Here is a 144,179-nt window from a genome sequence, read left to right on the forward strand (position 1 = left end):
AATGCAGTCATTGTTTCCAAGGTACACTGTGCAAAAATGGAGCTATGAACAGGAAGGGTGGTGATACCGGGGGGAGAACAGGGCAGAATGATGGGTGGCATTGTCCTTATAACCTGACTTAGGGAATGGAAGCTGTTCTGGACAGCTACTTAATTTAAAAAATCATACTGATAAAAGAAGAAGTTTGCTATTGTAATCAAAGAAAAAACATCTTTCGAGGAGTGACAAGTTACTAAACTTCCACCCAAGTAATAGAGGAAGCAAAATCTGCTCTTTAGGACTCCTGCTTTCCTCATCCCAGACATGGCTTCTTCAAAGCACAGCCACACACAAGAGCAGTGTAGGGGGCTTGGTTGCTCTAGTGTGTGCTGGCTGGGTTAGATATCCAGAGAACTCAAAGGTCTCCCTGCCTAGTAGAAGGTGGACGCATCAGCTGAGCACGATGCAGGTGTAGCCCATACCTGGGAAGGTGCATGCAGAACTCTAGCTGCTCTTCCAACTCAATCCTCTTAGAAACATTGACGCGGCAGAAAATTGCTGGCCATCCTGAACAACTACAACCAGCTTGAAGATATCCAGGAACTTGGTGAGGTCCCTAGAGCCCTGGTATCCACCTGTATAAGATGCGCTTCAGAAGGAAGTGCATGGAGAAATGGGAGAAGGGAAGGGAAGTTTAGGCCCCACAAAGGTAAGGAGGGACCCTGGTCCACTCCCTCAGCGCTGTGGCCTGCTGGGGCCAGAGGTACGGTTCAAGGAGGAGTACTGTCCTTTGTGCAGGTAGCTTTATTCTGTGAGAAACACCACATCCTGGCCTTGTCAGCTCATGTCACTGTCCACCATCACTCATCATCTGCAGATGGACAGCCCTGTAGGAGATCATCAATTGCCAATGCAATTCAGCAGATACACTTCATAAATTTTAATTACATTCCCACTGAAAATGAATGGTCAGAAAATATAAAACATCTGCCATCCAGATCATTTACATTTTTCATACAATAAATCATCAACAACATCCCAAACCATGCTTAAATCATGTGAGTGGAGTAGGTCACGGTGGAGGGACGGCCATCCATCCTCAGCTGTTTGGATCCCGGCCTCTCCTTGGGATGCAGGAAACGGGGCAAGGAGGTGGTGACCCATGGGGTTCTTGCTATGACAGAGAGCACTCCGGCCTGGTCTTCACAACAGAAAATATACAGTCTCACCTGTTACCTGCTACTTGATCCATTTACTGCCATATCAAAGCAAGAGCTTGTTTGAGCAGCAGACAATTTGGACAATGATGACCTAGAAATGTAGGCATTTTTCACTCAGTTGGCTTGTTTATCTACTCTACATGTAGGAAAAGGAAGCAGCTTGATTTTCATTTCATTTTATTTTTTAAATTTTATTGTAAAGCTGAAGTACAGAGGGGTTACAGTTACATAAGTCAGGTAATGAGTACAGTGTCACCTCTTCCCTCTTCCCTCATTTTCTCCCAGGTTTTTTCCTCCCAATGTCTTCCCCTACAAACTAGATAGTTCATTTTCAACGTAGTGTCTAGTGAATATCACTGCTGCATTTCTTCACTCTTTGTCCTGACATTTTTTGCCCCCCCCCTCTTCCCTCTCCCAAACAGATAAACTTACATACAAGACAAAGGTACAGAAATCCAAAACAGTGACAAAGGAGAAAAAAAAGCAAGAAGCAAAATAACAAAAAAGCCTCTTGTTTCTATTTCTTGGAGTTCATTTTGATAAACATCTTTTTATATGCTCATATGCACATAGCTATTGAGCCTTTGTGATCCTCTCCTAAGAATAGCTTCCTTTGGGCTCACTGTATGAGTGTGTAGAATCCTGTTTAACTTGTCATGTCCAGGTGTAATTTTTTGCGCTTACTTGTAGATTTACAGGCACATTCTAATGACTACAAGTGAGGGAAACCACGCAACCTATGTTTCTTTGGGTCTGGTTTGCTTCACTGCAACTTCATATGTAAAAACTGACGTGTATTCTTCTTTTATTCGTAATGCTCTCGTTTGTTTCCCAGCATCACCAGGGCTGGAGAACGTGACCTGCCACCTTTGCAGTGGTGCTGGCCTCCTCGGCCGTGTGGCGGTAGAGACTGCTGCTGAGAGTGTGGAGGACTCCATGGAGCACAGCCCCCCGCAGAGGGCTCTGGTCACCCCAGCTTCAGATGGAGTTCCAGGGAAAAAGATGGACACTGCTGTCAGATGTTCCACTCAATGCCTCTTCATGTTCATGGGCCACTTCTCCTTTTATCTCTCTTTTAAAGAGATCCACTTGATTGTTCTGTGGACTGAGAACAGGAGTACAGATCCAGTACTAGCCCTGCAGTACAGCAAGCTCTTCTGCTTGGTTCTGGGGAAGTCGGTGAGCTAGTGAGCAGCTGTAGGAAATGCAGGGTTCCAGGTGCTCCTTGTGGGCCCAGATGCTCCTTGTGGTCAGTGCTCCTCATGGGGTCAGGTGCTCCATGAGGGATCAGGTGCTCCTCATGGGGCCAGGTGCTCCGTGAGGGGTCAGGTGTGCAGGAGCAGCAGCCCTGGCTCTATGGGACTATCAACATCAAATCTAACAGGACTGGGGCTAGGAGGGGGGTCACACCTTTCTAAAAGTCACAGAGACATTAAGTTTTCCAGGTGACGTCTGAGCCCAGAGGTCAAGCACCCAGCACAGTGGCTCCACTGCGTTCTTCTCTCTTCCTCCTGCTCTTTGAGAAGTGACGGCTGGACTGCGTGCCTTCACAGCAAAGCAGAGCGCCACACTGGGAGGCAGAATGAGAGAGGGGCTCCATACCACCGGTTCACCTCTCCATGGAACAACAAACACTTCAGATGGAACTCTCTGGGAGGGCCCCGTGTTCACCGTGAATCACTGGCAAACATCATTTCCAGGTGCTAGGCCCGGCGAGCTGCAGGTTGGAACATCCACCCTGGCTGTAGGCTCTGTCCCGTCTGCTTGCCTCAGTGTTCCTCCACACAATGCGCACGACCCCAGTGTCTGCCCTTTGGCCATTCTCATGTTACTGTCCAAACTTAACATGCACCCTCACCATGAGGACCGGCTGCAGCGGCCCTTCCTGCGCAGCCCACTCGGAATTCAGACTGCACCAGTTAACGGAATCCCTCACAAGCTTCTTGTGCAGTTGCCTCCAAAGAAGAGCAGAGACACCGCCTGCTCCAAGCAATACAGATGATTTAATAGGCATGAAAACTTGATACAAATAATGAAAAGTTATCCAGTGCTAGTGGAGAATTTTTCTTCCTCCCAGTGTAGGAATTGTCTCCCTGGGCATTTCCCTTCTTTCTGTTGTCATAAGGTGATTTACAGAGGAACGCGGTAGTGACGTGCATCAGGTAATGAGTGCATTTCCTGTTGGACGAGGTCGCCCCTTCCCCGGCTCCATTTCTTGTTCTTTTTTTCTTAGTAAAGCCATCGGGTTTTCTGGACAAGTTTGTGTTGTTCTGTTCTACTTTGAGGAGTGTGTGGCGGCGCTAGCGCCCTCCCTTCGGCAGGCCCTGGTCCTCGGTCCTCCGGTCCTCCGGCGTTCCTGGCATTTGTGACCGTGGGATGTGCTGTGAGTGGTGTCTCGCCTGCCACACCAGCCTTGTTAAGGGTGGCTGCTTTCGAGCTAGTCTAGCGTCAGGGACCCTCAGCTGCAGCGAGCCGCGTAGAAGGCACTGTATTTGTCTAGATAATTAAGAATGAGATGTGGTGAAAATTGGACTGAGTTTCACTTAAGGGTTTCTTTCCCTGCTTGAATGGGGCGAAAAGAATGGAGTTGATTTGACATTAGCATATTCCTGCTTCCCCCACCCCCAATCCTTTTTCACTGTAGTCATTTCTGACAGGTACAGAATTCTCCAGAAGACTGGAAGTCCTCTCTGTAGGAAGACAAATACCACGCCTGTAGAATTTAATGTTGAGGAGGGATAGTAGTTATAGATATTCCCAGAAGTGTAAAATTATGAACTGTATATTTCATATTCTTCAAAAACAAGAAAGAAAAACATTTAGGCTAAAACTTTACATATTTTGCCATCAATTGTGAAAACCTGATTGTGGGGAAATTTTGAAATAAATCTATTTAGTTTTATTATACGTAAAAACCAAAAATGTAAAACTCTATACATAAACAAGATGTGTTTGGCTAAGTGAAAAAATGAGCTTTTCAAACATTTTGTGAACTTGATACTAGGGGTGCGCACCTGTAATCCTATCTACTCCAGAGAGAGATGAGGATCACAGTTCGAAACCAGTTCAGGTAGGGAAGTCCAGGAGACTCTTCTCCCCAATTAACCACCAAAAACCCAGAGGTGCCGCTGTGGTCTAAGTGGTAGAGTGTCAATCCTGAGTGAAAAGTTTGTGTAAAGTACCCAGGCTCTGAGTTCAGCCATCAGTAATGGGAACAAAGAAGAAAGAAGATTTTATGTTTTAAACTTTAATGAGAAAAGGTCTTTTGAGAAATCGGATAGAACAAAAAAAAAAAGAGAAGTAGAAATGCCAAAAAAAAAAAAAAAGCGGTCTATGTTCCGTGGTCATTATACCACAGGAACCTACAAAGCCTTCCTCCTCAGAGCATGGTGAGTGTCCAGCCGTGGGATGGAAACTGAGGACTGTCCATTCTTAGGGTTCTCCCAGGAGAGGGAGTCTCTGTGGAGGCAGCTTTATTTACATTTCCTTATGGCAACCCAAAATGAAACACACTTAACCAGGAGCACTCTGTGCAGCCATCCTATCTACCTGTCTACCTTTGGATACGAAATAATTCATCCAGCCACAGGTGTGAGGAGATGCTGGGGAGTGGAGAGGGGGGAATCAGCAGAGTGGAACCAAACATATGCGTGGTTATTTAAAAACATTCGTGTTGATAAATGTGCTCGATAATAGGACAGCTGATGAAAACTAGAGAATTAGGTGAGATTCACTAGTGTTATATTGTTATTAGCAATCAGTTGCCTTATGTCTGATGAATAAATGATAGCTGTGACACTGGGGACCCTTCCAAAGGCCCACAGTGCCACAGCAAGACGGACACACAGCAGTAGGGGTCCCGGGTTTATGGAGAACCCGTGTCAAACAGGGGGTCAGTGCAGAAACAGGCCCTGGCCTAGGACTGGCCCGTCTATCAGATCAGGAAACAATGGGCAAAGGCCTTGTGGGTAGGGTCAGCTGGGCATGTCACCTTGGCCCTCAAACCTTAACATGGAGTCCCTGTGCTTTCAAGGTCAAATGTAACCATGAGCCTGTTACAGAATAGGTTTTCAGATCCTGTTCCACTCTTAGGTCACGATTTGCTTTCCTAAGCTTCGTTTGCCTTTTAAACCCCCAAGGCTAGCAAAACTTTCTCCAGCCAGGGTGCGTCCACTGTGGAAGAGTGCGTGGCTTTGGAGGACTGACAGGTGGGTGCGCCAGGCTGCCGAGCAACATCCTGTTGCCCAAAACCTTGCTTGTGTATTTCCTCCTGGAAACTGGGTCTTGTGGACCTTTACTGAAAGCAAAAATTAGCATCCCACTAAAAACAACACAAAAAGCACACATTCTAAGCCATGGGCTTCCTCTGGGTTACTGTTGTTGGCCATACAGAAGTCCAGTTCATCTCTCTCTCTCTCTCTCTCTCTCTCTCTCTCTCTCTCTCACACACACACACACACACACACACACACACACACAGGTGTGGCATGGTGAGTTGTTCCCATTATCTGAGCTCAGACTGGGCAAAAAAATCCACTTTGTTGTGTTCTTTGGAACTATTTCTCGTTAGCACCAATGACCCGGAATGCACATTTCCCTTCCTCTAGCTTGGCCGTTCTCTTGCTTGCTTCATGTCATTTTGAGCCCAGGTTAGTTAAACCTGAGAACATAGCAAAGCAAAACAAAAATCTAACCAAACAATCACAACAAAACCTAAAGGCAGACCCATAGAGACCACACCAGTGACATGCTGTACTAACGCTCCATTAATTTTATATTCAGCATCAAACCTGCAAAGGTAATTCCCCAAAATACAGATGCAGTCCTCCTCCTTCTTTAGAGAAAACCATAGATAGTTAAAGTACTGGCTGAACTGTGAAATTATCCAGATACCCAGGACTGAAGTTCACATCAATAAATGATTTGTGTCTCTTAAGACTTTGGCAAGATTTTCTGCTCATTGTGTGTTTGGAGTATATTTTCACTTCTCACCTTTCTTCTTCTTTAGTTTCTAATCATCACAAGCATACACCTACAGCTGCTGTTTCTTTGTTGGTTGTATTTGCGGTGCAGGCTGTAGCAATACAACCAGTGGTTGCTAACTTCAGCATACTTGGGACAGATGAATGAACAATGTTGATCATGGATCCACTGGAAAATACTAGTTTTATTAAAGTTCTGCTGTTCTGTGAGCTTCTAAGAAATGAAGAAATGCACCATTACTCTGAGGTAACACACCTTTTCTTTTACCCTATAGGTAAATGTCTCTGGAAGATTACGTCTTGCCTACCTGTACATCCTTTTACCACTCTGCCCTTGTCCCATGTGAGGATAGAAAGTCTCTCACACATAGGTGTAGGCTTGTGTGTTTGGTCCGCTCTGCAACCTTACACAGCGCTGTGAGTGCCTTCTTCCCTTGGCAGGTCGAGATGGCACAGCCATCCTTCAACCCCTAGGAAAATGGGAAGGAAGAACACATTCCCTTCCTTGTTCTGCAGCCATTCACAACCCATCCCTTCATATCCCATTGGCCAGAGCATCATCACAGTGTGAGCCAGCTGCAAGTAATCATGGGAATTGTAGTTTTCCTCATGAGATGCCAAGGACACAGATAAAAGTTGGGGACATTTACAGAAACACATAATTCTTGGCATTTTTTAAAAAACTGAATTCTGTCTTTTGTGGCCTGCTATTTACCATGTTGTGATTATATGTGATAACATATATAGAGAGATGATATGTGATATCATACGTATGAATATTGTTCCAGTTAAGAATCAAGCAACTCTAATTTCAAAGTACTTTTCATATGGGAAGCTTCCAGATATACTATGTTTCTTTAATATAACCTTTTATTTAATTGAACTACAAAATCTCAAACTGTTGTCCAGAGTCTAATACTTTTTGAAGTTCTTTTCATTGTGAGTTTAATACCACCTTTCTCCAAGTTTAGAAATCTATCAGCCCTAATATTTCCTCTTTTCTAACCTCTCCTATTTCATTGCTTTGCTTTTCTAGTTTACATTGAAGAGATCATAAAACCCATTATGGCCATTAAAATTCTCATGCAATCAAGTTTACCTTTCCTATACATGATGGGCGCTGGATTCCTTCTGAACTGTAATAATTTTTTATAGGCCCAATTTTACTCCCCCACTAATTTGCAAAGCTGTTCAGGACATGGTCTGGGTGTTGGGTGAGGGACCTCTGGGCAGTAACAATTGTGCTAATATTTCAGGTTATAATCTCCACTTCCAAAAAGTCTTAACCCTTGTCCCTGGGAAAGTCAATAAAAATGATTCTGTGCTTTGTTTGTGTCACTTAAATAATAGGAGAGCTCCCCCTACTGATTGGCCCTGGGGAACTGGGGGGAGGGGCTAACCTCTGTCCTGGCTCTAGATAACTTCAGCGCTCAGCACAGACCAAGATGAAAATCAAAAAGAAGCCTGTTTGACATCGGCTTTTGAAATACTTAAAACATCAGCATTTGTCAAGTGGAAAGATTTTCATTTCAAAGTTCTAGCAGGCTGTTATTATTCCAAGCAGTGGAGAGTTAAAAAAGGTTGAACAACTATAATAATGGTGGTATCGAAATGTGGGGTGCAATTAGGTTTTATTGTTTGTTTGCACAAAACGCTATCACCTAGTTTTGTTTGGGGTTTGTTTAAGAAATGTAGATTAATTAGACCACGCAAGTCACTTTGTTTTCTGAAAATTAATTAAGTTTCCTTGGCCTCACCAGGTTACAGGGCCAAGCTGGTGGCCTACACAGTTCCGCTGGGGAGATGTAGGAGGTGACTCTGTCTCACGCTGAACTGTCAAGCAAAGAATGGGAGTTTAGTAATGTGGCATTTGAAAGCTCGTTCAAGTTGTAAAATGTTGGATTCTATTTTTATTAAATCACTTAAACTTTGAACATAGTGAAAAAGATTTAACATACATCTCACAAGCCATTTTGCATGCATGTTCCTTTATTCTTTTTGGTTAAAAAATACAGCAGTGGGCATTTATATAACTGAAATGAGTGTTCCGAAGGGACAAAATGCCAAATGTGTTAACTACTAAAATCATTTTAATTTATGAGGTTGTGCACAGATGCCTTTGAGATTTTATATTTGTAGTGCTCCAGGAAGCTCTTCCTACCTCCTTCAAGCTGAACAGAGATAGAAACGCTCTTTAGTGTTTGAGGGTATTGTGTAGGATGAAGCTGATGAGGTAGCAGAGAAATGCACATCTCGAGAGGAGCCCCCAAGCAGAGAGAGCAAAGCAAGAGTCTGGAGGGATGGACATGGTGGCAAGTTTGATGAAAACGTGGATCTGTGTGAAGAAGGATCGTGTTTTATTTTGCAATTTTCTTTACCTATCTGGTCACTTTTCAAAACACCTTTATAGAGATATAATTTAACACACCCTTAAACTTTCCCACTCAAAGTGTGCATGTCAAGTTTTATTCTAAATGTGCGCAGAGTTGCATAACCTTCATTGTCAGCTAATCGGAGATCCTTTATTCTCACCATTGGCCCAAGAAACTCCTAACTATGATGAGCCACACATCCCTCCAGATCCGGGAGACTCCAGGAAGACCGCGACCTACTTTGTCTGTGTGGATCTGCCTGTTAGGAGCACTTCATGTAAATGGAGTCAGGATATTGGATCTGTTGTGACGGGCTTTCTTCGTGGATTCATGGTTTAGGTTTGTCCTCTTTCTTTCCATGGCATGCATATACTGCCTTTTGTTTACTTACGTATCATTGGAAGAATATCTGGCTCATTTCTCTTTCTGACCATGGTACAGAATCTCCATGTGTGAGTATTTGAAGAGGTACACATCTCATTTTCTGAGAGACCAACCTGGGAAAGAATGAAACTCTATGATTTCTTAATCATTAACATTGTAAGGAGCTGTCGAAGTGTCTCCCAGTGTGCGAACATCACTTTCCTCCCAACAAGTGAGACAAGTTCCAACTTCTCTGTGTTGTTACCAGACTTCGCAATGGACTGTCTTTTGGGTTGGCTGTTCTACTGGATATTTAGTACTACCTTATTGTGGTTGACAGTATCCTAGTATTAATCAAAATGATGATTGGCAGTGAGCAGCTTTTCATGTATTTTCCCACCATTTGTATATTTTCTTTGGGAAAAAAATCTGTTCAACCATTTTGCTGATTTGTAATTGGATCATTCCCATCATTGGGAATGTTTTAAAGAAAAAAGTTTTAAAGAAAACATCCTCTGTGTACATACTGTATATCATCTGAAAATAGATTCTCTAATTCTGTGGGTTAATTCTTTATTTACTTGATGTGAGTATTTGATGCTAAAATATTTTACATTTTAATTAAGTCCAATTCTTCCATCTAACTTTGAATTTGACTAAGGCAAAATTCAAATAGTTCACAAAGATTTGTTTTCTCTTACAATTTTTTTGATGTAAAACTTGCTGAAAGTATTAATTTTTGCTTTTCTGTAGATGAGTTATTCTTTTCCTCTGACTTCTATCAAGATTTAAAAAACATGCTTCTGATTTTTTTTTTTGGTCGGTAGTGGGGCTTGAACTCTGGGCTTGGGCGCTAGCCCTGTACTCTTTAGCTTAAGGCGAGCACTCTACCGCTTGAGCCACAATGCCACTTCTAGTTTTCTAGTGGTTTATTGGAGATAAGAGTCCCTGGGACTTTCCTGCCCAGGCTGGCTTTGAACTGTGATCCTCAGATCTTAGCCTCCTGAGTAGCTAGGATTACAGGTATGAGCCACCAGCGCCTGGCTTGCTTTTGACTTTTGACAGTTGGAATGTTATATGAAGTTATCATTTTGTTGTTGTTGCTTGGGTTTTTTTTTAACCACTGTTTTTGTTTTGTTTTGCATTTATCCTACTTTGTGTTCCCACTTCCTGAAGATAACCTCAATGATCAGACATTTCTTTTTCTTGCCTGATTGCTCTGGACAAGATTTCTAATGCCATGATAAAAGGATGTGAGTGGGTACCCTGGTCTCACTTTTGATCTTAGAGGAAAAGCCTCAGCTCTTCATGATGGAGTGGATGCTAAGTGTTTACTATATGCCTTGTTGCCAGTTACACTACTAAACATTATAGCATAGTCTAAGAACATAGCAATTTAAATAGCTTAGATAAACAGAGGCAAGCGCAGGCAGATGAATAAAGCCCAAAGCCCAAAGTGTACAAGCTTTAAAGTCTTTATATACTTTAACCTTTCAAGACTCCAAAGTGTATAACTGTTAAGATTTTACAAGAAATTGCAATACATGGGGAGAAGAACATTACAGAGTGATCAGCTCTAGGATAATTGTATAACTGTTTAGAGTTGAAGTATTCTTAAAGGAAGGGAAGACACTAAAACACACATACACACAAAACTGTCAATTAAAAAACAGTAACAATCACATACATTTTGCAACTATTCAAATATCTGAAGCCCCAAATGCTAGTACAACTCCTTCAGATGTGTGTGAAGGTGGGAAGCACGGACACATACACATGTGAAAAGTGTAACACAAGATGCACTACTTTGCCCTGATGGAGAGAATGAAAGGTGATACCAGATACTCTGGAGTTTCTTCAAGAACTAAACACGCTCTTTGTCATATGGCCTGTCTTTCCCTGTGATGGTATTTCCCTAATGGGTTGAAAATTATGTCCTCCCCTAAGCCTGCTCCTGGCAGTTTTGGTCACAATTGCCAAAAACTCAGAAGCAATCAACATGTTCTTGAGTAGGTAAATAAACAGGCACATCCAGACAATAGAATAATTTTTAAAAAGTAATGAGCTTGAAAAGCATGGAAAGACATATCTTTACACACATGAACTTCTATGTGCATCTTGCTAATTGAAAACAGCCAGTATCTAAAGGCTATCCATTCCAGGATTTGAACCATTTGAACTATTCTGGGAAGAGCAAACACATGCAGCTAGGGAAGGGAATGGTGGTTGTGAGGATTTGGGAGATGAGAAGGAAGGACTGGGAGCAGTGGGAATTCTCCGTGTACCACCACCGTTCCAAAGACGGGCCACCATGGCTTTGTCTGGATCTGTAGGGTACAGAGCCTGATGTGAAGGCTCTGGGTGGTGATGGTGCCTCACTGGAGCTTCCCCGCTGGTGACAAATTTGCCCCTGGCCTTCAGGATGCTGACGGTGCCAGAGGTGTGGTTCTCAGAATAGAGAGGAAGTGCGAAGCCTACCTCCTGCTCGATTTTGTGGTAGCCTATAACTGCTCTAGAGTCTGTTGAAAGGAATTAAAGGGGGGAAAAAGGACTGTTGAAAAAACCCTGATTCTTCTTACAAAGCACATAGAGTGAGGGCAGCTCTAGGTGAGGGCCAATGGATGATATTTGTAATTATAATGTCCCTCTCTTCTCAGAGTTTCAGGATGTGGGTGCGAGTGTCACCCTTGCTTGCAGTTCCTTCCCTGGAAAGCCTGGGGAGAGGGGCTGGGAAGGTGGTTCAGTGGTAGAGCGCTTGCCTTGCATGCATGAGGCCCTGGGTTCGATTTCTCAGCACCACATAAGCAAAAAGAAAAAAGCTGGAAGTGGCGCTATGGCTCAAGTGGTAGAGCGCTAGCCTTGAGCTGAAGAGCTGAGGGACAGCGCCCAGGCCCAGAGTTCAGGCCCCACGACTGGACCCCCCCCCCCCAAAAAAGGCTTGAGATTCTGATGAGAAGTCTGGTCTTTTGCAAGCAATCGGCCGATCCTGCTGTATTTCCTCTCCACATCTTTTCTCATAATACATCAACTCAGACCTTTATTTTTTCTGTTCTCTCTCATATTTAATCAGTCATTTCCCTGGATTTGGCCCCTTGGAAATCAGAATTAACGATGGAATATTTTAGCCATTTGAATGAACTCACATTTTGTGAGTTTTCTTCCACTTTTTTTGGTCTGGGGAATTAAAATCCATATTGGTGGCTCAAAAGTGGACGGAACTCTGAGAACCAAATTTGCATTCATAAGGACCTCATGATAGAATGAGGTTGCTGACAAAAGTTTATGTTGACAGCAGCACGGAGATCATGATACCCATGTTTAGTTCCGTTCTGGGCTTTATTCAACAGTACTATTACAGACATGTCATGGAAACTCCCCAGGCTTCAGCCTCAACAATGATACCAACTCCTAGATGGCTGATAGAGATAGCAGACGTTTTCCTCAGCATTGACAGCTTATAGACTTGGGATGGCATGCTGTGTTCACCTCATGGGGTAGGTACAGGACAAAGAGGTCAGGCTGGATGATTATTAAGGACTGTGCGGTTTACAAGCCAGGTTAAAATTTCAACAAAATAAGAACTAGGACAATAATGGGGCTAATGTGAAACTGTTACAACACCATGTGGTACGTTACATAAATTTAACAACTTTTAAAAGAAAATACAGGCCCCATTTTACTCATCCCTGAGGGAGGAAGATGTGTAGATCTTGCTAGGTCCTGGTGCATGGGGTCCATGCCCAAAGCCACGCGGGCTCCCTGCTGGAGGGAGGACAGCGGTGATGGGGGCATCTCTGTGAATTGAAATGGAGCGACAGGCCACCCTCGCTCTTCCCCGAGACAGAGGCACCAGCAGCTCAGGCCAAGGGCTGATGGGCATTTCCACCGCACCTCCCTCCCCGGAGCCCTGGGTCCGTGCAGTCCGGGTATCCAATGGTTTCCTATGAAACTAGGAAAATAGAGGGGAAAGGTGGGGTGGGGAGGGACAGGGAGAATGATGAAAGGGGTGGTGTCAGTCAAGATGTATTGTACTTATAGACTGATGTTGAATGGCAGCCCATATACTATAACCCCATGCATGAATGTATTATATATGTATGTGTGCAATATGTATAGTATTTACTCTCTATACACACATATGTGTACATATATGTAACATATACAATATTTACATTATATACACATACATAACGGTCCTCCGTTCCCACCCATGGCCAGGCCCACCTGCTGACAGTGGCAACCATACAACAGCAGGCTTTTGCTGGCTTGGTGGTTGATAGATCATTTTGGATCTGTTCCTTGCCTGGTCTGTGGGGAGCACGCAGCTGCAGCAGCCTGTATTTCCGGCTGAGCAGAGGACCTGCATGCTGCCATAGACACTGAACTTGTGGACATTTGTCACACAGCCGGAGAAATGACGCAGAGCGCCAGGCCCGGCCTCTACCTGACCTTCTGTGGGTGTGTCCAGTCTGTCCGCCAGGCCCTGACAGCCTCTGGCTTTGATGTGTGTTTTAAATGGCTTTGCCTTCTGTTCAAATTTTGTAATTACTCCCTCCATAATCTCTTTTTATTTTTACAGCTTTGAGTCTCATGTATATTTTAAATTTCCAGGGGGAATTTATTGTGCTTGAAGACACAAGGCATCCGACTTTGTTTTTCTTTATGGTTAGCTGTCTGTTGGGAGAGAAAATTTTGAATGAACCATCCATCCCCGTTTGGCTTTGCAAACTCCCTCCCCCCCCCCCTCCCCCCCCACCGCCAGCCCTGCCACCCTGGCCGGTTTAGAAACAGAGAGATATCTGTGAACTCCCTTCCTGGGTTTGGGCAAAGGATGCTTCAGTTGCTCCTCACTTCATTGTTTTAATAATGACCCAGAGGACATGAGAATAGAGTGCGGCTACCTTCTGCATTTGACATCTTGCTTCCTTTTCTAGAATATATATATATATATATATACATATATGCATATATATATGTATATATATATAATAAAGTGGTTTTATACTAGCCATCTGCTTAAGATAAAACAGTTTCAACAATTGGTTAGAACAACAGCAGCAGTTTATGTTGCTTAACATCTTCAGCGAAGTTTCCTTCTAATCCATATTAAATGCTAACACCAAACAGACCAATTTTTTTTTATGTGGTGGGAATTGACAATAGGTTCTTCGAAGACAAGGACCGTATCTGAGTCTCATATTTGTCCCTAGTTCCTGGTACAACATGCTTTGTAGTTTTCTCAGTAACTTCTGAGTGCCTGAGCTAGATTAGCTCTGGTCCTGTAGTATGAGGGTCTACTTACCTCCTCTGCTAATTAATGGTAGTCTTTAAGAGACACCAATTTACTATTGCTAAAGTCTAAGTATTTTTACACAAAATGACCCTGAGACCTCCTTAGAATAATGGCTTTTAGGGTCTCCATCTTGATGACTGGGTCTAGCTTATCACCCTTACGTTCCCACACTGACTGTGGTAGTTGTTTATCATTAAATTTATATTCTCCTTCTCTCCTCTGTCCTGCCTCCCATCCTCTGCTGGCTAATCAAGCTATGATTCTCCAGAATATTGTCCTGGAAGCCTTCAGCATTACAAAATCTTAAAAATGTACATTCTGTAAAGAAAGGCAATACAGTGAATCATACATTCTGAGCAATAGATGGAAGTTTCCAAGGTGAATGTTAAAGTCCGTGTTAGCATGTGTTTGTCTGCTTGTGTGTCACTGCCGCGGTGTGATCACCAGGCTGTAGTGTTTAATTTCTCTTCTACTTCGTGTCTCATAGGGCTGTGTATGAGTCTGGAGGTGGTCCCTTAGCTCTCAATGGGAAAGAGGTCCAAGAGGAATAGGTGTTTGTTCCTTTGGGAATGTTTTGGTGGTTAATAGAGAGGAAGTGGCAGGTAGAGAAGCTGCAAGCTGAAAGAAAAATAGTTTGTTCATGAGCACCTTAGGATAACTTTTTTCTTGCTTCTTTTTTTAATGTCAAAAAATAAGGATTTTATTTATGAGAAAATGGGAAAGAAGGGACAAGGTCAATAATATATTTTATTACTCTGCTTACTGTTTTTTTTTAAAAACACAAAACTCATTATATGGACAGACATTTTCCAGAGTATTGTTCTAAAACTCTAGGCTCACAAATAAATCTGATGGTTTAAAATGCACATTAGTAATAAACCTGTCTCCCGATGCCAGGCTTATTTCTCAAACTTGTTTGATCAGAGACTGACTGCGCTTTCCCAACACACTGGTTACTGTGCTAGGAATCTAGGGTTCTGTGGACAGCAGGTGCGCAGTGAACACAGGGCAGACGTGGGTCCTGCGCCTGAGCATGTGCGGTTCCCAGGTACATTCACAGCCTGTGCTAACCTGGATGTACACTCCGGGGTGGATTCCTTACATCTAAGCCCTCCCTACAGGAAAGCTTTCTCCGGCAGTGCTTTACAGATGCCCTCAAATCTGCAGAATTGTCTTCCTCTGCCTCACCCACCCTTCTCATCCCACCCACGCTAGGAGGGCTCCTCCTAAATACTATGATGTCACTGAACCACCACATGCGGTCCAATGGAGAAGCCACACCGATGTCTTGCAGGGTGGTGGAGGACTCCACAGGCCCTTCAGGGAGCACCCCAGGGCTGTTGAGAGGAGTGGCGTCCCAGTCATGGGGCGGGGGGAGGCTGAGATCTGGTGGCTGAGCTCAAGCTGCTGAGGAAGCCGCTGGCTGTGGGGTTTTCTCCTCTGTGGGGCCCATCTGAGACGAGAGGGAGCATGTGACTAAGCTTTGCCCGCGTGCAGCTTGCAAATATCAAGGCAGCACACAGATTTTGGTCTCGTGAGTGTCTGCAGACTGGGCCGGGCTCCGTGTGTGGGGTGGCAGGGGTCTCAAGCCTTGACCCCACACCGGCTGGCTCTAAGACCGTCCCAGGCTGAGCCACACGGTATTCAGGCAGCAGATTTTCATCCTGTGGTGCTCTGGGGCTCCCCCGGTGTGGCTCCTCGCTCCCCGAATCTGAGGTGCTGTTACGCTTGATTCATTGCCTGCCATTGATCTTCGGAAGTTTGATTAATGACAGAGAAACATGAAAAGTTCAGGGTTTGGCTTTGGTTCAAATGAGCACCCGGAAGTTCAAGTGCTTAATTCAAACTGTCTAAGTCTTCTCTTGGATAAGCAAATGTGGTTATGCAAAATCAGTCTGGAAAAAAAAATCTGCTGGAAAGAGCCCCTGTCTTAGAAATTTCTAGTCTTTCCTTCTTCTCCTTAGGCCACAGACCATAAATACTACAAAGACGTCATGTCTTTCTTCCATTTGTTCTGCTCGTTCACTTCTGGCCAGAGCCCAGGTTTCTAGGTTTTTTGGGGGGACAGGTAGCAAATCACGGTGGGAAAGCTCAGGGTGGCATTGTCCGACTGTCATGCACCAGCAGATGCACACACTTTTCCCGTGCTCTTGGGCACCCGGAGAGATACAGGCACATCAGCTCCCAGGGTTCAGAGTGAAGAGTTATCTATTTATCCCTGGCAAACCCACTTCTTTTTTTAGAACCGTGAGAATGTGCTGATGCTGTGTGAATGCAAAGGCGTCCCTCAGACAAAGCCAAGGGGTGACAAATGACAGCGGAAGAAATTCCCTCCAAAACACACAGTGCACTCTTCTCAGCTCTCCCTGGCTTCATCCAGCCGAGTCTGAGGGCTGTGGTCCGAGGTCAGAGAGAGAGGTGCTTGTGTTCAAGAACCTTCTCTGTTCAAACCTCCCCTCTCCGAGTAGCCTGCTGAGGTCAGAGGGGATCATCTGGGTGGCCGGGGTCAGCATGCTGTGAGTTTCCAAAGGCGCCGGATTCAATGTGGCAAAGCCTAGTCCCCCGGGACTCATCAGGCGATCGATGCTCATCTATGCTTCATTTGCAGCCAGTGACCTATTTCAACTCCCTTGAGAACACACTGCCGTGATAATGTGTCCCTATGATGAGAAATTCCACTAGCATTTGGATTATCCCCCTTCCCCCCCAAATTCAGAATATAAATTAAAAAATTGGGGCCTGGAATATATGTAAGTGTTTTGTGTCTGTCAAAAATCCCAGCAGCGTTAAAACAGACATTGACCAAAACCCTGCCTAGCAGAAGGCTGGCCGTCTTCACAGGGTTCTTCACTTTGGACGGACAGACAGACGGTCCACAGGGGCCGGGGAGCCATGGCGTGGTCACACCCAGAGGTGGCACAGGAGGGAGAGTAGAGACTCCTATCCTCCAAATTCCAGAACTATCCATGCTAGGTGAAGCCAAATCCCCACCTCCAGCCTTGGAGAGTGAGAGAGGAATTTTCATTTAAAGTACAGTGTCCTGGTGTATTAGCCAGACTTCCTGTCTCTGTCACCAAATACCCGACAGACAACTCAAGCAGAGGAAGGTTCTCCTTGAACTCCGGTTTCAGAGGTTTCCGTCTGTCGTCCTTGGCTCTGTGGTTCTGGGGCTTCCAAGGCAGAGCATCACCTTGAGTGGTGTGGTGTGTTCTCCTCCCAGGCCCAGACCTCGGGGAGGAGGCCGCCCCACGGGAGACGGACTTGCCTGTCAGTCCTTCTGCAGGCCTCCCACACAGGTACAGAATGCCACGAGTCTCCTGGGTGCCTCTCCGTCCAGTCAAGCTGGAGAGGAAGGTGGACTTCCACACCTGATGCTGCCCACCCGTGTCACAGTTGCAATTTCCAAGGGAACCATAAAACACAGTAGCTTTGCATTCCAGCTGCCTAGTTTCTGATGTGAGGTAATATGCAAGTTTATTGCTCCACAATCAATTAGTACGTTTCGGATGATTCTAGACAGTTACAAGGGAAGATGAACAGAAAATTTTGCAGCACTGATGTTATTTAAACAGTTTTAATATTTTGGAATTAGAAGTTAATATTTAAAGAGGCCATGTATTTTCCACGTTCTTTATTTTAAAATGATAGCAATTTCTTCTTTGATGTGTTTCTTTTTTTTTTTTGGTCCGGTCATGGGGCCTGAACTCTGGGCCTGGGCGCTGTCCCTCAGCTCTTCAGCTCAAGGCTACCTCTCTACCACTTGAGCCACAGCACCACTTCTGGCTTTTTTCTTTTTGCTTATGTGGTGCTAAGGAATCGAACCCAGAGCCTCAAGCATGCAAGGCAAGTGCTCTACCACTGAGCTACCTTCCCAGCCCTTGATGTGTTTCTTATATGAAAGCTTAATGATAATTTTTATACTTGAACACTTACAAAGTGTGTACACTGGCAAACATGCAGATGGATATTTCTCTTTTTGGGGGACTAGATTGGGGCATGCACTTGATAGGTAGGCAGTCTACTGTTGAGCAACTTTGACAGCCCCATGAATAAATACTTCTCTCCTCTCTGGCCTATATTTGGTGGGATGTGTTCTACCCTCCCAATAGCATGCTTGATTAATTTATTAGGTTTCTTTCTTTGTTTCTTTCATTGGTTCTCTCTCTCTTCAGGTTTTTCTATGGTGTTATTTTAGTAAATAAATTCTTACCAGGTTGACTTTTGATCATCTTTTAAATAAAGTTCTCTCTGGGTGTGATTACAATCAGCAAATATTAGTGTTTATTTAATCACTCATCTCTCTTGGTTTGACCTCAGATCAGTCAGCATCCTAGAGGAATGGTCACCATATGGCTTCCCTTTAGAACCCATGTCCCTACTTGACCTTGAGCTGACCTTGGATTTCCACTTGTAGGGTTGCCATGCTGTGCTCCTGTGAAGTCCCTGTAGTCATGGAAAGCGTGTGCTCTTGGAGCAGATGCCAGGATCTCTGTCCATCCACCTAATCTATGGCATTGCTCACACACACACACACACACACACACACACATTCACACTGTGCAAGTGTATACACTGGGCAGAGGAAGGTACTGGAAATCACACAGGAAAAATCAGCTTCTGCCTGATGAAATGCTGCCAGTAACCCTTCACAAATGGATTATATGTTTTCTCCCTTGCAATTTTCAGACTACAATTAAGAAGTTGGAGCATAGGTATGTTGGCTATCAGCTACACACTCTTTCTCCAAGTTGTTTCTAGGTGCCTGTAGCTTAAAAATACATATCATTGCTTTTTCATTATTTTTTGCTTTGAAGAACTACTTGTTATTCTAGCCAGGCAGACAAGTCACAGGTTACTTTTGGAAAGGAAAATTAAAACAAACAAACAAAATCATTTATTTCTCAGTTGTTTCTTACTAAATCAAGGGAGGCCATGTGAATTTTTACCAGTGAGTAAATCACTTCATTTTCACAGAAAGACATAATTACTGTTTTTAAAGCCAGCGTGATGAACACCACCACTGCACCACACCAATGATACTCCTGAACACACAATGGCTGCTTGCAACAGCTGTGTTTGTGCAGCAGTGCCTTGCAGGGCGGTGGCTCTCGCAGGCTTTCCTCGTTCTTTGGGAGACCCTCTGGGGAAAGAACGCAGAACGGAGCAGAAGCCGGTGTCCAAATTCCTTCTCTCATTGTGGAAGCCACGGCAGGGTGGGCATGCTTGCATGTTGACTTGGGTGATTGGGTGAAAATTTTTTTTCAGTGAATAGGTTTCTGGAAACTTGGTAACTGTACAAAAATGCAGGTGCCATGAATAGAGAAATAACTGACCAGACAATGGAAGAACCGCACTTGAAATGGAGCTCGGTACAATGAAAACCACGTGGTTCCAGAGGACTGATCATCCAAGCTGAAGGGAGGAAGTTTCTGAAGCGAGACCCGGGTGGCAGCAGATGACCTCTGTTCTTCCCCGCCGCCTCGTTCGAGGGCGTCCGCAGACGCAGACCTCCTGGAGCAGCAAGGCCCTGTGCACAGACTAGTCTCTGCCATTTTGCTCCTCTTCCTTCGATTCCTTCTACCTTCTATCTCCTACATGATGTCCCATTTATACTGGTGTCTGGTCTACCCTCTAGAATCTTTGCTAAAACTTTAACCTTCACTGTTACTCCAAGGTTCAGAACAAAGACATATGTGATTGCTGATTTGGACTGAGACAGTGAGGTTGAATTAAGGCCCACAAGGAGTGGGAAGTGTCTCTAAGCCTCGTGTATCCCAGACTCTTCATGTTCCTGCTTGTGGGTACCAACTTGACTTTTCCTAGTAAAATGCCTATTTCCATCTCTGTGTGCACTTACTTGTTTTACTTCTGGAAAGATATGATAGAAAAGAAAATGAGCCATCTCCAGGCGGTGGGGTGAGCCTCCCATGAGCCTCCCAGCCTGGAAGAACCCTGCCCTGCCCTCTCCGACTAGAAGTCTGCTCTGTGCATTTCTTAGGTGACGTTCATGCCGGCAACCCTCACACGGCAACCTGGTTGGTCCATGTGATCAAGCTCTACAAAATGTCGGGTGTTCCAAAGAGGGACTGACCCTGATTCAGTCCCTTGATCCTTACGAGCTCTCCCGGTGTTTCTCCTCTGCTTTCCACGTACATAGAAGCTTCTCTTTTTCCAGCTCCGTTGTGACAGTCCCTGGCAGAGTGATTTGCATAGGAATTAATGCACTCAAACCCTGAAACAAAGCCGAGGGAGCTTAAAATATCACTTCCAGTACCTGCCAAATACCACAGGTATATGATTAACATCCAAACACTCCTCTTTCTCTCATCACTGAATGCACAACCACACCGTGTACACTCAGTGTGCTAGAAACTCAAGCTGGGGCCATACCATCATGCTAAGTCTTTGATTCTACTATGAAAACTTCATATATATGTATATAGGAATCTATCTATCCATATATATATATATATGCACATATATATGCACACACACATATATGTATATATGTATTCATATGTAAAGGGAACCATGGCTGAGGCTGAAGAACCCCTGAGAGTTACTTTCTGGTTCCATCCTTGAAAGATCTGCCCCACGCACACGTGTGAATCATTTGTGTGTGTGATGACTTTGACTGGACAACACTTGAACACATGTCTGTGGGCCCTCACGAGGGTCAGAACTCCATTACTGGAACACGTGCCTCATGTTCAGTAGGAATTAAAGCAACTCGAAGTTTAGTGTTACATCTGCAATTAAAAAATAGTACGTAAATGATAAAAACATGTGTGACGATTTTGGTGTGAATGAAGCCGTGTTAGACCCTCCACGTGAACCACTTGGGCTGCCACTTCGGTACCCACTTAGAGCACCTTCTTAATCCAATCAGAATTTAGGGATTAAAAGGGACTGTGAAAGCCATTGCTTGATCCAACTCAGCATCTGAACCCACCGTGTGATCTGCCAAGTTTGGATAATGTGATTGAGATTGTTTATTTGTTACCAGTTGTCTTAATTAGTGGGTTATATAAAAAACTAATAAGATATAAATACTTCATCAGATCTCTCCCCCTCTTACCTAATAAATAGTGAAGCCTGAATAGTTGTAAATTCTCTCAAAAATAAATCACATTACAAACATGAATTTGAGTGGCAGGGCTGATTAATGGCAGTCACATACTGCTTCCATGGTCCATCTGGCTATTTTTCAGATTCAGTGTTTCATCTCTGCTGTGGCTTGGGTGAGCTACCTTATCCTTGGAAAATCAAATATAATATTTTAATGAAAAAGAGAGGAAAACAATATCATGTGATTTCTACACAAATAAAGGTGAAAAGGAAGAAAAGCGTATTCATCAACATTAAAGTCAACACAAAGATCAGCCTGGACTGCTGGCATGTGTGCACTTTGGGATGAAAATAAAAGACCTCAAATGAAAGAACTTATGAAATAAATACACTTGACAATAATGAAACTTTACCAAGGAATTGGGAAAAATTTAGGATTCTAAACAAAAAATATGCTTAGTTCCACTAAGATTAAGAAAGTTGATTGTGTCACTATTCACTATCCTAGGTCTTTTAAACTCTAACCAACTTTAATATTAATATTCACTTTTGTAAGTTCACTCTTCAATTGTATTCTATAGTAAATTTCTCTCTGTGTGTGTGTGTGTGTGTGTGTCTGAGTTCTGAGGGTAAAGTGTAGCATTATTATAGTTCAATAGATGTGATTCAGTTGTGGTTTTAGAAAGTTGAGGTTTATAATATAGCTGTTCCATTAAAATTGAACTTAAATCCTTGTTTGGCTCAGTCTCCTCATTTGGAGTGGTGTCTAAGCAGGGTTGAGGCATCACAGAAGAAAGCGTTGAGTCACAGAGGAGAGTTTGTAGCTTCAGAATTCCATCAAACCTTAGGGTGAAGATTTTGAATTAATAAGATCACTGAAGACATTTTTAGCCAATTTATTTGCCTGCCCTTGGGTAATTGATTCTTAAAACTTAGTCTTAATGTTAAGTGCTGTAGAGTCAGGGGACTAGAAAATGTTAACATTTATGAAAAATTCAATGCAAGTAATTTTGAAACTCATAGTAGCACGAAGAGTTAAAATTGAGAGCTTGTCCACTTCACATTTCATAAATGCCACGCATCTTTACTCTCACAAGAGACTTTCTAACAACTAGATTTGTAGCATTTACCAGTCTGTAGTGTCCAGTTTGTAGAGTGAGTCCAGTTGGGAAGTGTTGCGATCTGTTGATACTGTTTCTCATTCTGCACCGGAAGATGCAGCCTGGACCTTACACTCAAGGACTGCTCAGTGGCTTAAACCATGTGCTCAGAGCCAGATGCTGGTAATTCACACCAGAATCCTAGCTACTCTGGAGGCTGAGGTCTGAGATCTGATCACGGTTCAAAGCCAGCCTGGGCAGGACAGTCTGTGAGATTCTTATCTCCAGTTAGCCAGCAAAAGGCTAGAAATTAGTTAGGTGCTAAAGCTCCAGGCAATGAACACAAATGCCAAGCGAGAAGACTGGAGTTCAAGCCCCAGTACCAGCACCAAGAAAACGAACAAAACAAAATAGAAACTGGACACCCCCCCCCCCAAAAAAAAACCAACCCAACATGACCCTCTGCTAACTGTAATTAATATTGAATGCACTAGAAAACTTGCTTCAGGGGATTTAATTTCCAAGATCTTGTCCCTGAGAAAGATGGAGCAGGAGGGGGAGGAAGGCAGTCAGGAGGAGGAAGAAGACAGTGGAGGAGGCACGGGGAAGTCACGGAAATGCGTCAGCGTGGTGTGTCGGAGGTCCTGCTGGTTCTTGCCACGGCGAGCACGTCCCAAGCCCTACAGTGGAGGTGTGCAGCGCTGTGACCCACGAGCTGTCCTGTTGATCACGACGGCTACGGTGACAAGTCGGCCGGCCAAGGGCACACGCCGATGGGCGTGCTGGACAAGGCGGAGAATCATGTCCCAGGAAGGGAAGAGGAGACGGGCAAGATCACCCAGCTCACAAGAGCACAAATTTCTATGTATGGTTCCTTTGTTTCTGGAATTTTCTGTTTAAGATGCTTTGGGGCTGTGGCCGGATTGAGGTATATGAGGCCAGGCAGAGCAGGGACTGGGGGCGCTGGTGAGTGCCAGCGGACGCCGGGCAGCAGCTTTGCAGGCCGGCAGAGGACCCTTGCCTTACTGAATTGTCACGAAGACACAGACAGCCACTTGTGGCTGGGGAGGGGTGAAGAAGAAACTTCACAGACAGGAGGTTCCAGAACGGAACAGGCGTCAAAGTGGTTTATGATGCTCATGGAAATCACAGGTCCTTACGTCCATTCCCTGCTCCTCTGAGGATGTCACATGCCGTCTGACAGCAGAGTGACTTCCTTATCTTTGTCTGAATCAGCTCCTGCGGGCTCAGCTGTAGAGGAGCCGGTGGGACCATGAGGCCCCGCACAGGGCAGCTTCCCTGGGGTGATCTGGGAGCCACAGCCCCAGCCTCTCCCAGGAGCAGCCCACTCTGTCTGCACAGCGCAGGGTTCGTGGCTGAGCTGTGAGCACGCACACCACCATCGCAGAAGCACAGTGATACTTCCCGTGTCTGTCCACGCAGGGGTCCCTTCCCCGTCCAAGGCGTCTTGGAGGAGATTTAGTAGAGAGCCCGAGCTGTCTCATTGGAGTATTTTAGATGTACACGCTCTATTTCCAAGTCATGAGGTTGTTTTGTTATTTATGTGGAGCCATAAAACACAATAGGATTTTTAAAGTCTATTTATATGCACAAAGCTGGCACACACGTTCTCAGATCAATGCATTCGTTTTCATTAGCCTTACACGATACCAATAACCCATAAATTACCAGTGCTGCCGTCCCCATGTGTGCAAATCCTAAAATTGGGTATAATGAACTTTTTGAATGATTGGAATGATTACCTCCATCATTTATAACACATCATTTTGCCTCTGGCTCCTAGATTGCAAGCGGTCCGCCTTTCCCCATAACCAGTAAGAAATGTACGGCTGTCGGTCTCCACACCCACACCAAGCCCAAACCAATCCCATGCACCAGCTTACTCTAACTCTTGATAATAAATCCCCATTTCCACACATGTCATGCGGCAATTTGTATGAATCATAGAGGTGATTTGGCGGTGTCTGCTCGGATGGCCCAGGTCTCCTTCCAGACTGAGCGACGTGGTAGGCGATGTCAGCGCACTGCTTTTGAAGAGGTTACACGGGAGGTTTTAAAAGTTATTTAGCTACAGAGCAAAGAGGTCTGTTGTATTTTAAGACCACCCAAAGTTCCTATTGAGGCATGACTTGAAAGCAATGACAAACTGGATCCCAAACTCAAAAATTCCAAGTGTAGATCCACCAGACCTAAATACAGTGACCGAATATTTACGCCCTTCCATTCTCTCCCTCATGGAGTGCGGGATGCTCGCCCGTGCTCCTCATTGCTGATTAGCTTTTAGAATCGCCAGGATTTCTACTTTCTCAGACAGTTAAGACCAACATCTAAGCTAAATTATTTTTTAAAAATGCCCATCCAATTAAAATATGCTAGCTATTTGTCTATTTTTCTTTCTCTTTGCTAAACTTAATCAATGCAGTACCAAAATAATTGGGTGGTAATTTCTTGTGATCTAGAGAAAGTATAAATAATTGGGCACAGATTTTTTCTTTTGCCCAAAGGGTGGCCCTTTAAGTTGATTGTGAAAGCACTGGAAAAACGGTGAACAATGTTTAATTGTCTTATTATTTTCTTTTTAGTATTGAGCACATAGCTGGCATTCAATAATTACTTATTAACTGGATTACACCTCTTAGCTTAATTCCTACTGTCATTAAACAAGCAGAAAAGCCACTGCGGGGAGGTGGAGAGTCCAGGCCCACCCAGGCCCTGAGAGTTGTTGGCCATGTCTTAACGTGGTGGACTTGTGGCTGATCCAGGGAGAGCTAACGTCCTTCAAGCCCATTTGTGTTTCTTTTTGAGAAACATAGGTTTAGACCCAGCTGAGCAGGTTGTTTTTAGGATTAAACATCAGCTATGGGAGCTCTTAGTCCTATGCCTGGGCTGTGTGGCTCAGGACGGCAGTGCTCTCGTTGTGTGGAATGCAGGAGAGGAGCCAGCGGCTGCTCCTTCTCAGAGCTCTGCTGAGAAAAGGCACAGCGCCACGCAGCGCGACACAGCTTCACAGGAATGCCGGTGACTTGCTAGCACGGTCCCAGGTGTGGGTCAGCCTGGAAAACTGCACAGAAAGTGTGATGTTTCTCACAACCCCAAGAACCATACTGTAGGCCCTTCTAACTGGCGTGGCATCCCGGGGACGCTAGTAAAGAAGAAGGGGTTTCCTTGCAACGTTTCTGGGCATTCATATATCTCAACAAGGTACCTGGCTGTGCCGAAAAAATCCGCTCCACCTTCTGGCATGATACATAGCTGTTCTGAGCTGCGTGCGGTGGTGCAGGCCACTGGTCAGAGGTCGGATGCGGGCGTATCCTGAATCCGAGGCCAGCCTAGGAAGACTGTCTCAGAAGTGGAGCTGTGGCTCAAGTGATCGCGGGCCAGCGTTGACTGAGGAAGCTAAGGGACAGTTCCCAGGCCTCACAAGGGAAGGATAAAAAAGTAGACTGTGTTTTCTAACAGAGAGAGAGAAAAAAAGATGACTCTGTTACAGGAATGTGACTTCAATAGACTAGGTGTAGAAGATGCATCCAGGACAACTGAAGTTTGAACATAGACTAAGCATTGAATATAGGCTAAGTACTACATACAGACTAAACACTGAATATGGGCTAAGTACTAAATATAGACTAAACACTAAATATGGACTAAGCACTGAATATAGACTAAGCAGTACATATGGACTAAGCATTGCATATAGACTAAGCACTGAATACAGACTAAGCACAAGGTTTCACTGAAGAGTCCTTGCAGCTTGGCACAGTGACTCATACCGTCAGCTGCTTGGGAGTAAGAGATTGAGAAGATGGTGGTTCTAGGCCAGCCTGGGGGAAAAAAAGCACACAGAAACCATTTCCACCTGGAGTGGAAAGAATAAATAGGAGGATTGCAGTCCAGGGTGGCCCTGGGCAAAAATCAACAGCTGATCTCAAAATAACCAGAACAAAAAGGGCTGAAAGTGGGGCTCAGGACGGAGCTGCTCAGCAAGCTCCTAGTCCTGGTTATAGCTGCAACACTGCAGTGCTTGTCTAGGAGGACAAGGCCCTGGTGCCCCTCTGTGTGTCTGGACACGCCGTGCATGCCTGTGGTCCTTGCACTGAAGGATAAGGCAGAGGAAGTCACGCGTCTGATCAGCCTATCTACATAGTCTACAGTGAAAATCTGTCTTGGGTGAGAAGAGAGGGAGAGAAAGAGGGAAGGAAGGAGAGAGAGGAGGCAGGGGACTTGAGCAGCACTTTAAGCCCTTCTGTTTTCTCAGTCAGCTCAAATGAAGAGTTATTTCAAGGAGAGCGAATTGGATGGTTTTTCTTTTTTTGCAAAGAAGGTTGGTGGGAAGACTGGAAATGGAGAGGGCTAGTGTTTACTCGGCTGGAAGAGAGCTGCCCTGAAAAGTGAAGCTCATTCACCACGTTGGGAAACGTCCCCCACGACAGGGTTCTGCCCTCTTGCCTACTGTGGGAGTGGGCGTGGACAGGGCCCCGTGAGGTACAGTCCACTGGGGTTGGCCCTTGAGGGACCCAAGGCCCGTGAGGAGCCACCTCACACAATGGCAGAGCTGCTTAGGAAGCTGAAGATGATCCCATGCTGTACACACACACACACACACACACACACACACACACACACACACACACTCCTGTGGTCCTGGAAGCTTGTAGGTTGACAGTTAGCTGCTGGAAACTTCCGTGTTGACACACGTGTGGTGGTCCGCAGCCCCATTCCTGTCTTCTGGCAGAAACCATGGCAATCTGTCTGGTATTATCCTCTTCCTCCTGCCATCTTAAATGAAGGTTTTCAGGAGAGCACTGCCAAGTGAGCCTTAAGTTGATTTATGCTAACCAGTTGCCCGGATGGTGTCCTAGCATATCGCTAGGCTATGGCACTGGTGACTTATTCTCGCCTCTCCTGTTACCTGTAAACAGCCCAAGCGACCTCTGCTCCGGGGTGGGAGGGGGTGGCTTCTGTCTCCTCCAGAGGCTTGGTGGGAGTGGTAGGAAGGCAGGCTGAGAGGCCTGTGCTGTCACACATCCTCGGGTGCACAAAGGTTTTCTTCCTGCTCCCCACACGATGGTCAGAATGTGTGTGTGAATTTACAGGGGCTCCATGGCCACATTTTATTTTGGTGACAGTCCTGGCTTCTGTAGCGGGCGTGTTAGTGTCTCCTGGAGGAACTGGTGGGTGTGGGGCTTTAGCACAGGCTCATAAAACAGTCAGCCTCCATGGGTAAAGCAAAAGCTTGGAGAGGTAGTTCACAGAGATAAGTTTATTTTAAAGGAAAGGTCCACCCGGGAGGGAGATTGATTTGATGGTTTTAAATGCTGCTTCTGCAAACCTTCCTGGGCTGTGTATCCAAGCTACAGGATTCCAGGAGCTTGAGAGTCAGGCACGTGTGGGGCCCTAGATGCAGAGAGGCTGTGGCTCCCAGCCACAGGCAGAGCTGGCGCTGGGTGACCTTCCTACCCAGGGCCAAACAGGTCTCTCTGGGGCACAGTGGATGCTCCTGTGTCCCTGGCTTCTCCCTGCTGACCTGCATCTTGCACCTTGTACAGTGCATTCTGCCGTCCACTCTGGAGCTGTTTGGGTAGCTGTTGTCTAACCCAGTAAGGAATTTTTAAAGAAGTATCAATGGTAGGTAGAATCTTAGTGGGTCAGCCCCAGGAAGTGTCTCTCTACTGCTTTCTAGCGTCCCACAGCCATGTAAGGGACCAGACAGTGCTGTGCAGCGATTCCGAGTCCTCGGAGACTCTTCGCGTGTCATGACAATGTGGCCCCCCTCTCCCTGTCAACGTAGGCACAGCCTTTGCAGGGCAGCGATGGGGCACCCAGCATGCAAGCTCGTGTGCTGGGAGAAGGGACACACCCTCGACCCTCGGACCGGATAGCCGGGCAATGCGCCTGCGTGACACTGTAATTGTGGCTCATGGCTGTAGTGTGCAGGCCTCTGTGTGTGAAGGCCTGATATGTGTTTTATCTGCACACTGCGGGTTGTGTCTATCCAAGGCATGCGTTTGAGTATAGCTACTCCGTACGAGCTAACAGAAAGCCAATGCTGTGTAAAGAATACCGTCACAGCTGTGGGACTTTGCTAGCTGTGGCCCTCCTGCCTGCTCACCCACACCCATGACATGGAAAGGAAAGACTCGTGTTCTTTTTGAAATTAAAAGGTGGAAGACCCTAACAGGCAAAGCGAAACATGATTTCACGGGAAGCTCAGGTCCTGAGAGTGAAGGGGTGAACACTAGGAAGTACTCCAGGCTAATATTTTAAGACCATTTTGCACTGCATCTGTTACAGTGAAGTAGTAATGCTTTGGTCTCCCTACCTGTTGTGAAAAGACACCTCAATGCCTAGTTTTTAGCTCCGTCAGTTCTTATCCAAAGCGACTGCAGATTAATTATCTACCCCGGGCTCACTCCAGGGCTTTCTTTGATCACTATATTAATTTAATAGGAGAGCATCTATCAGAGTAGGAAGAACACCTGTAGCCCAGCAGCGGGCTGTCTCAGGAGGAGGAGCTGCAGGCAGAAGCCTCGGATCTCGCTTCCAGCATTTCCTGTCCTCCATGGCCTCTCGCTTTCCTCTCACTTCAGACACAGTTGTTTACGTAGTGAGCTGGGTTTTACCGAAGGGATGCTTTGACCACATCCTCACCAGGACTTAGCCCTACAGAGCCTTGCCATCATCACCACCACCAGTCACGGGGAGCAGCCACCTCTCCCATTCTAGCTCCTTCCCCTGCTCTGCTCGCTCTGCCTAGAGTTCAGACTCTATAATCACCAAGCAAGGCACCAGCCTGAAAAGAAGCACACGACTTTTCCTTTGACACGGGAGCTACTCTCCTCTGCAGTGGCCCGGTGTGTGGACTGTGGAGGCCGGGAGGGGAGATGGAGACGAGGTTGGGCATTTACCTCACACGCAGCGTACTCGGAGACCAGGAAAGAAATCCGGTTGTTTGCCGCAGCTAAATGACAGTATTTATTATGTACTCACAAAAGGGTGAAAAAAAGCGACTGTTGATTATTTTGACATTAAATTGCTTGCAATACATGAGGGATTAATTATGACATGGCACACTTCATCCTGCCAGGGGAATTAGCAGCAGTGTGAGGGGGGGGGTCTCGTTCCCAGCATCCTTTGCCAGAGGCAGGGAGCTGGACTTCCCTGGGTTCCATTCCTCCCTGGAGATTTGATCAGGACCTCCGCGGCCCCTGCACCCGAAGCAAACGCAGGGGCCGCCGCTCTGGGTGGTGGTGCCGCACATGTCGCTGGCTTTTCTTACTTCTGGCAGGGCATGCCGGCTTGACTGTCACCCACTGGGTCCACTTTTACCTGGGAGGGGACATTCTGCCTCCTCACTTGGCAGGGACAACATCGGGGGCAGCCAGGCCCTGGCGATTGGACAGCCGTCCCCCATCAGTGCCCACACAGACAGCTGCGGCCTGCTGTTGGTGGAGGGGATCACACCAGGGGAAAGGAGGGGAGCAGAAGCATCAGGTCACAGCAGATGACCGCAGGGGCCCCGGGGTGCAGGGCCTGGGCCAGGCTCTCTCCCACCTTATTGCCTTGGCCCAGAGGGAATAGAGATCTAATGTTGGATGCAGAGCCTGGGGACTTGCTCCTCACCATTCCCAAGCTTGGACCCAGAGCCAGAACCCCAAACTCACCCTCAGAGAGGAGCACATAGCTATGTGGCAGGGGGTGAGTGCTGCGGGGTACCCTGTCCTGTGTGTGAGTCTGCCTGTCCTGTGTGTGAGTCTGCCTGTCCTGTGTGTGAGTCTGCCTGCCCTGTGTGTGAGTCTGCCTGTCCTGTGTGTGAGTCTGCCTGTCCTGTGTGTGAGTCTGCCTGTCCTGTGTGTGAGTGAGTCTGCCTGTCCTGTGTGTGAGTGAGTCTGCCTGTCCTGTGTGTGAGTCTGCCTGTCCTGTGTGTGAGTGAGTCTGCCTGTCCTGTGTGTGAGTCTGCCTGTCCTGTGTTGGGTGTGTGAGTCTGCCTGTCCTGTGTGTGAGTCTGCCTGTCCTGTGTGTGAGTCTGCCTGTCCTGTGTGTGAGTGAGTCTGCCTGTCCTGTGTGTGAGTGAGTCTGTCTGTCCTGTGTGTGAGTGAGTCTGCCTGTCCTGTGTGTGAGTCTGCCTGTCTTGTGTGTGTGTGAGTCTGCCTGTCCTGTGTGTGAGTCTGCCTGCCCTGTGTGAGTCTGCCTGTCCTGTATGTGTCTGCCTGTCCTGTGTGTGTCTGCCTGTCCTGTGTGTGAGTGAGTCTGCCTGTCCTGTGTGTGAGTCTGCTTGTCCTGTGTTTGAGTCTGCCTGCCCTGTGTGTGAGTCTGCCTGTCCTGTGTGTGAGTCTGCCTGTCCTGTGTGTGAGTCTGCCTACCCTGTGGATGGGGCCTGGCAGTGATGTACGGGGTGCGAGAGGCCCGGGGCAGGCTGGGCGGCTGGGATGGGATGATGGCTGGTTGTGGGATTTACGGGTGTTCTGTCCTGAGTCCTGGTGAGGGCATCACCACTCGGCAGAGACCTGCCGTTGACAACAGACCCAAACTCCTCAGCTGCTGAACTACGAAGAATACCCAGAGGTGGGTACTTGTCTTGGAATGGCCTCCACACCCCATCCCCAGCTGTGCATTTGAAAAGCACTTCCCTCTCCTTCTGACCTCTCTGTGACAATCCTCAGTGACTGCCTTCTGGATTGGGGGAATGGTATGGTGAGTTGCTGGGCATGGAGAGCTGGGCCACAAAGGTGTGGCTCCTGATGGGGCTGGGCTCCCTCCATTCTGAGAGAGCCCAGCCCCATGTTGGGGGTTGGGTGAGGGGGACCCTGCCCCATGCAGGAAGAGGTGGGCCCAGCCCCATGCTGGGGGACGTCCAGCCTGGCTCTTCCCTTTGGCCATGGTTTTCTTTGTGTCATGGGCTACGAGCATTGTCTTCTCCCCTCTGCGCTGGGTGCTGGTGCATCCCACCTTCAGAGTCCCTGTGCAGGGAGCCAGCAACGCCCCACAGATGTGTGGAAAAATCCAGCTCGGGGAAGGCGCTTGTGGCTGGCGGACAGAAAGGTCTTGGGATTCTGCTCAGGGCAAAAGTCTTTCTCACAAAGACTTTGGGCCCCAAGGCTATATTGTGTGTGTGTGGGGGGGGGGGGGGGGTGCTATGAGAGATGTTTGTGCCACCCAGGGAACTGAAAATGTACTTACTGAACATGTGCAATGTGGTTCATTTAGCTAGAAAAATGACCCTTGGCTTATAAATACGTCTGTGAGAGAAACTCCAGAGATCTTACCTGGGGATCCAAAGCCACCGAAATCCTTGTAGGACTTTCCCTGCCCCATTTCTGTTCATCTGCCTTACTTCTGTGCCTACTATAAAAGAAAAATCCAATAGCATTGAAGTTAAATAATACATTTTTTCCCCTCCTAGAACCAATAAATCTGTTTAAAGATGCATTACTACTTTTCTTGAGGGATAATTTAGACTATGTATCAAAAAAGGGAAAATCAATAGTTTTTTTTTCTATTACAAATAATTGCCTGTTTGACTCTTTTCCACTTTTTCTTTTTTATTTATTTTGGCTTCAGCACATTTCTGCCGGAGAATGCCTCCCGCCACGCGCCCAGAGCAGGAGGTGTTTCTGCGTGATGGTGCTCCTCCTGGCTCAGCTTCTGTCTCCTCCTGGGTACCAGAGGATTCCTATACATTGCTTCAGGAGGAAGTGGCTGAGCCAGGCCCGAGGCTGAGCCAGGCCCGAGGCTGAGCCAGGCCCTGGGGCCGAGCTCACAGTCAAGGCCGACAGTGCAGTACATGCCTGGGCGGGGCTGGTTAAACCCAGCCTCTGATAACTAGGGGACTACAGCACGGCATGCATGCCAGCACGAGGTTGGAGAAGCAGCTGACGGCTCCTGAGCTTGCCTGCCGGCCCCTCTCTGGGCTGGACACACAGAGCCTTCCAGTGCTGGGACAGCTTTCCCAGAAAGCTAATTAATAGGGGGAGAGACTTCTGTGTTCCTTGAAGCCAGAAAGAAAACATGGAGTGCCTATTTTATAACATGGGAAGATCCTTATTGGTGTCAGATATAAAAATTCCAGCAGGCACAAAGAGAAATGGAGGAGGGTTTTTGTTTTTTATTGTGGGGAATGGAATTCCAACACATAATTCTGAGCTGAGGACAGTGTGTCTGGCTCCTGCCCAAGGGTAGAGGCTGGCCCTGAGTGCCCCAGAATTCTCCTGCGGGAGGGCACAGGTGAGGTGGGGTCCAGATGCTTATTTTCAAAGTCTGCTCCAAAGCCCCCGTGGGAAAAGTTGGAGAGACGGAAGGTGCTCTGTCCCCTTCCCGCATTGTTCGGGGAATACTCGCTTTACCAGGGGGAGGAATATGGCCTCACAATCTGCCGCAACACCTAATATCTATCGCATTTCAGAACCAACACAATTACGGCATAAATCTCAGCATTGGCAATTTTCCTCTCTCCCTGGATATGCGTTTTAATTGAAAGCATTTTGAGGCTTGAGAGAAAATGTGCCAGTTATTTTCATTAGCTACTTGAAGTGTGTGCGTTTGGTTCCTTGGGAATGAAATAACTGCTCCTTCAAAGGACAGAACAGTGCATTCGGCAGCAGGGCGACCTGGGCCTTTCGGTAGGAGGTTTGCAGAACAAATGAGAGACAGTGTAGCCCATGTGAGAAGCTGCCGCGTGTGTGGGCCACATCAGGATGGACGCAGAGCCTGGGAAGCGGGCGCTTCACCATTTTAGACAAGCCCCACCTTCTTTTGATTTAGTTAATTTCCAGATGAAGGTCTTGCACTTTTTTTTCCTGGGCATGGTCTTGGACAGTGGTTCTTCTAACTGTGTTTTCCAAGTAGCTGGGATTACAGGTGTTCACCTCTATGCTGGCAATTCGACGTCTTACATGGAGAAATGGAGGGAGGATGGGCTGGAGCCTCATTGTGGATGCGAAGCATCCCTCTTCTTTCCCTTTTTCCTCATGTCTTCTTTTCTCCCTTAACCAAGCACTTTTCATTAGGTCTTAACAACAAACATACTTTCTGAGGCATCACTTGAAGGTGTGAGTCTAAATATAATTATCACAACCTTGGGACAGTTTGTGTGGTGTGGAGCATTTGAGATCACTGGGTAGAAATTCTGGTCCATCACTTTACTGTGCCAAAACTTTTATTAGTGCTCTGACATGTTTCTTTATGTCTAAGACTTTAAATTTCTCCAACTATAAATGTGAAGTTATAAAGTCTCCTTTTCAGAGATTTCTGGATATTAAATGAAAGAGCATGTAATGTACCTGGTTTTATCAGGATTATTTTCAGAATGTAATAAAAATAATTCAAAGGTACAGCGAGAAGAAGAAAATAATGAGTATCCATATTATTTGCAGTATTCCTATAAATCAAAATTAACATCACAATAGGAACATTTTTGAAACACACATAAAAAGCTCTGAAACTTGAGAAGTTTAATTGAAGATTTAAAGTATGATAGAGGACATACTGTAAAAGAAAAGAGATATTATCTCCTACATAGTGTTGAAAAAAGCAGCTATTTAGAAAGGAAGCATTCCATTCTCTTCTGTCATAAACCATGATCCAAAAACATCCTGATAAATTTCAGTGTTCAAGTATGAAAATGAAACCATACTAGTGTAAGAAAATAAGTTAACTAGAAATAGTTTCACAAGAGGACACAAAGAGAATGTTAAATTAGATGATATGGATAAAATATTTTATGTCACAAAGTATAAACAAAACAGGGGTTGAATGACAGATGAAGAAAATTACATTGAAGATAGAATGGAATGGTTAACACCACAATTTATAGACATTTCCCCAAGAAGAACATGGTCATACCCAGGCTTTAAAAAGTGGGACATAGATGATACTTACTGAGGAAGATAATGGAAATTTTCCAATATGTGAATGAAGAAAAAAGTCAGAGAACTGGAAAAAAAATCTGCCAGCTATTCATCAAAAGCTTAATATCCAAAATATGTAGAGAGCTAAAAAAAAAAAAAAAAAACAAACCTCTACTTAAAAAAAACAAATAAAACGACTACTATATGTCAACAGTTGGAAAGAGATTTCTCAAAAGAAGTACAAATGGCCAACAAATACATAAGAGAATGTTTAACATACTTTTCCACAATGGAAAGAAAAGCAAAACCACAGTACCATTCCATGTCATCAAGAATGCAGGCAAGAACTTCTGTCAGGGATGTGGGGTTACACAATTAGGAAAGCACTAAGGAAGTCAGTGTGGAGCTTCCTTAAAAGCTACAGTCAGAACTACTATAGGATCTTGTGGTTCCAGTCCTGACCGTATCTATGATGAAACATAAGCCAACACACCCTGGAAATACCTGAATAGTCATGTGTGTAACAGACAGGCCCGGGGATCTCCTAGGTGCCCATCATCAGATAATTAGCGAAAGAAATGTGGAACACACACACAATGGAGTATTATTCAGCCATGGAGGAGAATGCAATTACCATGCTTGCAGGAAAGTAGATGAAACTGGAGAGCATAATGTCGAATGACGTGAGCCAAGCCCACACGTAGAAGCCAGACTCTAGTTAAGTGACAAAATTGTAAAAGGGGCAGTGTTTGGGGAAAAAACAGTGGGAAGGGGGAAGATGGGATCTTGGGCAGGTGACTATGATCATATGTATATAAATAAAAATTGTGTGTGTGTGTGAGAGAGAGAAAACAGCATAATGCAACCTACTGTAATTGTTTTTAAAGGCGAGGGCATGAATTTGATCAAAGTAATATAGACATATAGCATAGTGAAACCAAGTAAATTTCAATAAAAAGCAAGAGGAGAGGGAGGTGTTAAGAAAGAGTAATAGAAGGCATGGATTTGGACAAACTACATTATATGTACATAGGGAAATGGCACATGGAAACCCCTTTATACAATTAATTTACATTAATGAAAAATAAAAATTCACATGTTAGGCCATTTAGAGAGAATCAAGATGGCAAAGATAAAATTTAAAAAATCCCCAGTGCTGATGGGGATGAGAGGTGGGGGCCACTGGGCTGTAATGGTGGGGTGTAAATTGACGCCAAGTTTTGGGACCCGTGCAGGTAGTGGGTGCTTCTGCCCCAAAGTACTCCAAACCTGTGGATCTGCGCATTCCCCCTCCAAGGTGCCGGGTATAGACACAAGTGAGTCTTGTGCCTGCCGCCAGCTCTCCAGCTCTGGCCCTGTGCAAAGCACCTCTGCCAGTGATTATTTCTTAAAGACCCAGAAAACCTGCACAGAACCAAATAAGAGCCACAATTACAGTTACCATGGAGACCACAATGCCTGGCTTTCTCCTGTGCAGCCAGCCACTTGAAGTGCCTGGTCTGGCTGACACAGGGCCAAGGGTGCTGGCACCCAAGCAGACCTTACCATCTCATGTCTGGGCTGTTCCTGGCCGCAAGGTGTGCCCAGGACCTGTGGAGCGGCTCCTGTCCCGCCCTCTGGTCTCTCTAGAAAACCTCTTCTTTCTTCTGCATAGCTCAGAGTCAAGTAATCAGCCCAGGTGTCCATCAGAGCTAGGTCCTTCCCAGACCTATCTTCCAGCCCCGGGAATGTGGCAGGGAGGAGTCCCCTTGGCTCCTCCTCAGCCTTGCTCTCCCCTATGGATCTGCCCTCAGGGGTCAGGCACGTGTCCAGCCGGCTTGTCTACCTGCGGCTAGATTTCAGGCAGGCCCAGGAAATGGCCTCCACTATTGGGCCACACTGTGTCATTTACAACGTCAATGAGGTCAGATATACCAACTGGCTGGCAAGCAGTGGAAGAGGGCTTCCCAGTGCTAGAACTCAGTGTCTGTGTCTGTGATGCTGCGTTCTCTCCTTTCTCTCTCTTCTGTGTCTCCCCGTTTGAATCTCTAGGTCTCAGTCAAAGATTGAGCACACAATGGGTGTTTTCAAAAATACCTGCTGTCCAAATTGGGACATCGTGTGCTGGAACATCACAGACTGCTCTGTCCGGAGGGCATTTCCGAGCAACGCTTAGTAACTTCAGGTAATACTCAAGAGACCATGCTTTTAGCTCAGGTTTGTCACCCCAGCTAAGCAGGAGGAGTAAGTAGGAGGACTGGTGTCCAGGCCAGCCCGGGCAAACTGAAGCAAAAAGAGCTAGAGACAGGCTCAAATGGTAGAATACCTGCTCAGCAAAGTCAGGACCCTCAGTTCAAAACCCAGCACTACCAATTTTTTTTTTTAACATTTCAAAATTAGGTTAAAAGGGACTTTCCTTCCTTCAGGAAGGAAAACACAAACCAGGTAATGGAGAAAAAAAGAAAGAAAGAAAGAAAATGCACCAACATCACGTGAGGAATCATGTAGGGTGTCTGCAGTCGCAGCTAGAGTTTCTCTTTCATGCATTGTAATTTTCTGCATTTTCCCAACAATGAGTGTGGATCGCTTTTCTCATGGAGAAAAGCGTATGTATGTCAACAGAGGGTCGGAGCCGAGCGTGAGGCCACAGGTCAGCAGCAGGATGGAGGTCAGATCTTCTTCTCTAGGAGGCCACCTGGTGGCCATGCATCAGGCCCAGGAGAGGTGCAGCCCTGACCACTTCTGGCCACTTCCCTTCGTAGCTGATTTGTGGAGAGCTCCTTGTGCTCTCTCCAGGCCAGTGCTGCGGGATGATACTTTAACAAGGAAGTTGTGTTTGCACTTCAGTCCCCATCCCGTTGTTCCAGCACGCCTGGTACGGTGCCAGGTGCGGTACAACTGGCATAGAGAAGTCCTTTCTTGTCTTTCAGAGTTTTCAAAACAGGAAAAAGCCTGTTAGGAAGGGCTGCGTGTAAACCTCAGGCCTGACTGAGGCAGTGTCCACACAATGGCCGCCTCACCTGGTGTTTACGTGCCTCGTATTGCTTTTGAGGTTTTTGGTAAAGTCACCTGTACAATGCGCCTCCTACTGGGACTCCTTTGTCATTACTAATGCACGCATGTCATCCCACGGCTGAATCTCTCCTCTGCTCTCTGCTGGCTTCTTCCTGAGTCATATCATGCTGGTATCTGAGGTACAGAGAGATCGCCCATTCTGGTTATTCTTCTTGTATTTTTATTTCTCCTTCCTTACCTTTTGAACTGGAATTTACTCAACTTCCAAATACCTCTGTCAATGTTTCTGGCTTCTGAAAAGTTAATTTCAACTATTACCTTCAGGCAGACAGAAAGGGGGCTCTGGTTTTTTGTTTTGTTTTGTTTTGTGTTGCTTTTCTTTTTATCCATCTTGAACTCTGGGCCTGGGCGCTGTCCCTCAGCTCTTCAGCTCAAGGCTAGAGGCTAGTGCTCTACCACTTGAGCCACAGCATCACTTCCAGCATTTTCTGTTTATGCGGTGCTGAGCCATCGCACCCAGAGCCTCGAGGCAAGTGCGCCACCACTGAGCCACCTTCCCAGCCCCGCCCTGCTGACACACCGGTCCTGTGGACTCCGTGTGATTATTCCCTGCTCTTCAGAGCTACCCAATCACAGCTATCCAGCAGCTCCCTCCTACCTTGCCCCAGAGCCAGGGAGAGATGGAGATGTGAGTGGAGAGCCAGAGGGCCGGGCTAGCGTCTTCCTTGACGAACCCTTGACCCTCCTAGTCAGAGTCTGAACTTCCAGGTACAGTCCGTGCCACTCACAGCAGTTTGGGTGCAGAGTGTCGTCCTCTGTCCATCAGCAGACAGCCCCTATTCTCCAGCTCGCTGAGCACCACTGTGGGGGGAGGTGTTCCCACGCGTGGACCCATCCCCCTCCATTCTCCCTGTGTGGACCCTCCTCTCCTCCCAGGGCATCTGAAGGAGCTGGGACTGTGGGAGACACAGCTAGTGTGGGAGGCAGGCTGCCTCTGCGGGCAAATGCAGCTGGCTGTGGCAAAGGCTCTAATCAACTCATCCTTGGCCAGCCGTGGGGTGCCGAATGGAGGAAGACATTCTGTGGAGAATTTGGAGCATCGCCAAGCTGAAGACCTTGGAAGGGTGGGAGGGAGGGCGTCAGCCATGGAGAAAAGTGGGGAGGGAGGAGGATGTGTCTAAGTCCTGCAGACGGGAAGTGGCCTGTGGTGTCGGCTCAGGGTGGCTGCTCCTCCTGGGCAGTCTATGAAGGCAGGATCCTGGGTGTGCCCGGGAGGCTTCTTACTGGTTTGCATGATTGGTGACTATCGCTCTTCATCTCTTAAATCTGCCTGGCAGTGCCCGGCTCTTTCTGGACTCTGCAGTTGCCTCCCTTGGCACCAAATGCTTGTCTCCTCCTTCTGTCCCTCAGAGCTGTCACTGCAAAATGAAGTCTTCCCTGTTCCCCAGCGTGCCACGTGACTGCTCGTCTCTGCCACCCCACGGACCCCAGCTTGGCTCTGTCTGTTGATTTCTCTTCTTGCTCCATAGGCTGGGGCTGGAGGAGTCTTCCCCATCCAGTGCCTCAGGCCTGGTTAGGGGCTTGTGCGTGGATGGTGTCTGAGAAGTGAAATCATCAGGTGGACGGGCAGGCACCTGCGGGTTGACCAGCTTGGGAACAGGGAATATGGATATGGGCTCCTCCGGGATAGCAAGGCACCGTGGACAGAGCAGTGGGCGTGGCAAGAAGGCATCGTCTCACAGTTCCACGTGATGGAAGCTCCAGGTCGAGGGGCACCCAGGGCTGGTCTCCTGGACTTTCTTTCCTTAAGCAGGTGACACGTTTCTCCCTGGGACCCCACGTGACCACCCCCTGTGTGTCTTGGGGTGGTGTCTCCTCGCAAGGATGCCAGTTATATTAAATTAGGGAAGACCCACAATTTGTCTCTTTAAAAGGATCCATCCTTAAATACAGTCACGTTCGGAGTCCTCCTGGGGGTCGGAACTTGAGCCTGTGGACTGTGGAGCTCACATTTGAATACTTGCCGGGCCTCCTGCTCTTGTTTTTGAGTCTCCGGGGACACACCCAGCTTGGACATTTGCCACCAGGGGTGCTATCTGGGTACCCACACTCCATGCTGCACAGGGAGGCTTTGTGTGGACACCAACAAGATCTGCAGGTGCAGTCAATGTCTTGTGGCTTTGCTGCTGCGGCAGGCGGAGGGGCCATTCACAGTGCTGTCTGATGTGGTGGTGGCCGGGTGCAGAGCAGGTGTGGTGAGGACCGAGGGTTTGATATGGAAGGGTGGCGAGGCCTCACCTGAGGCGCCAGTGAAGAGGAGCTCAGGGCGGAGGGGATTAGAGGAGCTGAGCAAGCTCAGCAACTCTGGCAAGACAGCTGATAAGCAAGCTGCTCTCCGTCTTCCCGGAGGAGGGAGCAGGGCGGGTCTGCCACGGGCAGCGTGCTGGCCTGGGAACGAGGGCATGGAACCCAAGCCATCTGGGGATCCATCAGGATGCAGGCCCCGCTCCAGCGTTCTGTGCTGGGTTTGGTGACCTCCTGGTCCAGGCAATGTCTTCCCATCTTGCTTATGAATATCTTTAGGAGATTGGGCACTGCGGCCTGATCTGGGAACTGGGTGGGGGTGGGAGGAAGCTCAGGTTTTCCTTTTCCTTTCTTTGAAAGAATCCTCCCACGGGAGTGCTTGGGAAGGAGGGAGCACATTCAGAGTGCCAGCGACTGGGAGAGGTTCCATCAGAACTCACGTTGGAAGGTGGGAAGTTCTGCTTGCTGCCAGTCTGTGCTGAGCCCCAAGGCCGGCCCTGCTCTCCGCCCATGTGGGGCCCCGGTCCCAGGCCCATTAGGCAGGACAATCTTTCCCGATGGCACAGTGCCGCCCTATTGGAGGTGCTGCATCTGGAAACACACATTTCAGCACATCTGGAGAGCAGAGAAAAAACCCACAAAAACCCAGAAGCAAGGCATTGGTAAATGTCAGCTGTTTATTGGCTTTCCCATTTGGAAGCAGAATGCTAAGCAAAGCAACTGGATTTCAAGACTGGAGACCATGGCCGGTGGCCAGGGGGTGGCAAAGAAGTGGCAGGGTGTGGAAGCACACGTGCCCAGGAGGGCGGCACTTCCTGTGAGCTCTGCCGCGCCAGCCCACTGCCGAGTCCTGCTGCAATGAACGCACTGCTATTGTCGCACTAAACACCCACAGTACGGGTTATTTTAATGGACATACTGCTTTAAACTGAGCGTTTGCCATCTGTTCCATCCCTGATTTTGAATGCAAAAAGAACATATTTCACAATTACATCTGTAAGTAATGATATAAGTAATTTAAATGCATGTATATGTTCACACAATGCAGTAGACAGCTGGGACTTTTTTTCTCTGCTCTTATGTTTCAGGCACAAATCAAGGGGAAATATCCGCTGGCTCCTTCGATAGTGCATTTTCCCATTTACGTGAAGTCGTTTGTGCAGGAAACAAGGTTTTCTGCCCTAACTGTACCTAGGAGTTCAAGGCGAGCTCAGTAAAATAGATCACAGAGTCAGTTTTACAATGCTCGCCTTGTCTCCGTCCAAATTCCCTCTGGCTTGAATGACAGCCTGGCAGATGCCACGCAGGAGATCCATCAGTTTCAATAGATGTTGGTGAGGGCCCGGCGGGCTGTGTGGCCGTCATTTCTTTCCGGCCTTCCTCTGGAGACAAGGCTGCAAGAAGTATTTAGGCAGCCCCCCCAGCGCAGGCAGCCGCCCCCCAAAAGCAGGCAGCGCTTTTTGGGGAAATGGGGTTCAGGTGCTTGTTGGCTGAAATGTTCCCAGCAGAGGAGCAGCCAAAAGATGGAGGGGGGGAGGGAGGACAGCCATTTGCCAGGCCTAGGCAAGGGCATGAGCCTGTCCTACAGGGAGTGGGAAAGATTTGTGCCAGAGAATGCAGGGGCGGAGGCATGCCGACCCGGTGGGTGGAGAGTCTGTGGTCACCGAGCGCAGAGCGCAGAGGCAGAGCCCAGGGAACAATGGCTGAAGGGCGTGTAAGTAAGGATCACAGGATTCCAGAAGGACTTCCACAGGGAACGGCAGGTGGTGGCTCCACCATCTACTTTGCTCGGACCCCGGACACATTACAGAGAGCATGCCCCGTGATTGCGTTTGGGAAAGAGATTTTGTTTTCTTGCCCGTCGCCAGCCAGCATGCATGGAAACCATGTGCTTTTTGATATCTCACGGCCCTGTATGGAGGTGTCCACATTGTCCACACGCTAAGCAAAGAACAGAAAAACTCAGACACCCCCAAGATGACATCACTGCCATTTTATATCTATACACCCTCTATTTATTGTGCCTGTTTTTTTTCTCTCTCCTGGCATCTGTGTCATAGCTGACAGAGTGGATTTGCACGGGGACTTATGTTACCATTTGCACAGACTCCCTGTAGAGACACTTCCTGAGCTTGTGGTAGTTTTGATTTTTTAACTGCTTGTAGGCAACACATTTATTATGTTGGATTTTTTTCCCCTCAGACAAAGGTGCTAGCTTGAACGTATGGGAGGTTTATTTTTGGAACATTATTAGCAGCTTAAAATTTTGGAGGTGTTGTGCAAAGACAAAATTGCAATAAGGATTCAGAATGATGTATTGCTGTTTGTTTGCTGGTGCCAGGCAAGGGATGGAACCCAGGATGCTGAGCTTGGCCGGGAAGGGTCTCAGAGCCTGGGCCTGCTCCCCAGCCCCTGAACAGCTGGCTTGGATCAGCAGTGGCCCATCTGACCCACAGAGGAGTTCGACTGCCCTAGCCCTGGTAGCTCAGACACTACCATAGGCACACATTTAAATAAAATCTACCACCTTCGACTATTAAAATAGTGAAAGGGTTTACTTCGAAATGAATTAATTTGTTTAGAAGAATTTTCAACTCTGAATTCACTCCTTCTGTGGTCCTTATTCCCATGATGATGAACATTGACCAAGAATTGGATCTGGGAGGGAATCTAATTTCATGTGCCCCTTTGCAGGTTTTGATCATCGTGGAGAGTGAACATGAACACAGCATGGTGTGGTTCCCCCCCCTGCCCCCATCCAGCTCCCATCCGGCCCACAGTCAGCTGGCTAGGAGTCTTTGACTTACCACATGTAGAGAAATACTGTAAGACAACTTCACCCAGTTCTCTACCTTTAAACAAGTGTGGACCCGGCACCAGCTCTGAGGGATGTTGGCTCTGCAGGGTGTTGTTACATGTGCAGACTGCACTAGACTTCTTGGGGCCAGTGGCTTGCTATGCCAGAGGTGCTCAGGCAGGCTCTGTCTATGATGGCATACTACGCAAACAGTAGTTACCCCTGGGAGCCGAGCCTTAGCATGCTGATCAGCACTTGAAGATGGACCTTTCAGAGACTTGTTAAGTCTGAGGGCTAGTCCTTCTTTGATACAGGAAGGGAGAAAGTGTGGCAGCCAGTTCTGTGTAGGGCACAGACTTCCACCTGTTTGAAGAGCTGTTGAAACGTAAAGTCCACCTGCCCTGGGCCCAGGGGAGAAAGCTAAGTCTTTGCACAGCATGACTGAAGGCTTGTGAGAGCAGAGGAATTTGGATACCACAGCCACCATGCTGGAGTTGTCACTCAACATTCACCAGAATTAAGAAAGGTCAGAAGCAGCATAATGAAATCAAGGAAATGAGCAAAGTGACAGATGTGTGTGTGTGAGTAGAGGTGAAGGCAGATCGTGTTTCTTCCTGGAGTTTCAGGCCCCAAACAAGCTTTTAGTTTTTTTTTCTTTTTTCTTTTCCTATCCTGGGGCTTGAACTCAGGGCCTGGGCACTGTCTCTGAGCTTTTATGTTCAAGGCTGACACAGTACCACTCGATCCACATTTCACTTCTGGCATTTTGGTGGTTAATTGAAGATGAGAGTCTCACAGGTTTTCCTGCCCAGGTTGGCTTCGAACACTGGTCCTTGGATCTGAGCCCCCTGAGTAGCTAAGATTATAGGAGTGAGCCACTGGTATCCAGCTCCAAAAGAAGTTGTAAGTCCTTGTTAGTCAGACTGGATTTTCACTAGACCGGTGAGCCCAGGGGCAGCTCACAACGAGCCTGGGGGCCTTGCAGTATGGGAGAGCATTTAGGGGGACGAAGCGGAGGTCCAGGGCTGAATGGATCATGTTACTGGTCTACTTCAAGCACAGTGATCAAGGAAGCAGAGTGGTGATGAGTTTGTGAAGAAGGTGGCTGTCCACACTGCCGTAACTCTTGCATAGCAAAGATTTGCCTTGGGGTTTCATAATCAAGTAGTAAGCAATGCTAGTCCTAGAGCAGTTAATGTTCTGGTTACAATTTAGTCTTGCTCTTGTATTGTGGAATTGGAATATTCTTTTTTCTTTCCTGATTCTCAAACAAGGAGAGGATGAGAAGTCTTCTAAGGTGTTGGAAACACCAGGTCATGAGAGGCTGACCTCCCAGGAAACACGTAGGGTCAGTTGCTGGCTGGAGGCCATCAGGACAGATGGACCATAGCTGGACAGCTGTGTACCCAGATCCTGCTCTCTGGCCCGTTAAGCTGCTGACAATGGAGTTCCTGAGCAGGCGAAATGTGACTCTGTGTGGCGAGCAGGGCTGTGAGCCTCCTGTGAACTCCTCGCCCACTCACTGAGTTATCTGGAGCTCCAGTCTACCTGGACACAGTGGGGGACCATGTGAGGGAGAAGCAGGCCCTGGGAGACCAGAAGCCAGGAGAAGGTCAGGGATCCGCAGACTAGAATGCCAAAGGAGGCCTGGGAAAACAGGACAGACAGAGTAGCTGTGGACTTGGCACAAGGAAGCTCACTCAGAAACCCGCGTAGAGAAGCCCTCCCTGCCAGGCAACCGTGTGGACGGGGCAGGGAGGTGGGAATCCGGCTGAGTGAGGACAAGGTTGCACAGAGCCTGAGGCAGCCTGGTGGCCCCAATGGGATTCCCAGCCAGGGACCGGAACCCAGAGCCTACTAATTAAGCAGCTGCTGGGAATACTGGGGCATTTCATTCCACCGTGGGGTCCGTTTGGAAATCAGAACGTGCCTTCTGTGGGCCAGCTTCTTGCCGCCCATGCACTCCGCCATTAGTTTTCATAGGGTGAGCCAGAGGGGGCCCTGCAGTTACCGCCGTGCGCCCCTTCTGCTGCAGACTGGCTTACACAGGCTGCTTAGGAAGAGGGTTTGCTTGGATTGTCGGCCTAAGGAATTTGGTAGAACTGTAAATAGAAGGCTTTAGTCCAGTCTCCAGCCCAGACATCCACCGAGCTCAGGTTGACCATCTTACACAGATGGGACATCACTGCATTCTCTGTTTGATGGATGCACCAAGATGTTTAGATAATGAGTGATTTCAGTGAACCCTAAATATCTCATAGCCCCAATTCTCAGAGTTTTTTTTTTCTTAATAGCATCTCTGATCATCTACAGTCTTCTAGATCTGTTGCATTCTGTGATTTGAATGTGGGTTTGAAGCACAGGAAAAAATGATGTCAATAACGGTGAATGATTCTTTTTTCTTAGCGAGCAGAGTAGTGCTATGTAGAATAGCAAATGGATCGAATCCATTCGTTCATGTTTTTGTGCGTGGTGCCAGATACTTGCAGAGTATCTTAGTCAAGAAAAGGTTTAGTTATAATGTGGTCACTGTACAAAAATGCAGGTACTGAGTCCTTCCACAGGCAAAAGATCATGTTCCCTGCCCTCAGAAGTGAATGGTTGAACTTAGTGTGGTTGTCAGTGTGTGAGATGGTTGTGCAGGAGGAGGGTATTCCTTGGTGGAGTTGGGAGATCCAGACACTGGAGTGTTACTGTGGAGTCTAAATGGGATAAAATGATATTAGCAGGGAGTGGAAAAGAAACAGATTGCTCCTGCCAGGCCAGGGAAAGCAAACTACAAGCACAATTATTGGTAAGGAGAAAAGAGATGTCTGAGCGGCTCACATCCTGAGCAATGGCGAGGCGGATTTGTGCTTTCCCAGCCTCTGGCCTGGTGAGGAGGTCTAGCCCTGTCCTGGGAGATTGTGCTTTCCCAGCCTCTGGCCTGGTGAGGAGGTCTAGCCCTGTCCTGGGAGAAGGCTGGAGGTCAGGACCACAGCAGAACTGTAGCATTGCCTTCTCATGGCTGCTCACACTTGGATCCTCCCATGCCCGGACAATCTTTCAGTTGTTCTCTAGTGAACAGCTTCATCCCAGGAAGGAAGAAGGTCTGGACTAGGTTTTGAATAGCAGTGTCTTCAAAAATATCAGCTTAGCCAGGCACCAGTGGCTCATGTCTGTCATCATAGCTGCTGAGGAGGCTGAGCAGGAAAGTCCGTGAGACTCTTATCTCCAATTAACCACCAGAAAACTGGAAGTACTGCTGTAGCTCAAGTCGTAGGGTGCTCGCCTTGAGCTGAAGAACTCAGGGACGGTGCCCAGGCCCAGAATTCAAGCCCTATAACCAACCAAAAAAAATCAGTTTGACACAGCGGTACTGGCCTGGAATCATAGCTACTTAGAAGTTGGAAATGAGGGCATTGTGAATTAAGGTGTGGTGATGTCACCTACCATCCCCAAGGGTAAAGAGAAGCATCCGTGGCAGGACTACAGCCCCGGGCTGCCTGAGCATCAAGTGCGACCATGCCTCAAGTATAACCAGTGCAGACAGGTACTAGACACGTGGCTCCGGTGGTAGGGTATCCCTTAGTAAAGTCTGAGGCCTAGAGCTCCCCAGGACACCAAGATACATAATATAAGCTGGCTATAGTAGTGTATACCTAGAATCCCAGCTTTTAGGAGCCTGAAGATGAGTTTGAGGCCAACTGGTTTTTTTTTTTTGGGGGGGGGGAGTTAAAACCTATCTGAAAATTAGCAAGAAGAAAAAGGGAAAAACCTCAAGATTAAAATACCACAAGATGTAGCTTCAAGAAAATGTGGCAAGCAAAAGTCTTTGTTACTAGTGCATCTATTATATATATTTATATATATATACACACACATATAATTATGAATGCCTTAAAGAAGAAGAATAACATTTTTAAACTTCTAAAATATAAGAATTTTTAACCTAGAATTCTTATACAAAAAGATCATTCTTTAAGGAGGTGAAATAAAGACATTCTAGAGTAAAGGAAAACAAAAAGAATTGGTTGTTGACTGACATACCTTTAATGATTAGCGAAAAGAATTTCTTCAAATAAAAATGAAATAATAAAGAAACTTGGATTTCTTTCAAAATAAAGAAGGGACTTCAAAATAAAACTGGACTTCATTTTTTAAAAAAAAATTCTCTTCAGAAGCTTGTGTGAAGACAGAAACAGCAAACTACAGACTGTTAGCAAAGGTTTGCAAATTATGTACTCTTTGTGGCCTAGTATATAGAATACATAAAGAATTTTCACATCTCAACAAGACAATTATAAAACACACACTAGACACGCACAGATAATTTACTGAAGAGGATGTATACAGGGAAAATAAGCATATGAAAAGATGTTCAAACTATTATCCACAAGACAAATGTAAATTAAAACCACAATGAAATATTACTGCACACCTGTCAGGTAGGCTAGCATAAAAATAATGATGATATCAAATGCTGACGAGAGTGTGAATTACTCCTACATTGGTAGTCTGGGCCTAACCTGGTAGGGACCTGAGGTCTCTTTCTTTGTAAAGTTGAATCTGCAATTACCATAAAACTCAGCAATAGGAATTTTTTGGCACTTCTCCCAGAGAAATGTAAAATGATGATGCTTATGCCTGTATACAAATGCTAGTAGTTTACTTCATTCCTCTTCTCTCACTCCTCCAAGTAGGAACAGCTCCGATGTCCTTCAACAGATACATGGTTCAGCAAACTCCAGGTAGATACCACGAATGCTTTTCCTCCAGAGAGGAATCAAACCTCGGCACGGAAGGAAGAACTTGGGTGGGTTTCCAGGTCATTATGCGAAGTGAGAAAAGCCAACTCAAAAGGTTACATGCTGTGTTTCCATCTATGGAACATTTTTAAGTAGCAAAATGTATAATTGGGTAACAGATGGATGGCTTCTAGGAGTTGGTTGTGGAGAAAATGGAGGGAGGTTAGTTAAAAATGGCAAAACGAGGGATCTTGTGATGACAGAAAGTTCAGTTCCTTGGTGCTGGGAACCTATGAGTGGCACAAAATGCGCTTCTTAGTAAGCACACGAGCAAATGCACATAAAATGGCTCCAGTGGGTGGTGATTTGTCTTGGCAGGAATAGAGCACTGACAATCTGTATGATTCGCCATGAGTCTAAGACCAGGCAAAATCACCTGATAGAATCATAGTGACCGCAGACTTGCGCAGACAGGGAATGGCTAGAAAGGAGTGTGGCAGAATGTTCTGGCATGATGGAAATATTTTATCTCTTGACAGAGCTTAGAAATACACATCTGTCAAAACTTGTCAAGCTCTATACTTATATCAGATCTATGCATTTCAGAAAATGTAAATTCTAGCTCAAGAAAAATGCATCTGATTGAAATTAGGAAATTTGATTAGACATTCTGAATTCTTTTTAGCCAAGTGAAGTCTGATAGAATAATTTCTCTAACTCATAATTGATTTTGAAATCAAATTTAAATTCTTGCACTCAATTTTTAATATTAGTGCAATATTTTTGTGGCACCAAATACAATATATATGGACAATCAGATGTGGGGTGTTCAAGTACCTGCTCATGCTTGAGTTGTGGTTCTTCGGCTGACGGGCTCTTGGTGTTTAGAATATTTCTTAGCCTTGGTGATCCTTTCTGCCATGGCCTAGGGAATTCTGAAAATTGAGGGTGAGTACAAAGAGCCACATGTTTGAAGCACTTAGTTTATTGGAGAGGCTCAATAAGCTTTGGTAACTCTTACCATTACAAGTCATAGATGCTGCTTTTTCATTTATGCTGTGATGTACAAAATTACCTTTCATCTGATTGATGAAAACAGAAAGCGAATAAAAACTCCTTGCACTGTATCTTAAAAAACTCCTTGCACTCCCATCTTAAAATGTCCTCTGATGGAGGGGTTCCTGGGGGTCACTGACCTGTTCCTGAAAAGTCCGTGGAGGTCCTGTGCCCACCGTGTGGCAGCCTGCAGGTCATAAAGAAATCGGCGTTAGGTGCAGTGACCATCAGAATTTCAGAATGAAACAATGGAGCGATGTAAACGCAGCATGGACCCGCGGTTGGGGACTCCAGTGTGCTCTGAGAGGAGCCTGCTGGCTGTTGCCCACTGCCACTGCCCACTGCCAGCATGTGACCTGCTAGAAACAGCGGCTCTGAGTTCAGCCGCAGCGTTTTATGTGTGAAAGGAAGACCTGAAATGAAGCTGCCCAGTTGCGGTATGTCCAGTGCATGGCAGTCAGACCCTTGGCTCCCTGGGGATCCCAGGGGCAGCCTCAGCCCGGAGACGGCCCATGGGCTGCATCCTCACACTGGAGCCACTGCTGCTGCTGACCAGCCACTCACACTTTGTTCTCTGGATGTGGGAACTCACACCAGCATCTCAACCACCTGACTGTGGGCTTGGGTTTCTCCATCGCCCTCCAGGAGGGCTGCAGATTGCAGGAATGCCTTCACGTTCGCAAAAAATAAAAAAATAAAAATAAAGTCCGCCACCCTCTTGCAGACACAGCTGTTCTAGATGGAAATTCATTTGCAAACTCCCTGCCTTGCTGTGCCTGTGTGGACATTTAATAAATACGCTGAAATGGAGAAAGCAAATGAAAGGACGGGTGGAGGATTTTCCCCCCTTTGTGTGAAATTAGGACTATAACAGAATAAACAATGGCCATTTCTTGTAGCATTAATTATCCATAGAAGGAAGCACTGATGGCAGATGTGGCTGTGGTCTCCTAGCATTGGTTTCAAGACTTCAATCAGTGTGTGACTCACAGTTAGTGAAAGAAAAATTGTTCAGGCTGCACAAGAAGAGCATAAATATAATGTGTCACTTGGTATCATAATTAACTGCATGCTTCAAATATTTCTTTCATGTCTGCCTTCACAATAGGTAATATAATTTACCGTTAATAGGATTAAAATGTCTTTTTTTAAAAAAAATAAAAAAGGTAAATACTTCAGTGGCTTAAACTGTTTTCTATTTGTTTTGCGCTGATACATATTTTACCACAAGCAATCTCTTTCTACCCCACAGAAGAAAGTAATGAGGGAAATTGGAGATAATTTATGCGGTCCAGAAACGAGAGCTTTTGTGATAATTATTTTTACTTTTCCCCAGTAATGAAGCAGCCTTTTTCCACGAAGCATCAGGCGGAGGACAACCTGACCCGCTAGCTAGTGCACAATTTTGAACACGGGTAGGAAATATAAGGGAAAAAAATCAGCGTGTGAAGGCAGTACGTTCGCGTCAGACAGCGAGTGCCAGTGGCTCAAAACTCTCCAACCGAAGTGGGTCCTGTCCTCAGGCCACTTTTCAGAACTGATAATTGAGAGAAAGGGAAGCCCGCTTGCAATCTTGGCAAAGGTGCTTCTATGTTGCAGCTCTGCACACATACTCAACGCACTGTCACACAGGCTAATATAAAGCAATGCAGGTTAGGAATCTCATTACAACTCTGAACCTGGGCGCTGTTTGAACCAGTCAGAAATTAAAACCTATAACCTGTGGCCTACTGTCTCCTAAGGGGCCAGGTTTTAATTTTATCTATAAGGAATGAACCGTTCTTTGAGCAGGCAGAGTGTAAGGGGAAGTACTAAGCACCAGAGTGTACGGATACTTGGTACCTGCTTTTGGGGGCTAGGGAATGGCTTGTTGAGTGGGGTGGGGTGAGGGTTTAAAGCAGAGATGGAGAGAGAACAGCAGAGGTAGCCTAGCAGAGCTCCTCACCTTGTCAAAGAGGAGCTGAGTCCTAGAATTGTTTGGTGACCTGTTCAAGGTCACCAGGCTGCCAAGCGGCAGAGCCAGCCTCTGAGGCCTGGGCAGCACACATCCCTCTGGTGCTCTTCCCATTAAAGGACGCTGTGTCCAAGTGTCTCTTTGGAAGGGATCACCTCTTTCCAGTCACTACCGCCAAGTGGAACTTGGCATCTGCCTTTGGCTGGGCTCACTTCGCTGCCGATCTATCTATTGACGTTTCATTAGAGAACCATGTGCACTTGTTAAGGATGAATGAGTTCATTAGCACTGAGACTAATAAACTTTAAAAAGTTAATAATGTGAATATGTTTGATTTGGAATTATGCACAGAGGCATTCGGAGTCACACACACGCACACTCATGCGAATGCACACACACACACACACACACACACGCACACGCACACATACAATGGCTTGCTTCATGTGCCTGGCTTTTTTCAGTATTTCATGGGTGTCATGCATTTAGGTTTTCTGAAAATTGAGAATAGCACTCATTCCCAAGAAATGCATCCTGCCCATTTCTGTAGCACCTTCTCCAACAGCGGCAGTTAAGGGGTTACCCAAATCCACAATCGGATGGACAGCAGCAGGAGCTCGCCTCTAGTTGTCCTCACCCCGGGAGGTTATGGGGGGGGCCAGACCTCAGCCCCACAGGGCAGTGGGGCGTTCCATGGTTGGGGACTTGTGCGGATATTCCTTTGGGAAAGGAATTGGAGCTCCAGAACCACAGTGTGGTGTTTACCTCAGTGCGGTACCTGCATGATTCTGCATCTGGAGATCTGGACATCAGGGAGTAGCCCCCACCATGCACCTGGGCAAACTTGTGACATTTGGTGCTAGGATTACAGAGCGGATTTGTGGCTGTGACGTGTCCTTTCACTGTTCCCAAAGAGAGAACATGCTTTGTTCCTACAAATACAAATATTCCTGTGGCCAGGAGTGCATTATAAAACAGCTTTCTGCCTCAAATGCTGAGCTGCTCCTGGGCTATGGATGTGGTGGCTGGAGAGGCAGACTGCTTTCACAACTTGCAGGAGAAACTGGGTTCCATTTTGCATTGATGCAAAAGTTGTCTTGTACAATCGCTACAGTTTTCACTTTAATCTTGAGGGTTATCTTAATTTTAAGGGTTTTTTTTTTCTCTTAATTCTGAGAGTGACTCTCAGGTTCAAGAAAACATAGGTTTTGACCACCTAAAAATTTGCAAAGCTAGGAGAAATTAAGAAAGAATTAATAAGGAGGAGAAAGGTGGACGGCCAGCAGAGCAGCGCAGATGACGGTGGCTCCAGAGAAGGGGCTGGTCATGCCGGCAGCCGCTGAGGCCAGGTCAGGGGACTTCCAGCCTTCCCGGGTCTCCCAGCACTGCAAACCATCTCCAGGTCCAGTCATTTCCACGACCTCTGGGAGTCGTGCTCTGGTGGGGCTCCCAGGGCATAGGGATTGGAAGGGGATGGACCTCCAGGAGATAAGGACCAGCGGGAAATCTGGAGGAATTGTATCATTCTCCTGGTAGAACAGAACACTGGCCATGCTGTCTTCCGGTCTCTCCGGGTCAGTGCTCTCTGGGGCTCATGATTCTGCCGTGCGATGTCATGGTCCACCGTCACCTGAACTTCATGAGCCAAGATGGTCCTGGTGGCCTCACATCCCTACCTGTGAGCCAGATAAAAAGCACACAGCCGCAGATACTTATTATAATCTTCCGTTTGAGGCCCTGGCGTGTACCCTTACCCCTCGCTGTGTCCAGCTTTTAAAGAACCTCTCGCAGGCAATTCTCTGCATGGAGCCTGCTCAGTGCGGGGCAGTGCCTTCCCCGGGACTATTCATGCTCTGGCCTCAACGCAAGCCATCCTTCCCCATGAACTATGCTCACTCACAGGCATCCCACGAGTTCTCTGCTGCATGCATGGACGGCCTCGTGGCTCACACATACCACCAAGCTGGAGCAGCTTGTGTCATTCCCCACCCCATTGTGGCTTGACCTTGGGATAACCTCCACACATTGGTGCCGTTCACGTGGCGATAAGATGGTGAGCTCAGGAGGCTGGTGTCTGGGTCTTCTGGCCATGTATTAATTTGCCGATGTGTTATTATTTAGCCCCATCTGGTGATCCATATCCACTGGTCACCGGGACACCACAACAAGATGGCGCAGCTTCTGTCCTGTGAATTATGTATTTTAGGGCACAGCAAACAGGCAGGCACTGGATGTTCAGCAAGAGTGCCCTGATGATGGGGAGCATTCTAAGTGATCAGAAGACTAAAAGACTAATTCATCTTCAAGAAATAATGTAGAAGAGATCCGAGGGAGGAGAGCAGGAGAATGCAGTGGGGAAAGGCAGACAAGCTGACACTGCAGGCCAGGGATTGGGTGAACAGGAGCTGGCCAAAGGCCGGAGTCCAGAGTCACAGGAGAGCCCCGCTGAGAGGAGGTGGGTGAACCGGAGGTGACTGAGAGAGTCCCCAAGTGGACAGAGGGCAGGATCCCCCTGGGAGGCGTGGTCAAGGGAGGAAGTAATGGTGCCCACACTAGCACAGCAGGTTGGGCCTCATGGGGAAAATGAGACGTGAGGTGGAGGTGGAAGATGTGTGTGTGGTGCCGGTGGGGACTGGCGGGTGCCGGCACAGCCGGGTGACTCGGTGGTGGCAGGCGCCTTTCACAGGGAGAGGAAAAGGTGAGAGCAGCTGATCAGAGCTGGAGGGCCAAGGCAGCAGAGCAGTTCTGCGGCGCCTCCCCGGTGAGCTATGGAGCCCTGGAGAAGCTCGCCCCGGGAAGAGGCGGCAAGTTCAGGCTTTGGGCATGCTGAATTTGTGGTGCCTGGGAGACTTCCAGGAGCAGGTAACCGGCAGCCAGATGGATAAATGCAGCAGAAGCTTAGCAGTGAGGGCTGAACCAGAATTTATCAGCCTAGATTAAATGATGTAGAAAATGTCACTGTATTAACAGCTGTCCCCACATGGCTCCCGAGAAAGGCACTGGGTTTATTTAGAAAGAATTCTGTCGGAGGCCTTGGTGAGTTCCAGGCCTTAGGATGGGAGACCTCGCTGCCATGGGCTGCTTTACACATGTGGGAAAAGCAGCAGCATTTGGGTCACAGAAGGGCCACAGGAGATGACCCTGTGAGGAGGCGCTGGGGCAGGGCAGGGCAGGGCCTGGGGACCCAAGCTGGGCAGGGAAGGGCCTGGGCACCGGAGCTGGGGCAGGGCTTGGGGACCCGAGCTGGGCAGGGCAGGGCCTGGGGACCCGAGCTGGGGCAGGGCAGGGCAGGGCCTGGGGACCCGAGCTGGGCAGGGCAGGGCCTGGGGACCCGAGCTGGGGCAGGGCCTGGGGACCCGAGCTGGGCAGGGCAGGGCCTGGGGACCCGAGCTGGGGCAGGGCCTGGGGACCCGAGCTGGGCAGGGCAGGGCCTGGGGACCCGAGCTGGGCAGGGCAGGGCAGGGCCTGGGGACCCGAGCTGGGGCAGGGCTTGGGGACCTGAGCTGGGGCAGGACTTGGGGACCCGAGCTGGGGCAGGGCAGGGCAGGGCCTGGGGACCCAAGCTGGGGCAGGGCAGGGCAGGGCCTGGGGACCTGAGATGGGGCAGGGCAGGGCCTGGGGACCCGAGCTGGGGCAGGGCCTGGGGACCTGAGCTGGGGCAGGACTTGGGGACCCGAGCTGGGGCAGGGCAGGGCAGGGCCTGGGGACCCAAGCTGGGCCGGGCAGGGCCTGGGGACCCGAGCTGGGGCTAACGGAACTCTCAGAGGGACGATGGTGCATGCTGGAGGCACGTGTGTCTGGTGTCTGGAGGACAGGGAAGCTGGGTGGAGGGGAGGGGTGGCCAATGGCATGAATTGCAGGGCAGAAATCCAGCACACAGAGCCAGGAAAGTGTCCCTCAGACTGGTGACATCTCAGGTCCTGGTGGAGGGTGGGAGGGGGCAGCGGTCTGCACTGGCATCCAGGACAGCTGGTCTGTGCCTTTCATGGGTTTGTTTCTGAATTCCCATGCTCCACATGCTTTCAAGGTCTGTTGCAGAGATGTTTAGGGGGTGGAGAATTCGAGTCACTGTGGCCCAGAGCACAAGCAAAACCAGAGTCATCTCTGCTCTGCGCCACACCTGAAACCAAACCAAGGGATTCTCTGCCTCCTTCTCCAGCCAAGGTGGCACAGAGGCTTTCCCACAGTCTCCTACATGGCGCGTGCTTGTGCTTTCTGGGGTAATTTCCTGCGTCAGCTGACCCCAAGTGCAGTGCTGAGTGGGGTTGGTGGCGCCCAGGGTCTGGAAAGCAATGATGTCGCTGTGAGATGTGTGAGATGAACACTTCCTGGTGGAGAACCGAAGTTACCGGGCTGCTGGCCAGGACTGCAATGCTGAAGACCCCACAGCACACATGACACCAAGCCACTCTGACTTGCACAAGAGTGCTTGACACCCAGGGCTGTCACAATGGGGCGGAGCAAAGCGGCCATCAGAGGAACTGAGGAGACTGGTCCTGTGTTCCCACAGGGGAGCACTGGTGTCTCTGCACAGGGAGCACTGGAGTCACTGCACAGGGAGCACTGGAGTCACTGCACAGGGAGCACTGGTGTCTCTGCACAGGAAGCACTGGTGTCTCTGCACAGGGAGCACTGGTGTCACTCTGCACAGGAAGCACTGGTGTCACTGCACAGGGAGCACTGGAGTCACTGCACAGGGAGCACTGGTGTCACTGAACAGGGCGCACTGGAGTCACTGCACAGGGAGCACTGGTGTCACTGCACAGGGAGCACTGGTGTCACTGCACAGGGAGCACTAGTGTCAATGCACAGGGAGCACTGGAGTCACTGCACAGGGAGCACTGGTGTCACTGCACAGGGAGCACTAGTGTCAATGCACAGAGAGCACTGGTGTCACTGCACAGGGAGCACTGGTGTCACTGCACAGGGAGCACTGGTGTCAATGCACAGAGAGCACTGGTGTCACTGCACAGGGAGCACTGGTGTCACTGCACAGGGAGCACTGGTGTCACTGCACAGGGCGCACTGGAGTCACTGCACAGGGAGCACTGGTGTCACTGCACAGGGAGCACTGGTGTCACTGCACAGGGAGCACTGGTGTCACTCTGCACAGGGAGCACTGGTGTCACTGCACAGGGAGCACTGGTGTCAATGCACAGGGAGCACTGGTGTCACTGCACAGGGAGCACTGGTGTCACTGCACAGGGAGCACTAGTGTCACTTCACAGGGAGCACTGGTGTCACTGCACAGGGAGCACTGTTGTCACTCTGCACAGAGAGCACTGGTGTCACTGCACAGGGAGCACTGTTGTCACTCTGCACAGAGAGCACTGGTGTCACTGCACAGGGAGCACTGGTGTCACTGCACAGGGAGCACTGTGTCACTGCACAGGGAGCACTGGTGTCACTGCACAGGGAGCACTGGTGTCACTCTCCACAGAGAGCACTGGTGTCACTGCACAGAGAGCACTGGTGTCACTGCACAGGGAGCACTGGTGTCACTGCACAGGGAGCACTGTGTCACTGCACAGGGAGCACTGGTGTCACTGCACAGGGAGCACTGGTATCACTCCACAGGGAGCACTGGTGTCACTGAGTACCCTAATTCAGTGCTCACAGTGGCTTTGTGGGTCCCTGACACCCCTTTCCAGAGCCCCTGCCAATACTGAGTCCCAGTGCCTTTGATGTCGCTTCTGCATTGTGTGGCAGGCGTTGGGGCGTAGTGTGATGGCAGGCTTTGGGGTGTAGTGTGATGGCAGGCTTTGGGGCGTAGTGTGATGGCAGGCTTTGGGGTGTAGTGTATGGCAGGCTTTGGGGCGTAGTGTGATGGCAGGCTTTGGGGTGTAGTGTGATGGCAGGCTTTGGGGTGTAGTGTATGGCAGGTTTTGGGGTGTAGTGTATGGCAGGCTTTGGGGTGTAGTGTATGGCAGGCTTTGGGGTGTAGTGTGATGGCAGGCTTTGGGGTGTAGTGTATGGCAGGCTTTGGGGTGTAGTGTGATGGCAGGCTTTGGGGTGTAGTATGATGGCAGGCTTTGGGGTGTAGTGTATGGCATGCTTTGGGGTGTAGTGTGATGGCAGGCTTTGGGGTGTAGTGTGATGGCAGGCTTTGGGGTGTAGTGTGATGGCAGGCTTTGGGGTGTAGTGTGATGGCAGGCTTTGGGGTGTAGTGTGATGGCAGGTTTTGGGGTGTAGTGTATGGCAGGCTTTGGGGTATAGTGTGATGGCAGGCTTTGGGGTGTAGTGTGATGGCAGGCTTTGGGGTGTAGTGTGATGGCAGGCTTTGGGGTGTAGTGTGATGGCAGGTTTTGGGGTGTAGTATGATGGCAGGCTTTGGGGTATAGTGTGATGGCAGGCTTTGGGGTGTAGTATGATGGCAGGCTTTGGGGTGTAGTGTATGGCAGGCTTTGGAGTGTAGTGTGATGGCAGGCTTTGGGGTGTAGTGTATGGCAGGCTTTGGGGTGTAGTATGATGGCAGGCTTTGGGGTGTAGTGTATGGCAGGCTTTGGAGTGTAGTGTGATGGCAGGCTTTGGGGTGTAGTGTATGGCAGGCTTTGGGGTGTAGTGTATGGCAGGCTTTGGGGTATAGTGTGATGGCAGGCTTTGGGGTGTAGTGTGATGGCAGGCTTTGGGGTGTGGTGTGATGGCAGGCTTTGGGGTGTAGTGTGATGGCAGGCTTTGGGGTGTGGTGTGATGGCAGGCTTTGGGGTGTGGTGTGATGGCAGGCTTTGGGGTGTAGTGTGATGGCAGGTTTTGGGGTGTAGTGTGATGGCAGGCTTTGGGGTGTAGTGTGATGGCAGGCTTTGGGGTGTAGTGTGATGGCAGGCTTTGGGGTGTAGTGTATGGCAGGCTTTGGGGTGTGGTGTGATGGCAGGCTTTGGGGTGTGGTGTGATGGCAGGCTTTGGGGTGTAGTGTATGGCAGGCTTTGGAGTGTAGTGTGATGGCAGGCTTTGGGGTATAGTGTATGGCAGGCTTTGGAGTGTAGTGTGATGGCAGGCTTTGGGGTGTAGTGTATGGCAGGCTTTGGGGTGTAGTGTATGGCAGGCTTTGGGGTGTAGTGTGATGGCAGGCTTTGGAGTGTAGTGTATGGCAGGCTTTGGGGTGTGGTGTGATGGCAGGCTTTGGGGTGTAGTGTGATGGCAGGCTTTGGGGTGTGGTGTGATGGCAGGCGTTGGGGTGTAGTATGATGGCAGGCGTTGGGGTGTAGTGTATGGCAGGCTTTGGGGCGTAGTGTGATGGCAGGCTTTGGGGTGTAGTGTATGGCAGGCTTTGGGGTGTTATGTGATGGCAGGCTTTGGGGTGTAGTGTGATGGCAGGCTTTGGGGTGTAGTGTGATGGCAGGCTTTGGGGTGTAGTGTATGGCAGGCTTTGGGGTGTAGTGTGATGGCAGGCTTTGGGGTGTAGTGTGATGGCAGGCGTTGGGGTGTAGTGTATGGCAGGCTTTGGGGTGTAGTGTATGGCAGGCTTTGGGGTGTAGTGTATGGCAGGCTTTGGAGTGTAGTGTATGGCAGGCTTTGGAGTGTAGTGTATGGCAGGCTTTGGAGTGTAGTGTGATGGCAGGCTTTGGGGTGTAGTGTATGGCAGGCTTTGGGGTGTAGTGTATGGCAGGCTTTGGGGTGTAGTGTATGGCAGGCTTTGGGGTGTAGTGTATGGCAGGCTTTGGGGTGTAGTGTGATGGCAGGCTTTGGGGCGTAGTGTATGGCAGGCTTTGGGGTGTAGTGTGATGGCAGGCTTTGGGGTGTAGTGTATGGCAGGCTTTGGGGTGTAGTGTATGGCAGGCGTTGGGGTGTAGTGTGATGGCAGGCTTTGGGGTGTAGTGTGATGGCAGGCTTTGGGGTGTGGTGTGATGGCAGGCTTTGGGGTGTAGTGTATGGCAGGCTTTGGGGTGTAGTGTATGGCAGGCTTTGGGGCGTAGTGTATGGCAGGCTTTGGGGTGTAGTGTGATGGCAGGCTTTGGGGTGTAGTGTATGGCAGGCTTTGGGGTGTAGTGTATGGCAGGCTTTGGGGTGTAGTGTGATGGCAGGCTTTGGGGTGTGGTGTGATGGCAGGCTTTGGGGTGTAGTGTATGGCAGGCTTTGGGGTGTGGTGTGATGGCAGGCTTTGGGGTGTAGTGTATGGCAGGCTTTGGGGTGTAGTGTGATGGCAGGCTTTGGGGTGTGGTGTGATGGCAGGCTTTGGGGTGTAGTGTATGGCAGGCTTTGGAGTGTAGTGTATGGCAGGCTTTGGAGTGTGGTGTGATGGCAGGCTTTGGGGTGTAGTGTGATGGCAGGCTTTGGGGCGTAGTGTGATGGCAGGCTTTGGGGTGTAGTGTGATGGCAGGCTTTGGGGCGTAGTGTGATGGGGTGGGCCAGTGTGGAATCAGCTAGTGTGTCCCACAGGTTTGCAGGTCTGTGTCCTTGTGGGGACAGAGCCTGGGGCCAGATAAGCTGGGTGTGTGGCTCCCGGTGGGGCTGGTCCTGCCCTGCAGGTTGAGTCTGCACTGTGGCTCCTGCTGGGTAGGGCACCGGGCGGAGGCATCTTGCTCCGCTCTGGGATGAGGAGTCTGACGTGGAGGCAGTGGTGGGCTTAGCTCAGTGTGGCCGTGTGGGTCAAAGCCCCGCAGTCTACGCCAGGCTCTGGGGGGCAGGGTCTGGAGAGACAGGAACAGATGCTGGTTTCCTCAGAGGGAAACTGAGCTTCACAGCCTAGCAGGGAGCTGATGCTCTAACCAACTTCCTAGAAGCCAGAAAACCACCAAGCATGTGATTCAGGAAAACTCTCTCTCTGTTTTTTATTTTTATTTTTGCCAGTCCTGGGGTTTGAACTCTGCGTTCTGGGCCTGGGTACTGTCCCTGTGCTCTTCAGTTCTAAGTGAGTGCTCTATCTCTTGAGCCACAGTGCCACTTCCGGTTTTCTGGTGGTTCGTTGGAAATAAGAGGCCCACGGAGTTTCCTACCCGGGCTGGTTTTGAACCGTGATCCTCAGATCTCAGCCTCCTGAGTGGCTGGGATGATAGGCGTGAGTGGGACCGACGTCTGCTCCAGGTGAACTCTTGAGTCTTACTTTCAGAGCACTTGTTTTCAGAGGCCACCCTTCCCTGGCCTCATTTTCTCACAAGAGAGAATTTTCCGGAGGCTCTGGGAGTTTCCTGCCATGAGGGGTTGAATCTTGTCCTCCTACCTGGAAACCCGGCTCTACCTGGGGTCACCAGCCATCAAGTGTATATTGATCCATGGCCAATGAAGAAAATGAGGGGCGTCATTCCCTTCCATATTGACCAGTAGCTCTTCTCAAATAAAACCATTTGTTCTGCAATTGACTATGTGCTCTCAACGTCTAATCAGGTTTTCTCCTTTTAAAGAATAACTATAATGTGATCAGAGATTGACCAAAAAAAAACCCTTTTATTTTACGGGGTCCTTCCTTGTGGAAATGTAATTTAATGGGAGCAACACAAATCTTTAGTAGAAATGTACAGCCAATATTACAGCAGTATTAAAAAAAAACATTTTCTTGCCATATTGTCTGGGATCCTCTGTTGATCTAATTTCAGAAAACTCTAGAACCATAACTTTACTCCATTGCAGAAGCAACTGAGCTTTAGGATCTACAAAGACTTTTGCCAGTTTTTATTACTGAATTTTTACCACATTCGCTCCATTTACCAAAATGACTCCAGCGATGTTATTAAAACACAATTGCTATAGTTTCTGTACTCATCAAACTCAGTTGCTAAACAATCTGGTAGAGAGTTTGCTACATCCAAGCTCCTGAGCTCCACAATGAGGAGTCGTGACTGCGATGTTGGTGTAGAAGCTGGGGTGTGCTGTCCGGGGGCACAGCTACCCCTGTTCTGAACCTCCATGCCCCAGAGATGTCAATTATTTGTGTGTTCTCTGCTTTGTTGTGGGCAGCTATGTGCACATGCTCATCTCTGCATGTATGAGCATGTGTGTATGTGCATGAGTGTGTGTATGTGTGTGCATGGGCATGTATATGTGTGTGTGTGTGGAGCCTGTACAAAGATGGGTACAGCTGGCAGCAGTAAGGGAGACTTGGAATCTTGGCAACCTTAACAACCATGGAATCCCTGATGTAGCTGGCTCTCTCTCCTTGCTATTTTTCATTTCGTTTGGAGGCTCTTCTACAGTAAACACAGTTATAAGGTTTCAGCCCTCAGTGCTGACATGTTAATTCATAATTGTTCATAATCAGCACTTTCCCAAGAATAACGTGTTGGGCTCTGTGCACAACGTTGGGAGATCATTTGCATACTTAGTTTTGCTGTTTAATAGGTTGGAGCCCTGCAGGAATACGGAAGGGCCTATCTCGAAGAAGGAGGGAAACCAAGACGCAGTGCACACAAAACAGCATGGTGAACTGGCTTAATGCCAGAAAATTTACTTGCCAGTGGGAAGAAGCTAGTTTCCTTTCAGGACAGCTTTGGATAAAACATCTTTTCTAAGTGTCTCATCTGGTTAGGAAGGGAGACGGCAGAGAAATCCACTTCCCTTAAGCACTGTGCACATTGTAAATGCAGCATTGCGAAGAACCTTAACAAATGGATTGGGAGGGAACATCCCGAGGGCAGAGACTTTGTAAGGCATGCTTCTCTTTTCTACTCTTCCCTCTTCCATTAGACATGGCTACATCATGGCCCTTTATCAGCAAACCTGGCATCCCCATGTTGGGATGTTTTATATGGTGGAGATGTCTTGGGTGCTTACAGGATGAATGCGAAGCTAACCAAGCACAAAGGCATTGAAGGGTCCCTGGGGAGCCCTGACCTCAGTGCTGTCACTGGAGGCCACAAAGAGGTCCAGGTGACAGTCAGCGCTCACTTCACACTGGTGTCAGACAGAGCAGAGGGCTCGCCAGTGTCACACTGCCCCGCATGCACTGAGGGTGCTCAGCAGCGCTCTGAGAGCCCTGCGCTGCAGAAGCACCCAGCACCGCACACTCTGAGAGCTCGTTCTGTGGGCTCTCCTCGCCCTGCCCCTTCCTCCTGTGCTTGGGGGCGCACTGTAGAATCTGGCGGCCCTCGAGCATGCTCGGAGTAGCTGACAGTTCAGCTTTGAGTCTGGAGAATGTGGGTTTGAATCGTTTAGTTTCTTCTCCACAACCGAGTTGGTGCTCCTTCTTGCTGCCTGGAGTTCTATCGTGGTGCAATGGTGCTAATTAGAAGGAGCCAGGCATTCCTCTTGAAACCAAATGGTCCCAGAAGCAAGTGCTGCGTCTTTGTCCCTGCAGGGATGTGCTCCTCTGTCTGTAAGACAAGCCGTCTTCCCTCCACAGTCCACCTAACCAAGGGCCTTCCTTCCTCACTGAGAAGCAGAAAGGGGTAGCCAGACCTCCTCGGTTCATTTGAAACACATTTCTGAAAGACTTGTTGGCCTAGGTTTGGCCAGATGCTCCTGGTACCCGTCCAGTCTGTGTAGCTGGTGTTCAGCCACGTGGAAATGTGGATGCTTCCATTGGATCATGAGCAGTAGGAGTGGGGATGGGTGAGGGGAGGGGAGGGGTGGGGGAGGAGAGACCGCTGATGTTGGCTTCTGGGTAAACCCCATCATGGATGCCACCTTGCAAGCATTGCAGATTGCAAATGTAATATTTAGATGCATGTGAGTGTGACAATTACAAAGACTGAGTCCCAGAGAGAAGAAAGACTAGGAGAAAAAATCTCTAACCACAAGGGGAGCGCACCCTCTGAGTGCATGCTTTCAGCCTTTACCGAGTCCGACCTCTTTCATTTACAGAGAAATTATGAAGGTTAGCTGAAAACGGACTATCTTCTGAGATGTCCAATACTATTCATAGTGAACTTGCTGTCTGTGTTCCTGGAACTGTTTGTGGCTGAAATGCTCACTGGTGAGACCCGAGCCAGGGCGGGTCTGGAGGACCCAGCCCTTCTTCCTCATCCTCCCCCATTGTCTCCTCCTCCTCCCTCTCCTGCCCAGCGGAGGACAGGCCATGTGGAGAGCACTGGTGTGAAGGCGTCCAAGGACATCTAGCTAGGAATAATGGGATGGAATTTAGCAAGGGACAAATTTATGCTGAATTATAAGAGAAATTTCCTAACAGTGAGATCTATTAACCCGGAGAACTGGCTCCCAGGGGAAGGCAGAGCTATGGCTGGAGTCATTTAGACGCTGGCTCGGGTCCATAAGTAAAAATAAATTTGGTTGCCTCACTTTATTCTCCATTTGCGTGGACTTGGCCTCACCGCTGGAAAGGTGGGGAGAAACAACACAGAGCCGTGGTCCTGAGGGAGCTGGCCCAGGGTGGTAACTTTTAATGAACCTGTGCATGCCCGTGCTGACAGCTGGGTGCTGTCCCCTAGCTTTTCCTCTCAAGAATGGTCCTCTTCCACCTAAGCCACAGCTCCACTTCTGACTTTTTGGTAGTTAGTGGGAGGTAAGAGTCTCACAGAACTTACCTGCCTAGACCAGCTTCAAACCACAATCCTCGGATTTCAGACTCTGGAGTAGCTGGGATTATGGGTTCAACCCACCAGCACTGGCCACATTTCATGTTTTGGGGCTGATGTGTTTCCCCTTCAACAGGTGTGTTTGAGTGGCAGGTGTCCCAAACTCTGTTTCTTCATGTGACTCCCTCTCTATCTCTTTAAAATTGTCACAGTCCATGTGCATAGAAAGTTGATTTAGAAAACACTATCGTTAATTACCACCCAGATCATCCTTTCTAATGAAATTACAAACACAATATCACAGTGTCTTTAACATGGTAGAGAATGTTTTCAGACTCTCGGACTCTCATAACATGACCGCAGCTCCTAGACAACTTGCTGCAACCGACTCATTGACTAGCTAGCCAATTAAATTTACTGAGCACAAAGAAATGACATGAATCTGCTCTACCTACAGCTCAGAGGCTGTGACATAGCTTGAAAAGTTTGTGGCTTTTCAACCATCAGCATATTTTCTTTTTCAAATTTTTCTTTTCTTCATGCATTTTTATTGTTAATATAAAGATGATATATGAGGGGTTACAGTTACATCAAGCAGATAAAGAGTACGTTTCTGTCTGGACTATGTCACGCCTTCCTTCACTCCTGATTTTCCCCTCCCCTCCCTACCTGCAAGTTGTATAGTTCATTTTCAACATCATGTCTAGAGAGTTCCATTGTTCACCCTTCATCCAACGCTTTCTGTGTCCCCCTTACCTTCCCAAAGGCAGACAAAGGAACAAATAAGACAAAAGTAAAAGAAAACAAAAACTTCTTGTTTCCATTTCCTGGTGTTCATTTTGATGAATATTATTTCATATGATCAGATGCACATAGGGATAGCACCTAAGAATATCCTCTGTTGGTTACACTGTGTCTGAACACCTAGGGACATGTATAATTTATTATGTCCTCGTGTATTTTTTTAAACCATCAAATGTGCTTTCTCACCTAGGTAAAATACGCTCCTGCAAACAATGTTCTGTAATGTTGGAAAGCATTTCTGTGGAACTCCTGCAGGAGTTAAATGCAGGGGTGGGGTGGGGTGGGAATCACGCTCTTTTCCAGTTTACCACACTCCTTCAGAGTTTACTCCTGATGGGTTTTTACTGGGTAGGATATGGGTTTATACACGTGGGTCGAGATCTAAAAGGATGATAGGTCAAAGGAGACAGAAATGTACTTCTCACACAAGACTCCTTCTTGACAGGATTGCTCATCAATTGTCCAGAGCAGGGCCTCTCTCCATTCTACTCTCCCATGAGCTGTCTCTGTTCACACCTGCCATCATGACTGAAAGTCTAAGGGCCAGGCTGCGAGCAACTAGGAAGTTGCGCAGGGTAAATCTGCTCATTTCTGTTTGCCAGAACTTCTATGCATGGCCTTGCCTGGTCAGAAAGTAGGCTGGTAGAATCATATTCACTCTGGATAACAATGTGCCGGCTAGAAATCTGACCACTCTAATGGCAAGAGCCACCATGTGCTAAAATGAGTAAAATGAGTATGCGTTTCAGAAGACGCAACACGTTCCCCAGAGCATTCCACGTAAGGATTTGTTTTTCATACAAAGTGAAGCTTCCGCTTTCTCTTGTTCTCTGGGGCTGACAGGTGCAGGGTGGCTGCACAAACACGTGGACCATCTTCTCCCATAACCTAGACCAGGCTGGTCTCTTAGTGAGAGCAAGAAGGTATTAAATCATTAATCATCACTGACTCTAACGTGACATCGAGTAGAATCACACCAGAAAGCTAGACTTCTTTGTGCTTATACATTGCCGCACTAACTCGTCCAGTGTTTTGTAATTCAATGCTTGAATTAAAAAAAAAAGCATTTTGTGGTTTCCTGGCTATCTGAATCCTGCCTTCCTTCCCTCTTCTTATCACACCTGCTTCAGGAGTGAGGCCTGGGATTTCACCAAGGAAGTACAAATGAAATAGGAAGTACAGATCTGGCTTGCTAATCCTGGGTCTACAGCTGCCAGAACTGTAAATACATCTGTTTTCCCTCTGGTTGGAGCAACAAAGTATCCATTATGATGATTTGACATAAGTTCTAGTTTCTTGTTCTGGGGATGGCAGACCAGGTAGGAAAGCTCTTCTATCTTGTGTTTCGGACCAGTTAGGCTCCAGTTAAATGAAATAACATTGAAAAATTCCATCCCTTTTTATCGTTGATTTAGCCAAGTGTATAAAAGTCAGAGTATCTTAATTACAGGAATAAATGGCAGGTGTGCTGGTGGCCTGGCTTCTGGTTTATTGACGGGCTCACTGTGAGGCAACCAGCATTATTTCCAATAGTCACATAGTAACTGCCTGGTAGTTACACACAGCGTGAACTGGGGAGTAGGGGACACACATGGTAGATTCACTGAGTAACCTCTCTTCACAAAGCAACCTCCCCCCACCCCCAGCTTGTTAGCATCAAAAGAGTGAGCTACTCCTCCAACGCCAGAAGCTTAAGCAAGCTCCTGTGAACAAGTACTGGTTTCTTGTTTTATTTTAGAAAACTAGAGGTTGGCAGTTCTCACACAGGGGAATGGTTTCCAGAAAATGTTTGTTACCACTGAATACAGAGCCTGGCCAAGAATCAAATGAATGAGTAAATGAAGGAAGGAAGAGTTGGTGAAGACCAAAAGCAACTTCTGCTCTTACCCCACCAACGCCAGAGATCCAGGACTAGGGAAGTCATCAGGAAGAAGAAGACTTTGACTGAAGTTGAAGGAGACTCCGTGGGGTGACCAGCTTGCATTACAGCATCCAGAAAGTGCAGACTAGAGGTGTAGGAGACCAGCTCTGTGATAAATCAGGGATGTGGACAGACATGGACAGGAGATCACTGACAGGTTGGGACGCAGCATTTATTAAATGAGAAGGACATCTGATCCCGTGGAAGGAAGAGAACTCTTCACAGAGAGGGAGAAGTCCCAGGGCTGTTGTGAAGCATGTAGTTGAACCTAGTGGAAGGTGAAGGGATGCAGAGGGAAAACAGGAAATGATAAGTGAGGCCCAAGAGGAGGAAAGTCATATCGCTGAGCCAAGGAGGAGTGGTGGCCAGGAAGGAAGGCCATTAACCTGTGAGGGGGAGCAACAGTATGAGGCCTGGAAGGTCACACCGCGGTATGGTGGGAGGAAGACGGCGGGGTGTGCCTCCTCTCCTGGGGCGATGTTCTGAGGGCAGAGGTAGGTTGAACCTAGACACAGAGTGAGACATGAGACGGAGCCAGGGCCTGGATGGGGGAGAAGTTTCATGAAAATGGTCAATGTCAGAACAGCTTTGTTTATCTGTGAAGTGGGAAGCTGGACATTGGGAAGAAGATCCAGGTCAGAGGTCAGGCCTGAGGCACTGAGACGCGATCAAGAAGATTGTTGGGAGGCGCTGGAGCCCAGGCTCGGGAAGACCAAATATTTACAGTGGACCTGGATATCTTCCGTGGGTGGGCTCAGTGCCAGTAGGGAAGGTGCTCCTAGTCAGGGTCCACAGTCTGGAACTGGGGTGGGGGGTCGGGGAGGTCAGGACAGAGCCCAGAGCATCATCCCACATAGCCTTGTGTCTGGGGTAGTTGAGGACAAAGGGGTATTAACAATGGTACTCGGTGCTTAAGCCAAGGGGGGTGTCTATTGCTCATGCTTTGTATTCACGCTCCTGGCTCCCTTCCACAATTGTTTGCCTTCTCCGAGGAGTGTCACTCCCCTTCCGGAGGATTCTTGGCGCTGTCTTCTGTTCCTCTGACTGCCTGTGCAACCGACGGTGCTGATAATGTGCATTTTATAGGTCATTCAGCAACATAGCTGGGTTCTTTTGGTCTCTAAGGTAGTATACCTAAATGTAATATGTTAACTATGCGTCTCAATTTTATTCCTATGGAAAACACGTTCAATATACATTTCCTTGCAGCTTAATGCTCCTGGAGCATATTTGTGACCGAGCAAGCTTCTTCATGTTGACATATTGTTTATCGGGTTTCATTAGTCAGATGCTATGCCACATCACATATGGAACATGAGGGAAAGTGACATTAATGACAATCTGGTGACATTCAGTAGTATGCAACACATCAGGTTAAAAATAAAACAGGAAAAAAATCAGATCTTTCTTATTTCCAGCAAGGTCTTTCTTTCTTTCTGTCTTTCCTTCCCCCACCCCCGCCTCCTGTCTGGCTCCTGAAGGCACGGCTATGTTTGGACCAGGTGTGAGTTGTTACTGGGTAGGTTTTGTGGGTGCCTAGTGGTGCAGTGTCCACCCGCCCCTGCCCGTGCAGGTTGGAGGGAAGGAAGAGGAGGAGTCTTCCGACGTGTGCCCATCTAAGGCTCCAACTTTCCAAACCACACTTCATCCTGTGCCTGGCGGCTTGTCTGGGGCCCAGCTTCCCAAGGAGTTGTTCTAGCAGATTGAAGGCTGACGCACATACAGGCTGGTAGAATCGACTAAGACGTAGCTGAGAGCCAAGCATGGGCTCCCCGAAATGCCCTGGTACACAGTGCAGGCCCTGTTTCAGGCGAGGAAGGCTTACCAGGCTGTCCTGATCTAGTCATAGTGCAAGCGGGTAAGACAGGAAGAGGCTAGTAGGGGTCAGTCAGAACCTTCTGGAATCTTCTCTTTACGAAGAAAAGGGCCTTCTGCTTAGTGCCAGAGGATGTGGTTCCTTTATCTTCTCTCTTGGGGGCTCCACAGGATGAATTGCCCCTGAATTCCTTCATGACCACCCAGACATTGTGTGGGGTCAGTGTGACCTGTGTCTAGCTGGAGGTCAGAAGTGAGCAAGAAGAACAGCACATTGTATTCTCAGTGTAACCCCACCTTTTGATGTTCATGTTTTGCTTTGTAAAATGCAGACGTGAATTGAGTTCTTCATTTAGAATGCAGGTAGAGTGCCATTTCCTAATTGTCTTGAAGTCCATGCATCTCATTCTTATCATGCACTTAAGTTTATCGCCGGGTGGTTTGGGCAGCATTTCTCACATGGGTTGGCCATGTGAATTTCTGAATACTGGCTGAAGGGAGGGGTTTCTTGTTCTGGTTTTTCATTTCTGCTACGATTGTTCACAAGGAAGATTCCAGACAGCCGCCAGTTCCTTGAGCCTCTCATCAAGTCTGGATCCTACAGCCTTTTTCTTTCTGTCTTCTCTTCAAAGAACAAGGTGTCCAAACACCTGAGATCTCTCTTAACCTGGTACAGGTACCACGAGCTAGCGAACCCCCTGCACTTCAGGCTGCAGGTACTCTCCCACCAGTCTTCTTGTCTTGGAGATGAACGATACAGAATGAAGAGGGGCAAGAGCCAAGTGGGCATGAGCCAGTGGAGTTCAAATTTATGCCCATCTCCATGTGTTTGTGTGTCCACATTTGATTTTATCCATAGCCCTTTAGACCACTGTCCATGGTGAACAGGACCATTATACCCTTCTTCAGGTGGAGTAGGGGTTGAAGGCAGGACAAACAAGTCATGTATTTGATGATGAGCAATAACACACTCAAAACAAAGATGTTGTTTGGAGAAGGAGACTTGCCCAATCTCGTGCTTTATCATGATGGGCCTGATTTGTGTGGATTGTCTTGCTCTGAGCATGAGTGTCTCAGGACTGCTGTAGAAACTACCGTAGATGACAGACTTAAATGTCAGAGACTGACTCACAGTCTGGGAGGCTGCGGCTGACATCTGGGTGTCAGGAGAGCGTGGCTCACTTTGGAACCAGCAGTGAAGGATCCTCCTCCTCTTCCCTCTTCCTCTTCCAGTCCAGGTGCTGGCTCTCAGTCCTTGGTGGACCTCCACAAATAGCTACAGCCTACCACTGCCTCCTTTGCTGTTGCATGGCATTCTTGTCAGGGCACTCCTCCTACTGGAGCAGGAGCTCATCTCATTCCAGTAGGACCATACCATAACATACTCCTGCTAAGATTCCACTGACAATTCAGGTCACGTACTGACACACCGGAGGGTTAGAACTTAACATAAGTTTTTGAGGAACATGATTCAGCCCACGACAGACTTCATTCACACCTCCTCAGAAGATAACCAAGATGGCGGCACTTCCCCCCTCCCTCCCCCCCCCCCCTCGGTGAGGTCATAGACTAAGGCTGTTAGTTCATCAGCCGCAGTGACCATGACCCTCATCACCCACCTGGGAGGGGGCTGCAGCTCCTTCCTCTACACAGGGGCTCTGCAGCTCTTCCTGGCAGGGGTTCATTGTCTGCAGCTCTTGAAGGATTCTGTGTGTCATGAGCCAGGATCATAGGAGCCAGGATTCCAAAGGAACTGCAACTGTCATGATAGTGATGGGCATCTGGACGTAGGAACAACGGCTTGCTTATCCTCAGCCTGTGGTGATGGGCAAGCCATGCACTTCTTCTGGTAGGCCTCTCTAGGCCTCTCGCCTCTTCAACCTGTCCTTTTCCACACAGCTCAGGTAATCTTAACCCTCTCTGGTCTTCATCGTGGTGCTGGCTGGTTAACACAGGTCAGGAGAAGGACCATGTGGTTAGGAGCAGCATGCTCACCAGAGCCACATTTTGTCAAGCCAGGGACCCACTGGTAGAACTCGTGGTTATGGACCTCAGAGCTCCTCCCACTCGAGGTTAGTAGGTTCCAGTGTTGAGAAGAGGGAATCAGTAAGGAGGAGTCCAAGGCTGGTGCTTTTCAGGTAGCCAGAAAGACCAGCCCAGTGGCTGGGCAGTGCTATACAGGCTGGGGCTGGAAGAGGCTGAACTCAGGGCACTTGAAGGACTTAGAGGAACCCTTGTCAGTGAGGGGCCTGGCCCTTAGGGGATGGGCCAGCGCTGGGCTACAGAATACCACTGCAGTGCCGTCCTGTGCAGCCCACATCTTAAGCTTCAGGACACCAGAGTTCTTTTTTTTTCTTTTTGTGCCAGTACTGGGGCTTGAACTCAAGGCCTCAGTGCTGTCCTTAGCTTTTTATGCTTTTTCCACTCAGAGCTGATACTCTACTACTTGAGCCATAGCTCTACTTTTGGCTTTTGGTTGGTTAATTGGAGATAAGTCTCACAGATTTATCTTTCCAGGCTGGTTTCAAACTTTATCCTTAGAAATCAGCCTCCAGGTTATGCTGAGAAGTGTAAATAGGAGGCTTGAGGTCTAGGTTTGTACCTGGACAAACGATGATTCCTTATCTCAAAAAAAACCCCCAAAACTTAGAGCTATGGGTGTTGGCTCAGCAATAGAATATCTTCCTAGCACGGGTAAAGTCCTGAGTTCAACCCCAGTGCTGCTCAAAACAAATAAACAAAAATTCTCTCCAACAACAAAACTGTTCATTTGATGTTTTATTGTATTATGCCTGTAACCTATGGCTCAATCTTTCTATGGAGGATCACCACTGGGTGTTGAGGGGAGGGGTCACTAGGGGTCACGGGGGTGGGACACACCCTTGGCCTCTCCTGGACTCCTAAGGTGGAGTTTCCATGAGTGTCGCCTTCAAGATCCAATAAGCACCTAGAAAAGATGAGAGTGTCCATGTGTAGCGGCAGTGGAGCACCTGTCCCATCACAAGATCGGGTCACGGGAGGGCTGGGAGCTCAGGAAAGCACCAGACAGAGCTGTGCCTGACCAAGCTCTCAGAGGGGGTGGGCACGGAAAGCCCGGGGTGGTGAGTGGGGATGATGGAGGGCCAGCCCCTCTCCGGCACATGCTCTCTCTGCGGTGAGTCTCCCCACCTGTGGTTGTTACGGTCAGGATGCAGCAGAGGCTGGGCATCAAATATGTGTGCAGGGAACCCTGTGGGATGAGCAGTCAGTGAACAAAGCCGGGCTTCCTTTCCCTTCAGCATGGTGTTATCTGGGATATTTTGGGGATCACTTTATGTGCCTCTATAGAGTTTCTTGCAGCAGTGTCTGCCAGCTACTGCCTCTGCTGTGTCATTGTAGACACTTGGGCATGAGTAGGGTCTTCTCCAGGAGGAAAAGACTGGGGACAAGTGCATGCATGAAATGGGAGCCTGAATATGTTTGGTGATGCTCCAATTCGAGATGTCAACCCAGCCAAGAGAAGTCCTCTGAATATCATAAAATGGTATAACCTCATTTACAAATAACATGCCCATCTATCTCTCTCCTTTGTCCATCTGTCTGTATGTCTCTCTCTCTCTCTCTCTCTCTCTCTCTCTATCTATCTATCTGCTATCATCATCACCACCTCACCACCGTCATCTATCAGTCTGGTAGGTATGTGTATTCTGAGAACTGTCTGGAATGTAATTTGCCTAATGTTAATAATGACTACTTGTGGTTTTATAAGAGACATCTTTGGATAGATGGATAGATAGAAACAGTTGGTGGTAAGGAAGAAGGACATTGACTTATTTTCTTTTATGCTACAGTGGATTGTCTGAGTGTAGATATGTAACCCGGCTTTTGTTTTCTACTTCATATAGCTTGGAATTTAAACAACTAACATCAGTCATCAAGGATATATTGATTCCTCTCAGGCTGGGCCCAGTTGGACCTTGTAGACCCAATGGCGATTGGAATAGATAGAAATCTTGTCTTCAAGCTTACATCTTATATGACAGATTTGATAAAGTAAAATTAGACCCAGGGCGATAATTGTGCTATTGTCTTCAAAACAAACAAAATTAGACTCCATATATTTTTAACCTAAAGGGATTAAGTCACAAATAAAAGGATCATATTGGAAAAGAAATCTGTGGTGTGAAAAGGAGACATTTCAGATGCTGTTAGGTGTCCCATTTTATTCTGAAGTGGAAGGATAATCTGAGAGTGTTGTTTCAGTGACCCAGGTTCTTCCGCAGTCTGAGTCTGGCAGTGCCCAGCGAAGACTTCAACAGCTGCCCATGAATGTAAGCATTTCAGTGTTGTAGGTACTACAGTGCTGATTTCCTGCTGCCTGGGGTTACTGCTGACCTTCGAATTGAAAAATAATGATGCTAGTCTCTACTTATATACCGGATCACACTGGACAGAATCAGGCATCCCCATAACAACATCATCATCCAGAAATTGTATTTGTATATACATCGAAATCCATTTCTCCAAGTGTCCCTAAATTTCAAGATTTATAGAACATCTGACAGAAAAGAGCAAATTACTGAGGGTTGGGGGTGATTTCATAGCTTCAGCGCTTTGGTTAATATAATGAAGCAATTCTCCTCATCTAGATCATACTGAATGTGCTACTAATGCTTGTCTTTACACTAGTTCAAGGCAGTCAGCTCTGCCAGGGTGGGGGTGGGGTCTTTGGTGGACACTGATGCCATTTGGAGACTCTGGTCTTCACGCGGCTGTTGCAGTTCACACTCAAGAGCTTGGATGAAAGCAATGCAAGAAATGCATTTTCTGGCCAGATCAAAAGTCCTGTGGAAAGTGATGTCTGATGTGGGACATTACATGGCCATCAAACAGAGTTTTTCATCATAGATGACTGTTGTCACTAGCAAAATCAGAGATGGACAGCATCAGTAGTGTTCCCATGGAGTGAAAAGGGGTGAGGAATGCATGCTACAGCCTCAGGACTCACTGCAGCCATGGGAGCCGTGGGAGCTGTGGGAGCCATGGGAGCCGTGGGAGCCATGGGAGCCGTGGGAGCTGTGGGAGCCGTGGGAGCCGTGGGAGCCGTGGGAGCTGTGGGAGCCATGGGAGCCATGGGAGCCATGGGAGCCGTGGGAGCTGTGGGAGCCATGGGAGCCGTGGGTCATCCCACTAGCCACCTCCTTGTACATCTCCATCAGAAATAGTAACTGACAACCATCCTGAAGGTGTCATGGCAGCACAAAGTGAACTTAACATGAGTGGGTTGAGAGACGCAAGGCAAGGCTGTCATTCATGCTGTCAGAACTTCCCCAGATTCCACGCAATTCCCCTCCCATATCCTCCTGAGTGTTGGCATGCACCTGCTCTGAATGACTTGATCTGCATAGCTTCTTTGGAAGATGGGCCTTGGGCTCCTACAACCATGGTGGTTACCTGTTTCAGATTCAGTGAGCTACCCTATGTTAGGTAGCAGACTGAGTTCAGGAGTCCCCAGATCTAGCCCCTTTTACCATGGCAACCCAGAAAGATCTGGCTGAAGTCTCTTGCAACAAAATTTTACTCATCACATCCTAACTTGGCCATTTCCTCTTTTCTGTCCTGCCTCCTTCCTATGTCCTTTGGCTCCTCTTTGCAGATCCAGCTTAATAAATAATCTCAGAACATGAGGCTGATTGCACATTTCACTTATCCAGAAGGCTAGCATCCCAGAGGGCTGGGATGGTTTTTCCATCACTGTGCGTAGCACAAGACACAGATGCAGTAGACAAGCATGTACTACACGTTGACTCCTCTTATTCACCTTCCAATGAGTATATATTTATGGATAACTTACAGGAAATGAAATATTTGCTTACTGCAGTGGAGATGTGCTTTGCCTTTTTTGGGGAAAACTTTCAGGAAGCTATTCTTTTCTTGAAGTCTTCATTTTATTTTGACATCCCCCAGCATGAGTCAGAGACCCCTCCTTAGAAAGAGTCCATCACGAGCTCATCAAGGTGAGGAATGACACGGAAGGAATGCCTCATGGCAAGAAAGATTTTATTTTTAAAGTAAAGTTTGATTTTCAAAGATCTCACAGCATACAAATGAATTTCCTTTCCACTTGGCTATCATAATATTCACAGAAAATTACTGTAAGATGAATCATTCACATCTGTCAGAAATCCATGATTTCAAGATCTCATACAATGCTTCTGATAAGATAATGTATAGGGAAAGAACATAATTGAGGTAGCAGACAGGACTGTGCCTTCGATCAAAATGACAAAACCCTCCCACTGCAAATATGGGACCCATCTTTTTCTATCCTCATCCCAAATGCGTCTGTGAGGTAGATTCTTGGCTGCCCTTGGTGGTGTGGTGTTTCTTTGGAGGAGAAAGCTGTCCCCGTGAAACACCAGGGTTACAGAAGGCAATGCAAATAGTAAATTGGGCAATGGACAGATAGATGGACATTTAGAAGAAAAGACACACTGCCAAATGCAAGCAATGCTCCATGAGGGTCCACTAAGAAGGAGGAAATACCAGGAAATACTCGTGGGGAAAATGCTCACTGGTGCTGTCATGGCATTGTTAGCCTTCCCATCTTCTGCATCGTAGGTTTCCACTTCCTCTTCAATCCCCTCAATGCTGGGTTTTGTCACAGGCCAAACTTGTCATGAACTGTGCGTGTGTTGAAGCGCTACTGTTTTTTGTGAGATCTTCCTCTAGACCTCTCTTCCTTCTGCACTGCACTTGGGAATACCTGCATTCCTAGGAAGGGGATGTGACCATATTAGTCCTACTTTGTACCCCATGGTGATCACCAAAGCACGTGAGGAAAAACTGTCCTAGGGTATAGAGTTTTTTGGCCCAAGGGTACAAAGTTTCAGTTAGATAGAAGAAGTTCATTTTAATACTCTACGTGAGTCTGACTATTGGGTGGACCGATTCCAGGTCCTGCATGTACACAGTATTCTTTCTTCTCATAGAGAACTAAAGGCCCTTTCCAATGACCAAGAGATTGTGAAGCTCTTCCGGGCCACAAGACAATTTGTTGTAGGGCTGCTCCAAAACACCACTTGCCAAGGAGCACTTCCCCCAACACGTCAAGAAGGAAGATACCATTTTGTGTCTGTTCTACTTGACCTTGGCAATGGCAGTGAGTCCACATCATAGCAGAGTTAATAGCAGAGGCCAATCTAATTTCCCAACCTGAGTCATCATTTATCTTTGGGATTAAGATTTTACGTTGGTAGGACATCGTCGAGGGCTTCAATTTGTTAAGAATAAGGTCATTGGTTCAACGAATCCAGCTCTGCTTTTATGTATTGGCTATGTAATCTTGGAAAGCTGGATCCTATCCATAATTACTCCAGTACTGGAGGAAGCTCCAACGTGGGCTCAGCATTAGGAAGGAGTGTGTGAATTTTAGGAGGAATAGTTTCATTCTGATTGGTTCAAGAGAGAACTTGATTTAAGAAATGACTGAATTTAATCATGTCCTTTAAAAAGAACCCAGAGACATGTTTTTATAAATTTGCATAGAATATATTTTCTCAGTGGTTTATGATTTAAGAAATAAGTGAAGTGAAAGTCTGTGTGAGGTGGAGAGATCTGCTGAAAATGGAGTGAATGAGAGAGTGTAAGAGAGAAACTTTCTCAAGGTAAATATCATTGAAGTTTATTCTCCAAGGAAACAGATGTTGTGTTCCTCCTTTCTGACACTGACCACATCCTAAAAGGACTCTCATTTTCAAAGAATGCCTCTCTCCCCCTCCTTCTCCACCTCCCTCCTTCCCTCCCTCCTTTCCCCCTCTCCCTCACCCAACAACCCCAACTTTGTGTGTTTGTGTAGAATGTTGGCCAAATCACAGTTTAAGTCCATAAGAGATTATTCTCTAATTCAACACAGGTTTAACTGATCTATTTTTTTTTCAGAGTAACCCTAATACATTTTCATGTAAGCCAAGATCTACTGTGTTTTAACAGAACATAAATCGAAATCTCTCCAGGTGGGAAAGGGCTCATGCGGAAAGCAAGTTGCTGCCTGTGGTGGTATCGATGAGGTCCTTGGGGAGCTTGTGTTTCAGAGATGAACAGTGAAGCAGAAGGCTTCTCAGGTAACCCTGCTTTTAGAGCCTGGAAAGGGACTAAGATGCTCTCCAGTATGCAACAATATGCAACTGATGAAGGACATTGGTCTATGGACCATAGCTGGTCGGCTCCATGAGTGCAGGTTTCTACAAGCAAAATGTAGTCTCTGCGTCTCCCCTGACAACCACCCTGATAGGAGAGAGCCCATAGAAAGATCAAATGGATTCGTACCATATTTTATAGCATTTTTGAATCGAATTTCCCCTTTTATTCCTGATCAAGCTATCTGTCTTTTAACTGTGTATCTATTCTTTTTTGCATAAAACCCTCTGGAAGGCTGGATGAGAGTTCAGGTCAGGCATGTTCACTGATTTTCTTTTCATTCCCATTTATTTGGAGAGTTTTCGAGGCTCCCAATTTGAATAGAGATTTTTCTGTTTTGCATTGTACTCATAAATTGACACACTGAATGGAAATCTCTTTGTGCTGCTACTTAAAAACAGCAATAATGAATTACATTAAAAAGAATCTCCCGGTAAGGATTTGCTTTGTCAGAACATGCACAATACAACAGAGTCAGGACTGAGAAGTGGGAAGGAGGCGTTTCCCAGACGCCTTGCCCTTCCAAGTTCTTTGGGGTGGGAGGGCCTCAGTGGTTTCCTTGCCCACAGTGCACACTGGATGGCATTGCGTGGGAAGGCTCAACCCCAGCCCAGCCACAAGTGGAGAATTCTACTGAAATAGAAGAGACAACATGGCCCAACTAAGTTCCTAGGTTCTGGCCAAGAAAATAGCATCTTTTGTTAACAACTGTGAGTGGCCAGTCAGTTTAATCCTCTAAGACTGAGAGAGTGTGGTGGCTGCCATTGGGAGTTAGAAAATCAATGTGGTCTCACATATCCTGTGGTTTGGCCAATGTGGAAGCCACTGTTTTATTGGCTCGGGATAGACACAACCACAACCACATGCACTCCTTTCCAAACATCCTACAACAAATTCTGAGGGAACTCCACATCCTTGAATGGTTCCCTGAAGACCATTTTATTTGTGTTTATGTCCCCAGGGTCTGTACTCTCCTATTCCCACAAACCCTCATGCTTGATTTTTTAATTCATACGACAGGGCTAGAAAGTGCTAGAAGGTCACTGTGGTTTTTGGCTTGAACTCAGAACAGAACGAAGAGGTCATGGGTGGAGTGGGAGAGAGGAGGGACACACCAGAGTGGCATCTTTGAGAGGAAGGACACTCGGCCTGCTCAGAGAGACCAGGCCTTTCTGGAAATGCCTCCCATCTCCCCAACTCGGCCTGGGGCCAGAGTGCCTCCCAAGAGACCTCGAAGCCAACTGGTGCCTGGGTACGGGGGGAGCTGCTCCACGGTCCTGGGCAGGGCCTAGTTGGGGGGGGGTAGGAGAGCAATAGTCACAGGACCTGCTCTTACCCTGGGGTACCACATGGTTTGTCGTTAGAAGAGGAAAGGCTTGTTCATTTCTTACCTGTCCAGACAGATAATATATTCAGTACTACATTTGAAAATTAGTTAGTGAGTGATTAGGATTACACAACACGCTGTCCCTCGGGGACAGTATTATTGCTGTTAAAGTTGTCTCTTCCTGCTGTCTTTTCCTGTGTTTTCTAAGGAGGCCGTTCTGGGCACAGAAGCCCAGATCCTTGCTCACAGAAGCATTCATATCAGGAACATTTTCTCATTCATTTAATAACAGGTCCCATTCATGGATAAGTGCCATTTTATTGCGTGGCCTCAGTCAGCGTAGCTGCTGCCTCACTGTCTCTGGCTCGCGGAGCAGGTGCGGTGTCCACCAGGAGTCTACGGTGTGCAATGCTGAAGTTCACGTGGGGCTGAGGAGAAGGAAGAAGGCCAGAGATGGGACCCAGCGGGTCCTCTGGCCTGCCGTGAGAGGAGAAAGACAGCAGTGGAACCCAAGGAAACATTTTCTCCTATAGCTCTGGACAGAAAGCATAAGCCAAAGCAGGACCTTTTCCTGCCTTGATGATCCTTTTCCTTCCTTTCTCCAGTGTCCATACCAAGACAAGAACCCAGGCCAGTATGGCAGTGGCTCACCGTGCTTGTCCATAGGAACTTGAGGGAGAAAGGGGTAGAAAAACAACCTGTCATGGAATCTACTTTCTCATGTCCATACCATTTGCTTTGAATGCCATTTATTCCTTTCCTTTCTCTTCCCTCCCCCCTCCCTACACTTTATGTACATAGAGTCAAATTTACAGAGCTTTACACCAAACTGGTACAGATATGACTTACAATATGTATGCATTGCTAAGACATTGACTAAAACATACCAAGAACTGGGAGATGTAGACAATAGAAGTTTATTCTCTAGCAGTTGGGAGACCAGATGATGGAACCAAAGTGCACATCAGGGCCATGATGCTGCTCATGGGGAGGTGAGTCTATCTGTTTCCTGGTTTGTAGTGGAATCTTTCCCGTCTTGGCCCGTATGGTTATCTGAGCTCCTCCTGCTGTTCCTTCCCTTTTATGGGCCCTCACTAGGACTATCTATTTAATTTCATCGAGAAAGACTCTGTTTCCAAGTAATGTCACATTAGCAGGTCCTTAGCCTTAAGCTCTCTTTGTGATTTTTGTGTGTGTATGTGGACAATTCTGCTCACTATTACACTCATATTGCTTTCTATGAAGAATAATACCTCATTGCTTTATTTTGTTTGAAGTCTTTGAAAGTAGTGTCTCCATCTTAAAAATTGCCCACGTTTAATTCAGGAGCTGCCTGAGGGTTCATAGTATGATGGGCCTTTCTGCCATGAGCAGTACTTTGTGTAGTCTTCTTCTGTCTCTCTTTGAAGGAAGAGAAGGTGTCTGTGTAGCTTGCGCTCATCTACACTCAGCAGAATGCTGTGTGCACCTGGGCTTTGAGTACCAATTTTCTAGCACAATGATGATACAAACTAGTTTCAACAAAGCATGTAATTATTTCTCCTGCATCTTCACCCCATTGACTCGGCACTGTGAGTTGCTGGCATGTTCCTTATGTGTCTGCTGATTTCAGCTTTCTGGGGCTTTCTACATTCTTCCATGTTGGTTCTGAATGCTTTGTCCTTCCAAATCTCTCCATGTATGTGTTACGGTGCAATGAGTGTTTTAGCTCCTCCACACGAATGACCGTTTTCTTTGCTGGCAATTCTGTCATGTACTCTTAAGTAAGGGCTAGGGAGGCGCCACCGTGAACCTAGACTTGTAGCCCCAAATCTCAGGCGAGCATCGCAAGTGTCCCTCCATCGCCAAGCCTGTGACCACCGAGCAGCCTCACAATTCCTCCTGTCTCTCTGTTCCCTTGAACAAAGTCCTTGTGCAGACCCACGAGGCTGGCAGGCTTTTCCTTGGAAACAGAGAGTCATGACCCTCCATCCTTCTGTGGTAAGCTGCATCTGAAGGCTCAGTGCCACTGCAGCCAGGGGGTGTGGGGGTGGAGGCTCTGCCGTGGATTTGGGGGTGGCCTTCCCTGCACCCCTCAGCCTTCCACCTCCTCCCCACGATTTCGCTTGCAAATGCTCCCGAGATGTGCTAACTGCAGCCTCACTGGGAAGAGCAGGAGGCTGATGCGCTGTGCCGATCCTGAGACAATCTAACAGCTTGCTTATGCATCTATTTGGCTTGGATGGAAAATTAGAACAGCTTTAATCTGCTACCAGCATCAAACAGGGAAGCACTCCCCGGAGTGAGGAGTTAGGCTCAGCACAGCAGGCTGTGAGAAGGCGGCGGCTGTCCTGTGGATGCGGCAGCCGCGGGGCTCGAGAGGGTGCTCTCCCCTTGGAGACAGAGCGCTGCGTCCGAGGGGGCTCATCCTCACCGGCCCAGAGCCCAGGAGCTGCATAATGGAGAAACAGCAACAGGGATTTCACTTCTCTGCGTGCCCACATCAGTGTGGGTAATTGAATTGAGGTCTTTAAAAATGGACGCTTAATGCAATTCGGTCAGACGAGCATTTTAGATTTTAGTAATTAGTAGCTCGGGGCTTGATGCGGTGTGGGAGGGAGGAGGGAGAGAAGTCTATTTTAGGAGATTGGAGTGATAAGGCCTTTGCATGTTTCCTTTTCTTTTTTATCAGTTCATGTAGAATCTGACATATGGTAAACAGGAAAAGATAGTATTTAAAAACCCCATAAATACACAGGGTTGGGAAAAAATCACCCAAGTAGAGAAGAGAATGTCTGCCAGCACCACTCCCCGCTCGGAGAGCGTAGGGTGGCACAAAGGGCTGCGTGTCACTGTGGGAGCGGGGTCCAGTCATACAGAGAGCGCCTGGATGCCACGTTAATTAATCCTCGCCGGGTGTGCCCACCTCTCCAGGCTCTATCTGCCCACCGGTCTCTCTATTTAGACTGCTGGGCTTCACAGATGCCCCCTATGGCAGGAGAAGCCAAGTCGAAGGCTGACTTGATGTGGCGCATTCTTTTGTTTTATAGCTTTCTGTCAAAACTCCCAAATTAATGCAATGTTATGTTGACTGTTTTGTTTCTCAGTGCAGTGAGGCTGTCTCGAAATTACAGTTGGATAGAGCTTTGTAGAAATTTGCACTGACATCATAATCATATCATAATAAAACTGTAATGGAGCCTTACAGTTTTGCATGGACCTCTCTATTGTCAAGGTATCGTATTAAGAGAGTCTTTATGTAATTTTTAATATAATTCTTTACTGAAATATCTTTTTAAGGTGTCAAGGCAAGCGTAGTCACCACAAACAAATAACGTCTGCCTCTGTCATTGAAAACAATGCCAGTCAGATCTTTGGGCACTCGCACATAGGGGCTTGAAAAAGTGCTGTAAAAAGTTAGAAGAATTAAGAAAATATTAAACCCAGAACAAAGTATTTTTGGTAAATGGGTAATGATGGCAGTGTGAAATAGTTCATTTTGACTGGAGCTAATTCAGTATTACAGGAAATTCTAACTATATATCTTCCAAGTAAAAGTTTCCATCTTTCTTCAAGACAGGAAATTGTACCACAATGAAATATGGAGGAAAAGATTTTATTTTTAGTATTAACCAAATTATGTTAAAGTATTGTACTAATCTTCCACCATGTCTGCACCCACACGGGAGCACACAAGCCTCTCTACCGAGTCAGAGTTGGAAGCCAGCACACAATCACTATTGCTTGGGTTAATAGGCTGCCAGCACGCAGGATCTCCTGGTTCTGTTTATTAATTTCTTTTCCTGATCTGGAAACAGCTGGTTGCATTTGGTATAAAGGAAGAAAGCCTTCGAAGCAAGTCTGTGAAACGTGCCTACAGTTCAGCATTGGGCTTGGGCTGGCTAGGGTGTGCTGTGGTCACTGTGCATGAGGACAGTCCAGTGGACGGTTATAAGGACATGACTGTCCAGATGCGGGCCTCCCTTGGGAACAGGAGCAGCGTGGGAGCATTGCAGGCAGTTCCACAGCACCGTTTCCCGTGTTCATGCTCATGGTCATCACATCGCATGTTAGTGCTCAAGTACGCTCCAGCAACACGGGCTGGGTGGAACACACGGCTCTTACTCTGATCCTCACATAGTTTGCATCTTTGCCGTCATGTAAGCTACACACTCTACACATATTGGCCACCTACATTTTGTAAGAATTACTTTTCTACATCATGAAGAGAAATGATTTGGACCTTGTGTGACTGGAAAGAGTCTCTGATAGTGCTCAGGCCGTGGAAACAGGGAGCAGAAAGGGGGAAGGGAGTTGCTTCCGAGAGTGCTTTAGCCACGCTGCTCTGGAAACTGAGGGAAGGCCTGGAATCTGCACGTGACCGGGCTTGGGAGAAGCCACAGGAGCAATGGGCTGGGCAGAGGCTGGGAGTGTCACAACCCAGTGCTTTCTGGCCCTTGCTAGGCCCAGTGCTTGACTCCTGCCTTGTGCCTTCAGCACACAGGATGGACCATTGGCTGGAAAGGGAGCAGCACCGCAGCCAAAACCTCAACCTCCGAATGAGATATAGCTAAGCAGGGAGAACAGTTGACTTCATTTAAAATACAAAACACATTTTGTAACCCCAAATGGGACACATTGGCCTGCACTGAAGTCAGAAGTTATAAATGCAGCTCTTAAGGTGTAACTATATGATCTTTAAGCACGTGGTTAATTACATGCCTTTAAATAAACTTAGTATCTATAAAGCTTAGCAGTTTATTTTAATAAAATAGTCTGTCATTTCTAACACATAGTTTTTCCCTGTTAAAATAAATCAGTTGGTTAAAAAAGCAGAATTCATAATCTCTTCCTTGGTGATAAAATATACATTGACCCAAGTCAGAGATCCATTATTCACAGCCACCCTGCCACAGGGGGCCAAGCATTTCTAATGTGCATTTATGGACTCATCCAACTATCTAGTGAGGGTTTGTGGCATAAGCATTGGAATAAACCCTGCTTAATTTGAATGCACCTGTAATTGTAGTTCTACTTTGAGAACTTAGTCACCTGGCAGCCTCACCACCAGTTTAAACTTAAGTCAGAGGCACTGACAAATACCACCGTGTAATTGAGAAGAGTGGCCTATCGAGCCGCATAGATTCTTATGCTTACAAGCACAGTCCATGGTACCCTTTCTTTGAAGGATCTAGCCTTGATTTATCATTCCATTGACGACAGACAATAAAATACACTAACTTGTTTCAATGTCACACCTTTCATCACACAACTCTTGGTCTTTTTGTCCTGCTGTGCATTTTGTTTTGACTCTTGACTGCTCCAAAGTGAACTCAAATGGAAAGAACAGGGCAGGGAGCCCATCTTCAACACTCATCGATGTGGGGTGTAACCCAGATGCTGTTGGCATACCTCCCACCTCCGGGGTTTTAGAAACCTGTAGAGGAATAGTGACATTCACTACTTACTATTTTCTATAACTGGGTTAGAAAAATTCACACAACACATTTCTCCATTAGTGGCATTCACTACGTTCATGATGCTTTGCAACAATCACTGCCGTCTGGATACATTCTATTTGGTTTATTCACCAGCTAACAGTATTTAGACTTTTTTTGGGGGGGGGGGTCCGGTTGTGGGACCTGAACTCTGGGCCTGGGAGCTGTCCCTCAGCTCTTCAGCTCAAGGCTAGCGCTCTACCACTTGAGCCACAGCGCCACTTCCGGCTTTTTTCTTTTTGCTTATGTGGTGCTGAGGAATCGAACCCAGGGCCTCATGCATGCAAGGCAAGCGCTCTACCACTGAGCCAACTTCCCAGCCCCAGTATTTAGACTTTTTATATTTTGGCTATGCTGTGACATTAGGGTATAGGCTTTTGTTTGAACATTTATTGTCATTTAGTTTGGATATACATTAGCTTCATTGAGTATAAATGTATACTCTTGTTGATGGCTTTACTTTGTGCCATGTCAGTTACCCATACTAAACTGTGCCTGACAGTATTAAATGGAAAATGTATAGAAATGAATAATTCATATATGTTAGTCGTGTGCTGTTCTAGGTAGTATAATGAAGTGGCTTCTCTCCCACCCCGGATGTGCTTCCTACATATCCCTTGCTCCTGCAAACTGCATATGTTACCTGACTGCTATTCATGTAGCAGCCACTTTTGTTATCAGATGAATGTCCATGGCCTTTCAGGGCATGTACTCACATAGAACCAAACCAAGCACACACATAGAGATATGCTGATAAAGATAAGCTTCGAAGTGCTTCCTTTCAGTGAAATGGTGGAAGTTCTCAACGTAAGCAAAGAGAGAAAGAAATGAATTATTGCAAATAAGGGAAACCATGGGGCCTATGGGTCTGGCTTACTTCACTTAATATGATTTTTTCCCAAGTCTTTCAATTTCCTAACAAATGGGGCAGTGTCATTCTTTCTGATGGAGGCATAGAATTCCATTGTGTATATATACCACATTTTCGATTCATACACTGAGGGGCATATGAGTTATTTCCATATCTTAGCTATGGTGAAAAATGCTGCAATAGACATAGTTGTGCTGGTAGTTTTAGTGTGGCCTTGTTTGTGGACATTTAGGTAAATGCCCAGAAGTAGGATCATCTTAGTAGGTGAGCAGAATAACTCAATAGCTAAGTACATATAACCATATAAGATGATGTTAAGCAAAATGAACTCCAAGACATGGACACAAGAGGTTTTTCTTTGTTGTTGTTGTTTTTTAAAGTACTATGTGAGTTCTTGTTTCTTTTGTATGTTCTTCCACCTACGGTTTATCCGCTGTTCTCACTATATTTGGTTTTGATACCCTGATATTGTATATACATTTATCTGAATTATGGAAGGGAAAAGGAACAACAGAATTGTGAGACAAAGGACAAGGGGGAACCAATGCAACAGTGACATTCACAAGACAGCATGTTGGAAATGATCTGTACAGCTTGGGGGGTGGGGAGGGAAAGTAGGAGAAACATGAGGGAAAGAGTAACAAGTTTTTACAAGAAATGTACTTATTACCTTACTTATGTAACTGTAACCCCTCTGTACATCACCTTGACAATAAAAGAAAAAAAACACCCCAAAGTGAAAAGGATAAAAAAGAAGAAAAAATGGATATTAAGGTTTCTAAGGACTTCAGTAAGAAGTCTTCAGTCTGTGACGTTGTGGAGAGGGAATGGAATCCATGCTAATTTTTCTGTTGCACCTCAAACTCAAAATTATGGCCACAATGTGTGGTAAGTGCTCAGTTAATGAGAAATGGCTCTCAAATTCAGAGTTGCTACTGTCTGTGGCTTCAGGCAACCATGGGGGTCTTGGATTACAACCCCACAGCAAAGAGGGGGTACCCCATACTTGAGACATAACTGAGCCATACAGATTTTATGTTAATTGACTGAGACGCTTCTAAACTGTTCCAGAAATGCCTACATCACTTTATATTCTCATAGCCAGGGTGTAAGGGGTAAACAATCCACACATCTGCTTCCAGGTGTCCTTCTATTATTTGTTAAAAAGACTATCTTCTCTCTGGTGTGGTTAAAAATCAGTGAATAATCTATGTGTGAGTTATTTTTAGATTTTTCATTCTGCTCCATTGTTCTAATTTTTTCCCTGATGAAACATATTTTTTAGACAAAATACATCATGCATTCCTATTAATAAAATTTAAAGTCAAAACTTTATTCAGAACTGTTACTCAATGTCACCAGCACCATCTGTAACTTTTTATCCTCTGCTGACAAGTCTGGTTCAGCATAAAACCAATATAATAACTTTCTTGCTTTGTCTGATTACACATGAAAAAGCTTCAGAACAAAAGGTGCCGACACCACCACGGTGTTTTGGAGTGTACATTGAGTTTGGGTTCTAGGTTGACAGTTCACCTTCTGGTTCTTTGAAGCGGTTACTCCACTGTCTTCCAGCTTGCATTGTTTCTTGTGGAAAATCACCTGTCACCTTTCAGTTTTGTTCTACTTTGCTTTTTCTTGCCCTTATTTCTTTCTAAAGCTTTACTTCTGGCTTCAAGAGGTTTGATCTTGATGCACCCTGGTGAAGTTGCTCCATGTTTCTTGAGCTTGTGCCTGGTCAATATTTTGGATCTGTGAGCTTATTGTTTGTATCAAATTTGTAAATTTTTAATACATGATGTTTTCAAAGTCTCTTTCACCTCTCATTTTTCTGTCAGGAACTAAGATTTCATGCATATTAAGTCCCTTGATGACGTTGTCCTTGGGTTCACTGAGGCTCTCTTCTTTCCTATCTCAGTATGTTTCATTTTAGTAGTTTTTATTGCTACCTTTAACTTTGCCTTTTTCTCCATTGTGGCTATTATATTGTTAATCCTGTTCTGTGTCTTCTTTTAACCACAGATACTTTGTTTTTACCTGTAGTTGTTTAATTTTGGTCTGTTATAATACCTTCCATGTGTCAACTTCTAATTTTCAATTTGTCCTCTAACATTTTAAACATTAGGAATACAATTATGGTGCAGTCATCCTTGGTTTCTTTAGGGAATTGATTGCAGAACCTCCGGTGTGTCAAAACCTTCAGATACTCGAACCTCTTCTATAAGAAAAAGTTGTAATATTTGCATATAATCTACAATCTTTATGTAGACTTTGAATCACCTGTCAATTACTTACACAATGCATATATTATGCAAATAGTTGTTACCTTTTTATTGTTTAGCAAATAACGACAAGATGCTCTCTGTACATGCTCAACAGTTGCCATTTATTTTTCAGATATTTTCCTTCTGAGGTTGGCCACTCTCTGGTATCAGTGAAAGGCTGAGTGGCCACATTCTGCTCTTCTACCTAAAGAATTCCTCATCCTAGGCTTCAGTACCAGGAACAGGTCCACATAAATGGTGAAATAGAGAGGAAGATAGGATTAAGGATCTTGAGACAAATGCATTATTCTGAATTTTCCAGGTGGTCCATTGTATTCCATGGACCCATACAAACAAGACAGTGGAAGCTCAAGACAGAAAAAGGAGCTGGGCAGTGCTGAGCTTCTGGCTTTGGTGATAGAGTTGGGACCAAGAGCCAAAGAATGTAGTTGACAGCCCCTAGGAGCTGAGTAAAGCAAGAACATAGAGACCTCCAGACAGCACAAAGAAGGGCAGTCTTGCTGGTGTACTGTAGACTCTTAGAACTAAGATCATAACTTGTCTTGTCTTAAGCCAAGAGGTATGTAGTCATTTTGTTATCACAATGGAAATGAATACCATCTACTTCAACTTGAGGATGCTTCAGCTCAAGGGGGCCGGTGGCAGCTGCTTCCTTCTTCCTTCAGCTGCGGTGGGGAGGGGTAGGGGACGCAGTGGCAACTTCTTCCTTCCTCCCACAGTGCAGTGTCCTGGAGATGCCCCAGGCAGCAGGCTGGCAACTACAGGGCTATTCTGTTTACCTGTCATGTCTCAGGGCTGGTGTCTTGTCTTACCTGCCATGTCTAACATCTCGAGAATCACGGCATCTCCCTTGATTTGTGTCTAGTGTCTGGCCCAGGTACCAGGGAAAAGCCAACCCTCGTGGCCTGAGAGGAAATGCCTGTAATGGGTTTTGTTGCATGGCTACACCTCCAGTTTGATACACAATGGAACTTATTTTAGCAAAGTTGTTTGTAATACTTATGGTTACTTTTGTTAAGTTGACGCTATAACATTGTAAAATATGTTTTAAATTATTATATTTCCTAGCACAGTTATTCTTGTATACCATAAACTTTCTGTGCTTAACTATCAAAATCACTGAAGAACAATTTTCTATTACTGAAAGACACTGACACAATCATACTAAGCCAAAGTCTGAATTTGTGAACAAAGATTATCTGTTATGAGAGTATAACAGCCATTTGGAAACAATATGTCACCGAAGATTTTGGATACCCCATGGGCTCACCCAATATTAACTAATATGTTAATTTTTATTATACATTAATATTAATATGTTTGTATAATAATGACAGCAGATTTTTACTCTCTTTTGCCAAAATATCAATCATAAAAGGTGAATTTATTTTTTCATTTTCAACATCTCCAGGGTAAGCATATATAGCATGTCTTCACTCTTACTTCTCAGCATTCCTTTGCCTGGCCAAACATCCTGCATCATGGTGATGGAATTATGCAGGGGTCTGGTTACGAGGACACATACCATGAATGAAGCAGCATGCTCAGGTCAGCGATTTACCTGTGTGAGGAGGTGTCTGCAGGTCCCTTGGGTTTAGCATGTAAGATGTATGCAAATATCTATCTCCCTCAACACTCTGATCCCAGGCTGTGTTTACTGAAATTTAATTCATAAAAATGATGCTAAACTGTGCAACTAGGTAAGGGAATTAAGGCTGAATTATAAGCAAATATAAGGCCTAATCCCTCTGTGATTCAAAGCTATTTTGTGTCACTCACAAATGTTTGGTATTTTCTATTGCCTAGGCATTTTTTTCTTTTAGGTTTGCAATATTTGCTTATAAAACATGTACCAGTCTACCTTTTATGTTTTATCTTCTCATTTGTTTCAGAAAATGTACAGAACTGTGCTCAAGGTACTATATCTATCTGGAAATTTACGTAACTGGAATAATAAGTTAATGCTGTTGTTAATACATTGAGGTTATTCAATTGCCTGATCTATAATTCAATAACAGAAAGTAGCAAAATGTATTCAACAACACAGATGTTTCTGTTTCTGGTCAAAGACAATTGTCTCTGAAGAGCATAGGAAGAGGGCATCTCGCCCTGTCTGCAGGAAGTGCCCGCACAGCCCTGGGCAGCCAGCCTCGGTGTTCAAAAGTTATTTGGCACCTGATGGGATCCCTAGAGATGGGTTGTGTCTGTCTCTGCCTTATCATTCTCTGCATACTCTCACCTTGTTTGGAGTCAGACCTTCATGGCACCTCAACATCTCTTTGGTGCACAACTATCTATTGATGGTTTATTGATTTATTGATTTTTTTCTTGCCTGTGTTTTTATGTTCTTGGAAATTTGACAAATTTTTCTAAGTGTAATTTTCTATTCATATGCTAAGGTCTTATATAAGTTATCAGAACATTCTACATGTATTACTTTTTGTTAGGATCTCACAAATATATTGACAAATCATTATTTTTAAATGCATCTTTCAAAGCACATGCTTAACTTTTGGTGTTCTTCGTTGGAAAGGAACTCAAGATGAGACTTCTCCAAATTGTTCCTAGTCCTTTTTATGCTGTTGTCTTTATGTTTTTGTCCCACTTCACACATTGATTAAAATGCTCAAAATAATTATTGCAGCTGTATATGCTATCTCTGTAAGCCCCTTCACAAACTTTAAAAAAAATGCACAGCATCTTACTTTACCTTCATGGAAATTGTGTACCTGCAATCCATTTGCATAATTTTTTAATCAAAAGATTTCCTTGAGTATCCAGATGGAACCAACTGCAAATTGTACACATATCTTTTTAGCAGCAAACAATTCCATTACTATTATTTTTTAAATATTTAATTTCTTTTTTTAGAATTTTTGGCTTCTGATTTCTCTAGTACAACAGTGGGTTTAGAATCCTATAAGCACATGACACATCGGAGAGCTCAGGGGAGGAGCACAAATCTCACCTGAAGATCAAGAGTTATGAACAGGATCCTCTGAGCCTCGGTGAAGCAAGGCCGGTTCCGTGAGTGGTCTGTGCTCTATCGTCTGTCCGTGTGTCTGTGCCATCCGTGCCGTCCACGCTGGCCAGCAGGCCTCCCCCAACCCCTAGCAAGCACGCCAGGGTTCACTGTAGGAAAGCATGCGCGACCAGCGCCTGCTTACAGTAAAACCCTGGTGCTTTGGCAATCTGTCTGTCATAATTTTGAATTCCTTTCTTACAGTGCTTCCCCTCCATGATGTCCGCTCATTTTAAGCACACTTGCTAGTTTTATAGTGTGCTACAGCTAAGAGGGAAACATCTGCTAAGCTTAGCAACTAGAGAAGAGGTCTAACAACGAAGCACAAGTTCTCCGGTCACTGCAGGAGAATTTCCCACCCCCAGAAGTGTTTTGTCTCATTCTCACTGGGGTCCGTGGATCCAAGGTTAAGCTTTCATGTCAATAAATAGCTACTCTTTGGGTTGCATAATTAGCATCTTTGCAGGTTTGTAGAAATAGAACACTGACCTCTATATTCCTGTCATTATTACACTGTTTTAATTTGCTACCAATTTACAACTTATTTCAGGCAACTTGCTTTTTTCAAGTCACTGGATTTAATGATTTCATGACATACATGCCAGAATTATTGTAAGATGGAATGGCTACATCTTCTTACACCTATCCCTACAAGTTACATTTGGGGGCTTTTGTACATGTACATGTGCTTCTATGGACTGAAGGACTCATAGTAATTTTTACTCCTTTATAAATTTCTTTAAGTTCCTTGTTATTGAGATGAATTAGGCACACAATTTAACAAAAAAAACACCAAATCAAACCAAACCAACAACTAAACAGATGATTCCATGTTTGCAAGCTATCAGGGATAGCTTCACTGTTTTTTCCAGAACTTTCACATATTTGGTAATATTATTACATGCATTACTTAAAGACTGAAGTAAAGACCCAAAGTAAAATGGCTCCAGTAATGAATGTATGATGGTGTAAATAACTCATAACACTGCATGAGTCCAGTGACAGGATACCTTTCACAAATGGTTTCAGATTGGAAATGAGTCACTCCATGTACTTTCCTGCCCTTTTTGTGAGATGGAGCAAACCAAGGGATACTATTTTAAGTGTAAGTTTGAGAGTAAGAGTTTTATTTAAAATAATAAAAAATAGAATAGAATCACAATGTACCCCCGAGTCAATGTTACCCTCTCTAATGTGGCTGGCAGAAGAATGCTCAAACCACATAGGGATTTTATTCTTCTTGGAGTCAGACTGGGAACTCCTGCATGACTGGCCTTCAGTCCAGGGCACGGAGGGGCAGAGCACTCAGGAGGGCTTTCCTTCTCTCCTTGATCATTTCTACCCCATACCTAAGCCGAGCTGAACATACACAGGGAGCAGGAAACCCTCAAGTTCCAGAAGACCCTATGATCAGATCTTTGGCCTACTGAGACCTGCGGCAGCATTCTCCTTGTTCAGAAGGCAGAGTTGTCACAGAGTAATCTAAAAGACCAGTGTCCAGCTCCTGAATAACCCTCAGACAACCTAGGGTAAGCAAGTCTTGCACAATATGTAAGTCCTGAAGATATTTTGTCAGGGCACAAATCAAGACTGGGGGTTCTCTCATCATTAAACTTCCATGCAACTGAGTGCATCTAGTGTCATCTGCTTGGAAATTACGAAGGCTGTGCTCAGGGTGGAGCAAATAGAACAAGCTTGGAACACCCCACCTTTTTGTTGTTCTCTGACTGTTTTAAAGATACTGAACTCCCATGTTTTCCTGAAACACACTTTCTGAGAACCAAGGTGAAATGTTTCCTGCATTTTTTTTGGTTACAACACTCAGCAAATTATGACAGGTAAATGAAGGTCCACAGTAAGCCCCACCCCCTATTTGTAGATTTATTACATATGGTTTTGACGAAGTGTGGTAAAAAATAATAATTTCAAGAACAAAAACTTTAAATTCTTGGCTGCATGTGACACAACACCATTGATGTGAGCAGTTCAATCAGTCCTGCATTATGACCAGTTGTGTTCACATAATTGTATGATTTACTGAGTGTTTTCTTGCCCTTAATTTTTGTGAAAACATGGCCCATCAAAAGCAATTGGTTCTCAGAAGTGAGGTAAAAGTGAATACTTTTAATCTGAGTGATAAGGTGAAAACCTGAGATCCGTGGAAAGGTGGCGTACCTTCAGTGGAAGTTGGGCGGCATGATGGGAAAGTGAGTTGGGTATCAGCTATGTCGGTAGCACTGACCCAGGTCTGCTCTGCTCACTCCTTCACTATAACGTGAAACAGCAAATGGCACCGAATGGATGTTCCCAGTCATTGAGATACAACAACAACAAGAAAACCCAAGCTAGAATGACCAGCCAAATCTATATGTGCACTTAGGACGTACTTGTGGATCCAGGAGTACATTTTTTTTGCCAGCTTTTTAGTCACCTAATTCAGTACCATTCTTTCCTCCTGAGATCGACCCCTCTCCTGGTCCCACAGGAGAAATGCCGTCTCCGTCTGGACCTAGAATACCACACCTGGAATACACACAGAGGATATCTTCCAGGTTAGAGAGCTCGAGCTCCGAGTGATCTCCTTAAGATGTTCGATTTGCCTCCATGCCCGACCGTCCCAGTACAGGGTGAGAAACGAGTGTCTAGATTCAGCTTGGGATGTGGTCATCTGTTCTCAATCACAGAGACAAGGGATTTATGCCAAGTGGGAAAACAGATGTCGAAACCCTGTGATTTCAGGTGTAGGCTACCCAGGAGACAAAGCAAGCGAAGCGCAGCACTCAGGCAGGGGAGGTTGCTCAGACATGCAGCACAGGAAAAGCAGAAGTTGAGAACACCGTCTAGAAGGAGGCAGCGGGGTGGGCCAGCTCTCGGTGAGGCTTAGGGTGTGGACACAGACTTGGGACTGGGGCCTCCATGCACATAGTGGGTGCGGATGTGACCTCAGTGTGAGAACCACCCACAAAGCACCCACCTCCTCCTCATCCTGGGACCCGAGAATTCCGCCTCCACCCTTGTGGCCGGCTGGGGGCCTGCTGTGAGCTGGCCCCCTGCACTGCTGATCGGCCCTGGAGACACGGCTCCTGGAGGTCCCCAGGGCAAGGCTGAGGGTGAAGGGCTCAGCTGAGCCCAGCAACCTCCCAGACGCAGACCAGGCGGTGCTCTTAGCCACCAGCACCATCTCACTGAGCTCACCTCATCATTTCTAAACAGTTCCTGTTGCTCCAAATTCCTCCACACACCACAAGCTAAAATACTGCTACTAACAATGTGATCTACCCATACGTGAACTATCGAATTATATTGATGATCGCACAGCAAATAACTTAGTGTAAATTGATGACAAGTCAGCTGACAGTGTAACTAAAGGGCTGTTCACCAACAAAGCACTTTTACAAATAAACTAAGGCCAACATCAGAAGCCATTAATTTTTTTAAACGAATTTGAGACATGTTTTGAAGAGTGATTTGACAAAAACAAATACCGTACTGTATCCGGGCGTAAGGCAGATGTCATTCTAGATCTGAGAAAGACAAGAAAAGTCTCTCCCTTGAGTCTTATCCTCCTGGGAAATCCTGCCAGACTCCATTTGTGTTTGTGCTGCTAGACACAGCCACAAGGTACTTTTATGACCATCTGTGATATAATGAAGCTGTTTTATGCTCTGGAAGGTGCAGGGGCAGTTATGGAGTAAGGTATTTGGGGAGGGATCCTCATCATTTATTTGAATCATCCTCATTCAGTCACTTGTGGGTGACAGCAAAGGAGTTGATCCTCACCCACTGCCTGCACTGAACAGAGGGACAATCCTTGCTGGAGAGAAAAGAGGGTATTGGGTGCGCAGGCGGGCAGCACGTAGGGTCTGCGGGAGTGTGCGGCCTCCGGGGCCACCTCCTCCTCCATGGGGCTTTCCCAGGAGTCTTTCTTCCAGCATCCTTCTGTACGAAAGTTCTTACAGAGAGTGAGGAACAACACACACTAACAACATGCCCTTGTCAGACTTACTTATCTTGAGTCAATTAATTTAGGAGTGGGTCTCGGCCAGCCGTACACATTCCCCTTTCTAACTCCCCTTCAAACGTTCCCAGAAGGCTGAAACTCACAGAGGACGCACTGTTCACTGGGTGTGGTAGAGAGGTGATGAGTGACCGGCCAGGCTCTGGCCTGGGGTACAGGGCACTGCTCTGCCAGGTGGGCAGTAACCTCAGTAATGCTGACTCGGAGACAAGACTGGGTGTGGGGGCTGGGAAGGGAGGTGGGTGACGGGACCCAGGCTGCAAGCCGGTGAACGCTGGGGTCCGATGGAAGTCTTTTCCTGGAAGCGGCCTTGTGGCCGTGGAGACTCTCAGAGGAGCTGAGGTTCAGAAACAGGGCAACGGGGCTGCAGCAGCCCAGCTCACACCCAGTGGAGAACTAATTGGGCCCAAAGGCGCCCGAGTAGGAGCAGGAGGCTCGGGCGGTTTACAGGGAATGCAGCTTTCTAGGGTATGAAATATAACACCAATTAGCAGAGCTGTACTGGAAGCCGGCCACGTTACCAGGAGCAGGAGGCTTTAAAAGTCATTACTGCTCCAGCAGCACTGTCTGCAAATGGCGTGTCTGCAGGAATCAGAGCGAGTCACAGATCCCCCTAGTACACGTGGCGGCAGACCATTTGCACAGAGCTTTCTAAAAAGCAATAATCTGTTTTCTTCCCTCCTCTGCCCCCCCACCCCCGAAACAGAACTTTCTATGCTAAGCACACTTTGGTTCAAAGGTTTCTCCTGCTGCTGGGAACCTCTTTGTGCCCCAGCGAGGCGAGTGAAGCAGGGACTGAGGGATGCTCCGCATGCTGCCCAGCGTGGGTTGTGTGACCTTGTTCCCAGGGTCAGAGTTGGTCCTCTCTGCTGCTCTTCTTCCTGCTCCTCATCCCCATTCCTGTCTGCGCTCACTTGCTTTTGTGCTCCATCCTGTCTCTGCAGTAGTGGGGTGAGGTTTGGAGGCTGCCAACCCTTGCTAGGAGCCGTCCTCTGAGCACCGGCAATACCCCACTGAGGGCCTCACCGACATTTCACCTGCCTGTGAGGGTGTTTCCCTGAGTGTGAGCTAAGATGCGTGATTAGATCCAAAGTACCTTGACTTCCTCAGAAAATAAATGCGAACCCATTAATGAAAATTGACCATAAAAACCATTTCTTTTGGCAGTAGCACAATTTGAAACCTGGGCCTCAAACTCATACCATTTGTGCCACACCCCTAGACATGTTTTACTTTTGTTATTTTTTTCAGCTAGCTTCTCACTTTTTGTCTAGGACAACCTTACATCATGATCCTCTGATCTGTCATTCCAAGTAGCCGGAATGATAGATATTGATCAAATTTTCCCCTTTTATTGCCTTTTGGAGGAGCTGGTCATCAAGGTTCACCTACTGCGTGAAATAGTGTAGATTTCTAGCTTCCTAATTGTGTCTATCCACTTCCATCACTGTGACAGAAGGCCTGAGGTAAACAAGCTCGAAGGAGGAAAATCTACTGGGTTCGCAGCTTCTCAGGCCTTAGTTCTCAGAGGGGGGCTTCCATTGCTTTATGTCTGATGCAAGGCAGAATTCTGGTGTCTATCCACCCATCGACAATTAATCCACTGATGAGGTCAGATTCCCAAGACCTGGTCACTTCTCCAAAGCCCCGCTCCAAACACTGATTCACTGAGGACTGCAATTTGACATCTTCACCTTTGAGTGACACAGCCCAGATCTTAACAATAGAACAAGTTATATTTTCATATTCAAAAACAGACTGATGTTCCAATTTTTGGAGGTTTAGAGTTTGTGCACTTGCTTCTCATTTAAGTACTACATAACACCCATTATCTTTGACCCATCCTTTTTTTAAATCTTTATGCCACAGTATTCACTGACATAAAGGGACTTTTCACTGGCTCCAACAGAAGTGGTCATTATTTAATTGTGATTGTCTATAAACCCAGCATATAGCAGGTACAAGACAAACGCTTGCCCATTTCAATTAAGTGGTGGGTGATTGATTCAATAACTCATAATGGGAATCTGCCTTCTTTCCCGTAAGAAGCCTTGTGCTCCGTCCTTCGGATCATTTTCACAGACACAGTTCTCTTGTTAAAATGTGCGACCCCACGTTCGCACAGGCCGGTGTCTGCCCCTGGGGTGTTTCCTTTGCCTCTCAGAGGTTGGACATCGTCCGGTGCAGCTGAGTCAGGGCCACACAGGCCTCTTCCTCCCACGTGAGCAGAAGCTTCGAGGCTGTTCTGGGGGTGTCTGCAGCTGACTTCTACAGAAAATGATAGAATTTGCACAGGGCACATGAAAACATATTCAATTCTTTAGTTCTTTGTTCCTTACTGTGCCTTAACAAAACTCTCAACCTCGAGAAAGAACAATATCCTAGCAGCTCTGTAGCAGGTTCTTCAACAAAGTACTTTTCAAAACCAGAAACTTTTGGTAGTTGTAGCTACTCAGTTGTTTGAAAAGACCATGGTAGAGAAAAGTATAGAACTTGTTTGGCCATACGTGAGCTCAGGAAGGAAACAGACAGAACTTCCTGGTGTGACATGGAGCTGTGGATACAGCACCATTGAGACTCGCCTGGGTGGCGGAGGAGGGAAGGAGGGGGGAGGGGAGGGGGCCCGTCCCGGTTCACGAGCCTTCGTGGAGTGAGCCCTGTGAGGGCTTGAGTGTGAGGCGCAGCACCTTCTGGTTTCCATAAGAAATGGTGGGAAGCAGAGAGCAGTGGGCTCCACCACCGGCCACGGCCCCTCCGCCACCTCTGCGACTGCCCAAGCTTCTTCCTCTGAGCACACAGGATGGCCACCCGATGGCTCGTGCGTGTCCAGAGTCCCAGGAATGCAGATTGCTTTGCACCTGTGGTGCCGTGGCTGCTAGGAGGACGCACACAGTTGGAAGTCTGTGTCTGGAGAATGGAGGGGCCTGGCATAGAGGTCAGTCTTGTGAACAGCATGGCCATGATCAGACTGGGTCTGAGAAAGTCACCGCTGCGAGCGGACACTCAGGTCCCAGGCCCGTGCTCGGGTGGAGAGGAAGTGACCACTTGGAAGGAAAAGACCTCTTTCCACGCAGAAAGAAGAACAAGTTCCTCTCTGAGGGTTTGTGTCATGCCTGCAAGCACCATGCTGATACACTTGAACACGAGGTCAGTCATGTAATCCCAAATCCTTACTGGACCTGATCTTCTGAGCTCTGTCAGTCAAGATGGCGCTCATGTCAGTCCAGACTATGAGGACAGACCTGTGTCCCCAGCCCAGGCCACGGCCTGGAACTGAGCCAGCACACGGACACCACAAAGATACAGTCAACACAGACATGCACCCCTCCTGGTCCTCTTCCTGCTCCTTCTTCTCTTGCTTCTCTTCCTCCTCCTCCTCCTCTTTCTGTTCCTCTTCTTGCTCCTTCTTGTCCTCTTCCTGCTCATTGTCTTGCTTTTCTTCTCCTGTTGCTCTTCCTTCTTCTCATGCTGTTCTTCCTGCTTCTTCTTCTGTCTTTTCCTCCTACCTCTCTCCTTTCTTTTCCTTTCCTTTCCTTTCCTCTCCTCTCCTCTCCTCTCCTCTCCTCTCCTCTCCTCTCCTCTCCTCTCCTCTCCTATCCTCTCCTTTCCCTTCCTTTCTTCCTTCTCCCCCACCTCCCCCATCTCTGTCTTTGCCTCTCTCCATCACACACCTCCTCCCCGCAAGTTTTAAATTTCCTCAGCTAGTGTAAAACTTAATGAAAGCTCTAGAGTACACAATAGCATTTTGGAGCAGGGATCTGGCCGCTATGAGCATTCACAGCGGGGACCGACCATGTGAACATGGGCAGTGCAGGCAGAGCCCCTCGCTTTTTTACTGGGATTTATTACAGTCGGGTCATTATTTACAATGCACCATTCACATCCTCTAAAGAGCCAATAAACTGGCTGCTGAATATGCATTTTGCTCTGTGGTGAACACAGATGTTTGCAGCTAATATCCATTTCATTTAATTTCTTTTCTCTCTCTCTCTGAAAAAAAACTTCTAGCTTGGTATTTCTGCAACAGCTGGGAAGCGGTCTGCCCTTCTTCGGTTTGGGAGTCACTTCTCATATTTATTGTTACTGGTGCCAGTCACATCGTTCTACTTAAAGAGTCCCTCAGCATTTCCTTTAGAAGCTACTCTTTCTGTGAGTTCAAAACCAGGTTGGTAGAGTTGTCTGGGGGTTAAATGTGAACATCTGAGATCCCAGCTTGGATTCAAATCACTTTAACAAAGTATAGAAATAAAATCAGTTAGCGTGTTCTAGTGCCATGGTTTTGCAGGCTGCAAAGAATATGGTAGGATATTGAATATCAAAGTTATTTTGATTTCTATGTACCAAATATTGCTTTTTTCCAACTACCTTTTTTAGGCCATTCACCTTTTAACATTTCTTCTGTTTGCAGGAGAATTAGCAGTGACGATTGAGGGATTCATTTCCAAGCATAATATAAACTGTGGCTGATAATCCCATCCGTCCCCTTGGCTAACACTCAGCAGGGCAGCATCCCATGCCCACGCTGTGTCTTCAGTGTGGCAGGGTCAGTCTGCGATGATCAAATTGGATGTACTGTCCACAGTGGGTGTTTTAACCCCTAGCTATGTCCTATGCACTGTGTCCATACATGAGGCACCACAGTTCCATGCAAGCAGAAGTATTTTCTAAAAGGCCGCGGGCCTCTTTCTGGCAAGAATGATAGAATAAACAAATTCTTTTTTTCTTTTCTTTTTTTTTGGCTGGTTATGGGATTTGAACTCTGGGCCTGCCCACTGTCCCTTAGCTCTTCAGCTCAAGGCGAGTGCTCTACCACTTGAGCCACAGAGTCACTTCTGGTTTTCTGGTGGTTTATTGGAGATGAGAGTCTCACAGACTTTCCTGCCTGAGCTGGCTATGAGCTGTGATCTTCAGATCTCAGCCTCCTGAGTAGCTGGGATGTCAGATGTGAGCCACCGGTGCCCTGCTCACAAGTATTTCTTAAGCATTTGGTTATCCTGGACCAGAGTGCCATGTGCTGGCCTTGGTGTTTTCTTAGTGAAGCCTTACAGGACTTCTTTTTAAAAAAATGTTTTTTTTAAATTGTGAAAATACTGTAAGAGGGGTTACAATTACATGAGCAAGGTAATAAGCACATTTCTTATCAAGCGTTGTTGCCTCCTCCTTTGTTTTCCCTTACCATCCCTGCCCTTCCCATCTCCACGACTCTACCCCCCCACCCCCCACGGCTAAGAGCAGATGCAGTCTGTGAAGGCTCTGAACCATTGCTGGGTGTTGACTTGCAGGTTGTACAGAGTCACTCAGCTCACAAAAGCAAGGCCTGTCCCCAGGACCGATGTCTCCTAAGAAGCTCCTGTTTCTGATTTTCAAGGAGAACGTTCTTAGCTCTGAAGGTCTGCTCACACTCAGAATGGGGACTGGAGCGGGAGACTGGCCAGGGGGACAGAACGCAAAAGAAGCAGCCATCTCAAGATGAACCCAAAGGTATGTCAGTGAGAACACACAAGACCAACCATCTCGCTTAAGGCGAATTAATTAAAGAAAATACAGAGCTCACACAGTTTCTGAACTTTATTACCAATTCATTTCATATCCCAAATACTACATTAAGATAGTCAGTTTTGGCATGAGCTAAGGTCATCTTTCTATGAGTATGGTCATATTAAATGAGTGCTGAGATTATTAATGAAGTATTAAGCGAGGATTAATGGAGAATGGTCATGCTGAATACTTAGTGAGTAGGAGAGTACATTGTGCAAATTTAGATGTTCAAATTATTCTGGACTTCAGATGATCTTAGCAGCATTTTCATAAGAAGTTGAAATAGCTCTTTTAGCTTGATTAAAAACTAGTCAAGTTTACATTTTAAAAACAGCTAATTTATAACTTTCACAGATATTCATTAACCTTGAAAAAGCCTTTCGGATTGAATTATATCTGTGCAAAGTCCTGCGATGTATGTTCCTGTGATAAGCAGAGCTTTTAAAATCCCTCTCCCTTAGGCACAATGGCTTCCTAACTTCTGTCTTTGTATAGATGGTCTTTCGAGCAGCAGCATTTTTGTCTGTTTCCTTACCTCAGAGAAATCTCTCCATTTCTGTCTCCATGAAGCAAACCTCAGAAACACTTGAGAAAACTCACTTCTATGCCAAAGCAGAAGCTAACATGCCACTGACATGCCACTAACATGAGACTAGCTCCTGAGACCGCCTCCCTCACCGGCAGCTCGGATCTGGACATTTTCTGGGTGTGGCTCTCCACTGAGGCCGCCTCCCGTTGGTAGTAAATTTGATTTTTCAGCGTCAAACTGGGTGATTCTTGGTCCTGCTTCCTTGTCTCCAGTCCCTCCCTGCTTTCCTTCCTTCCCTTCCCTCTCTCCACCTCGGCTCTTACTGATTTCATGTTCAATGTGTTAGAAGGGAGATTTAGTCACCCAGCCAACCTGCATTCATTCATTAAGTGTTAGTTTTTCTTGAGGTTTTTGCTCCTTTAAGCCTTACAAATGTTCATTTTTTGAGTTTTTCCCCCTCTATAGGTCAATAATTAAATTTAAGAATGAATGGTACTAAGTATAGTTTCTTGTAAGACTCTTGTAATGGTAATTGATGATAACGATGGTAATTGATGGGTTTACCATGTAAATGATGCAAAATTTTGGACTGCTCTAAGTTACCCTGTGGATGATTAAATGGTTATATAATATTGTAAATGCTTATTCTACCAAAGGAGGCGTTTGCTAGTTCCTTTATTTGTTCTTATTGTTTTGTAAAGCTGACTTCAGAGGAGCACTGTGTATTTTAAGCCTCAGCAGCAAACAAGCTCATTGTGAGGTATTTTAATGACTCTGACTCGCTAGGGCACGTGGCGAGCAGTCCAGGATTTGGCATCCTCCGTTACTCTGCTGAAGTCCCTGCAGAGAAAGACAAGAACACTCCCCTCAGCAGCAAAAGCCGTCAGGACAGAAGGGTAGTCTATTCTCGTGAAGACAGTGGGATATTCTATTTGCCTCAAAGGATAGGGAATGGTTGAGTGTACTATAGCATGGACTTCATACGACATGAAATAAAGAAGACACAAAAGGAAAAAATGCGTGGTTCCACTTATTTGAGTAGCCAGCACAGTTATTATGGAGACAGGAAGTGGAACAATAAACTTGCCACTCAACAAACATGAGGGAGAATGTGGCTCGCAATATGGCTAACTCAGGTTCTAAATTACACTTCAGAGTGGAAAAAATCCACTCAAAGCCAGCATGGTACTTCCTACAGAGCACAGTACTTCTTACAGAACATGGTACTTCCTTCAGAGGACAGTACTTTCTACAGAGCACGGTACTTCCTATAGAGCATGGTACTTCCTTCAGAGCACGGTACTTCCTATAGAGCACGGTACTTCCTACAGAGCATGGTACTTCCTTCAGAGCACGGTACTTCCTACAGAGCACGATACTTCTTACAGAACATGGTACTTCCTTCAGAGCACGGTACTTCCTACAGAGCACGGTACTTCCTACAGAGCACGGTGCTTCCTACAGAGCATGGTGCTTCCTTCAGAACACGGTACTTCCTATAGAGCACAGTACTTCCTATAGAGCACGGTACTTCCTTCAGAGCACGGTACTTCCTACAGAGCACGGTACTTCCTACAGAGCACGGTACTTCCTACAGAGCATGGTACTTCCTTCAGAGCATGGTACTTCCTACAGAGCATGGTACTTCCTTCAGAGCATGGTACTTCCTACAGAGCACAATACTTCCTACAGAGCACGGTACTTCCTACAGAGCATGGTGCTTCCTACAGAGCATGGTACTTCCTACAGAGCATGGTACTTCCTTCAGAGCATGGTACTTCCTACAGAGCACAATACTTCCTACAGAGCACGGTACTTCCTACAGAGCATGGTGCTTCCTACAGAGCACGGTACTTCCTACAGAGCACGGTACTTCCTACAGAGCACGGTACTTCCTTCAGAGCATGGTACTTCCTACAGAGCATGGTACTTCCTTCAGAGCATGGTACTTCCTACAGAGCACAATACTTCCTACAGAGCACGGTACTTCCTACAGAGCATGGTGCTTCCTACAGAGCATGGTACTTCCTACAGAGCATGGTGCTTCCTACAGAGCATGGTGCTTCCTATAGAACCCTGAGCTACAGAACACGAAGCAGCACGCAGCAGGTCTGGGTCACAGCAGACCCAGCAGAGGCAAAATCACTGCAGTCACACTTGTTGAAGTCTTGTTCAGTGGGGCCCACAACACAAGGCCAGTTGAAAAAGTAACTTGTATTCCTGTATAAAAGTAAAACCTCCTCTTAGGACTTCTTTGAGAACATGAAATACTTAGTGGTGAATTTTTAGAAATAATAATGCACAGGGGCTGGGAAGGTGGCTCAGTGGTAGAGCACTTGCCCTGCATGCGTGAGGCCCTGGGTTTGATTCCTCAGCATCACATAAGCAAAAAGAAAAAAAGCTGGAAGTGGCACTGTGGCTCAAGTGGTAGAGTGCTAGCCTTGAGGTGAAGAGCTGAGGGACAGTGCTCAGGCCCAGAGTTCAGGCCTCACCACCGCCCCCCCCCCAAAAAAAAGAGAAGAAATAATAATGCACAGGCTGGGTGTCAGTGACTCTTGTCTAGAATTCTTGCTACCCAGGAAGCTGAGATCTGAGGATGCGATTAAGGGTCAGCCCTAGCAGAAAAGTCCATTAGACTCTTATCTCTAACTAATCAGTAAAAAGCCAGAAGTGCAAGTATGGATCAAGTGGTAAAGCTGCAGAAAAAGCAGCTTTATATATGTGTAAGGCCCTGACTTCAAGCCCCAATCAATTCTGGCACACACACATGTACACACACACACACACACAATACATATATACATACATACACACAAATGTATAGACTTGATATGCTGAAAACAACAAATAACAGATGAAAAGATTCAAAGAAAATAATAGGAGAGAGCTAATATGTCCATGGATTTTGAGCCATGGGACTTTGAACCATCTTCATTGTCCCCTAATTAATATTAGGTTTAAGGAACAAAGTCATATATATATATTACATTGCATAGAATATATAATTGCAATATTACATGTAGAATATGTTCACATGCAACTGCATATGCACGCATACGTACAGAGATGGAGGTAGCGGAAGTGAGTGGAGAGGGAGGCTTAGGGATATGATGCAGTGGGTGAGGTTGTTAAACATGCACTGAACACGTCGAGGGAATCATCGCAACTAAACTCCTTTGTTCTAGTATTTATGTATGCCAATAAAAAGAGAAATGAAACGCAAATGCATATTATACGTTTAAGAAATGAAACTGCATATTGTATTTCTCACACCAAATTATCAGTGCACATTAAATCGTTGTTCTTAAACTCCAGTATAGTAATGATAGAATTGTCCAGGAGACCCAATAAATGACCCTAAAATATCTGAAAGGACAAATAATGAAACTGATCTATAATCACTTTACTGAGGAATAACTTATATGCTGTGTAATTCTCTCATTTTAAGTGTACAATTCGATGATTTCTAGTAAACGCACAGGACTGTGTGACTGTCACCAGAATCTAGCTTTGGAATACTTCCATCAAAGCAAAGGAAACGTCATTCCCATTTTCGCTCTCTGTCTGTTACCATCCCGGCCCTGGCAACCACTAATCTACTTTCTGTCTCAATAGATTTCCCTCTTCTGGACATTTCATATAAATAGAATCATACAATACATGGCCTTTGGTGACTTAGCATAATGTCTTCAAGGTTTGCCCACCTGGTAGTATGTGTCAGAACTCCATTCCTCTCTACCGCTGAATAATTTCCCATTAGGTGGATACACGGCAGCTTCTCTCCTCATTCTAGTTAGAGGGACATTTGGGTTGTTTCCTCTTTTTTTGACCATTCTGAGTCATGCTGCTGTAAACATTTGTATGCAAACCTACAAGCTGGAGCCAATCTGTGGTTTTATTTCTCTCGGGTAGATGTTCGGGGATGCAATAGCCGGGTCCGAAGATAAATTTGTGTTTAACATTGTACAAAACTGAAAGATGGTTCTAAATTTTGTGCATCATTTTTGAAAAATGATTTTTAAGATGTCAAAAAGGAATGATGGCAAAAGATCTACCAGCTATTGCAAAGCTGATACATTAAAAATAGTGTGCTGCATATAGGTATCTTTATTAAATATAAGATACGTTTCTAAAATATACCATGAAGTTAATACAGTTTAAAATATTTGATTTTTTCCTCAAGGTTAGTGCTCTACCACTTGAGCTGCAGCTCTGTTTCTGTCATGTTGGTGGTTAATTGGAGGTAAGAATCTCAGGGACTTTGCTGCTTGGGCTGGCTTCGAACTGCAATTCTCAGATCAGCACCTCCTAAGTAGATAGGATTACATAGGGTTATATGCATGAGCCACCAGTGCCTGGCACTAAACACATTTTAATAGATTAATGAATTAAATATTTTAAAATGACACCAAAAGAACAAGACTTTCTGTTAATGATGTACAAAGTATAAGAAAGAAATTCCAAAGAACCAAAGAAATACAAAAAATTTTAAAAAATGATTTGAGAATTAGATAGGAGTCTATAAAGATTCAATCACCACTAATTAAAACCTCAAAAATACCATGTACAAAATTATAAAAGGATTATAGCCTACATAACAATAAGTTACACAAATGCTGTAAACCTGTAAGAAAAGTATTAACATCCAGTTCTTAGAGACAGGAGCATGCAGTTTGCAGAAGAGATTCAAATTGAACCCAAATGTATCCAACCCCCTCTGTCCTAAATTAGGTTAAGAAATCACATCTTCTCCCCGTGACAAGACATGTGTGTCGTAGCCAGGGAGGGACTGTGTGCCGGGGGAGATGTGAGGTAGATTTTCATATAGGTAGGAAGAAGTAATGCACAATACCGATGCATGGCCTCGAGAAGCTTCATTCGCTCTAACTCAATAATTCCATGCCTAGGAATGTATCTGAGAGAAATGACCAGAAATTTGCTCAAAGATTTATGTATGGGGGTAATCATTGTAGCAATGATTTATGAGAGAAAACTAGAAACCACCCAAATGCCTACGAAGGGAGAAACGGGGAAAAGAAATTATAGTTTAGCCATCACAAATATCCTGTAGCTGTTAGGAATCCTTTCACAGCCTACTTAGTACCATATTAAAATTCTCACAACACATGAAATAAAGACTCAGCATCCAATAGTGCATATAGCATGATCCTAACTTTACAAACTAAAATTACAGTCCTGTTTGCCTCTGTTTTTCTTTTGAATCAATGACAATAAGGGTAGAAATAGATTTGCTAGAATGAAACTGTGCTTGTATCTGGGAGGAAGAGCTTTGGACTTTTTTTTTTTACCTTTTGTTATGTTTTTTTCTGTCATTTCCAAATTTTCCCCCGAATACGTGGGACACTTTGATACTAGATAAGAAAGGGGACTTGGGTCAGGAGAGAGAAACCTCTGTGCCAAAAGCTCTTTCTGAAAAGTTCAGAAAAGAAACGGAATGCCCTGACACACTGAAAAAGAAAAAGGAAGAAAAAAAGAAAGGAGATACAAAGCACAGAATAATCAAGCACCAGTCAAGGTGGATGGTAGGTGAGGGGAGGGGAGGAGTGGGAGGGGAGGGATGGGGAGGGGCCGGGAGGGGCAGGTGGGAGGAGAGGCCGGCTTCTGCTTCAGGTTGCTGGCCTGCAGGGTCTGCGTTCCTCCTAGGCCCAGGGCCTCTCTGAGGCCATGGCTCTCAGACAGTGGTCCAGGCCCCACTGCCCTGTCCGCTGCTGGCCTTTGGGCTCTCACACCACCTCCAGAAAGGCAGGGTCTGGAGCTGTCCTGCACTTCCCCTGCTTGCTCTGGTCCCACGGTAGGTCCTCCCTCTCCTCGCTCGTCTGCTGGGGGGTGAGAGGCCTGTCCCACCCGTCTCACTCCCCGGAGGGGGGAGGGCCTCACAGGGAAAGCTGTGCGTCCCACAATTCCAGTTTCCCACGCTTCATAGGCAGGAGCCTGGCCGGCAGGCCTCGCCACTTAATGAGCCCGCAGCACACCGCTTCAGGGGACCCTCCGGCCAGTAGCCCATGGGACCCCCCAGGACGTGCCAGGCTCGGGGGGCGCAGTGTGGCCGGAAGGTGTTTGGAGGAGGGAGGAGGGCTCAGGCCCTGGACCACACACTTCAGAGCATTGCTGAAGGAAAAACAGGCTCGGCCCCAATGAGACCATGTGTGCCTCCCGGGAGGCCTGGGACAAGCTCTGTGGAGAACACAAGAACGTTCTAGAAGAACAAAGGAAGCCGCTCCCTCTACGGTGTGGCCCCAGGACGGATCTAGCAGCATCTCTGCCCTGCCCCGTCCCCCTCCTGCCCTGGCGCGGGCGCTGGGCGGCCAGGCCCCTCCGCAGCCGCAGGAACCACAGAAACCCGGCTTGAAAAATCAGTTTTAATAAAGCCCCAGCGCTGACCCCAGAAACGCAAGTATTTATATTATTGACTTCCGTCCGGGGCGATTTGTTACGAGGGGCTGGGGAGGGGCGCCGTTCTGCTGGCGTCTCGAGACCTGAGGAAAAAAAATAACCAAAATTAGAGAAACGGGAGACCTCACTGCAGCGAGCAGAATAAAGCGAATACCTCTGGGCTGTTCATCGGCCGTGGCCCTCGTTTCCGATCTCATCCGTTAGAGGAACGCGGCCGCTCTTCCCTCTTTGATGGTATCATTATGTAGAGGCTACGGATTCAATTCCATTTACAAGTCAATGGTGTGAGATTTTATGACAATTCTTTTTAGTGGGTTGATTCTGTATGATCCTCAGGAAGGTTAAAAAAAAAAAGGAAAAGAGAAAAAGAAGGTTGGATGACTGTCTCTGGTTGTGGGGCTGGCTTGTGTGTTGGTTGTGCTGGCTCTGTGTGCCTGGCTGGCTGACACCGGTGTGGCTGATGACAGGCAGCCAACCACGCACACAGGTAAAGGCAAACGCCGCGTGTGCCGGGCAGAAAACACGATGATCCAATCTTTAACACGAGAAGGAGTGAAAAGTGGGAAGAAAATCTGGGCTGAGGAGTGGGAAGAAAATCTGGGCTGAGGAGACCCAAGCTCGGAGGCCGTGAAGGGCTTGGAAAGATTGAGATGGCACAGTGCTCAGGGTGTGATTGAACCTTGTGCTCGGGCCCCACATTCACCTGTTCAAATCCTCATGACGTTCTGAAATTGTCTGTGTCTGGAGTAAAAGCCTGGAACGTGGCCATCCCGAGAGCCTGACTCTAATACGCCTCACGTCCTTGAACTTGGAGAAACTGGGGCACCTACGGACAGAGGGGTACCGCCAGGAGATCAGAAGATGCAGGGGGCCTGGGGAGCTCCAGGAGGGAGCAAGATGCCATCTGTGCCTCACAGTCCTGAGATGGAGCCATGCTAGCATGCAGAGACAAAGACATTTTCAGGGCGTGGCAAAAGGCAGGGGAGGCAGTGGCCACAGGTGACCCCTGGGGACCTCTAGATGCTTGGGTTCAACATGGGGGGGGAGCTGTGGGCACACTCTGAGCTACAGTAGTCACCCATCGGCCACTCAGCAAACATTCAGCAAGTACCTGCTGTATGCTCCATGCCAGGCACAGAGACCCAGGACGATAACTTCCGGATGACCACACAGAACACTGTGATTCCGAGTGAAAGTGCTGGGAGACTTCAGAAGAGGAGCACAGGTCATCCTCCCCAGTCCTCAACTCTAGAACTTTCTGGACAAAGGGATGACACCACAGGTGGGAGATTTTATACCTCAGCTCCTATGAGGAGTCCCAGCCCAGTTGCAGAAACAGTAAACATGTGCACCCTGGAACCTTGAGACCATGTGCATCCCACGAACACGAATCACAGCCGTATCGTGTGGGCGGCTTGAGTCTCATTCTTGAAGTGGTCCGCTGTGAATATGGGAATATCCGGAACTCCACAGCTCTAAGCCAGCTTTCATTCCGTGCGTTGTGGGTAAGGGGCACAGAGCATGCAATATCATGGACCCGACCTCAAGACAGATTGCTGAAGAGCTGTAGGACTGGAGGAGAGTGGTGAGTAGAGATGCAATTCCAGACAGCAGGAAGGAAGGCGACTCTGGAAAGAGCCAAGGAGGAGCCGGCCCCGCTGTGCCGAGGGACGGGCGAGGCAGACTGGACTCCAGGCAGGGTGATACGAAACTCGGTGGAAAGCGATAATGATGGAGGGTTTTTCACTTGAATTCACTTCCTTGACAGTATTGGTCCCAAATCTATTTTTGTAACATTTGGTGAAGTTTAGGATGTGGGGTGGGTGGGGGGGAAGATTGGGGCAAATGAATTTGCTCATCATTTTATGTATGTAGCAAAACTTAATAATTTCCACAAAACTGGAATTTAAAACAGATTTTCTTTCATAAGACTTAGGGTTTCAGCGGAGCATTGACGTTTCTCCTCATAAAAATTACAATATTGTTACTTGTGCCAGAAAACTTTTTTTTAATGAAGGAAGTGAGCATATTACAAGTTTCTCTGGCTAACAAGTTGTACTGTGGGTTACAGGCAGGGCTGTATTTGCCAGGTGCTCTCTAGCCAGCTAGTCTTCCTTCCCTTTCCCTGCGTCTTTTATCTTGGGGTAGCGGAAACCAAGCTGAGGGCCTGCCAACCCCCTCCCCCACAGAGGCATTTTGGAGAGGCAGAAATCAAAACTGACAGATTGTTTTTAAAATGTTGTGTACTTAAGCATAGAATCTGGTTCTTAAAAACACGGCTAATTACATGTATGCTGTGATGTTTTCAGTTCTTCTTTGACACTTCGTATTGGATGAGCCCTTCTCTCTCGTTCACGCCTGAGATCCAGGGAAGTTCCTGCCCCGCACCGCTTTAGTCTTTCTGGGACACCCAGGAAAGACCTTGCTGGCCATGAGCAGGAGGACACTTGGCAGAACTTGCTCAGCGATGTATTTTCACTCCCTGCACTGTCCCTCATGCCTAAAGACCCCCTGGCCCACAGACTCCCAGAATTACCCCATGGCACATCCTGCAACATGGGCGTGGGGCCGCTGCGCCCTTCATTCCACCCGTGCCACAGGACAAAGCCCGCAGCGCGTGTGGGGCCCTGGAGTGGATGGCATCCCAGCGTTCCCATCCTCCCACAGCCTTGGGAGGGGGCCTTCTGTGGAAGCCCAGTCTGCACGAATGCAGGGGTGGCGTGAGCCCACGCTGGGGTCTAGTTGGGCCGGATCTGATGAGCAGAGTCCCTACAGGAAGAGGAGAGGACACACAGAGACACAGGGAAGAACACAAAAGCCAACATCACCAAGCCACGAGGCCCGCTTCTGGGACCAGCAGATGCTGATAAGGAGGGGTTCTTCTTAGAACTTCTGGAGGGAGTAGAGCTTCGACACCCCCACCCCATGCCCGCTCGGCTCCATGTCCTCCCCCGTGCCCGCTCTGCTCCATGTGTCCCCTTCCCCACCGCCTCCTCGCGGCCAGCAGCTGCTCCCTGCAACCCACAAGACCAGACAGTGTCTGAATGGGGAGGAAGTGAGCGACCTTGAGTTTCTCACTTCTCCAGTACAGAAATAGCACCAACCCCCATGACTGGCCCGGCCCTCTACCTCCACGGCATGGCTGGCCCTACCCTCTACCTTCCTCGTGTTCTACACAGATGCTCTGGTTGGAAGCATTCTGCTTCTACTCTTTTCCATAGAGATGGAAAAATGCCCAGGCCCAAATCTCAATTCTGCTGTTTACAAGCATTTCCCAGAGCCAGCTGCCAAGTTGCAAAGAGAAGATTGGAAACTGTAACCATGACTTCACGTGTTTTTAGAATAAAATAAATGAACACATGAAAGGCTTAGAAGAGCCAGGCACGGTGGTGCATGCTGTAATCCCAACTGCACATGAAGCACAGGTAGGAGGATCACAGTTCCAAACTAGTCTGTGCAAAAAGGAACTTTTCTGGTAAGGAATCTGAAACAAAAAGTGTTGGGGTTGTGTTCAAATAGTGGAGCACCTATCTAACCAGCCGAAGGCCTTGAGTTCAAATCCTAGTACTTACAAAAACAAAAATGCTCAGAACAAGACGGCATATAATGAAAGCTCAATAAGTCCTAGGTCTTAGCTTAAGAAATGCCAGGATTGTTCTTTCCACTAACTAATTGAAGGCCTCAAGGAGCCGGCCGGCTCGGCCCTGTCTTGGCCTCCTCAGGAAAGCTGGTGGATGGGAGCTAGCTCCATAACAAGGCTGTGCTGGCAGTAAACGCAGAGACAACTTCTGAGTGGAACTGGACGAGTGTTTGGTAAATCTGATCATGAGCAATGGCTAGCCACCGTCCATGTGTTTTGTGCTAGGCATGACGGAGTTTCTGGGTCTCTCTCCCACACCCAGCTCTTCCTCCTGCCCAGTCACAACCAGATGCAGGGTGGCTTCCTGGCTCCCTTTGGAAGGAAGGAGCTGGGCTGCATGGCAGGGTGGACAAGCGCCAGGTGCTGTCAGCACAGGCTGGACCGCAGGAAAGCCAGTCTGACACCCGGGTTCTCTGGTTCTGGGGCAGTGCCGTGGCCCTCATCCATTGCCCAAGGGTGTGGCCATGAAGTTGGGGTGAGAGCTAACCTCCTTGACTTGGATTTGTGGCTACGAAAGCCGGGGCAGACAGTTTGGTTTAGGCACGCCAGCACGCTGAGGGACTAGGCTCACCCCTTTAATTCATGAGGTCTGCGGGGCTTGGCTGTCTGGCTCTGCGAGACTCACCACTCAGGGTAGGGTGTCCAGGGGGATTTGTCACTGTGGCCATTCAGGTGGAGGCCCCACCGGAGAAGTCCCCTGGAACCTCTGCCTGCTCGACGCCCCTGGGCACAGGCCTCTCGGGTATCACATGCGTGACCTCGGGTATCCAGGGGGCCTGGTATCTCAAAGAGAATGACTCACAACTGGCAGAGGACATTGCTTGTGCGTACGGCAGATGAACCTACAGACCAGGTAAGTTTTGGGTAAGACGGACGGGAATCAAATCTCAGCCAGTGCAGCCGCTACACCTCCCCACACTTGGGCTTGTTTGTCCACGAAGTCTGGAAAAGCCACCTCTGTCTTCGGGGCTCACTGCACGGTAAGCTGAGGACACGGGACTTCGCCCTCTATGGAGTTTCTGCCCGGCACTCTGGCAGACACTTGCGGCCCCCGGATCTGGACCGGGCTCTTGCTCCCTTCCTCAGGGATCGTTTTACTTAATAGTTAGCAAGAAGTAAGCAGGACAGGTCCCTAATTTCTGGGAGGAAGCTGTGGAAAGAAATGAGAAGTGGCTGAGTAAGGTCCCCGGGCCTTCCAGGCCCAGACGCCTGGGTCTGCCTGGTGAGGTGGACATCCACCCTCAGTGACACTGCCCGGGCGAGCGCCAACTCCACGTAGCCGTGCGATTCGTTGATGTACTTGCACAGTGGTGAGCTAGCCGGAGGGATCCGAGTAGGGGCCTCTTCCCTGCCCCCAGGGACTACCAGCCTACCCTGTAGAGGACAGTCGGAGGATTCTAGGTCAGAGCCCAGGCCAGGCTCGGGTCCTCCTGCTCTCCTTCCCAGCCCTGCGTGCGTCCTGGGGAAGTCCAGAGCAGACCCTGACCTCGGTCCTAAGCAGAGCTCTCAGTGGTTTCACAGCTGTGAGGAGGAAGAGCACCAGCCCCAGGCTTCCCGTTTGCTCGGGTTCCCCCCAGGCTTCCCCGTCTTCTACACCTCCAGGAAGCCTTCAGCAGGAGGGAATGGCAGACGTACAAGGGCACACCTGTCCTGAGGTGTGTCACGTAAGCCATGGTCTCCTAGGAAAGAGATCAGAGGACTTGCCACTCAGAGCCCAAGATAGAGCATCCGTGTCTACATATGCTGTGGTGCTGGGGTCCGGCTGGGGCTGGGGAGTGTCCGTTTCTTGTGGGAAGCTTTTCACATCTCCTAGCACATTAGATGCCTCCACTGCCTCAGCCATGCCAGGCATTTCCATTGCTTTATCCCCCTCCTTGGGAAAACGGCCCCCTCTGCATAGCTCCTGAAGGAAATTCTGTCTTTCCAATGTCATGCAGTTGCTGAGAAAGCTGCCCACGACTTGAAGTTCGCTTCTCGTGAAAACCACCTTAGTCTGTCCTTGGCACGTCACCCCAGCCAGCTCGAATGAAGGAAAGATAACCATCAGCAGACCTGGGCGATCTGCTCTGTATGCCATTGTTCCCCGTGACTACAGTGCCCAAACTTGACACCGGAGCTTGTCTTTTATGTGAGCCCAACGGATTCATCGCTTGCACTTTGCACGCTGGCTTCCCTGGCAGAGACCACTGGGCAGGTTCTGTTCGTGTCTGAGCAGGGGGCTCCATTAGATGACAAGAGTCAAGGAAGGGGAAAGAAGTAGGCAATCCTTGAATACTGGAAGAGGAGGAAGCCGCACCCCTAACTGGACCCAATCACTGGTCGGCTTAGATTTGCCTTCCATACAGATCCGCAAGTATCAGAGTGGATGACTGCCACCACTTTCCAGATCAAATCACTAGCCAGAGTTCTTGTAAATTGCCTGGGCCCCTGGCTTTCAAGCTTAGAAGTCTGCAGCCCCTTCTCCTTGACCCCTTACCCTACTCTGCGTCTGCCTTCCCTGCAGCCTGGGAGATGTGCTCTCTCCCCCGGGCTGCGCTACCTCTCGCGCTGTACAGGGCGGGGTGGGGCTTCTCAGGATGATGGATTTGGAAACTGCCTATAAAAGATGGGCGACGAAGCCGTAGGTCTCGCGTCTGAAGCTGCCTGGCTCCCTGTCAGGCTTTGAGATCCCCGTGTTTAATTTTCTGCGCTTGATAACTACCTTGTTGAGAGAAGCATGACAAAATTTAACAAAATAAAATGTGTAAAGAAGCATATCATTAATCCATCTACCGCGGCCGTACTTTCTGCCGACTTCTCCATCTGTAACTGGATTCTGACTTAGATGATGTGTGGTAATGCTTTTCTTTTCTTTCAGAAGACTGTATTTATGTGCTTGAAAGCGTTGCAATGAAAAGTGAAAAATGTGGCTTCCTCTCCTGGATCCCTCCTACAGCTGTATATTTAAAACACACAGACAAACTTGCATTTTCGCCTTTTATTCATGATTACTCTTGAAAATGGTCTGCGTGATGCTGTTCTCTGGGAGAGTTATCATTTAGGCCACAACTCCAAATGGAAATTTTTAATTATTTTTTTTAACCTTAAAAATATAACTATAATCATTAATAGCTTTATAAATAAGTTAATTGCCTTTAATAGCATTTGCATTTTTTTAAAAGACAGTTCTGTTTTGGTTTGCAAAAGTTAGCATTTTTCTTCTCAATTGTTCCATGCACTGAACATTTTAGAATAAATTGTGTGTGTGTGTGTGTGTGTGTGTGTGTGTGTGTGAGTGAGTGTGTGTGTGCCTGTGTTTTCATGCTTGGAAGAAAAATTTCCACAGGCAGATGACCAGACATTTCAATGTCATCAGAACCAATTGTGCACCCTGTATTCTACTGGACACCCCAAACAGTAGCCACCTCTTCCTACTACATCACCATGACTGTGTTATTTCCCTGCTACCCTGGCATTTCTCAACTCCCAAGATTGTTCTAACCAGGCCATGGCAGCGAATTCATTGTGGAAATGTTCTGAAGATTCACCAGTTGGTCAACGAACACCAGCATTTCAAGTGGGAGAGCTTTTCTACCCAGTCCGCAGCTGGTGCTGAAGACCATCTGAAACCAGTTCTGGTTTCAATGGTTCTGAAGCAGGGTGGGTGATGCCAGCATTTGGGGGCAGCATTAGGGAGGCTGAGGCAGGAGGCAACAAGTTCTGGGTCAACCGGAGCTACATAGCAAGATAGCCATACTCAAGAAACTGGTTTTGTCTCCTCCCTCTGAAAGCATATAGCTTTGCAAGGCCCGTGGGCCCCCCCCACCCAGTGTGGTAAAGGGTAAATTCAGATTTGAGTCATCTGTGCCTGGTATTGCTCCTGCTTGGGAACCCGATTCCAGCGATCATTGTTGTCCACAGACCCTTCCTGAGACCCTACAGAGCCGAATCCCAAACTGGGTACGAGATCTCCAGAGACTGGCTCCCAAGCTCTTCCTCTCCGCAAGCCTGAAGACCCTCAGGCCAGCACCCACCGCCCCAGCCTCCTCCTCTTGGCCCACATCCCAAGGCACCTCCCCAGGGGGGCTTAGTGTCTCCCTGCTGCTGCGCCTGCCATGACCCTGCTCACAGAACCCCGCTGTGCTGAAGGAACAGAAGAGTGCCCACCTCTTAGGACCAGGGCCCTGCACAGAGCACGTCACACGTCCTCTCCCACTACCACGTGTGCCCGTGTTTGTTTCCGGATGAACAGGAAGGCCAGGTCCCAGGAGACACAGAGATAGGTTGCCTGAAAAATTCACTGACTCATTCCCTATCAGCCACCACACCCAAAGCGAGAGCTGTGGGAATGCATGGGTCCTCCTCACAAGGCTGGGAGGTGCTGGTCACACTCACGCACTTTAGTTTCTCCTTCAAATGGAGTAAATCAAATGCACAGAGGGGACAGGGTGAGATGCTCCAGGTGTCTTCACAGATGCTGGGGTAGGGGACTCCAGCCACACAGCATTTGCACATGAGAACAAATAGGCCAATTGTCCAATCTTGCCTTTATTTAGACCCCATCCGTTTCTAATAAAGATCTAAGGCTTTCTTTCGAAAGATATGAGCAGCTCAGTATACTAAAGAAATGAAAAAGGACACACATAAATTTATTTCCGGACTGACCATTGGGCAATGCCAGGGTAATTCAGACCATGGATGCAAAATCAATACTGAAAGGAAAAGCAATACAAAATGCTCCACTGGAGTGCTGACCGCTGAGAGCCAGTCCCCACGCCCACCGGTCTGCCCCCCACTCCCCATAGCCAGCGTGCGGTGTTGGTCTGCAGAGCAAGCAGGGCTGGTGGCAGGTCCATGAGAGGGAACTCAGTGTTTTCACGAAGTATGGTCTCCCAAAAGACAATTCAAACGCCAAGTGGGAAGTGCGGTGACTCTGCCATCGGGTGCCCAGGTCGCAACTGATTCTGCACTCTCTGTGTAGAATCTGTAACATCTGGAGCAATGGGGCTGGAGCACGCTGCCCCTTGAAGTGTGAAGTGGGAGACTTATTCTGCATTACCTCTCTTGGAGCTACGACACGCTGGGCCCACCGAGGAACCAGGCAACGGCCCACGGTCATGCTTAATACAGAATGAGCTGTGTGTAAATAGCGCTTCGTCTCAGAAACACTGTGTGTATTTGGCATAGAGGAGCTCTGCTTCAAAGACTGCTCTATGTTAAGACAATTTATGCTTTCTGTTAAGTGAAGGCCATGTGTAGTTACTCCTGTCAAGACAAGAAGGAAACAACGGGGTAAGTGCTACATGCCAAAGGCTGAATGAGAGAATGGGAAGGGCTCAGCAGAGCTCAGATTTATGTGGGACACAATCTGAACCAGAAATACAGGCAACAGACGGCCACCAAATTAGCGAGGTGAGGCCTGTGCCTGACCGAGTCTGAGTGTATCTTTCACAGGATGGGTCCAGGGTGGATCATCAATGCTCTGTACGGTAAACATTTCCTCAAATAGTTTGCTGCCGGGCTGGGAAGGTGGCTCAGTGGTAGAGCGCTTGCCTCGCATGCATGAGGCCCTGGGTTTGATTCCTCAGCACCACATAAGCAGAAAAAGCCAAAAGTGGCGCTGTGGCTCAAGTCATAGAGCGCTTGCCTTGAGCTGAAGAGCTGAGGGACAGCGCCCAGGCCCAGAGTTCAAGCCCCATGACTGACAAAAAAAAAAAAAAAAAGTATGCTGCTGTATGCATTTATGTCTGACGGTTGATACGTCAGTATTCATTTCAAGGAACATTTATTGAGTGGCTTCCTGATGGCCAGTCCGGCGGAGCCGGGCTCCTCTGGGAGTGTGGGGTGCTCCCACCCACTTTGAGAGCACCCCTTCCCTCTGGCAGGGATACAGGACACAAAGCACACTTGGGACGGGAGTGAGGTGGGAGCTACATGTCTGCATCCAGACGGCAGAGCAGCGGAGGCGGGGCGTGGGGAAGGGCTCGCGGGAGCCAGGCCAGGGGGGAGGAAGACCTCTGTGGAGCTGCACGGTCGGCTCAGGGCGCAGAGAGATCTCTTCATGGTGAAGGGAGAGGACAGAAGGGACCATCTCATTCCCATGACCAGGCCGGTGGACTGGCACCGGCCCTGGTTTCCTGTCTTGGGGCCCGCACGGCCCCCTGGGCTGTCTGGAGCTCTCTCCTCTCTCAGGCCCTTCTGTGAGGGAGGGACTCCCACCTCGAGCACCTTCAGGACCTGCGTTCTGCCATTTCCCCCTCTCACTTTATTTTCTTATCTGTTTGAGAGCTAAGGGAAAATCACTTCCTGATCATTTTTAATGTGCCACCTAGATGACATGTGGACCATAAAGACACAAAAGCATGGCAAACCTGTTATAAATTATATAGTTGTTTTTTAAGTAACTTATAACACAACCTGTGTTCATGTCCTTGAAATTGTGAAGGCTACCTCTCGCTGTCAGCTGGGAAACAGAGTCCTGCTATCAAAGGTTCAGGCACAGCTCAGACCTTCATTAGTGCCAGCCTTTAATAATAGGATCTTACACATCACTGGTCTGTCCAATGCACCAAAGAACTACAGATATACGTATATATCTGTCTGTCTATCTATCTATCTATCTATCTATCTATCTATCTATCTATCTATCTATCTATCTATCTATCTATCTATCTATCTACCTACCTACCTACCTATTCAAGCCTTGGGGCTTGAACTCTGAGCCTGGGCACTATCCCTCAGCTCTTCAATTCAAGGTGAGTGCTGTACTACTTGAGCCACAGTGCCACTTCCATTTTTCTGGTGGTTAATTGGAGATAAGAGTCTCACAGACCTTCCTGCCCAGGCTGGTTTTGAACTATGATCCTCAGATCTCAGCCTCCTGAATAGCTAGGATTACAGGTGTGAGTCACCAGCAACTGGCCAGGTATATATTTTGTATGTGCATGTGCCAATACTGGGGCCTGAACTCAGGACCTGAGCTCTATCTCTTAGCTTTCTACTTAAGGCTGGCATGAGCCACTTGAGCCACAGCTCTAATCCCAGATTTTTGCTGGTTAATTGGAAGTAAGTCTCATGGACTTTCCTGTCTGGACTGGCCTCAAACTGCCATCCTCAGATCTCAGCCTCCTCAATAGCTAAGAATACAGGTGTGAGCCACTGGAATCTGGCTGGTGTAATTTTAAGTAATATTACTGGAGGCTCCTTAGAGATAAACATACTATACCTTTGGATTGATGGTGTTAAAATGAGACAAATTTTTATTTTTTAAAAGGGGATAAATATTGTTGGGGACTCAACCTTCTTATGTTTGGAATGAAGTGATGAATGGTGGTATGGAAGTCATAATAATAGAAACACTGGGATCAAACTGGCAACTTATTTCTAAAATCAAGGTGACATTGATTTCCATCAGACCTATAAAAACCATAAGATAATTCACAGGCCAGTGACACCTGCCACTCAGGCGGGAGGGAAGTGCAAAATTTTTGACAGAGTGGAAATAACGGCCTTTTCTTTTGTCAGTGAGCAGAGACAAGAGACAGAGCAAGGAAATTACAATATCTGAGAAAAAACAAGTCCTTTGGATTTGGCTACAACAGGTTCTGGACAAAGAAGAGGCGCCCTGGGGTTGCAGCTAGGAGCAGGATTCCTGGAGTCTCTCATTTGTCAGGACTCATTGCAGGGCAGTCCAAGGGCCGGCCGGCACTGGGGAACGATTCTCTTGTAAGAAATTCCCAGCTCAGAACGCAGCCAAGATGACAGCCGCTGTTAAGGCGGGAGGCGCAGGCTCTGTCATATTGCAGGGGGAAGCAAACGCACATTTGGTGCACGCCTTCCCACGGTTCCCCCAAACTTCTAGAAGGTGGTACACAGAACTTTGAATTTCACTGGGGACTGTGACCTGGAGCCCCCCCGCCCCGACCCCGCCTGCCGGGTGGAGGAAGCAGCAGCCAGGATCTCCCCAACCTTCCTGGGGTCTCCACGCAGGGCCCCGCCCTGCATTCTGAGTCTGTGTGCAGCTTGTTAGGAAGGAGAGAGAGAGAGAGAGAGAGAGAGAGAGAGAGAGAGAGAAAACAAAAGAAAGAATCTGGCTGGCAGTCAGAGCAGCAGGAGCGGCTGCAGATGCTGCTATTTACACTATTTGCACGTTCCCTCTCAAGAACAAAGAGCAGGAGGCTGCCAACAAATCTCAGAAACTGAGTGATCACCCCCCACAGCAGCTCGGCCGTCCAAGGGGCTGGGGCAGGCAGGGGACCACCGCGCAGACCCGGCCAGTCCTGTTCCAGTGGGGCACCCACAGCCCAGGGCAGGAAGCCTTGGGGACTCTTGCTGTGTGCTTGCGTGCTGGCTTCCAATCTTCTTTGGGGGACAGTGCTGGCAGCCCCCCCTCAGTCAGCCCGAATGAGTGATGGGGGTGGGGGTGGGGTGGATGAGTGGCTGCAGCCCTCCCCGGGCCTGGACTGGAGGTGCACGCAGCCGGGGACCCCCTGGTCACAGCTCCCGCTGCTGGGGGCTGCAGGTTGGGCTGGGCATAAAGACAACAAGTTATTTATTTGGGGACCAGATTACCACAAATTAATTCCTGGATTAAGTCCAAGAGAGTCTGTGCAAGAGACGGGTAGGAGGAAGAGGAGTTGGCGTTACTCATCACGGCAGCGTTATCTTGAGGACACGTGCTATATTTAGCCAACAAGAGCGCGTCCTGCGAGAACGGTCCATTATCACGGAGCCAGAGGCTGCCGGGCTGGTTGCGGGAGCACTTACCAAAGTGGAGCCATCTTAGCTCGGCTGGAGAGACGAATAGTTCTCTGGGGAATTTCATTGGGTACGACCCACTAGTCACATCGCCGGCAGAGTCCGTTTGTTCTCCCCGTTAGGAGATCTGTTGAAAGCATTACAATAAAAGTTATTTAAGTCACATAGTCTTTAATCTTCCAGCAAAATATTGTGCCCATGCCAGCAATGAATCATATTGTATTGTTATGCCTTTTTATAGTCTGATAATCTGTATTGTGTGTTTATAACCCTTGTATGCTATATTTTATGGGGAAAAAAATCTTACAAGCAGCAACGCACGAGCCATGAATTTACCACCTTAACTATGTGGGATCCTGGCGAGGGGTGCCCATAGCTGAGAGTTCTCTTGGCATCACGCTTGCTTAGCCCAGGACCCTGGGAGTCCTCCTCAGATCTTCTTTATTCCATCGTGATAGCTACCCACAGGGAGTGGAGAAATGGGCATAGTCATAAGTCAGGGCTGATTGCTGGTCTCTGGGTTGGCTTGAGGCCGGTGCTGGTCACGCAGCCTGGGCTAAACTCCACACGGCAGTTTACCTGCCCAGTCTCCAGATGGCTGGATTACAGGGGGCAACTACCAATCCTGGCAAATTCAGGACTTGATGGCCAACTCCAGTGTTGCTTTTAAACTTTGTCAGGGATGCGGACACAGTCAGACTCTTCGTTGAGCTCTAGAGGCTTCTCCGGTCCAAGATACAGTGTCTATTACTCTCCATTTTCTCCCAGTCTGCAAGGGGTCGGGGGAGGCTTCTCCAACTGGGCCAGGGGCTGTGCTGCACTGATCCCACAGTGTGCTTTGACTTGCCTTTGTGGCGAGGCCCCTGGGTGAGGGCACCAAGGCCCGTAGGTTCATCCAGTGCCTCGTGTCCAGTTGGGAGCCTGGACCCATCTCAGAGCAGACGGGTGGAGAGTGGCAGGTGAGCTGCAGCCCCGGTCCCCTGGTTTCATCTGTCCAGGGTGCTGGTTCTCTGGAGCTCATGTCTGTCCCATCACTCTGGTATCTTCCTGTCAGGGAGGACTGAACACCGGGGGGGGGGCATGTGTTCTGGATGGGCCCCCCTCATCCGCTCTCCCTCCCTCCTAGCCGTGACCTCTGGTCAGTCTCCGTTCCTTGCCCTGTTCAAGCTTCTGGGGGAGGTGGACCACTGAGGTCAGGGCCCATCTTGGAGCACTGAGGAAGGCTCAGGTTCCTGCACATGCAGATGGCGCTGTGCATCTGCTCAGCAGTGCTTGAACCCTGGCTTGTTTGCAGGCATGCCTACAGCCGGGGAACACCACATGCGAGTGTCTGTGGGACGTCCAACCAATCACAGAGGAGACTGACCCATGACGGGCCTTAGGCCACTGAAGAAAGGGGATTTGGAACCTGCCCACAGCCAGGTGAAGGTTTGCTCTGCTCAGCAAGGCTGCCCACAACCTGGGCGTCTCCCTCTGTTCAACGCCCTCCCCTCTCAACGTGTCCTCACACCTGTCCACGTCAGTCACAAAATAGTCGCAGCTCGAGCATTCTGTCCAAAGGAGGAGAGGTGTTTTGTCCCGCATGCCCCTGCTCTGACTGTGCAGGAAGAGCAGCTGCAGCCGTGTCCGGAGGCCCTGCCCGCCTCCTGGGCTCGAGCCTGCAGGTGGCCTTTGCTACTGGGAGGGTAAGACCCAAGACCCTGAGAGAGAAGCCCAAAAGCAAATGTCTAGGAATCTTCTGGGAGAAGAGGACATCTGGAGGTACACACATATGTGCTCGCACGTGTGTGTGTGTGTGTGTGTGTGTGTGCGAGTGTGTGGAGGGTCATGGTGATACCTTCCTTGGTGTGTTGGTGTGTTGCCAAGCCTACAGCGGATGGAGTGACGGAGGCTGGTAGGCATCAAACACAGGACTTTCTCCACGCTGGAGGCTCAGAGCGGGTCGCTTCCTCCATGTCAGACTCTGTTTTTCCTCTGGCTCTACACCGGAGTGAGCAGGGTGGGAATGAGCTGAGGAACAGACGGAGGTGTTTGCACCATTTGATCGGATCTAGACTGAAGCACACACACACTCCTCACCCTTCACCCAGCTCCCCCACTCCCCTACCAACTTCTGCCAAATCTACCCAAGAAAATGTCATTCGTCATTGTGTTTTTAAATCATTGTAGTGTTTTCACGAGAAATGATCATGTACACGTGATAAAAACTTTCCAACAATGCGATGTAGAATTTGAAATGAGATGAAAATCATCCTGACTATTCCGTTACTCTTGGGCTTGGTGGATGTGGCTTATGACAACCCTCTGTATCTATAGATAGAAGTGTACTTATTTGATGAGGCGCGGGGGCACTTTGATTGAACCTCGGGCCTTACACTTGCTAAGCGAGCCCTCCACTATGTGAGCTAGCCCTTTTATTGTCTATTCTGTTTTTGAGTCTGGGGGGTCTGTTAACTTTTTGGCTGCCTCAAGGCCAGGCCACAAGAAACACATGTTATTGACCTTCCACTGGTGCTGTCCGCCCAGTTTCTGTCCTCTACAACTGGAACCGGCCACCTCGGCCTTCTGTCTGCACTCTCCAGGGGCTGTGTCGCCCCACAGGAAGCCACGTTCTACTGACTCTACAGGTTCCCACGACCTGGCTGGAATAGCGTCAGGAGCTCTTTCTCTTCCTCCCCTTCCTTCTTGCTCCAGTGCCCAGTGCCTCGCACCCCTCCCTCTCTGATCCCCGCTCACACTCAAGCCTGGCCCCACACTTTTCTCTGCCTGCAGTGCCCTCCCCCAGAAAGCAGCACCAATCTCCCTCCTGCAATCCCTGCTCAGCTATCCATTTCCCAGCTAAGAGAGAACCCCAGCCCTCCTCCTTCAAATAGGAGCCCGAACCTCCCTATGCTTCTGGCTCACTTAGCTAATATTTTGTGTACTTTTCTTATTAAAGGTTTTACTTCTCAATCCAAGTTTAAACCTCACAGGGCCAGGAACTGTGTTGGCCACAGTGCCTTTGTGGTGGCACATGATAAATACTAAAGTATCTACAAAGCAATGGGCTGACCACTTTCCAAAGTCGTGACCCACAAAGCTCATTTTACCCGTGAATTGGCAATCATCCAATGCCGATTGTGACAAGAGAAATCAGGAGGCACACTTCCTTCGTCTACACAGTTCCATTTCTGGGAACCAACTTGGAAGAAATGGTTGCATGAAGACAATCAAGGGAGCAAGTTCACAACAGAGAACATCGGGGGACAAAATGGAGCCTTGGGAAGTTGATGACAGAAATCTCAGCAGAGGGACACAATGAAATGTTTAGGTGATAATTAAAAAGTATGGTGGCTATAGAACCAAGGTCACGGTAGTGGAGGTGATCAGAAGTGGTTAAGTAAAGAATGTATGTGTGCACACACGTTACAGGCCAGATGTCAGAGGTGGAATAGCATGTATACACATGCACTTACACATGTAATTTCATGATTTATATTTATATTTATAAATAATCTAGTTAATACCTAATATAGAATTGTATATATAGGGGGGGGGGAGAGAAGGGAGAGAGATTGGAATGGGCTCTGAGAAAGGAAAAATCAAAGCTTTTCACTGGGTAACTGTCTGTTGGTTTGATCTCCACTCTGAGGGAAAAACCGTATGCTGGAAACAGGTAAAATGCTTTGGCATGCTCTGTTCACTACATGCACATGTATTATGGACTGAATTACATCCCCCGCAGAATATATGTTGTAGTCCTCACCCCATGATCTGTGAAGATGACCTTGCTGAGAAGCAGGCCCTCTGCCGGTGGAATTGTGTAGGCTGAATTCTCAGCTGCCTAGGACAGACCCTGTCACCAGTGTCCTCATGTGAGAAGCCAGGACTGGGAGGGGCACGGGAAGGGGGCAGTGGGTTTCGGAAACAGTGCATGGTGTCCAGTGTCTACAGAAGGCAGAGGGAGGCACGGAACAGACTTCAACACAAGTCCACACCTGGACGTGCAGATGGTGAGGACACATTTCTGCTGCTTTGAAGCTCCCCAGTGTGGGGTCCCTGGTTAGAGCAGCTCAGGGCATGCACACAACATCCACAAGACAGAAACCCAGGCACCACACGCTCGGGAGAAGGAGGTCCTGCTGGAGACGGAGATGCATGCAGCAGCGGCTCGTGGCAGGGGAGGTCCTGGGCGGGGTGGGGCGATGGCACTGAGCGGGCAGGCTGGAGCTGGAGACAGCACCCAGGTTAGAGAGGGCTCTGCTGGTGATGGGAACTGGAGAACTTCGCAGAGGTCATGGGCGGCCGTGGGGAGAGCAGGCCAGGGAGGGGGGAGAGGAGACAGGATGCCACACCGCCCGCTGCGGGCTTCAACGCCCTCAGAGGCGGGTGGCCGGGGTCAGCAAGTGTGGACAGTGTCTGGGCTTTGCTGCAAATGGCTCCACTGGGGTGGAGCCCAGTGGGCGGGGGTGTGGACAGGAGCAGTTCTTCTTTTCAGTCGGAGGAATGAGGGCTGGTCCTCACATTTGGGAATGACACAGGATGATGGGGTAGATCCTGGAGTGTGTCAGAGCGAGCCAGTCTGCACCCGGTGGGCAGCAGAGGCCAGGGGGAACAGGGAAGGACCCTTTCCCGTCACCCAGCCTAGCCGGGAGCCAGGGATGAGGGATGTGGAGGGCAAGTTCTCCGCCGGCTCTCCCTCCCTCAGCGGCACAGAGACAAGGTCACTGGCTGGGAGACAGAGAATGGGGAAGAGGTGTTGAAAGTTTGTAGAGGGAGGAAGGTGTGAAGTAATTGTCTGGAAGACTTAATTTGCTTTTCAGTTCAAATGCAAAGGATCTTTTTAATTACGCGAAATAGAAGACAGAGAAAAGTACACAAGCAATATAATAAACACCTATGGTGCAATACAAAAAGCATTAACCAGGCTAAAATTTCGTCATATTTGCCCCAATCTATTCTGAGCAGTAAAACATTAGGAATGAAATTGAGTTATCAAAATTTAATGTTAATTACCTCTCTGCACAAGATGAGGAAACCTTGAAAGTTTTAACTCTTCACTTCCAACACCTTTGTCTTTCGTGGGACTGCAGTTCTATTTTACAATACCTAACGAGGCTGGATACACTTGTTTCTTATTGTTTATATTTGCTGAGATACCAACCAATTCATCTGTGCACTTCTGTTAGACACAAATAGTTCTTCATTATTTGAACTCAACTTCATAGTGCTTGAAATTTATCTTTTGGGAATCAATGAGAGCTCATATCTTGTAGTCTGCATGCATGTGAAAATGGTCCTTCCTTAATTGTATATATTTTAGGTGAGTATAGAATTTCAAGTTCATATATTTTTCTACCAGGACTTAAAAAATATTGTTCCTACTGTGCACCAGTGGCTTACGCCTGAAATTCTAGCTACTCAGGAGGCTGAGATTTCAGGTTTGTGGTTCAAAATCAAGCCAGGCAAGAAAGCCAGGCAAGAAAGTCAGGCAAGAAAGATAAGAATCTGAAGTTAACTAGCAAATAGCCAGATGTGGAACCGTGGCTTTAGTGGTAGAGCACTAACTTTGAGCACAAAAGCTCAGGAACAGTGAACAGGCACACAGGTTCAAATTCCAGGACACACACACACACACACACACACACACACACACACACACACACACACACACAGAGTACATATTCTATACACTTGATTTGTTCTTTCTTTAATGTTATTACAATGACCTTAAAGTCATCTTTCCTTTCTCCTCTCTTCCTTTCAGACACCATTTTCTTTTTTCTTTCCTTTTTTCCTTTGTTCCCTCATTCCTTTTTCTCACATAGATTTAGTGAGTGACTTTTGGCATGGTGTAAGAATAAAAAAGTAAGATTACAATCAATTCATCTTTCCATCAACTACTTGTGTTGCTACTAGCACCCTGATAATAGTAACACAAAAACATGAGTTGATTTATTTTTAATTTTAGATGCTTCTTCCTTATTATTGTTTAAGTAATTGTATAAAGAATTTTTATTTAACAAAGCATTTTTTATGAACAATATATCCTGATCAATGTAACCCTGTTTCGCATTCCCCCTGACACCCTGCCTGTTTCTCCCCTCCCCTTATTCTTCTTAACTTTTTTTTATCAGTGCTGGGGCTCTGGCCTTGGATGTGGTCCCCAAGCTCCATTTTGCTCAAAGCAAGTGCTCTACCACTTGAGTCACAGCCTCACGTCCAGCTTTTTCTGTGATTGGAGGTAAGAAGCTCATGGATTTTCCTGCCTGGGCTAGCTTCAATCCATAATCCTCAGATCTCAGCCTCCTGAGTAGTTAGGATGACAGGCACGAGCCACCAGCACCTGGCTCTTCTTTATTTTGTAGGATATGCTTGGGATTCTTGGGAGTAGTTTTATATGTGTGACTTTAGTTATTTTATCAGTACTCATCAATAGATGTCAAAATCCATTGAGCAAGCGTTGGACCCGTCACTAGTTTGTGCCAGGTTTTGTGTTAGGCACTGGGGAAATGGTAAGTGAGTCACATGAGGTCTGTTCTCATACATTACAATCGCACACAAGAACTATACCACAACTGCAGAAAGGATTAAAAGGATGGATTGAATGGAGGCGCAGGGTAAAGGAGCACCTTCAGAAACCTGAGAAACATTACTTTACTTATGTAACTCTAACCCCTCTGCACATCACCTTGACAATAAAAAAAACCTGAGATACAGCAGGTCTGGCTCTGACAAGCCTCGGGAAGCCACCTTCACGCTGTGCCTGGACGCATGCCCGTTGACCTACTAATGCTCCTTTCCTCACCAGAGCAACAAGTCTGTGTCCAGACAGCTTTCCCAGTTGCCCAAACCCAATGTGCTGGAATTGACGCAGACTCAGTTCTTAGGACACTTATTTGTTTGACCTAAGTGAGTATCACACGTTTGTGTAGGAGTAAAACAATGATAACCACTCCTAGTCTAGCAATCCTAAATTGCCTATCCGTTTCCCTTCCTGCTTTCCTTCTGTCCCTTCTCCCTTCACTCCTCATTTTCTTCCTGAAATGTCTTTGCTCTTCTCCTTCCTGCCCCATCCCTCTCCCTCCTCTCCTCTCCTCCTCAGTTTGCTTTCTCAGAACATGGCCTGGGGAATGAGAAGAGACACAGGTCAGCCTGCACTGTGGTTCTCCCAGCCTTACTCTCGGTCTTAGCCATTCTCCCTTCCTGGATTTGTCCTGCAGCACTGTCTTCTCTCCTTTCTTTTTCTTGGTCACCCATTCATTTATTATTCATACATAATCTACTTCCAAAAAGGATTAAGAGCAACCCCTTTCCTTATTCAATATTCCTTTGAACTACTTCCCTCCTTTCTCTTCTTCCTATTTTCCTGATCATTTCCTTTGGGCATGATAGTGTCAAGATAATTAAAGCGTGCTGAATCCTGTGCACTCCACTAAAATTGCTATGTGCAAAATAGAACTCCTTGTATATTCAATGAGATTGTTTGAGAAAATAACTCATCTTCTGGCTCAGCTGTTTCAGGGTTCAGATTCAATTTGGCTATCCATCCAAAAGTTAGGATTTTTAATAAAAGCTTTTACAAACCACTTGGGTATTCAAAAGTTTAATACATAACAAACAATAAAAATCATACTTGGAAATATAGGAGAGTAAAAATGCTACAAATATTCATGTTCAGACATAATCTCTACCTCTTGGACTTGGTATTGAAAAGCACATTTTAAATTCCATTATGCATATCATATTTACTTATGTACTTGTTGTTAGAGCAAGACTTGGGGAAAATGTGAAATTTTCCATAATTTAAGTACCTCCCACACTTTCCTTGGCATGAGATGAATCAGGAAGTTTGACACAATCCTGCTTCCTTTGGGCAGGGCGGGAGAGTGAGCATTTTTTGTTTTGGGCTAGGTCCTAGCGCACAGAGGAGAACCCTGGCTTAGCAGCACCCGTGTCCGGTACGGCAAGCGAGGAGCTCACGTGGGCCTTCCTTTGATCCTCCATGAAATAAAAACAAAACCTTCTTCATGGTTTGTTGAGATGATTAAATGATGATGCCTTCCACGTGTACGTTTTATCTAAAAATCGTCACTAAATTTTCCAAATCCAATTAGAGACAGACCTGGAGTCTCTGATGAAGGTACTATCTGATAGCCCTATGATTCACATAGCTATACCTACAGCTATGATCTAGCCTGTCTCTGTGGAGCGCTAGGCTCTGTGGGATCGCATGGAGAAAGCCATGAGGATTTCCTGCCATTCTGTTATTTCTCACAAGGATTCCAGAACGCCTTTGGGCAATATTGGCCTGGGTCACATGTCTCTTCATTCATTTATATGGTTGGAAAGTAGACTGTACACTAAGTGAAGATCAAAATCCCTGTCCTGGTTGCATTTTCTGTGCAGGACAGAGGCAGCGATTATGTAAGGCCAGAGCGTGTAGAAGCCCCTGGGCTTGTCTTTTCTGAGAATCTACATGAGGAAAGTTGGACAGAAATGAAGGCTTTGAGGGGAGAAAGGGAAGAATAGAGTCTCTGACCGGGAGGGGTTTAAGCCTGGCCAGGCACAGGGCATCTAGCCTGGCTACCTCCTGCGGTCTTCCTGTCCCCTTGAATGCTGAAAAGAAACCCAAGGATAATTCTCTTCCAATGGGATCCTTTTGTGTTAAGCTGAACTTGATTGGAACATTAAAACAACAGCAGCCAAGAGGAGCATTAACTCGATTGGCCCAGCTGATTGAGGCTGAGGATTCCTGCTACACTAAGGGCTTCAATGACTTGTTCAAGGTCACACGTAGGAGAAGGGCCAGAGGCCGGGAGGAAGGTTCTGGCTCACTCCTGGACAGCACACTTCCTCTGCAGCCCTGTCTTGGGAGGTTACACAGGGTTTGATTTTGTTTTGTTTTTCACATAGGGTTTTGTTAGTGGAAAACCCCAGAGCACATGGATGTCATAGGACTTTAGGATTGGCTCAAAAGTATTGGAATATACAACACAGCTCTCAATTTCAAAAGCAAATAAGGCATTTCTTTCTGTTCTGGAGAAGGCTTCCCAGTTTCCTCTTGAAGTTAGCACATCTAGGTAACAGAAACAGAGAGGGCTTCTGTCCTTTGATTTGTTGCATTGCCTGTATTTTGAAAGAAGTCTATGGCAGTCTATAACCAGGTTACGCTGTAGAATTATGGAGCGAGTTAGAAAAGGAAGGGATAATATTATGGGAACAGCCCTGACAGCACACCCTTAGGTTAGTGCTACATAGAGCAAACCACAAACCCGAAATACAGACTTGATAACTGCAACAGATGAATAGGTGGTAAATGGGGAAAATGCATTTTCCAAGGGAGCTTGGGGAAATCTACTGCCTTCACAAAGTTTTCCCAAACCAATTACAAATAAAGAGCTATTTTTTCTGTTCCTAATCTGCTATTTTATTCTGATGAGCTCTTTTCATTAGGTGGAAATTACTTGCACTAATACTTTTACAAATTGGAAATACATAGTTTGTTTTTCGGTGGAAACAGAATTGCGTGTGTGCACACGTCCAAAGTGAGAGGCGTGGCGGCCTCCTTCCATCACTTCTGTGGCGGCTTGGAGGCGGCTCTGGTCCATGGCCAGGGAGATGCCCCGTGAGTCACGTGACCTCACAGTGACCTTGCCTGTTGCCCATTGGGAAGGTCGTAGGGTGACATTGGCGTCTGCCAAGGTGCTGTGCCTTGAACTGTTTTGGTGACCTCGTGTTAGCGTCTTCAGCTCGCTGTCAACAGCTGTCTGAGCTCCAGCCACAACAAGCAGACAATGAGCTGGGCCTGGAGTGGGGCTCTGGAAACAGAGCAATATGAAGCCAATGGGAGATGCTGGTGAGGAAGCACCAGGAAGTGGAAGGAATAAGGGGGTGCCACGTGCAGATTTAGAAACCAGGGCACACTTCTGGTCCTGTGCGGAAGAGGCATGTGGAGGAAAGGGGGGTGTCGGGATGCATGGAGGAAGAAAACCAGCCTGGGCACACGCCGCGCTGCCCTCAGAAGCAGTGCCCCAGTGGTTCACCATGGATGATCAGGGCAATCAAGCGAGTTGTGAAAGGCCCAGTCTGTGTCACCTTGCTAACACAGTCACCCTAGAAAATGCATTTGCTGAGGCTGACTGGGAGTCTGTGCGCTCTGGCCCCTGTTTGTGCTAGCGTGCTCAGGAAGAGCACAGGGGGACAGGATGATAGGCTCCACGCTTCTTTCTTTCTTTTCCTTGTTTGTAATTTATCTGAAATCACACAGAACTTTTGAAGAGGTGAGTGTGTAACAGTGTCATGCCTCGTGCATTGCTTTTCTGGCATCTCTTTTAGTTTTTAAGAATTAATGCTGTCTAATTATTCAGAGGCGCTCTGGATGAGGAAGTATACTAAGTGTGCATTAAATAGACAACTTTAAATAATGACACTTGTGCTAAGAAGTGTATTTTTCTGGCAAGCAACTAATTTATAATGGTCATAGATAAATGCATTAGCGTATGAAATGCTTGTCTTTATTTATTGATTTGAAGGGGTAGTATTATATTTTTTGAGTATGTCTTCTTTATTGGGCCTGGTTTCCATCTTTTTGCTAAGTTGCTCATATTTTATGTTTATTGACATTTGCTGCACTTAAATGTTGGAAAATGAAAGCAATTTGACAGTAAAAAAAAAAAATTCAACATCAATAATACTCGGCCCTGGCTTCCAGGCACCAGGTAAGCAGCACCGGCCCTGTTTCCTTCTCTCCACTTTCCCTGGGCATCTTCTGCTCCTTTTAAGAGCACATAAGAGGTAGAGAGAATGAGATTAAATGACCAAATTCACTGCATTTTTTAGTGCATAAACCACTACCCTAGATCTTTCTGAGCCAATTTAATTTTTAGCTTTATTCTTGGACTAATGCAATGTTTTAGTTCATTGCGCTTTTTGGGTGTGCAGAAGCAAAGATAATGTGTTACACTACATTCATTTAATGTTTCATCGGGCTTTTTTTTGGTGTCTCTACCTTTTGGTTATTTTAAAAATGTGTCATCCTTATCACTCCAGTCATGAAATGTAGATTCATTAAATTACTGTGCCGGGGTGGTTCGGTGGAGAGCGTGATTGAAGATGTAGCTGAGCGCTGTCATCAGCCTGACAGCTCCTCCCAACACCCACTCAGAAAGAAATTCTGTTTAAAAGAACAGACGTGTTCCTGACTGGACTGGAAAGTGCCCCAGGTCTCTGGAACTTTCCTGGACCCCTTATGAACATGAGAGCAAAAAAGTCATGAACCACTTGCGTGTGACGTAGAGGGCCGGCGGCTCTGTCAGTAGTGACGGTCAATGTATCATTGAGGGGTAATTGGTTGTGGATGTGAGAAGCCAGGTGTCTGGCAGTGTCTGCAGAGCCAGGTGCCGGTGGCTCATGCCTGTAATGCCAGCTACTTGGGAGGCTGAGATCTGAAGATCAGTTTGAAGCCACACCAGGCAGAAAAGTCCTTAAGACTTTTCTCCATTAACAATCAAAGAGTGGGAAGTGGAGGTGATGTGGATCCAATGGTGGAGTGCCAGCCCTGAAGGAACAAACCATCTAGTGATCTAAGGGATTGTGTCTGCCCCACGCATACACACAAATAAAACATAACTTCTCGACATACTCCTTGAAATCGCTGTATCTGCAGTGTTGATTGGATGGGAAGAGATGCAACCATGTGAAGGGAATGAACAAACCTTTGGAAATAAGTCTGCGCCAACTGCATACTCAGCTGAGCAGATCCACGTTCCCCTTCTTGACCTGGGTGTCTGAGGACAGACAGCTGGCTCACCGCAGTAACAGCCCAAGCCACTCTCCCTGTGGAAGATGGTGGAGCCGATTCTTCCCTTTGCTTACAAAACATGTCTGGCTGAGCAGTTCTCAGTCTAACATGCTGAGGAGAGACCAAGAACCACCCATGCAGGTCATGCGTTTCAAGTGACATATCACACAGTGCAGGATATTTATTGCCTAGAGAAGTCTAGCAGCTCACATCCAGTAAAAACGACTGTGTCCGGCTAGAAATAACAACCACAGAACCCTATGTATCAGACATGAAGTTAGCAGTCCTGTAAATCAAGGGTTCTGATTGGTTTGAAGGCAGGGAAGACATGGGCCCCACCCTCCTGGTAAGCATGATGGGTAAAGTATTCAGAAGGGAAACACGGGAGCTCTCATGCTGCTCAGACCTGGACCCCAAAACAGAGAGTGTCTCTCCATGGCATCCCTTGGAGTTTTTTTTTTTTTTTTCAGTGAGCATAATGGAGAGGAGCGTTCTACATCAACAGGAAGCCTCTATCGGAGTCTGAATGCATCAGAGGAGATGGCAGGCGTCAGGGTTACTTTATGTCACAGCTGTTTCTGCCTGACTGAATCCGAAAATAAACACCTTTGCTCCGTGTCATTACTGTTTCATTAACACCTTGGCCAGGTTCTGTGGCCGAAGAGACTGGATTTTAGTGTGATGCTAAATTATTCCAGGCTAGTGTGTAATAGCCCTTGATAATTTCATAGCCATTCTCCTCTTTCTCAATGGAAGCATCCAACACCTATCACACACACACACACACACACACACACACACAAATATGCACACATGCACGTATACATGCACATATGAACATGCACACATGCACAGGCACACACACACACCACAACAAGCATATATAAATTAGTGATTGTGCACACAAAAAAAAGAAAAGGAGAAAAATAATAAACAAGAAAGCTATTTAGGGCACTGTTCCCATTGGGTTTCTCTGCAAAGCAGTTTAACTGTAGTTAGTAAGTGCTCAGTGTAATCTAATAAAAGGCATTTTGCAATATTAAGCAAAAAACATCTGGTACCCAGAATTCCCTGATCATTTTTAACTAGATGCAATCTCTCTCTCTTCCTCTTTCTCTTACAGACATGTGAAAAATAGGCTAATAAGGATCCTTGTGGTAAGATGGGATGGAAGTGAGGAGGCAGAGCCGCACGTCTCCGCCAGCTCGTTGGAAGCAGTTCCTCCGCGTTGCACAGTAATAATCAGTGCTGGCCTGGTGCCGCTGGATTATTTTGTATATTCATGAAGCTCCTCATCAGCCGTCAGGAGAATGTGCAGTAATCCTTGGATGAAATAAGGCCAATCAGTGGAATAATGAGGAAGGTAATATCTCCCAAGAGGCCTGGAGTGGGTTTTCATCAGACCCAGCAGTAACTCTCCAACTATTTGCTTTACAAATGCAGCCTTTGATCTTTGATTTGGGGAGCACAGGGGGAGAGACCGACCTGCTGGTGTATTGTCCGGTCTGGGAGGATAACAAGCTGGCTGGAGGAGGACTGAGCTGAGCAGAAGGTGGCTTTCAAGATGGGTCACTTCTCCTTAACTAACTCCCCAGCCTTTTATTTCCTGGGCCTTAATATCTATTCTCTGAGCAGGCCTGCTGTCTAAAGCGTCCCTCCCATCTTCCTTAGATTTATCAGTGTGGCTCTTAACAAGCCTGCCTGGATCCAGGGGTTTGGGGCTGAGATAAACGTCGGCTAGTGGTTTTTTCTTTTTAATCTTCCCGAGAAAACAACGATTTTCTCATGAACCCACAATGCCATTTCAGAGCTGTAAGATCACCTGGTAAATTAGAGGCCAACGTTTCTCATTTATTTTAATAATGTCTTACTTCCTGCTCATTGTGGCCTCCAAGCAAAAGCATACGCAAGTGGAGGGGTAGAGGAGAACAAATAGAAAGCACTCATGGGTTTTTCTCTTCACAAAGTAAGCCAAATGGGGCCAGCCAGGTGGACAAACCACACACGTGTGTGTACGCATGCGCGCACTCTCTCTTTCTCTCCCCCCCCCCCCCCCGTCTCTTCCCATGTGCCTGGCTGTGGGTTATAAAGACATGTCTCCAACAGAGCTTGGATAAAGCCAGGAGACAGATATCCTGCTGGTTAGCTCTGTTGGTTAGAACAAGGGCAGGAACAGCAGGAGAGAATACCTGGCTGCTATCGCCAGCATGCTTTCTCTCCTTCCTCCCCAGAGCCCACTCCCTTTCCACCTTCTTGGTCTTCCTCCTCCCATACTCTTCACTGGATGCTCATTCTCATTCCCAGGCACTACAGAACGCCTCCCACCTTGCAAGTTTTAGTTATTTCCCTTTCGTTCTCTCTGTCTGCACAGAACCCATTAACTAACACGGTTTTGAATTGCTGGGAGAAAGAAGTGAGTTAGAGGTTGAGCATCAAAATGGTGGTGTTCATCTCAACGGTACCTTTTAGAAAAGAAAAGAGATAGCACCTACTTATCTACCGTACTGGGAAAATGGCACTGGGGTAAACACATGCATCTCTTCACTGCCACAAAACAGAACTGCCCGGTTAACTACCCCGTCCCGTCTTACCCCTGGCCTGAGAAGTCGCAGCATGCGCTGTCCAGATGCATTTCTCCTAGTGGGAAAGGTTTTGCTTAAAGTTTACTATGCATTATTAAGCCTGGAGAATTTCTGTGTAAATAAGCCACAGCACACCTCGATTGTTAGTGAAATATGTCTGATCGTCTAAAGAAATACGCAGTAACATTTTTTTTCCCCAACCTAAATTTTTTCCCAGTCTATTATTAAAAAACCTTTTATTAGGGGAGTATTGCCATTCAAAAGTAAGATAATATATGAGCTCTTAGTAATATTAAAGCAGCGATAAGAAATTGAAGAAAATTTCAGTATATTAAAAGCACTTCTTAGAAAATTAAGTATAATGAGGTGTACAATAAACAAGGTCAAACAAGTTAATTTGAAACGATGAAATGGGGTGAAAAGGAATTAAGGGAGATTGCTGGAACAGATTTATTCACTGAATGTATGATGATGTCATTAACGAATGCTTGTGCTACATTACGGGCAATTGACACTGGGAGCAGCACAAACGGTCTTGTGACGGGGAGATTTCCTATTCCTCTCCTCAATGGGCTTATTAATTGTGTTTCTGAGCACCTTGGAATGAGCCGGGAGGATTTCCATGAGGAGTTTGAAGCTCTGTTGCCTTTGAAGCCGGGGCTGGCGGGAGGAGATGACTTCGGCCTCCAGCTTTAATTCCGGCGGACCGGGTGTTAGCGTGAGGCTGTTTGAGAGTGTGTGAAAGCACTGCATTTGACATTTGCTTCACCCTATTCTGGGATTTTAAACTGTGATGTAAATTAGTTTGAAACTGGTCTTTCTTCCATTTTCTCTTTTCAAAATGTAATACAGTTAAATGACAGAGATTAATTACTGAAGTAATTACTGCTGGGAAGCAGGGGGACAGTTGTACGAGATGGGCTTTCTTGTGATGACCAAGTCTTTCTTGACAATTATGCTTAATTCCAGCCGTGATTGTTCTGCGTGGCAAAGTGTACACGCACAAGGGCAGGCAGGCGCCGGGCTCCTTCCTCCCGTCCCAGGGAGTGTTAGAACGAGGTAATTAGAGCTGACGAGCTGCAGTCCCTCTTCCCACGGGACCACCAGGAACTTTTCCTGAGGGAGAGTACCAGCACCCTCCTTTGTGGCCTGACACCAGGACACCACGACTGCAGAGAGGTGGAGGGTTCGAGAGCCTTCTCCTTGTTCTCAAATGTCTCACTGTGTGTGTCAGTGCCGAGGGTGAGGATGAGGACAGGTGGGAACACACCGGCTGTGTGCCGGAAGACCGAGGAGACTCGCGGAGCAAGGACACGCAAGGCTGAGTAAAAGTCTGGAATTGGGAACACCGGCACATTTCCCATGAATGAATTCCCGACCATCGATTGACGAAAAATGAGTGGATGAGCCCAGGGGAAAGGACTACTGACCAAGATAATTGGCCCGCAGGTCTCAAGCGGCCCTCTCCCACCTCTGACCCTCCCCGCCATGGCCGTCTTCATCGTGGCCACTTCCCTGGACAGGATTACGAGGTGCTGTTAACATCAGCATCCGCAGTCTCCGCATGAGTGGCCCTGCCTCTTGTAAATGTCCCACATAAACCCTGCAGGCCATTGCCAGAGACAGCATGGCTCCATCCTTCTGTGGCCATCCGGCTCCTGGAAAGACCCGGCAGACATCAGGGCTGCAGCCCTCGTGGCTGGAGGGGGTGCGTGGAGAGGGTGGGCACTGAGGGAAGGAGAGCAGGGAGGGTGGACCTGCCCCGGAATGCAGTGGGCGCGTCTGTATTGAAGAAGAGCAAAGACAAGGCACTTGACCGCGGGCTGGGGCTGGTGACAGCCCATTCCTCTGCAGCCATGCCAGGCTCCTGAGACCATCCCTGGAGCTGTGTTATGTTAAGGGAACATCCAGCCGTCTCCTGAGGTCCCAGAGAAAGAATGGAAACATTGGATATTTGGAGCTGGCCTGGCACAGGGGGTGGGCCATGGGAGGAAGTGAGAGGAGGGAGGGAAGGGGAGAGGGAGGCCATGGGGAGGGCAGAGAGGAGCAGGGCCAGGAGGACTTCAGGCTCGGCTGCTCTTTCCAGGTGCCGCTGCCTGCACGACTTAGTCCCTGAACCATAATCAACTTCCTTAATGAAATACGTAATTAACATATTATAATTGTGGTAAAGATGATTTTGACAGAAATCATTTTCCATATCTAATACTATGCTAATTTAATCTGTTCCTTACTCCTCGACATGACCTTTAGTGATTAAGTTTCATGGCAGAATTGTTTTCTTTCTTTCTTTTTTTTGATGGATTGATTTACCCAGCATGGTTGAGACCACTCTGTTGGCATGGCTGTCACTTCCCCTCCCCTTGAAAATCTCTCACAAACAAGCATGTCCACACACACCGGGCACACAGCATACGCACTCTCGTGGAAGAGTGACGTGTGCATGAAACAAAAGGAGAGCTGCCTTCTGAGACACTGACCCTCCATAGACGCCTTAGAGGCAATGGTCAGATAGGCCCAAGTAAAACGAGCTCTATTTCTCCTGGTTTTTAGGGGTCCAGTCCCTCTATTGTCATGTGAGTGTGACCAATGTAATTATTACAATTAAAAGATATCAACTCTATCCAACTGTTTGTGATCCCGTGTATGAGTATACAATACAAATGCAAGGTGATCATTTTAACCAGACTTCAATCTTATGCGATTCTTAAGTTTGTACTATACCAATATCATTATCATTTTATATTAATGTGGTAAACGCATATATAATTAAATTGAACGTGCTGAACTTTCTTCTCTTACTTTTGAGAGCATGGAATCAGTCTTTAAAGGGATGCAGTATTTAAAGATAATTTTGACATTGGAAAGCCAGAGGCAATGGTACTCTAGTTCAGGGTTCCTCAAGTTTCAATGTCAGTTTATGATAAGAAAGGTAACATGTAATTTCACCCAAAACACACATATATGAGCTTCATGAAGAAAACTTAATTTTAACTGATAACAGTAAACCTTAATCTTCATCACTTGTTTTCAAACATTCTGTTCTTTTCAATCCCATCTCATTAGAAGATGGTGGTTGATAGCACCTAAGTGAATTTCTCCATCTTCTGCTTCATTAGGGTCTTTAATGAACAGTCCCTAGCTGAAGTAGTTAATTTGCATCAGTATATTGCTTTGGCTTTTGTGTATGATTAATTTATAGCCAATCACACCAATAAGGATTAAAAGCTGTGTATTACTGATTTGGGCACATTGAAGAAATGATACTTGGAAACAGTGAGTGAAGAGCTTTTACTTATTGTTCAACCTTGTTTGTAGTTAAATGTATGGAAAGCATCATACTCAAGACTAAAAACTTGTATGAGTTACATTTTTGCCTTATAGTTAAAGAAAATGATTCTGAATAAAATTAATAAGAACCCCTTAGCATTTATGAACAAGCACCATATTCTACTTTTGTATTACTTTAAGAAAAAGTCAAAATTTTCAGTAGTGTAGAAAAGCTATATTTAACTTAAAAAAAAATCTTTGTGCCAATCCTAGAGCTTGAACTTAAAGCCTGAGTATTGTCTCTGAGCTTTTGGTCAAGGCTAGCACTCTAATATTTGAGAACCATATTATACTTCTGTATTTACTTTGAAAAGTAATCAATAGTGTAGAAAAACTGTCTTTTTAAGAAAAGATGAAATTTTTGTGCCAGTCCTGGGGCTTGAACTCCGGGCCTGGACATTGTCTCTGAGCTTTTTTTGCTCAAGTCTAGTATTCTAACACCTGAGCCATAGCTCAGTCTTTTTTTGATGCTTAACTAGAAATAAGAATTTCATGGAGTTTCCTACCCAGGCTGGCTTCAAACCATGATCCTCAGATCTCAGACTTCTGAGTAGCTAGGGTTATAGATAGGTGTGAGCCACCAGTGCTCAGTGGGAAAAACTATTTTTAAACCAGCTGTTGGACAATCTCTGTCTTTTTAATGAGAACTTCAGTCCATTCACATTTAATATAATTTTGGTATGGTCAAATTCACATCAGCCATTTTTTTTGTTTGGTTTGGTTTTGGTTTTGCTGCTTTCTATGTCTTCTGTCTTTTTGTTTTGTTGTACCTTATTTACCAAATCATTCAGTGTCAAAGCATTGCTTTGTCTTGCCAATTTAATTTCTTTATTGATTTTAATCCATTTATTTATTTAATTATTTATTGTTGTTCATTTGTTTATCTTAGTGCTTATTTTAGAAATTTCATCATACATTTTAATTTACAATCTACTTAAATCATAATAACTTAATGCTGGTATAGTTCATTTTCTTTTTGTGTTCACGTTCTGAAAGTCTTACCACAGTGATAGAATGACCCCTGTACCAGTCAGGCCCAAGCCTTATGTCACCAGGGATAGTGTAGCCATCTTAGTTTGTGTGAAGTACACAACATACTGTTCTCACAACAGCATTGCCTTACCATGCACATCTTGTTACTAAGTGACATACAATTGCACTGTTGTAGTGTTCAGGATGTGTGTTTGTGTGTGTGTGGGGGGGTGTACTCAGCTTGAACCAGTTCCATCTGGCTTTTTACTGATTAATTAGAACTGAGAAGCTTTTGGATTTGTCTGGTAGGTTGGATTTGCATTGCTACTCTCAGATCTCAGCCTCCTAAGTGGCTACGAGTAACAGCAGTCAGCTCTGCTCACTTAAAAAAAAAAGCATTGTTCTCTACATTCTTAGGATTGTATTATACCTAAAGTCTGATGATTCTCCTGCCCCCTCAACTCTGCTGATGAGCCCTTTAGAAAATTCTCCATTAACATTGCTGCACTTTTTTTCTGTGCTTTTTGACTAGAGAATTCCCATTGATTCTGGTGTGTCTCTCTATTTGAGATAGCCTGTTGGTTAAACCTTTTCCTGATGCTCTTTGCTTTGTGTGTCATGACATTGTCACGTCACTAGAGTCACTGTGACCTAGCACCACACTATCTTACTCTTTGGGAAACCAGTTTTTACTTTCCATCCACCTGTCTGGGTAGTTGAAACTACCTTTTGCTCATTCCACCCAATACACAGGAACACAAAATGGGAAAATGCTTTCTCTTACATGTATAGAAAAATAATAAATTATGTTATTCTAAATAATACCTACTATCTTACATAATGATTTATCTTCTTCCATGCTTTTTAAAAAATTCATCAGACACACAAGGATGTAAAATGTCTGTCATAGAGTATAACATAATAATGCTTATTTTGATGATGATCTGGCAGAAGAGAAAGGAATGGGGCAAGAAAAGAGCTACATCCAGAACACAATGGAGTTCTACTAGAGAAGGACCAACCATGCATCATAGAGCTTCATCTATTGACAAATTAATTCTCAATAAGTGTAATTCATCTGCTTAACCTTAAAAGCAACTAAACTTTTATAGCTCTCCACATGAGACACTTCATATAAGCAAATTGACAAATGAGAAAAAAGTGATTTGTTGGGCCATGTATCTTGATTTCATATGCAGATCTATGGAAAACACAGCCATAGATGCATATCTGAAAGACAAACACTTAGAGAAATTGGGAACTGGGATGTCCAGACCATCATTTTCTTCTTCTTTCTTGTCCTGTCAAAGTGAGAGAATAAATGGCCTTAAAAATTATAAAATGAATAGATTTCAGTTATCACAGAGGCAGGAGGCCAGAACTAACAATGTTCTTGATTTATATGTTTTCCATTTGGATATTCAAGGGTATCTGGGCCTATATTCACCAATGACTCGTTTTCTTAAACATAAATTTATTCATATTAAAGTCACACTTTGAAATATACACCCCAGCTCCTTTTGTGACTTCTGTTCACAAAGGCTAGTTTATTTCGCCCACCCCTTTCCTCTATTAAAGCATGTCTCATAGAAGTGGGGTTGCAGGAAAAGCCAGAAGAATAAGTGTTTGGGTTCTTGGCTTTGAGATTCAAATTAGGTCTTAAAAAATCTCTTGGTGTCAAATTCTTCCTTTTAGAAACCTTCCTTGAATTCTTAGGTCACCCAGCAGCTATGTGGATGTCTAGGAACTGAAGGAGGAAGGTGTGGGACTGTTTCCTGCATGGTACAGGAAATTTCTAGAGTGAAGAGCCACAAAGAGGCCCTGAGCGATCCCCAGCCTCTTCTGGGGCAGTGATTTGGGAGCACTAGGGAAAGAGTCAGGAGATGTCACCTCTAGCTAATTTCCAACCTTTTGTGCCAACCCTCCCAGCATAAGGCCGGGGCTCATTGCGGTGCCTTCAAGGATGTGAAGGTCATTCTTTCCACCATGCCATCCTACCACCCTCCTGAGAGCCAGCTGACAGGGAAGGCAACCTCTGCTTCATCTACACCAGCGTCTGCTCACCCTAAGGACTGCCCTTCCGGCAAGTGCATTTTCATAGCCAAGGGAGCTGTGTACAAAAGCCTTCGCCCATGCAAAGATTCATTCCAGAGGATGCAAGAGTCCACGCACAGCCTCAGGGAACTCAGGGCAGCCATTATGCTATAGCAGACACACTGATGTGAAGCTGGGGCCTTAGAACGTGGGCGCTCCAACTCATGGTGCCTCATGTAAGGCAGGAGTGGGAACACTCTACGGAAGTCACGGTAGCCCAGCATTCTCAGCAGGATCTTCTCCGGAACGGAATGGAAGCACAGCTAACGTCTTCTTGGAGGGAGATGCGTAGCCCTCAGATTTAGACCAGAGCATGGAAATGACGTGTGCATGCCGGATGGCTAGAACCTGGAGTCTTTCCTTCTCAAACAGCTGATAGATGACGTGAGGGAGATTTATCACTTTTTAATTAAGCTCATGTCAACTCAGGAAGTTTATTTCAGTACAAATCTGTTGACGAAAGTCTTTGTGGAAACAATGTCCCCTTGCTGAAGCCTAAGTCTTCACGGGAAATCGACAATGAGCAGGATTGCTCCCTGGTCCTAGCTGCCACCTCTCAGCCAATCCTGACTGGGCAGTCACATTTCCTGCATGCCCAGTGGGTTTATGGAAAGGAACGCAAGATCAGTCTTTGCTGGTTTAAAATCCAAAACAGCTCACTGGCATGGAGGACAAAACAGAATGTCAACATAAATCGTAGGAGACTCCAGTTGAACCCCAAACCACAGCCCGCTGCACCCATAACCCAATGCTTACCCCGCTGCACCCATACCATAACCCAGTGCTTACCCCGCTGCACCCATACCATAACCCAATGCTTACCCCACTGCACCCATACCATAGCCCAATGCTTACCCCGCTGCACCCATGACCCAATGCTTACCCCGCTGCACCCATGACCCAATGCTTACCCCGCTGCACCCATACCATAACCCCATGCTTACCCTGCTGCACCCATGACCCAATGCTTACCCCGCTGCACCCATGACCCAATGCTTACCCCGCTGCACCCACACCATGACCCAATGCTTACCCTGCTGCACCCATGACCCAATGCTTACCCCGCTGCACCCATGACCCAATGCTTATGCCGCTGCACCCATGACCCAATGCTTACCCCACTGCACCCATAATCCAATGCTTACTCTGCTGCACCCATGACCCAATGCTTATGCCGCTGCACCCATGACCCAATGCTTACCCCACTGCACCCATAATCCAATGCTTACTCTGCTGCACCCATGACCCAATGCTTACTCCACTGCACCCATACCATAACCCAATACCTACCCCGCTGCACCCATACCATAACCCAATGCTTACCCCGCTGCACCCATGACCCAATGCTTACCACATACCTGGAATTCGGAGGCCAAATGAATACAGCCAACAGCAGCATTGAAGACGTGCAAATAATATGAAAACAGGCTGTGGTCCTTACTACCAGGGCCTAATAGCTTTCATTTTAGTAACTATTAAGGCTTGCATTGAGGTCCGAGGAGGAATTGCAGATGTGGCTCTGGTGAGTTGAATGTATTGGGAACAAAGAGGAAAAAGTTTTGCCACCAGTGGCCTGATTTCAGGGGTTTGGAAATGATTAAGAATACGCATTGCATTCTGGCCACAGTTCTATGATTGCCCGGAGCCAAAATGAGTCTTGGTCGGTGCAGCCTGCCTTTTTAAAGGCTGGTTCTGTTATCCCAAACGTCCAACATAACCACCATAGCCGTAATGAGAGCCAAGTGTGTCCAGCAGTCTCATCAGTGGACTCACTGGGGGCCCATGCGGAGGTCCGGGCGGGCCTTCAGCCTTCAGCCATGGGAGCAGGAAGGCAAACAGAAGCCATGTTGGTTGGTATAAAAGGCTGCACACTCCCCACCGCAGCCGCCAGATGCTGACACCAGTGATCTTTTCTGGTGGCCTTGCCCTTCTCTGAAAGGCTGTACCAGTACTAACCTGCTCATTGCTTCTCTATGCACAGTTTCCAAGAATGGAACCCCTGTGTGTGTGCATTCCTAGGAAGTCATCTCCTCACTCTACAGCCAAGACTCAAGTCGCTCTGCCATGTTGCAGTTCCCGGCCCCTGTCACTCCTTCCTGCCATGCAGAGGGAGGTGCGGCAACTGCAGGCAGAGAGGGGAGGTGTGGCCAGGCGGCCTGGAGGACGGGAGGCTCACGGGCTGAGGCCCACATCACTGGTTCTAGAATATCCTAGGATATCCAGTCAGCCTCAGTCTTCCCCAGGCCTGTGATCTCATCCAGAACGTCCCTCCTTGCACTCCTCCTTCATGTGTCAGTGAAAGGCTCCTGGGGGAACATAGATGGGGTACACTGACCTCTTCTATCCCACTTGCTCCCATCCAACAGCCAAGTAGCCAGCTGGCCTGGGAGTGCCACTGCGGAGCGCTGCGGCCTGGTCTCTCCACGTCACGCTGACCTCTGAAGCCTTGGCGGGCACATTGTCCTGGTTGGGGCATTTTTCTCCGCCTTCTTACTCATCTCTTGGCCTGTCATCTGATGATGTTCAGAACCAATATCCCTCTTACTGGAGGCTGTGTTGTGTGCATAGACTCAACACAAGGCTCTTTGCTCTGCTCTTCACTCTTGGGACACTTAAAATCTCATTCTTCTGGACTGGGAAGGGGCTGTTTCTGCATTTGAGTGTTGAACATTGGTGTCATACCTAAATTCACTTTATGGCCACACGCAGAGGGAAAAGGGGAACAGACCAGTGTCCACGGTCCAGTGTCTCTGTGTCAAGGAGGAGATGAGAAGGTGGTCCTGCGCCGCTGGCTTCTGGGACAGACCAAGGCCGGAAACATCAGCAGCATGAGGCGAGCCGAGGTTAGAGAGAGGCCCACGAGACCGGAGGCTACACGGTTCTGATCACCTGCAGAATGAGGGAGGATGTGGCCACGTGGCCTGGGCTTGGGAACAGAGGGCGTGAGGACTGCAGGTCAGAGCCCAGCTTCAGCCCCTGTGGAAGGGAAGGAGAGGGCGGGGCTGCCAGCTCAAGGGGAAAGCCGGGTCTGGAAGATTCTTCACTTGCTGTTAATTTTTTAAAAAAGAATTACACCCCCTCCAGGCTTCATGGTGAGGGATATTCTCCTTGCACAGACCTTCTCTCCAGCCCTTGTTCAGGTCCTGGCAAGCCCTGGACCCTTGGCCAACCCACGGCCCAGGGATGCGCCCATGACCTCTTGGACCACGGTACTCGGTACTCACCAGTGTTTGAAGGGAAACAGGGTAATTAAAAATGTCATTACTTCGCTGGATGCTCTTTTTTTTCCCCTTTTTTTCCTCTGAAGCAGGTGGAGCCTGGGGCCTGGGGCAAATGAGTACTTCCTTGTTGTTGTAATATGAAAGAGGGTTTTATTTTTAACATTATTATGACTGAAGGCATTTCATTAAAATTGATCAGCCGGGTTTAATGCAGAATTGACTGCTGTGAATTGGTGAATTTACCTTAAAGAAAAACCAATTTGTGTCAAAAAAAATCTACCAACAAATCAGTCAAGCACCTCTTAGGAGGGGAATTTCTGTACTGACTATGTGAGTTATTTTAACTCGTGCTTCAGACTGGAGTCTTGTCAGCGGTGACGGGGATGCAGACCGACGGGACCGTGGGCTTTGCTCCCAGGTGAGGCCCGAATGGAGGACGCACCTGCCCAGGCTGAGCCCTGAGAGGACGTCCTGTTCCAGTTCTCAAGACTGCACGGGAGCACGGAGTCTGCAGAACTCCTGTATGCAGTGACAGCATCTCTCTTGTCACTCGCTCACGGTGAGACAAATGTGACGACTGGCACTGGGAACTGGGAAGATGCAGATAATTTAAAGAGCCAATGCGCCGGCGCTGCAATTGTTTTTACATCAAATTTATTTTTCTCTGCTTTTTAAAATGAAATGGTGCTTTCCTGTGTGGCTCGGGTGGGCCTGGAAGACGCGATCCACCTGCCCAGAGCACTGAGTCTCCAGAGCACCGGGGGAGTGCATATGTACCACCCTAGCTGGCTAGTTTTCAGTCTTACTTTTCCGTGTAGATATTTCTTATTCTGGAGATTCCTAATGAGAGGGGAAATCTCTTTGAAATGAACAGGTATCCTGTGTAGAAAATATCTGTATGAGTTCTGTATTTCAAAGGATGCTTCTTTTTTTTATATATTTTTTTATTGTAAAGATGCTGTACAGAAGGGTTACAGTTACACGAGTAAGGTAATGAGTACATTTCTTGTCGAGCATTGTTACCCCCTCCTTTGTTTTTCCCCTACAATCCTTTCCCTCCTTACCTCCATAACTCCTCCCTTCTCCCCCCAACCCCATGCTGTAAAGTTCATTTTCAACATAGTGTCTTGTACATGTCATTGTTACAATGGGTCAACCTGCATCTTTGATTCAGCATTTTGTTATTTCTCTTCCCCTTCCCAAATTTAAAAAATGTATATACAAGATGCAGGGCATCAACATCAAATACAGTGACAACAGGGGTAATACCAAGGGAGAAGAACACACAGAAGAAACAAAAAAAATCATATAGTACATTAAAAATGACAGCAACAAAGTAAAAAATATTCTTATGTCCCTATCTTGGGGTTCATTTGGCTTAGCATCTGATATGGTCATGTGTACATAGCTTTGGAGCCTTTCTGCTTGTCTGGTAAGATTAGCCTAGACATATACTAGATATTGCAAATAAGGGAAACCATGGGACCTATGTTTCTTTGAGTCTGGCTTACTTCACTTAATATAATTTTTTCCAAGTCTTTCCATTTCCTAACAAGTGGGTCAATGTCATTCTTTCTGATGGAGGCATAGAATTCCATTGTGTATATATAGTATATATACATATATATAGTACATATATACTATATATAATGGAACTATATATATAATGGAATTATAAATTATATATATATATATATATCACATTTTCTTGATCCAGTCATCTACTTAGGGACATCTGAGGATAATTCTTAATATATAAATTTATAATAAATTCTTACACATCCCAAGGAATGCTACCAAAATAGTATTTAAATATCATTTTTTCATGCGTTACAACTATTTTTATGCTAATTAGATAGACATTCAGTTGATAATGGCTATGCTAGTCTAAGTAATTTTGTCCTATTTTAATTTTGAATTTTTCAATATTTGCTTATTCCACAAAGCTTCCTTTCTCTTCATATTCAGTCCATATTCATGTTCCATCGGACGTGATCTCTGTACTCTCTTTCACAGAAGCTGTGTTCTGAACCATAAAGATACCTACCATGTTAGCTATGCTTAAGCAAGGGACAGGAACATGGGTCCTATATCTATCTAGATAACCTCCTTCTCTATCCATCAGCCATTAGCCTAGCTGCACCTCAAATCAAAGACTTAGTATATTACCTGACCACTCACTTATATTTGAGAGTCTTTTTCATACCCTAAAGTTTAGTTGTAGACAGCAATTGTAGACAAATGTTGATGGATGCTTTTATAGACACCAAAGAATTTATTTTACAAATATAACTCAAAGTAGTGCATGAGAGAAAACATCTCAGATGCTAATAAAAACAGCTAGCTAGCTGGGCACCAGTGGCTATATTCCTAGCTGTAATCCTAGCTCAGAAGGCTGATATCTGAGGATTGCGGTTCAAAGCCAGCCCGGGAAGGAAAGGAAACCACTCAGAAAACTAGAAGTGGTGCTATGGCTCAAGTGGTAGAGTGCTCGCCTTGAACTGAAGAACTGAGGGACAGCACCCAGGCCCAGAATTCAAGCCCCATGACCGACAAACAAACAAACAAACAAGAAACAACTCGCTAAACAAATAGACCTCAGTAGATCTCATAATGTATTTCCATGTTCTTTTCTCTCAAACACACTTGATAAGTAGGAAATCCGGGGTCTGTTGGGCAACTCAGTTCCATAAGGCTCCTCAGATACCTAGATTTTTTTCCTGTTTTCTTCACTGTCTTCCCGAATTCCATTGCCATTCTGCATGGTTGAAACTCATTTGTTATATCTGAATGGTGGAAAGAGTCAGTTCTGAAATCTTAGTTTCCAAGTCCAAAATCAGTACACATCACTTGTGCTTGCATTCAATTGATAAGAACAAAATCACATGACTAAACCTAGCTGCAAGGGAAGCAAACCAAGTGAGATCTAGCTAAGCAGGTGTTCTTTATGAGGCTTTTGAAGATTTTATTATCATGGGATATGAGAGAACAACATTTAGAAGAAATTAATCTTTTCACTTATGACTATGTTCTGAAATCCTATGTTTTTAAAAGTGGGAAGTAGTTACCAACACAATTTTTAATTTTTTTATTATCTTTAAGTGGTATACAAAGGAGTATTCATTCAACAAGGCACTTCATGAACA

This window comes from Dipodomys spectabilis, unplaced genomic scaffold, assembly GCF_019054845.1.
Source record: "Dipodomys spectabilis isolate Male_0828 unplaced genomic scaffold, ASM1905484v1 ptg000169l, whole genome shotgun sequence".
Taxonomy (NCBI): domain Eukaryota; kingdom Metazoa; phylum Chordata; class Mammalia; order Rodentia; family Heteromyidae; genus Dipodomys; species Dipodomys spectabilis.